General features: G+C 44.5%; 1 protein-coding gene across 3 annotated transcripts; it reads right to left on the reverse strand.

Moving 5' to 3' along the window:
* Positions 1–535: 535 nt before the first annotated feature.
* On the reverse strand, positions 536–55,465 carry MECOM (MDS1 and EVI1 complex locus). 3 transcript variants are annotated; one of them, XM_067301590.1, is made up of 16 exons: positions 55,434–55,465; positions 53,510–53,644; positions 42,017–42,119; positions 39,454–39,670; positions 35,618–35,765; positions 34,713–34,869; positions 26,677–28,033; positions 24,521–24,608; positions 21,402–21,428; positions 12,482–12,648; positions 11,025–11,102; positions 8,481–8,650; positions 7,177–7,321; positions 4,151–4,387; positions 3,134–3,320; positions 536–2,176 (listed from the first exon to the last, which is right to left on the reverse strand). In XM_067301590.1, exons 3-16 carry the CDS (start codon positions 42,063–42,065, stop codon positions 2,042–2,044), a joined length of 3,162 nt encoding a protein of 1,053 aa, XP_067157691.1. In that variant the 5' UTR covers positions 42,066–42,119; positions 53,510–53,644; positions 55,434–55,465; the 3' UTR covers positions 536–2,041. The 3 variants fall into 3 exon arrangements, with proteins under 3 accessions (XP_067157691.1, XP_067157690.1, XP_067157692.1); XM_067301589.1 differs by lacking the exon at positions 55,434–55,465 and adding an exon at positions 54,315–54,370; XM_067301591.1 differs by lacking the exons at positions 21,402–21,428; positions 55,434–55,465 and adding an exon at positions 54,315–54,370.
* Positions 55,466–144,179: the final 88,714 nt, after the last annotated feature.

Below are 144,179 nucleotides of genomic sequence, written 5' to 3' on the forward strand. Positions count from 1 at the left end.
ACCACTCAAACTGAAGCATCTGTTTTGGCTTTTAGATCCTGAACGCTCATTTGATACATTTGGAGGCTAACAGAGCCTCCTCACTATGGATTTTGGCGCTTAACTTCAGCCTTGCATTTTGAATGTACGTCCATGCTTCGTTCTGGTGAGCCTGTGGTGTTTTGCTACCAACCAGTTGAGCCGAGACCTCCTCCCGGCTCCCCCGCGGCTGCGCGTTAAAGCAGCCCAAGTTCACAGCTCTGCAACAGAGTTCGAATGTGACCTTGTGCTAGTCCCTTCTCTAAAATGAGTGAAATATTTCTCTTTTCCAAGGGAGTGTTTTGAAGCTTAAAGGACTGATCTGAAGCCTTCTGGTGTTATGTTGGCTCAGGCCCTAAATCACAAGCGCGAGCGGCTTCCCCGAGCCACGTGCCACCGTCAGCCTCACCACCACTGCCCAGCGCAGAAGGAGCACCCTGCTGCCCCGGCTGCACGTGAAAAAGGAACCGCAGTGACCTGACCTTCACAAAAACCAAGCAATAAAGAAAAAGCTCCCTTCAGTTTTGTAGTCCTTTATTTTTTTTTTAAGTTGATCCTCCCATAGTAATGTACTGAAATGCGTAACAGTTACATTGTACAAAGCATTTAAAGAAAGTACCTCAACTTGCCGATTATTTCAAAATGAGATTATAAACAAAAGGAAAAATAAATCTGGTCCCTCACTAAAGGCCAAAAAAACCCCCAAAAATAACTGAATACCTTCCGTTATTTATTTATTTTTTTAAACATAAATTTGGAACACTTCATCTTACAAATAGGATTAACATGAACATAACATCACACAAGCTCGCAGACAACCAGCATAAAATATTGGGTACAGTTTTTAATCAGAAGAATCATGCTTTCATGAAGAAATTATAACTGTTTATACAATTGAATCAATTTACTGTATTACAAAAAACTAAGTCGCATCTATTAGTTATTTAGTTCATTAAAAGGAAAAAATAAAATAAAAGAGGAATGTAAGAAAATTTCAAACACTGTTTTGCACTCCCATATACACAGATCAGTTCACCTCACTTATTTTGAAGTACATGGGTGCCTACATCATAAAGTAGTGGGGGACTGGAGCAGTGCTGTTTGTTATAGGAACAGTGCTATTTTAATCAACAAACAATTGTTTGCCAACAAATAAATACATGGTACACACAACACAAAGAAGAAATTAGAGGGGAGGGGAAAGGAAACGATACAACAAAATAGCGACATGATTGTCTAAAATTAAAATCTCATTACAATGATTGGAACTAGTGGTACTGTCGATGAACGTGGTGCTTTCACGGAATTATCTGGATGATTTAGCTTCTTGGAGTAGTGAACATTCATAGTTTACAATATACACAAGCCTCTTATGTATTGTTTCTCACAGTTCTTTTTTTTTTTCTTTCTTTTTTCTTGTTTTTCCTTTTTTTTAACAATGCAGTTGAGAAGGCAAAAGAATTATGGAGAGAACAAAACATTCCCTGTTACTTGCTTCTACATTTAGGATGGATAGTGTGCATTTGATAGAACTATTTTCTTTCTTTGAAGGGCTAAAATGCATAAAGCTTTAATGAAGAGATCTGTACATAAAAGCAACTGTTCCCAATCCTGTGTCAAACTATATTATACAAAAAGAAAATCAATTCAGTTACTACTTTAAAGGAGTGCCCATGTGTGTATCAATGCAGTCTTAACCCTTTTGCCCCTGCCCCTCAAAGCCGGGGGAACTGGAAGACACTTTTTCCCGGCCCCGGTTTACATAATCCACTGAAACTTTTTTTTTTTAAAGTCGCATTGATCCTCCAGAAGTCAGCAGCTGCCTTTGCTGTGCAAAACAAAATATTGAGAATAAATAGTTTCTTTCTTTTTAAAATTATTCAGTTTAAGGTCACCAGACTTTAAATGAGTGACCCTGCAGATTTATAAGGCATTCTGCTCAGCAGTCTTTTAAATAGTCATATACGAAAGAGCCATGCTACTGGTTTGGACTTGGTCCCATTCTTGGTAAGACTTCACAACGTCATACGTGACTGATGGATTGAATGGCGCTGGATTCTGCGGCAGCTCTGGCCATACTGTGCCACATATTGGGAGAACTATGGGATGCAGAATGAAGGGAGTCCTTGTCAGAGAGAGAGAGCATCATCGCGTACGCCTGCGTGGGGAAAGGAGAGAGACAGCGGTCAGGTTCCACATGCACTCAGCTGGACTTCAACCATGCTAGCTCTACATGCGTAGCACAAAATTTAGGCCACGGAAGATATTCTGAACGTAACGAAAAAATCAAAACGCATTAGGCAGAACCACTGTCAACCTTTTCCATGACGCTGTTGACTCATTGATAGCAATGATTATTTCTGCTTTCATCTGGATTCACAAAGCTCTGAAAAGCATTCAGTACTAAGCAAGCTAACTGAGTCGCGTTTGCCTTCACGTTTTTGGCGCAAAATGCTCTTCTGAAGTGCTCTATTCCCAAAGAATCACATTATCTTTTGGCTGATACTGTATTTCACAAAATATCACATTCTGCTTTGCTTTGTCAATATGGACATATTCTGTGATTTTTAAAACAGGACTCTCTTAAAGAGACTAAAAAAAAAACTTTTTAATTTGTTCTAAAAATATTTAAGAAATGCCACTAAGACGTCAGTCTGATTAATACTATTTTGAAAACATGTTGAGGACGTGGAAGCAGTAGCATCCGACAGGTTTATCTATTAAAAAAAAAACAGCTAAAAGACTTGCTAGACTTGCTTGCATCCTTGCAAGCAGCTTCAGTCTGACCATACTGTTTATCTGAAAGCAGAACATGACTATTTCTTATCAGGGCATCTCTGCAGAGGGTAAACAGGAACGCAAATAGTAAAAAAGTAAGAAAATTCTCTGATACCAGGGACCAGATCATCCTATGATGTCTGTGTGGTGGGGCTAACGTGGTATGCCAGTTTTTTGGGGAAAAAACAAGGGGAGGTGAGGACACACTCAGGGAGCTTTACGGAGGTGGAGCACAGCCCTGCTGATGAAGCTAAAATGACCTTGCATGCCACACATCAATAGTTTAATCCTTCTGGTATTTGGTGACAACAAAATTTCAATGGAGTTAAGCTTTTACCTGGGATTTGGATTTCCTGTACAACGGTTGTTTTAAGTCCTCCGGCAGCTGGGAAGTATTGAAAGCTGCCAATTCAGTTTCATTATATTGATTTTCTTCCATTTTCCTCATTTTGAGGCTATCTGTGAAGTGCCTTATGTGGTCCAAAGCCGAAAGTCCAGTCTTATTGTACTCATCCTCTTTATACCTACAAAAACACCATGGAGGTTAGAGGGAGTTTTAATGTCAATGAAATCTGCAGTAACGGGCTCCCCAGTGAACAACAGTTACACGACCATTCTCGGACTTTCAAACCTGCTCTAAGTTGCTGCTGTTTGCATTAACTTCAACACAAATTGTATGTGTTGCAGTGCTGCCTGGTAGGTAGGAGCGTTGCAGTGAGATTCGGGAGACCTGCCCTTGCTGGCCTACTCTTAAGGACGGTCACCATAGCTATATAACCCTCAGGCATATTTAGGTAGTGACCAGCACCATAACCAACGGAGGCCTTAGGGCTGATCCTCTCTGTTTCCTCTACCCCCCATCTTGTTTATTCACACATCTGAGGCGTTTCCTCTTTTTTTAAGTTTGTAAATCACTTAGCACTGTGGAACCATGATACCAAAGAAAAGAAATGACACTTCCTCTTCTGAAAAAGAGAGGGTAGCTAGTGGGAGCAGAGCAGAGAGCGGCCGTCTCTCTTCTGCTCTCGCCACAGCCTTTCACAAGACCGTTGTATGAGAACCAGGTAGATTTAAGGAAGAGGTAACATATCTCACACAAACATTTCCTGCTTCACTCTGAACCTGAGCTCCCTAAGCAAAGTTATTTTTCCTCTTAATGGCTACAGATTGCACGAAGAGACCGAAAATAGGGCTAGTATTGACCAAAACACAGATGCGCGTTGCTATTGTTACTGGGAAGTTAGCTACTTAGGGCCATTTCCCACAGCACAACAGATTTTGGTGTTGGCACTCTTGTATGGGTTATTGTTTGGATTTCACATATTGACTGCACCAATACTAGGAAGGAACCAACCTGCCAGGGGAAGCCTTGCAGTTCATGTCCAAAGTACTCGTTTCCTCGTAATCTTCCTCTGGAGTCCCCTCATGTATGTCACTTGTAACAGGTTCTTTGACTGCTTTCCCTGCAATTTCAGTTTCTTCATCTTCTTCGTCCATCATTACTTCATCTTCTGCCTCCTCGTCATCCAACAAATCTGAGTTCTGGCCGGCTACCATGGCTTTCTCATCCTTAAAGTGGCTGCCATTCATTCTGAAAGTACGAAAATAAAAATGCAATAATCAAAAATCAGTTACGAAAGCTCAGCACCCATGAGACAGATATGAAAAAAGATCTCCCAATAGAATAGCATAATTTTCTGAAAAGTCTTTATTTTATATCTTGTTTAGCTTCAGATGTTTAGGCAGTATTATAGAAAACTCCACTCAAAAATCAGTTGGATGATGCAGTGCAATCAGCATGTGATTTTCCTAATATCCTGGGAGCCTAAAACTACCGTTCAAGAGATATGTTAGGAGGTGTGTTCAGATATCCATTCCACATTTTCTCATGCATCACTTCATCTCATGTTTCCGGTCATATATCTAGTTTAGGCAAAATAACTCATTGACTTTTCACAGAAGCTGTAGGGGCAGAGAAACTTTGAAGAAGATCTGGCATTTTCAGAAATGACATCCAATACTGTGTTCAGAGTTTTTGAGTCAAATTCACATGCATAATTAATTTTGCTCACAATACCATCCATTTGGAAGCATCCTACTTAACTGAACTTTTAGATTACACACATGGGCACCCAAATGAGTTCTGCTGAAGGCCTGAAGAGTTGTCTTCAACATGGCCTCCACACCGAGCCACGTTATTGACTGATTTGAAGGGCCAGAAGTAACTAAAAGAAAGGCCGCTAGCCTCACACAGTATTTTAAGGGAGAAAACTTTATTCTTATTAAATGAGTAATTATAGCAATATGCATGTGGAAAACCATTTGGTCTATAAACTACTATTACATTGTCTTTCACTTTCAGACAACAACTTAACTACTCCCTATAGGATATTTATCGACGTCATAACATCCATGCTGAACTAGAGGCTTATATATGACTTGACAAAGGCCTCGCCCCTGTCCGATTCGGAGTATCTGCAGCTGCAGAGCGTCCACGGCATTAAACGAGAGCTAAAGTTATTGGGCATTGCCGCTGCATCAATAAATCTACGGCCAGAGGTACTGGTGGTATCAAAGGGCTGAATTCAGCGGAGCCGTACAAATGTATGCCAACGGCGTAGCTGGTCCGCTGCTTTACGTAATATAGAGGCCTTGATTCATCTATTGTTCTAATTGTGTAAAAGGTCCTTACTCTTCCAGGAATACAGTGACAAAAATGGAAACTGTATTGTCTGCCCACGGTTAGCTTTAGACTCTACATGCTTCAAACTGTGCAGGACAATATGGACCATAGCAAAAGCTTTCCCAAGATAAGGATGAGCCATGTTAGAAACATATCTGACGTCGAACATTTGACTTGCTGTTATAACAAATATCCTTTCTTATGGAGAGTGTATAAGTGAAAGCTAGTTTCTTCTAAGACAATAGCATCATTTACCTAAACACAATAAACTTTCATCTATTTTCTGAGCAAATTCCAGCCGATTATCAAAAGTTTAGTACTTAAAAAAAGGCAGGGAATGATCTGCTCATATCACAGTATCAAAAAATCTGAGGCTATACCAATGCTGGAAAGTTGAGGCAACCACCTCGCTCCAAGATCAGTATCAGGATCACAGCAGTATCTCTTTATCATCTTTTATCTAAATAGACATATATAAGAAATTGTTGAGCATAGTTTGGGCTGCCAACTCGCTAGTTATGCTTGATCGAGACTGCTAGAAATGAAAGGGAGATGGACTAAAACCAAAGTAACAAAAGCCATGTGATTAAGAAAACAGATTCTCTAATTATGCTTTCAAATGCAGTAATTTGCCAGGGATAAAATATCCATCAAAAGCAGTCTGAAGTGCCAAATTTAGAAAGGAAACACTGCATAACCCAGCAACCTTTTCACTTTGCTGACTTCCTGTTGGAGGACATGTTGAGACCAGATGTGCAAAGAAAAAATCCCGAGCCCTCATTTCCAATCAAGATGGAATGAAATTTGAATATGCATGTAATCACTTAATCCAATACTTTCATGGAAACTGTGTTATGTCCACCATTTTTATTCCCTCACAAAGACATCTGGAAATTGAGAAGACAGCGAAGTTTCTCGCTTACGGTAAGAAATTTTTGATGTGGATAATGCAAAGCAAATCGGCTGAAAAAACACTAAGCCCCATACCCAGTCTCAAAGAAATATATATAGTCAATATGCATACCTACATAGCAGCCTTTTTTGCTTGGCTATATTTTTATTAGCTGAAAATATTTATAAGTGGTCTCACTTCTGTTAGTTTTGAAGAATTGAAACCCACACGTACACTTAATTAAAAAGAGCCTCTCACAAGCTAAAGTACTGTGAGCTACCAAGGCCTACCAACAGCCTCACTGACTTTTTCCTAGTAAGCATCTTTCTTGGTGTTAAGCTGCTTGCAGGACAGGACTTTCAATTATGATCTTTCATTTATTCTTAAGAATTTAACTTACATTTAAATTGTAAGGCTTTCTAATCCTTTCACATTTACCCATTAGATGTAGAATTCAGCTCTTCTGCAGCGAATACAAATCTAAGGAATTTTCTAATAGATTTAAATCAGCAATGAGAACTGGCACACAGCAACGTTAAACCGAGAGCTTCTGATCCCAGGAGAAAACCATTCATAGCTGCACCCTGCTGTCCAGCCTCTGCCCCAGTAATATGCTCGTGCACGATAGGGAAGGAATCAATGCATTTCTTTCCAGAAGATGCTTATGTGAAAACTGAAGCAACCATGTTGCTAAAATTACTCTGGTCCCTACAGGACATTATCAATGAAAAAAACAGGCTTAACAGCAAGCCAAAATGGAGAAGGAAGAGTGTCACCTTGTGAGGGACAACCAGTGGCAACTTACCTCTCCTCTGAGCTTCTGGGGGATTGATTATTGTGGTTGCTGTTCCCAATAAAATTCCTAATTTCTGTGAAGTAAGAATCTTCCTTGTCGTCTAGGATTGCCCCTGTGCTTTCAAGTTCTGAGTGAGGTGAAGATGTTGCAGTACCTTAACAGAGTAAAATGCAGCAGTTTTGTTGTTGTTCATTTACATTTTATATATTTAACCATTTAAATCAAATTGAAATTGAAACAATGGCTAAAATGGGTGAGGCCCCAAGAGAGCTGTCCATAATGGTCTGTCGACTTTTGGCCGTAAAACTTGTAATTTGAAGGGAAGTATTATTATTCCATGGGCTAAGGTTGGTGTCCAGCCAAAATAACTGCTTGTATGCTGGGTGCCATTTCTATTGTTTATAATTGCTTTTGCCAAGTATATATTTCAAGATCTCTTTCCTGTTGCCTCGCAACTTCAATAATGTCAGTCAATAACTGTGTTAGACCAACGGCTAAACTAAGCAAATGGAACTTAATTTTAGCTACTGATTATGTAGATTTGCTTAAAACACAGAGCAGCCATTGACATAATCACCAAAGTCTATATTCATTTAGCACTCGGAGAGACCAACGACAGACATCTCTCTGTGCATCAGGGAAGAGGCAGCTCTGCGTTCAGTACATGCACCTGATTATTTCTTGGGGAGGAAAATGTAGACTGGAAAGACTAGCGTTTTTATTAAACCCTGCAGACACCTAAACCAGACCAATGATATTCACTACCTGCCGCTGCCTTTGCTGCCCGTAGAAACCCGCAGCTTGCTTGTGCTGCTGTGAGGTGACCCGTTTGCTTGGGGGCTATGGAGGCACCGATACTTCCCTCCACAGTAGCTGGTTCTTTTCAGCTCCTGACAGTTGGGATATTTTAGAGGGTGCCAAAAAATCTTGTAGACTACCCCCTAAAACTCCAAAGCTAGGACTCCTATCGAGAGCCAAGCGACTGGGGAGACAAGCTGAAACCAATTTTGCCAGGTTGTTCTCAGAATGCTATGCTTGGCTTAATTAAAACCAAAAGAAAAGACATCATCCAGTTGCATTAAGTTATGAAAGGACAGAGTTTATGCTGGGATTTTCAAAGGTCTTTAATTGTCAGCAGAGCTTACACACTTACATTTTTTCCAAAAATCCACTCATTGGAGCAGACAACGCAGAACTACTGGTGCCTATACACCCTCGGTGTTCAAAGGCAGTATTGAGAGCGAAGAGGAAGCCCGTGTGTGTGAGTGCTGGCTGCACGCACGGTGCGATGGAAAGGCAAAAGGGATACCTACCAGACATGTTGCCGTTCTCGTGCTTTTTTAGATGTCTGTCAAGATTGGTTTGTTGACCAAAACACCTGTCACACAAGTGACATTTGAAGGGCTTCTCTTTATTGTGGATGTTACGGACATGTCTCTGCAGGTTAGAAGATATGCTAAAGGACCTGTCACAGTATTTGCATCTAAAAAAACAAAACCAGGTGGGGAGAAAGGGGGCTGTTAGTAGCTGGAAATGCAAGATCTGTCCTAAGAAACCCACAGCACAATCAGAGTCAGTGCTCAGACACGGTCTCTTGGTAGCCATGCAGGCAAAGCCCTCCCTGAAATGAACAGATATTTTGCCCGAATAGCTGAAGAGCTGTGTTCTTGGACGTCATTTCTACAATTGGCTTTTTTAGCTTTAATTCACACTCATCTTTATATTTTAAATATTCATTTAGGAAGGAGCATAATATTTCAGAGTTAATTGCATCAAATTACCTAGGGTAATTGATTCCCATGTTTTTAAAACTGTTGCATGCAAAGTTGGGAAGTTTGAAAACAGTAGAGCAATAACTCTATTGTTTCATGTGCTGCCAATACAATACAATTAAACACTTTTGGAAAACACATGAAACAGATCCCTTCTAATGCTCAAATAAGGTAAAAAGGGCTATTTCTTTTCCTATTCTAAATTATACTGTGTGATTATATCTTTTTTTTTTTGAGGAATTAGCTTGCTCAATTGCTAATCCCAGAGGAAATTTGGTTATCTTGCAAAAACCAGCAATAAACAATCCCAACCTTTAATACTGTGCCAATGTGAGTAGTTTAGTCTATCACTCTGGTACCAGAGGCATCAATTTTCATACTCTGCAGTGATTTGGAGTCCCTAAAGCCTTTACTGTATCGCTCTTTAAGCCATTACTAAGTCATACTATAACTATTCCAAATTCTTTTGTTGGTAACTAGCCAACAGTCTTCATCACTCTAGTTTTTTAATCTTCTACTTTTCCCATACTTCAAAACATGTCTCTTACACTGTCAATGATGTCAATTTTTTAGTGCTGAAATTGTCCATTATGCTACTAATTGTTCCTGGCTTTTATGCAGTGGACAAGCATAACATGGATCAAGACCTCTCTTGAATAAAATTAGATGTGAATCCCACTTCCCAAAGAGACTTCCCAAAAAAACCATATTGTTTCCTTGCAAACAATGAGCTTACTCTGCTCTTTACAGGTCATAAAATGCATAAATTTGTGCATTTGTTTTACTGGAACATGAGCTGGCTTCTTTCCAGTTGATTCAAGTTCATCTATCATTTTCAATGCCGTAAAGCTTCTACACTCATTTCTGCCTGTACGTAGCTGTCCTGGATACTAATGCCACTTACATGTCCTTATCAAGGTAGGTCTTGGTGAATCAGGCAGAGCTCAGAAAGGATCCACATTAGGCAAGAAACAAACAAACAACAGTAATGGGAATCTTTCAGAAATCAGATGATCCACAAAACACCTAACTTTAGGCTGCAACTAACACCACTGAGCTCTTACAAAAAGATTTCTGTAAGGAGAACGTGACCATGAGCTCTGCTGAAAATCCCCTCAACCGTGACGGCTGAAAAGTGCCAGCTATCCTGCGAGGCAAGGACAGCTGCTGTGAAGGCACGGGGCGGCTGGGGAGGGAAGGCAAGGTATGAGTGTTGCTACGGCACTTTTAAGCCCCCCAAATTTGACAAGCTACAACCAAAACCTTCCCCTTTCTCTGCAGCTCCAACACCAAACAGCAGCTTGGAATACAGCTACCCTTGTTTAGACAAGCATAAAAAGGTCTGTTCAAAACAAAGGCAAATTGTCATGTTTGCCAGTGTTCCTGTAGCAGGATTCTTAGACAGTTTTACTTTCCTACGAGGAATAAAATTTTTACGGCGCGTTTAACTGGGAAAACAGCTTAGTCAGTAAGGAGCATCACATTTCTCAATCAAGACATAAATCCATGTACCTCTACTGACAAAAACTTGTGTAAACAAAAGAAAAACCAGGTAATAAACAATGACCAATTCCCTTAAACATGCAAAGAGTTTTGCGGACAATTACTAATCCCCACAAAACCCTGTTCGGCAGGCTTCGCCCATTTTGCAGTAGGAAACTGAAACACAATGGTGGGTAGAGAGGAGATTTCCAAAGCTATTTAAACATAATGTGTCTGCCTACATCACTGGGATTTATCTTGGTAACTTCAAAAATCTCTCTTGCAAGGCTCGGATTCGCGAACACGTCGCCACAGCTAAATAAATACCAGTGAGTCACGCCGGAGTCATGGCAACATGTGCACACACCTAGACACGGCAGCGAGCGCAAGGGAGCCCAAGCACAAGCTTCCTCGCCGTGGGAACGTGCCTTTCCCAATGGCACTGGCCTTTTGCCCCAAAATGCACTGACGTCAGCAGCAAAGCCATCCCTAGTTTCAATGGGCTGTTAATAAATCAGTGCTGGAGCTGACAGAGAAGGTGCCTATTGAACGCTCATGCGCCCACTTTATTCACGTAACCGCATACACGAGGCGGGGTTATACCTATAGGGCTGCTCTCCAGTGTGCGTCCTCAGGTGACGTGTTAGGTTTGCAGATCTTGGGAAAATCTTGCCACAGTATCTGTGATGAGAAAATGGTTGATAAGATAATGCAACCTCTGCTGGCTCCATTTAGGCTTGAGCTGCACTAGATGCATAGCCCAAATTTAGTCAGTAATGCATGGTACTATTGGCATTGCTTTGGTATCATAACACTGCAGCAAAAGCACTCAGCAAATAATTCAGCAAATCAAAAGTGATTGATACATACATACACATGTGACCTTAATTATGGAATTTGAATTGCTGGCACTGACTGGCTTTTCTTGTGCATTAAGCAAGTGATATATGAAAACACAAACTAGTTTTAAAGATCACCCAAAATTTCAAAGCTCACTAAGAGCCTGTCTGTCACATTCAGATTTGGAATCATGAAAACCCACTATTAAAGCCTTGGATTTCTGGCTTGATGTAAGCAGATTTCAAATCTTTCAACTCATTCTCCGTGTCAGCAAACGTGACATCATTCTGTGCATTGGATAGGATCAGACCAGACAAGATTCAAAGACCTAATCCATCAAGGTATGTTTCTATAACAACATGTCTTGAAAGAAGGTGACATGTTTCCAGAAAGATCAGATAAACTGATACGCCAGTGTCAAATGCCTGAGCATGCTGGAGATGATATAGAGACCTAAATAATGCAATTTAAAAACCATTCTCCAAACTCGATAATATGTCACAGGAACAATAATAGCAAAAAAAAAAAAAAATTCTCTTGAGCTCTACACCCTCCCTTTAATTAAAACATTAAGATTCAGTTTATAACTGACCCTGTTCTATTAATCACATCCAGCCCACTTTTGCATGGGGACAGAGCATGCACAACTCGCTCTTAAGTGAACAAGGGTAGTGGTTGCTCCACATGAAGACTTTTGAGATTGCATCCCTTTAATTTTAACATCCTATCTACTTTTTTTCACCATGATGTATAAGCCTTCAAAATATCCATGCAGCTAATTCCACTCTTGCTGACAGAGCTGCAATTCATTTTGGTTGCATTTGTGATGTCTGTCTCCACTGTATTTAAAGTCTGCACACCTATGTCCTAATAACTCAGGCATGTTATCTCTTCGGACGTTAAAGACAGGAGCCAGAGGAAAACATTTCTGCAGTATATGATCAAAAATTAATAATGAGAGAATACTCATTAATATGAAGGTGATGAGCAAATTTGGGAAGAAATTGTTCATATAATAGTTTCAGCCTCACTTATCAAACCGGGATGACACAGGGCAAATTCTTTGCTTGGTAACAACAAAAAATAAAAAAGTAAAACACCCAGACCAAAACACTTTCCACGTTTCACTGGCTACAAAGCTCCCTGCAAGACCTGCTGTGATCTCCATCCATCTTGCCACCGGGGGAACGTGGAAAGCGAGCCGCGGGAGCTGCCCTCACCTGCAGGTGTAGCGCTCCTTGCCCTTGCGCAGCAGGTTCTCCGGCAGGGCGCTCGGAGGGGCTCTGAAGTTGAACATAGACGGCACCGACTGGATCAGCTCGCTGGCCTCTGGCTTCAGGGCGCTAAAACTCTCCAGCTTCTCAGCCATGTTTTCGATAGCCGACATCTGCAACAGAAAACAGCACAGAGTCTGTCACGGCAAATACGGCTTTGGTGTTCTTCCCTCCAGGAGAACCCCAAATACAAACACCACGTAGTTTTGAGACAGCAAAAAGGCAAATGGGTAGTTGCTGTTTGAAAAATTACTGTGCAAATGGGGAAAAATGATGGCCGTGATGTCCCACTTTGAATAATTCCTGTAATTTTTAGAAAAGGAGTGCCATTGCTCTGGCAAGGCCTGCACACGGCAGAGCTTCTCTCCCAATATCTGTCATGGAAAGCTGCTTCCATGCAAAATCTAAATTAACTGGTGTTTGTTTTTTATATTTTTAAGCTTCAGCTTCTGTGGAAATACAGTTTATGCAGTCATGCTTTATGGGGCTGTGTGTGCATGTGTGCGTGTGTGTGTAACTGTGTGCATATATATGCCTCTGTTCATCCCACCTACTGAAGCCACTGGCCATTTTTAACCAAATTCAACAGAAAAAATAGAGATCCCAAGAACAACTGAATTACTACAGGTTTGGTAAAAAAAAAAAAAAAAAAAAAAAAAAAAATTGCAGGGGACAAAGATCTCCTAAATACTGCAGCTGAACCAAAGCCTGCAACAAGGCAGATCCAGAGAGGCTCTGACAATGTCCCAGCCACGTCCAGTCATTCAATCAAGTCTTCTTGCACATCAAAGACAAATGCTATGAGATAAATCCATAAAAAATGAAGTTTTGTGCTTTTGGTGTTCTTTGTTTGTATTACCAGTTACATCCTGTTTTCCTACAATACTCCCGCTCTACCTTCAGCTGCTTGCAAACCCCATGTAAGGAAACTCCCACAGCCAGAAGTGATCCAGTAAAAACAATAGGAGAGTTGCAGTGAAGTCAAATCCTCTTCCCACCAAAACCAACTGAAATTTGCCATGAGCATGAATGGGAAGAGAATTCAGCTTTCATATATGCACTACAAAAAAGTATATGCAGTCTAAATAAATGCAAATCTGAAGAAGATGGCCTTACTGACACAATGAATCACAGCAGAATGATGCATTACAAAAATGCTGTGCTACCAAAATTCATTCCCAGTGTACACCTTATGATGCTAATGGTAATGAAACAAATTCTCTTCTAAATTGCATTTGGAAAAAAAAAAGGTTACTTAAAGTCATTTGGCTCCTGCCTACTTGGTTCATGCCCTTGTTTGAAATATTAGTTAGAATTAATTGGCAGCAGAAAGAACTGTGATCTGTCAAACTGTCTTTCTCTGGTTCAGTTTTCCCTAATTTGAGGTTTTTTTGCCTTGCTGTTCTGACTCCCTCACGCGCTAGGTGGTGGTACGAGGCCTTCCCCACTCCAAGCCACAATATTCAATACAATAATGAGCTGGCCAAAACTATTAAAGATGCTTTGGGACGCCTCCGTTTTTGATTCTTCACCATTAAGTGTCTTCAAGAGCTCTACTTTTCAGGGAGCGGGCATTAAATAATTTCTGAAGATTGGTTTCCTTTGAGGTGTCTGGAATCAACCATGAAAAACTGCTCCCAAACCTCAAACGTTGTCAGCTGGAGAGTTCAAGATTGCTGCTGTATCTACCGACAGGCAAGATTAACCATTTGCCTATTCATATCACCAAAAACACAAAAAGAAAAGAAATCCAAGAGCTGCACCCGAAGAGCAGCAACACCACCGCGTGAGTCCTCTGAAACACCTGGCGGACAAGGTTTGTGATAGAGGGGGAAGTTACGTTAAAGACCAGCCACCCCATGCTCCTCAGCCATGCCGACGCTGGACTCCAAAATTTCTATTTCTTCTGAAGCGATAAGGAGCAACCCAACCGCAGCTCATGTCCTGGCATTAATAACGACTTTCTACACCGAAGGCAAAGCCCCGCCACGGCTCAGGCGCGGCTGGCAGGAGCAAGGCTGGCAGAATCGCCTTGCCTCCTCGCGCCGTTCGCCGCCGTGCCGTCCCGGGGACGGGAGAGCGCCCTGCTTTCACAGGGGCTCTCCCAGCGCAGGCACGGCAAAGCGGAGAGCCCGCACTACCACGAGCCCCAGGGTTGCTTTGTAATAAGCTGCGGTATTAGCCAAGTGTTCGGAGGACACGTTTATGGCCTATTCTTTAAAATCCATCAGAGACTGCTTTTTAATTTTTTTTTGCTTTTAATGCAAAGAATTCTGTGTTTGTCTCCTGAAATGACTATTCATGTGCTGGTTAGCTCTGGGCTTGGATTTTTTTTTTCCCTTTCGCCTGCAGCCTGCCCTCTCGTTTCATGCTCAGACTCCTAATGCTGACTACAAATTGCAATGTACAGGGTACCACTGCCAATTTGCCAAATGTCTTTCATCAAACACGGTGCGAAAAAAAAAAAAATCTCAGAGGGAAGTCAAGATACATTTACTTGTCAGGCAACAAATGTGAAAGCATTGCAAGGCAGTAGGGGCTGTAAGCTCTGGGCCTTGATTCATAATCACTCAGCTGCTAAAACATTCTCCACAGATGCAAGCGGACAGCACATTTGTCAATATGAAGGATTTTGACACGTACTGATCACAGGCGTGAGCTATGTAATGATGATGCTGCTGGGATAGGAGGTAATTCTATCTCAGCCGAGAGATGTCATTATCAACCCGTACAACTCGGCATCACCTTGTATCTGTTTTTATACGGCATCATATTTGTCTTTAGCCGGAATTGATCCTTAAAGCTTTTATGATAGGCTTTCCGCTGCCTTTAATTCCTTCTAATTGTTCCCTTCAAGAAATCATCCTTCTATTCCGCAGTTGTGGAAAATAAATGGCTCGAATGAAAAATGACCTTTGGCCTTCAGGCTGATTAGCAGTGACAAGACAGTGCATGGGTTATGATAGCACATATTTATGGTGAAGAATAATAAGGGCATCGAGAAGTATAATAAATGTTTTATTTATGTATATTTAATATTCAAGTCAGTTTCATTATCTAGTGGTTTAAAATCATTTTTGGATCTCCATTTCTCATGTACATGTCTCCCTACAGTAATACATTAAAGAAACTATTTTCCCCTTTACATTTAAAATGGCTTAGTCATGCTTTTTTTTTTATTATTATTTTCAGGATTTTGCAGAGGAGAAATTGAGACTGATTCTTCTCCAATGTACACTGACGTAGGTCAGCAGTAACTCCAATAATTCCTGCAGGATTATATCAGTCCCAAAATAGATATGAAATCAGGATCCAATCTTAAATCCCTCATTCAGAGGAAATACAAGCACTTCCAATTATATTAAAGTATTACTAGCTTTCCAAAAATACATTTCTCACCATAGGAATTATTATTGTTTATTTTTTTAGGACTGATCCATTTAGTTACCTGGTATGATTTCTAATTTTGAAGAAACGCACCAGCAACAGAGGGAAGCGTTTGGCCCCGAGTCTCTACGGATAGGAATTAGTGCTGCGCCACTGTTGCCTGTATAATCACAGCGGTTACTCTCTGCCGAAGATAAACCCAAATCAGGTCATTTTCTTAACAGTGAGGGCAATAAATTATTTTTTTTTAAATGCACGGGCAGAGGAGAGGCCCTTTTCTCCGCTTCCCGGGAGGCAGCCCTGGTGAAAGGGGGCTAAAAGTGAGCGCGGAGCACTCTCCCGCTCACCCAGCCTGCCAAGGCAGACCTGCGCCTCCTCCGCGTTCCCGCTGCTCCCCAGCCCGCTCTCCCTCCGGGCCCCTAAGGCTGGCTCCGGCGCAGCGCTGCGTCTCCGCGAAGGTCACCCGTCCCACGCCGGAGCGGGCGCTTCGCCGCAGAAAGCTTCGTTAAAAGCGGACCGAAGGGTTAAAGCAGCTACCGGCAATAGCAGGGAAAGGAAGACTTTCGCAGAAGGCTGGAAGTCCCCAACGATGCAGATTCAGGCAACTTAGGCGAGCAACGGACTGCAAAGCCTTGAAGGAGGGACCGCCAGGAATTAAAAAAACTGCAAGTATAAGTGACAGATCTTTTCCCCAGTATATGCAGTCACACGCCAGAAACGGGAAGTGTAAGAACTTTAATTGGAGGTTGCGTCTTGCTTACTGTGGTTAATGGGTGACGGAGGCTGCGGCTCCCATTCATTTGGCTAAACCCTTTTGGAGTCCATTTATATTTTTGTCAAGAAGTTCACCAGTTTAATTAGGTGCATATGAAAAGATACTAGCTTTTCTTCCTTTCAAGCCTTTTGCCTCATAATTCAGCTGGGTGCCCCTCATTTTTTTGTATTGTAAAAACTAATGAATAACCGTTTCTCACTCAGCTTCTGCACACCATTCATGGTTTCATAGAAATGTGCCACAGCTCCCTCGGGCACTTCTTTTCCAAGCTGAAAAATCAAAATCTACTTAGTCTCTTTTTGTATGGAAGCTATTCCATACCCCTGATCGTCACTGTTGCACTTTTTTGTGTCTTTTCTAATTCTGCTATATCCTTTCAGAGAGGAACTTCAGCTGTATTCAAGACCTGAAAGCAATATAATGATGTTTTCAATTCCTTCCTGCTAAGCACTGAGATGATATTTTCATAGAGCTATCGACTCCAAGATCTCTTTCCTGAATGATACGAGCTAAGAGATACACTTTCCCCTCTGTATTACTTGGTACTTACTGACACTGAATTTTATTGCTATTTTAATCCCCAGTGACTCAGCTTTCTGTGATTCTCCTGCAAAATCTTCATGGTCAGCTTTGACTATTCTAAATAAACAGTTGCAAACTCTGCTGTTTGCCTGCTCACCCTCCTTCCTCCAGTGTTTACAAATATATATTTAGCAGCTCATATCCCAGTGAGAACCCTAGGTAGGCATGGTGATAATCTTTAACGATAGTAAAAATTGCTAATTTATTCTTTTCCTGTTTATTTGTAGCTAATTAATAACCTGAGAGGTGACTTCCCCTCTTACACAATGAAAAGCACGGTTCCCCTAAGAGTTCTCGGTAAGAAGCCCTACTTCAGCCGAAACACACAACCGAAGTAGTGCTTACTCCTTCAAAACACTCTTATTACTGACTTGCAAAGAATCAGGTGCCTCCGTAGGAGCCGTGCTGACCTCAGCCTTAACTGTGGAGATGCTACAATGGTCAGCAACCCACTGAACTGGGCCAAGCTGTCAGACGTAGCTTTTGTCCTGAGAAGTAAGGTGGCTGTTCGTAGGAAAGAATTGACTCTTCCAGCCTATAATGCAAAATCTCTTTCTAGGCTTAAGTCCTCCACTGCCAAAAATTAGACTAGTAACATTGCCCTCATCCGGCTCCCTTGAGCCCTGCGTTATCATACGGGAAATGAGTTTTGGCAGCCCTTTCATCGTCACCTGGTTTCAGCCTGACATTTCTTCTCTGAGACATGTTAGGTGCATGCTGTCAAGGTAAAACCATGCCTTCAAGCTGCCCCAGAGCCGCCTGGCTTGGGCTCGGCGTGCAAGGCCTCCAAAGACTTCTTCCAGGAGCTGAGGCTTAGGCTTGGGGCCAGGTTTATAGCCTGAAAAACTGGCCCTGTCCTTAGCATGGCTTTCAGGAGGGGTCTGTGCCCCGGCCAAGACTGCAAGGGCTGAGGTGTTCCCTGAAGGGGGCACGGGGAGGCAGCGAGCCGGGGAGGGAGGCACGGTTTGACCCGGAGGATGGCATTACCATAGCTGCTACATCCACGGAGAAAGGTCTCCAAGGAGGTAGGAGAGCGAGAAGATTGCATTACGCATTTTACATAAAGTTATTGCCTTCTGGACAAGTAATATCTGCTCCTAATCTGAGATCAGTGAATGACAGCATTTTATATAGAACAGTAACTTTTGATTTACATATATAAGAGTTGTTGATTCTATCTGCGTCCAGATGTCTGGAAAAGGAAGCAGCTTTACCCCCACCTCCCTCCTGCTCCCTCAGAGGCTATTAACCTCCGACTGACGCAAACTAATATGTAGTCACAATTCCCCAGCTCAGACTCAGAAATGCAGACATTACCATAATCGGCTAAAACAAGTATTTATAAACATTTCAACAGGGAAGATATCATCAGCTGGGGCCTTGGATATTTGTCTTAAAATTTATTAACCAACCAAAGAAAAAGTGACATAAATAAAGCAAGGTTTGTTGTTGCTGGTTTTTAAGAATAACCTGATGATATGAAATAATCTAGCAGACAATGTCATGAATTACATGACCTAATGTTTTACAAACTAGACTCCTTTCATGCTATTATCGTAAAAACAACTGACTTTATGGCCATAACTCATGGGAAAAATTGTTCATATGTTTGTTTTCTATTTTTACTAGTGTTATTTAGAGAAGCCTCAAAAACCTAACTACTAAAGTTCAGGATTTCTTCCTCCCCAATTCAAGTTATAATGCTTCCTCTAAAAACTACGACTTGCAAATTTGTCATGTTGTAACTGAACATGCATCTGAACATCTAGCCATGGAACTTGGCTGAGCTTTATTCATGTCCAAAGGACCTGTCACATGTGGCTGAACTTTATGAAACAGTAGTGAGAAACTCAAGCTGATCTCTAGTGTAGATCCAGAACAACTCTATTCATATTAACACAGCTGGCGGCGATTTAAGCTGATCTGACAGAGTGGATCCTGCCTTAAAATAAGTAAAATAAATGCTTTGCTAATACACTCACTAAATTTGTTTTCATTCATTTGTAAAATTATTTCAATTATTTACAATGAGTCTCCATAAAGCTATTGCAAATGAAGTCTGAATCTAATTTGAGAACCTCTTTATAGTAATCTTCTTTTGATGGGACCAGAAGGGGATGAGAGAGTGTACAGGCTAAATAAATTGTGATCCATTCAAGAGAGGGTGTTTCTCATTGATCTGAACTATGGAGTTGCTGCCAAAGAATGAAAAACAATCTGAAATAATCTTGAAATCGATGGCACACTTAACTGCGAATTGAGCTAGAAAGGCTCATGTGACATATTCAAATCTTTCAAGATGAAGACTCATCCATGAAGCAGCCTCCTCCTCTAGACAATTTATGCTTTAAATACTTATTTTTACTGCAGCTGCTCAAGCACTAGCATGGCCAGGAGACATATACACAAACAAAAAAAGCAGGATGATGGAAATTTGAGGACCAAGCCAATATCAATGAAAGTAGACAGAAGAAACAGACTGCACTGGGTTTTGCAACTTTACAATTATCCCAAAACAGAGCCGCTTTTCTGAAAGAGGAGTGGATCCAGGGTGCACAGGCCAAATCCCAAATCCTTCCACAGCCCCTGGATAGTGCTATGTTGAATACACTATACTGCAAAGAAAATGTTTGGGAACCAGTCGTGAGCTCTCCAGGTTGGACATCTAATCCTAGTTTCCATCTGTTTATTGTCCGAGGCTTTTCAGAATTAATGAGGGAAAATACCTGCCAGCTTTTCCTTTGCTCATTTTCCTGGTGCTGAGGCATTCGCCCCCACGAGAGGGGCTGGGGGCCCCCACTCACGCTGCCGGGCGCCTGGGCCCGCGCCCCGGGAATGGGTTTTGCGCATGGCAGACCCACTGCCCTACAGACCCAGACACTTCTCCATCGAGTTCACTCAGGGTCTACCAGTGTTCACAGGAGCCTTTGGTGCCTGCGTCACACCTTTCAGAGCAGGATCCCAGCGCAAATTATGCGGCTGCATAAATAATCAGTTTACAGGTAGAGAACGGGGGGGTTTAAAGCCAGGTGTACGTAAAGGAAAGCGATGGTCCAGCACGGCTTTCGAACCGTGCTGCACAGTCGTGCTGGTGAGTGCTGGGATCAGTGCTCATCTTCATGTGCAGCGCCTTTTTTAAGCACTCCTGCACTAATTCTGCACAGAGACGCACACGTGGAAGGACGCATTGAGATCTCAGAGCTCACTCTGTGAAATTCTGGCTTCGCGTTGTGAAATTTGTCCATGTCTCATCGCGAGTGACGGAGCAAGAGTGAGTCAGGACTAGAGCCACAGCGGACTGGCTCCAGCTCTTCTCCCCGAAGCCTGAAGCTGTGAGGTTGGGAAAAATCTGGGACAAGTATTTATGGGTTCAGCATAGCAGCTGAAAAGCCAGCAGTGTACGAGCAAAACACTGTGTTATTTGAGTTGCATCTGCAAAAGCAGTTGCTGAGGCTCATGTTTTTATGAGCAATTTAGACATATTAAAAATAACATTTTATAAAAATAGAAGAGTAGGCTCAAATTTATCCCACATATGCTAAAAGCACAATTTCTGTTCATGTAAGGGGAGGCTATGTAAGTATACACACAGGACAAATTTGACCCAAACACTGCAAATAAATGGATGTTTTATTTGTGCTTTAAGTACAGCAGTGAGCAATTAAGCTCAAAACTTCAAAGCTATTAAAGTAAGTAACTCCCACTGAAGTCAATATGAGAGAGAAACATGAAATCCTCTGAGTCTCTGTATTTTAATGTCTAGAATGCAGATTAAATATTTATAACTATTGCAATCTAGTAAGATTTCAGCCTGAAAAATTTCTCTCCAACCTCTGAAGCAAATAGCTTGGAACAGTTTCAATTAAATGTAAACAAAAGTGTATTTTGAAACCCTTACTTAGGTAAAGCTCCCATTGCCTTCAACAAATAAAAACTGTTGGGTTAGGTAGGTAAAAATAAAGCCAATTTGACATAACAGAGTATCATCCACTACAACTACAACATTCTGTAGGAAAGCGTGGCATGCTCCATAACTGTGTGGTAAGTTACCTTTCATATCATATTTTCCTTATGCAATTTATTTCACATTGATTAAATCAAAAATATAAGCAATGAACTTACCCAAATTCTTTGATCAGGCAATTGGAACTGGGAGCAAAATTGAAACAAAAACAACACATTATTCCTGCATTGGAACCCTCATTGCAATCAATCTACTAAGTACGATTTTATTTTAAGAAATCAATTAAGGTTTTATTCTGAAGGCTTTGTTGTATTGGGGCATTCTCTCCCTAAGAATTCAATCCTTGTAATGGTAAATCATTGCAAAATACAGCCAGCTGACCTAATCTTTCACAGCTGTTGGGCCACAGGCACTGAAAGGAGTTTTGCCCAAGCAGGGATGGAGTAAGGACTACAGGGTTTATGTTTTTAATATCTAGTCCAAAAATCTATTTTAAAGATCTGTTAACAGTCATATTATTCAGTTTAAAAAAATTCAGTTAAACTCCTGCTTAATCAAATTATGAGTTTCACAGACAAATGCACCTATAGAAATATAAATTTGTAGGAGACAAACATTAGAAATATTTTGTTTATATTTTACATAGATAAATCCTGCCAGTAGAAAATGAAAACTTATGGTGTAATCCACACCTGTACTTTTACAGGGGTGAACAGGACTATAAAACAAAAGCAGCTTTTCTGCAAGCCATTCCCCAGCCCTCTATAAATACCGAGCCAAATTCTGCCTTTGCAAACAGGAGAGCCCTTCCTATTAAAGTCGGCAAGCAAGCAGATTTTGACATTTCCTTTTTTGAAAGGATGTGCGATAGTGGTTTAGTTTCCTTTTACGATGTGTTAAGAGCGCATGTTACACTCGCGACTTTTGCATCAGTCCATCCCATAACAAGTTAAAGGCATTATCCCCAGCAGCTAGATAAGTGATAAAATGAAAGCCAGTCTTCAGCACGGATCTTTTTTTCTATTGCACAGTGAAAAATGTGAATGAACAGGCAAACAGGTGCAACATGTACATTTGCTCCCTGTGCACGGGATGGGAAAATGCTGGAACAGTGTCCAGCAAAACAAGACTATGCGAAACCTGTATTTTATGGGTTGCCTCTTCCACCTGGAATAGAAACGGTGGCATGGGAAGGGCTGCTCAGCCCCGACGAGCTGCACGTCCTGCTGCAACCCACGGCAACACCCCGCGCAGCGGCGCCTTCCCACTGCGGTCGTGCCAGGATAAAAAAGGGAATAAAAGTGCCCCCCTTTCCCGTGCAGCCCCCCCTTTCACGCTCCCTGGCTTCTGGGGGTTGTGCTTTCCACCGCCCCCAGGAATCACCGTGCTTATCCCCATAGAAAGAAAATAGCAGGAAACAGGGCTGAGTTCTCTGCTGCCGCGAACAGGGTAAGCGAGCGGCAGATATTAGGTATCTAATCACCGCTAATATCTCCTTCTCGGACTAAGCGCTAGATGTGGTGACGTCGCTGGGACTTTCCTCAGCCACCGGCAATAGCTTTAACGGGTTCTCTACGAAAAAGCCTGCGTGGCCAAGGACACCCTGCCGCCGCTGGCCCAGCTCCCCGCTGCCTGCCTGCCTCGTCCCCTCCTCAGACGCCCCAGCTCCCCGCCTGGCGTGGACCTCAGTGCCGCATGATGCCACACGACAACCCGATGCGTCCCCCGGCCGCCGCAGAGAAGCTCCCACGAGCGCTTCCGTGCAGCCGCAGGCTCCCCCGGCACGCGCAGGCAGCCCTGCCCCGGCGCCTCGCCGCGCGGCGACACGCGGGAAAGCCTTCACGCGGAAGGGGGGCAGCCCCCGCTCAGACCAGGCGAGCCCAAACCCGGCTCAGCCCCCTTTACCTATTTGCTTATTAGTGCTATCCTCTGCGAAATGGGGTTCTCTGCTGCTTTGCAGCTTTGGCAAATGAAGTGACGCAGCAGGAGCTGCTGAAGACACACTCTAGCACATAAGTCCTAGATCATTTCCACACTTCATTAACCCTTCACTTCCTACAGGCATTGGAACTGGAAAGGGATGTTTCTTCCTGCATTCGCCACCCGTGCAAGGGCATTATATTGGCATATCTGTGACTGTGTGCCGTTATCAGTCCTTCCCAGATCTCTCCTCCCAGATCTTCTCCCACATCAGCCCTTCTCAGATCTCCGCAAGTCCCACATTTCAGAATATCTTCCATACAACAAGGGGTATAACCACTGATCCCTTCGCTGACAAAAAGCACACTGTGGCAGCGTTGGCCCACGAATTCAGAGGAAGTTGAACCAGAGACAGGTTCTGCACTTAAAATACCAGACCCCTATGAGGCATCGCTATTAGGATGAGTCTACAGTCAGCAAGGGGTTCAAATCTGTAAATACCACAGGGGATTTTAGATTAGGCACAAGATTTAACCCACACAGATATTGACACAAAATCTCCTTGAGCAAGGAGAGGGAGGACAAAAGGAGGGCAGGGTGCTGCCGAAGGAAAGCAACGGGAAGTTTTCCCACAGGTACTGTTTCTGTGCTACGCACACACTGCGATTGCTGCTTCAAGGACACCCCCATAAATTTTTGTTATATGGCAAATAAGAAGCAGGGCAGCAGGCATACCGTCTATAAACAGGACAGTAGCCCTCTCATATAGCAAAAGCTGATGTTTTTCAAGTGTTAGAAGGGTTTCTACAAAGTCCTTGGACACACTATAGCCCCACAACTCTTCCCTAAAAGAGATGGAGGGTTTGTGTTATGTGAGCTGAAAGAAGTATGTAGAAGGTTTTCTTGCTTTTCTGAGAGTCCTTAAATATTGATGAAAGGGACTGATCTTATAAAGGCAGGTGAATAGCTGGGATGCTCAGTTTTGTAGGCCCAACTTTGGATCTACATCGTTTCCTTGTAATTAATATTGACTCCACTGCAACCGCCTGCAGCATGGGAGCCTGCCGAACAACGGGGCAGCTCCGAATGTTGGTAGTTATGTTACAGTTTTGTAGGAATACGGCTCTAAAACATACATGTAGTTTGAATCTGGCTTCCTCTATAATCAAAACATGTTGTTTCATCTGCAAAACATCAAGAAGCTCAGAACAATGCTTATGTTTTTCCACCACAATGGTGTAGAAAAATTGTGTGTTTTAGGAAATCCAAAAATGACTAAGACTGCATTCATTTCTCTGCACCTGCTTTGAAGCATCAATAGGCTTGTTTACAACATCAAAATTCCCAAAATACTTACTTGTGGATGAAACAAGAATCCTGGGGAAGGTCTCAAGTACTTTTCTTTTAAAGCTTCGAGCGGGTCAGTTAACTTTCTTTTCTCTACTCTGTAAATGTTAAAATTAGATTTGCTTGTGATGAATCAGTCTCAGATATTAATAATTATACAGCTACTCATGTTTAAAATAGTCAACTAATCATCAAGTAATTTGTTTTTCAGAGATAATGCTAAAAGTTAAGGAAGTACAGTCAACTCTCGATACTCGCATACAACTCATTACTACTAGTGGGGGTTGTGAAATGCCATTAAAGGGAGATTATACCATTTACATAGGAAATAATCCCATTTCAGAAAACCAGTAATAATGATAATAGAAACCAATGACTAATTACTGAGCATTTTTATGAAGAAATATGGCCCGAGTGCATTTTCCACTCACAGGAGCGGAATTCAAGGCACAAGGAGCTCTGAGCAACAGGTCTCTTCTCATCTGCCCATATGAGACATTGCAGCCACGATCCTGGAAACTGCTCTTTGTGCATACAAAGTTCGTGCAGCACAGAGCAGCATGAGAAATACAGGCTCGAAGGAATGCAACGAATCTGCTATATCAGCAATAAAGATTGTGATCAACTAATGTGTGCATTTAGGTAGTGAAACACAGTGCTGATAATTCAGAAGCAGTAGGGAAATTTGAGGTCTTTTTGCTTTCTCTACTACTGATGTGCATGGTTTAAGGGACACATCCTGTTGTCATTACGTATATGTAACTCTTGACAAAGGAAGGCTCAGTAACAAGTGGCCTTGTGCTACGCTGGCAGAATTTGCATAGATTTCATTAGTCCGTAAGGCAGGAGCATAAAACAGGAGTTGTTTCCACAACTTCGGGCATTTAAAATAAATATGATGCAAATAAATCCTATGGTCTAATACAGATACCAATCTGGCATGAATAAAACCATCTCAATACGTGGCCTCATATCCTGTTTCTTCATAACGCATACCTGTTGTCTTAAGTGAGAGAGCATTCTGCGAAAGTTTTGCCAAGAGCACTTCTTTTTTAGATAAAGTAAAAAGTAAGATCATTTACGTGTCAGTAACTTTTTTTAACAGTAGTCTGTAAAATGGGTCGTTTAGATTATGGACAAGCATTTTCATGGTGAATATTTCTCTACTTCTCTGTTCCTGTAGACTAATTTAGATGCATGGCTATTGCTGATTACAGATATGCAAGCAGAACGGCAAAGGGCAAACAGCGCCTTGACGTACACAGGGCATAGGTGAAATCCCGGTGAAATCCCAGTGAAATTAATGTCAGCCCTACTGGAAGGCACAGAGAGGCCAGGTTTTTACAACTGGTTTTTAAAACTTCAGTTTGCTGACAGTGCCTACTTGTGTGCCCATCAAAGTCAAAAACAAAGCTCCCACTGATTTAATACGGTAGATCAGATTAACTAACCCCCTGGTTAGTTTTTGCATATGCAAGGACATTGTGCCCTCACTTGTATTAATGAAATGCCTAAAAAATCAACACATTGCTCAAATCAATGTAAAAAAGGGCAGAATTCACTCTGAATTTCCATACTCTTTACACACCTTAGGACAAATTTGCATCTTTGCCTTACCCATGAGATACTCCTTTTAATACAGGAGGAAATAAAAAGGTGGTGTACAATTGGCCAAGACAACCTTTTGAAATGTATTCTGATTTTCAGGGAATGGAAGAGGAAAGGGAAGGTAAAGCCAGGTGGGAAGCATTATGGAAGAAAAGTAATTTGTGGCGAACCAGTGTTTTCAAAGATACAAGATACAAAATATACAAACATACAATGCTGATGCCAATTCATTTATAGTAAGATAATATATTCGACTTCTGCACGTTAAGCCACACGTGTTAAACTAATGACTCACTTCAAATAGGGCAGTAACGAACACTTGCTAACTACAGAATTGCAAGACATGGGGTTTGATCTGAACAGTTCGGATTCGAGGCTGGGTGTCCAGGTTAGCACACAGCCTGGATCATCATGTGCCCAGGTGGCCTTGTCTCCCTGCAATGATGCCTACAGGGCCAGAGGGACAGGGGACAGGGTTGTTCTGCATCTGCACGCAGGCAGCTTGGACAGGTCTAACTAGCTATACTTAAGGATGCTGAGATCGAACATAATTTTTACCTGTAAATGGGATCCATAAAGAACGGAGTTGGTCTGGCATGCTGCAAAGAAGACTCAGAAACTTTCCTTTGTTCAAGGTCACCTCCTTTCTTTTCACCAAAGACGTGGTTTTTCCGAGGCTCGGCCGGTTTTGTGCCACTGGCTCGACTTCTGCTGCCCATGCTGAGATCTAGAGGCTGGTCCTGGCTTGTCACAGGTGGAGCTGCTGGCTTTGAGGGTATAGGAGTAACTGGCTTCTCCTCCTTACGCTTAGTGGTGAGGTCAAAGGGAGACTCAGAGCTTCCCTTTGGGATCTTCTTAATTTCACTGGGTGATTGGGGCTCCATTTTCAAGGGTAACGGTCTCAAGTCTCTATCAGGAAATGGATACATTGATTGAGAGAATGCTGGAAAAAATGGGAGGGGAAACATGGAAGGGTAAGGTAAGGCTCCAACTTTTTTGTCTTGCAGCCCCACAAGTCCTGTTGAACCAAAGTATTTTTCAGCAATAGAAGCAATAGCCTTTATAGAATCATTCACAGCTCCTGACACCGCAGTTTGCTCCTCTAAAGATGGTGAGAAAATGGAATGATTGCTGTGTTCTTTCTTATTATTTATTGAAGCCAAATTCTGAAGAGAGCTTACTTTGTCTTTGAACATTTTACCATTTTCTTTAAATTTCTCTTTCTCACTTTCAATGTCACTTTCCAGATCAGAGCCAGAGGTGGTTTCCAGGTCACTGCCACTGGGGGTACTGACATCGTCAAGGTCACTACTCTCTGACTGGTCACTGAGTTTTTCATGCGGCCTCTCTTCAGAGGACCTCTCTGGTTGAAGCTCCACTGGCTTATTTTCACCTACAGATGGTTGCTTATTTAGTGCCTTCAAAATATCCTGTGTAGCTGGCAGTATCTGAGGATTTGTCATGAGGGGACTTTGACTTTTGTTTGTCTGATCTGTGCTTGGTAGTCCTTTAACAGGAGAACTAGTAGGTATCAAAGGTGGCCTGTGGTACAAGCCTGAAGGAAACAGACCAGGGAAGCTAAAAGAAAATCCAGGAGCTGTTGGAAAGGTAAGACCAGCAGGATGCCTATTGGCTCCAAAATAGTCAGCAAGGCCCGGATTTGCATGATTCATATTAACCATGGACGTTTTATCCATAGCTGGGGTTCCAGGAAGTGAAATGCCTTGGCCAAAAAATCCTCCTGCTGCAAAATGGTTCTTGCCCTCACAAAATCTCCTGTGTTTATTTAAGGAAGACGTAGTGCTGAACATTTGTCCACAGTCTTTGCACTTGATTTGGGTTCTGCAATCAGCATGCATGCGCTTATGACGACAAAGGTTTGAAAACTGAGTATAGGATTTATGGCAGACCTCACCTGTATGTAAACAACAACAACAACAAATCTCAGGCTTTATGGTAATTTCCCCCACCCTCAAAATTTTGCAAATAAAACAATTTTTTACCCTCCAAATGTCAATTCGGAAGTCATAAGGAGAAGTCTGGTTGCACAAATGTATGAAAAGCTACCGTATTATTCCAAAGCAAGGCATCCAAGCAGACAAATGTCTAAAGACAGCACAAAAAAAACCCCTCCAACAAACCAGAAAAGGTCTGAAATCACTAAAATGTAAAGTTTGTTTCCTTGCTTTCTCTTCATATTGCACAAACTTTCATACTTGGAACCATTATTTCATATTGCATTAGCACCCAGAGCCTGGAGAGGAACTGTGGCCCCAGGGCTGTAACACCGTATGAAGCACTTCTGTCTTTGAATGTCTATCTGTTTGAAGACATTCATTTATGTCACTATTCACATGTGTAAAGTCATTCATGAAAATCAGTATTTGCAGGGCCAGACCGGAGACAGACAGGGCAGCTGCCTCGTAGAGCTTTCAGTCTAAAAGATGCCAAGGATATAGAAGAGGTGAAGAAGGAGGCAACCAGATATTTACAAGCACATGCTATTATTAACAAACAACATTTTTTTCCATTTACAATTAAGAAGTTAATCTTGCGGAAGTCTAAGCTAAGGTTTCTAAAATAACCTCAGTCAAGTACTCTCACCTGTCCCAAGTATTTCTGTCCGTGTAATGCATATGGTCACTGTGATATAGCAACAGGTGCTTTGGAAGCCATGACCCTAAATTCCACATCTTAATAACATTATTAGTCTTAATATTGCTTATTTCTTCCTTGAATGTGAAAAAATATACTATATTGTGAAAAAATATACTATATTTCAACAACAATTTCCTTTAAAAATGCAGCGGTATTTGTTTGCATGTCTGCTGCTCAAAACAGCTCAGTGGATTTCCTTTCAAACTCCTCTGGGGTGGCAGTAACTTCAGCCTCACAAAAGAAGCAGCTGGAGAAAGCCTGAAGCCACGGAGGGAAGATCTACCTCGACCTGACGGGCCTGATTTAAACTGCAACATTTAGCATGTTGGAGCACAGTTTCCTACAAACATTTTTACTAGCAGGAAGCTGAAAGTGGTCCTGTAATCAGACCAGGACGCCCCACTGTGAAGAGTGAACTGTGCCATTGAAGTGAATGGGATTTTTGCCTGTTCCTGAAATACTTCATCTACAGCTAGAGTCGCTACCCCCAAAATTTTATTTCCTACCTTGCCTTCACTGCGTTGTGAAAGCACGCAACAACATCCTTGACTTTCTGACTGCTACAAACCTTAGTGAGAAAGTTATTGGGGTAGCACCTGGATTAGAGGCCTGCTAGTCAAACCAGCAGAATAACCCTCAGCTCTCTCCACTGCCACCCTTCCCGCACACAACGCCAGCAAACCGTCCGAGCAGTCCCACCGAACGTCGCGGCGTTAGACACGGATACTCAAGGACGTAAGTGCTTCCGGGCCCAAGCAGCTGACCACCATCACTGCAGAGTTTACGTGTGCTTTGGAAGCCTGCACTGGGCAAGGAGGACACCTAAGGGGCCTCCAATAACCCTTAGTCAGACCTAGAGAAATTCAGCCAGGCTTAATGTTTCAAAGGACCAGCAGTACAATTCCCAACACAAATTTGACATTCATTCCGGGTTTTTTTCTTACATTTACCTTAGGTTATCTTTTGGGGAATTTTATATCCTTTGGGCTAGCAGAAACATCAGACAAGCTCCAAGGTTGTGCTCTTTCTTATTCTAAAATTTGTCAGCACCTCTGGACTACCTTGCTTCTAGTAGCATAGGCTCTAGCTTTGTTTAAAAACAAAATAACGTTAACAGTAAGTGGTGTTATCTCTCTGTAATAAATCCTCTTTTTTTCAGCCAGGAAAAAGCATGTGGCCACTTTATTTTTATTTAATTTGCGTTATATCATAAGCTCTCATCTTTCACACATCAAAGCCACACAACAATGCACATTGTGTATTCTGAGGCCTTTTTAACAATCATTTTCAAGATTTGAGACACTCTGACATAATTTACAATGGCTCTATTTTAAGCTTGCAAAGGAAACTGAATTGAATGTATCCCATCCTGCACTGTTGGTTCCCATGAACTGTAATCACGTCCTCTAACTTCCACTCACATCAGGGCCTGTGCTAACCTTCCTGCTCTTCTGAATCTCTGCCCTTGAGAAACTCCACCACTTGTTGTCATGTCTTAACTGTTTACCTCTTCAGCAGGCTGCCTCATAGCTCAGCAACAATGCTCCCATTGTTTGAGGGCCTGATCCTGCCCGCGCGGCGCAGAGCAGCTTTCCCTATTCGTGTCCTATTGACATCCCTGGGACAATTCGTGCGGTAAAGAGTGCAGAATTGGGCCCAAACACAGGAAATTTGCAATGCACTAACTCAGGAAGAAAGTTTGTTGCTGTGTATCAGTTATTGTTCCTGTTAGAAACCTTCATTCACAAGGAAAGAAAAGAAAGAAAAGCAAGAAGTTAGAAAAGAAGAAAAGCAAGAAGAAGAAGAAGAAAAGAAAAAAAGAAAAAAGAAAAGAGGAAAAGAGGAAAAGAGGAAAGAAAATAGAAAAAAGAAGAGGAAAGAAAAGAGAGGAAAGGAAAAAAGGGAGAAAGAAGAGAGAAGAGAAGAGAAGAGAAGAGAAGAGAAGAGAAGAGAAGAGAAGAGAAGAGAAGAGAAGAGAAGAGAAGAGAAGAGAGATTTTTTTTCTAGTTCCCTGCTAGAAAGCTTGATTTTCTTTTAATAAGCGCTTTCTGTTTATCTTTTGGGGAAGATTTTATCCACCTATTTAACATAGAAGCATTGGTTGTTTATTTCTTGCAGTAATAAGCTCCAATCTTTTCTGCTACCTTTCTGCTATTTTTATCCTAATCATAGGCATAAAGGCCTTGCTCCCACAAAATAAAGTCAATGCTGTACTTCTCAGTACAAAATCAAGTCCCTACAGTCAAACTTAAGGCGTTGAGCACCCCTCATCCTCATTGCTGAGGCCTTGCACAAAAAGCTCCCATCACTCCCATCAGCTTGATCACATAAACCTAAATTAAACCGTCTGTAATGGCACAGCTTTTGCAAGCGTAGCAGAGGGGTTGCACAGTCGTCATCTGGGTTATTATGGGCCAATTCCTCTCCTTCTATAAAGCAGGTTAACTCCATCAACAGTTACAGAGTTATACCTAATATACTCCACCTGAGCATTAAATCATACATATTTTTTCAGAAAAAATCTCCATTTGTCTGTTCAAAAATACATACTTTTACAAGGCTAATATATAATGTAAAACAAATCACATTTTATGGACTCTGATCTTCTAACAGGTCATGGTAAGAACCTGCTTCTTATTGCCATGACCATATCAAATTTAACTTTTCAGTCGGGTAAGACTAGACTGGTAACCAGAGGAAAAAGTGTGTATTGACACAGATCTGTTCTTCCAAAAGCTAGGGAAGTTCTCCTTTAAAGAACATCAATGCATTATCAATTTATTATTTTCCATTAACATATTCAAAAGTCAACAGAACTGAGAAATATTCTACTTCCAGAGAAAAGCAAAAATATACATTTACAATTTAAGGATATCCTTACAAACTATTAAAGGAGATGCAAATTAATCTTCTAAATGACTAATGTGTTTTATCTGGGTTTTGAAACTAAATTAAATCAATCATGGCAACTAAAATCTGTAAATATTTATTATTGCAATTTCAATGAAATAATTAATAGCTGTACTGCCAAGTTTACCTTTTTAAGCATAGGAGCTATATACAACTATTTAATGAGGTACTTCTTGGTCAAGGTGCCTCTTGCCTCTAACAGGCAGTCTATGAAATACATGGCTTCCAATGCTGACAAAGAAATTTTGGGCCCAGGTCCAAAGCCCTTACTCACCACTGTAGTCTTACTCATGGGCACTGTCGTACTGAAGCCTCAACATAACATTGAAGTTGACACCAAATGCCCCACTGATTTTTTCTGGGGAATTCTGTGTATAAATCAATGGCACTGCCTGGGCCACTGTGAGTATTCCCAGGAGGGAGGACTAGTCAGATAAGTTATTGTTATAAGATCTACTTCTTTTTCACTGCATGGCTTTTATTTCCAAGCAAAGCTTTGCTTAAAATTTAGTAGATGGGGGGGACGGTTATCAACTTTAATTGCTTCCACGTATCAAAGCAACAGAAGCTGTGTTTGATTTCTCCTGTTACACCTTATTACATCCTTTAAATTGTAGTGCCATACTTTCAAGCAGCTAACTTGTAAGGGAAGCTTCTCTCCTTGCAGTTTTTATTGCTGTATAGACCCCAGGTTTTACATAAACTCCCACTCTGTCTCCCAAGTTGCAAAAATTCATCTCATGTTTAAGTACATTCTGTACTGTGATTGTCTCAGAACCCAAAAAATAGCTTGCAGTTAAGTTTGCAAATTTTCTGCTTATTAAAAAAAATTACTGTAAGTACTATCTCGAATATATGTTCAGTCTATTACGGCATGTGGTTTCTATTTGGAGAAGCTGGAGATTTTGTGAAGGCAGTGAGTAATTACCTTAGTGTTGGTGAGTTTTCACTCAAGCTTGGGCGGTATACTGTAATAAGAGACAGTTGCCATAAACAGACTGGTAGAGTAAATCATGGTGTGTGGCCTTTTGGTGGAAAACAGATATCTACTTTAGGTGACCCTACCTCCCACCCCCGTTTTCTACCAGCTCCCCCCCATTGCTCAGAAAAGCCTACTGAACATGTGGTCTCCAAATTCTCTTCTTCTATAATTACACAGCTATTATTCATAGACTGTTCAATGGTTTTTCATCTCTCATACTGTAAATTTCAAGACTATCAATGGCTGTGTTGATTTATCAGAATACACACCAACAAAGAGCACTTCAGGTATGATTTAATTTAAGAGAGGTGTCACTCCTACATATGGTATTGACCGCAACAGTATTATCTGAAAATTCCCTACCTGGCCAGAAGTTATGGTTTTCTAATAATTATACATTTTAAGTGTAATTAGTTAGCTGGTAATCCCAGGTTTAAAAATTATTAGCAATGGTTATAACTGGATCTAGTTAGTTATACATTTCCTCATATCAAAAGTCCAAATATAAGTATTATCTAATCTAATGGCAGATATGCAGACTTCACGAGTAAGTCTTTTACGCCATTAGTGCTTCCCTTGATGTTTTATCAAGACCCTAAACGCACGTCAAAGAATGGTTTTACTGCTCCCTGGGAGGCTAAGCTGGGTGTTTCAAAACACTGTGGAGTTTAATGCCGCAGCTGTGGGGATTCACACCCTAGAGAACAGGACCATATTGCATAGGGGGGACTGCAGCTTTACTGTGCTCTGCTAGGGGAGTAACCTTCTGCTTGGCCTTAGAGCTTGGCAGCCTCTTTATCTGGATGCAGTGCTACTTCCATCCATCAAACTTGGTATAAATTATCAGTACAGAAAATATGGTCCACTGGAAAAAAAGCATCAGAATGATATTTTGGTAAATTAATGTTGAGAACTGCAGAAGATGAAGAAATTTAGAAAATAAGTAGGGGATGTGGTCAAAGCAGGTGCTTTTCAAGCCATAACAGGTGCTTGAAAAGACTGTGGTGGAGCTTAACAGTAACAAGAACAATATTCTTAAATATTTCCTGCCTCTGCTTCCCTGTTGAAAGGAAAACAGCTTGCAATGTTATTGTGCATCAAGGTTTCCCCATCTCGTAGAAGGATCTGGCTAGGTGGCACATACAATCCTTGAGACTTTGAGGATCTGTCTTATATCTCACTACTGAGCCAGGCTGACAGATGAAGCAATTTTTATTGCTGGAGCAATTGTTTGTAAAGATCTAACAGCTAAACTCAATACTTAAATTTAGGATATGCAAAGAAGCCTCAAGGAGTGAGGCAATCTTCTCCAATTGAAATGCACTGGCTTTAAGGTTTATTTTTTCCAATTCCAATGAATACCATGGTATCTAATCTGCTATAGATGCTATAGACTTGCAACCTAAAATTAATTTCTAAAGCAAAGCAGCCTTTCACATACATTTGCTGGTTCTACCTAATTCCCAACCCATCCAGACTGTGGTCTCACCTCTCCATAAGTCAACTGAAGTGCAGGCTGCTGCCAGACAGGTCAGCCCCTGCCTTCCTCCCCTGCCCATCACAGCCTGGCGTTCCCACCTCCTCCCCTGGGCTGGCACTATTGCCGTGTGGGCCTCGGGCTCAGCAGGACAGGATCCAGCACAGCATGCGGCATGCACAGGCACAAGGGAGGCAGGAGACGAGAGCAACCAGCTGAGGTTGGTTTAAAACAACACGAGACTGCAACCTCCAAGCTTGGTATTACTGGCTCTTAGCTAAATCTTACTCCCAGCTTGCTCTTTGCCATCTATGCACGGAAATATATTGCAGGGACAACAGGTACATTTATACAGGTTCTGCCTGAAAATGAAAGTCATATAAACAGAATGCTTTGTACTGGACTGTGAATTACCCAAGACTCCTTTAATAATTCAAAGTGCAAGCCAACCCCCATGAAACCAGTGGGAAATTCAATGGAAGCACAACGCAACCTTCTGCTTCCAGGTAATGCTGCTTTTTGACAAGAGAAATACACTTAGCTGAAGATGTTTAGTTGAAGACTTACATATAAAAGGTTTGACACTGCTGTGGATGTGTTTATGCTGTTTGAGGCCTGAAGAAGTGGCAAAGGTTTTGCCACACTCTGGACAAGCGTGAGCACGAGCCCCAACATGCTGGGAACGAATATGCCTCTGAAGGTTGCTGGGGTCCGTGAAAACCTGCTAGGAAATGAGTACTGATTAACCAAGAAACTTAACTGCAGAAGAAGCCAGTTATTACAAGCATCTGTCAAAATTCAAATGTCAGGGTTATTGGGAGCTTTTTAAGATTTAAAAACTCTCTGACTTTGGCTGCTCGTTGTATCTCACTCTTGCTAAAATGGAAGTCAATGGAAGCTCTGCCCCCCCAAAATGGGCCTCAATTTCCCAGGTTTAGCCAAATATTTAGTGGTTCTGTTAACCCTTTTGTAACCATTACACCAGGTGTAATAACCCCTGCAATTAGAAGTCCCAGGGAATGGGAAGGCACATCCATCCACCCTGCACTTCCAGCAGGGATTCTTGCCCCTCAGAGCCCGAATATTTGCAGTAGGTACCAGTTATGTTGGTAAGACATACTGAGGCAATTCAAAGCATATTTATAGTGTTCTGTGATTGCAATCAAATTGAGGAAAGCAGGTCCCCATTCTCTTTCCAGAAGAGTGCTCAGGGCTTGCGAGTCAGGCAGTTAATAACCTTGACTGCTCAGCTGCTCTCATGAGCTCCAGACCCTGCTCACTAGCGGCCGAAGTCCTCCTCTAAAACCCACAAATTCTGCCCACAGATCCTTGTAAATCCTAGAGAAGCAGGCTGGACCACCACAGAACTACCAATATGAACTCCTGAGTCCTGACTCATTGTGGCCCTGCTTTCCTGCCCTTGCACATTCAACAACACGAGCAAGGCCAGACAGCCTACAAATTCACTGTACCTTGGCACAGTTTTCACACTCGTAGTGCTTCCCGCTGTCATGCGACATCTGATGACGTATCAAGTTGGACTTCCAGTTAAAAGCTTTGGGGCACTGATCGCACTTGTACTCCCTCTCCTCGCTGTGCGACAGCATGTGCTTCTCCAGGCTGCGGAAACAGAGACAGGCTTAGTGAGGTCCCGGCAGCATCTACACAGAAACTCGGGTTTATCAGTGATTTGCAGATCAGCGTAGCAATAGAGATGGAGTGCCAGGAAGAGGAGACCAAGCAGAGCATATAATTACAGCAACTAGCGCCAAAAGCCCCAGAGGCCCAATCCTGACAGAACCAAAGCTGCTGAGTTTTCATCAGCAGCATCGAGCATGCAGCCCAGCTCAGCTTCCAGGCAGGATCCCCCTTCGTACCAGAGTAATACATTGTCTAATGTTTTGCCAGGCCACTTGCAAAAGCTCCAGGAGATGATGCTTCCATCTCTCCCTAAGGAGACTATTTCACACACCTCTCAATATTTCACTCTGGTAATTCTTCCCTGCAGTCTGAATTATTTCTACCTTATTACTCTCACTCAAAATACACCTTGGATCCTACTACCTTGTGTAATTCCACTCTTTTGATGGCAGCCCGATTTTTCTTACAGCAGGAATAGATCACGAATTACTCCACTGAAGTAGGACAGACCTAGTGTAAGTGATCAGAATCAAGTCTCTAAATATGGTACACTAAGATTAAAGTTACAGCTTGATTATTATTAACTATGTTCAACTAAGTAGTTGTTTATGCATTCATTTCTTAGTTGTTTATTCAGTCTATTAGTAGTATATTCAATCAAGTATTTTTTGTTGCACACCCCTGAATTCATTCTGAATTCAATTCTGAATTTTCTGAATTGCTATTTTAGCATTCATTTATAGCAAATACATTTCTTAATGCCTGCATTGCTTGGTCACATATAAAGTTGTGAGTCACACTATTGCTTGAGTAAAAGAGAAAAGATTACTATGTAATGTAGAAGCAGGTTCACAAAAAAGCCATTGGAGCTGGAATTTTTAGCATCAGACTGAATACCAGCCTGCCAACACGGGGCAGCTCCTACAGTCCTTCCGCACGCGAATCTTCCACTGAGCCCTGCTGAACCAGTGGAGAAAAGCTGCTGGATTTACAGTCTGTTCTGGGTTTTGCAGTCCGATTAGCAACTTTCATTCTCAGCTACAGGTAACGGCAATGCTTTCGCCCTGCAGATGCTGCTTACTTCTACCCCTCTCAGGCTCTTCTTCCCTTCTGGGGAAAAAAAAATTCTGGCTTCCTATCCTAATACCTCTGTGACAACCAGACCTCCATCATGCACTCATAAACAAATTTGCCAAAAGACCTAAAGAGGCTCTTGTCTCCCACACTGGCACCAGCTCCCAAGATGCTTAACGCGGCTACACAACGTCCCATCAACACCAGAGCCATATCTGCCCCCATCACAGACATCCAGATCTCAATCTTCCTACTCAGCTATTTCTCAATTTAATTACGCACACCCTCAAGCACAGGTCATTCAGGCCTTTTGTTTTATATAATCTGTATACAGCACACTTCTGGACTTTTTTGCTGTGAACTGTCTTTGTCATGTATTAACCTTTCAATAATTCAAGAGTTCAGAGAATGACTGCCTTCTATCTCATTTTTCACTCTTTCTCACCGTACTGCCCATCTATTTATGATGACTTGTTCTTTGTTTTCTGCCCTTTCTCTTCAATATTTAATATTTTAAGCTAAATTTACATTTGTTCAATGATTCCCATATGTTAGATATTGTCCTCTAGTTCGTGGGCAGAAAAGAACTTTAACACGGAATAACTCAGAGCGTGTAAAAATGCTACTGTCCAGGCCTTTCCCTTACTCACACTACTGCAGCCCTTCGGACTTGATCTACCTACATCAGCCCTTTCAAATTGATCACACAGACTGAAAATTAGACATGTGGAGCCAAATTCTGCTCAATATCACCCGGTGAATACGACATTATGCCCGCACAAATCCACGCTCAGTGGGGTTGACCGAATGCACAGAGAGCAACGTTTGGCACACCATGTTTTAATTTTCGTGGTAGCGTCATTAATTTTGCCAAGTGTAAGGTTCGGGTCATATGACATGCTGATCAGAGATCTCCTGCATGGTGCTGAACAACTTCCACTCAGTCAGTAGGACCTAAGAGAGTCCGCACTTTGGGAAAGGCTGCTACATCTTGCAGAAACAGCACCTGAAACACTCAGTATCAGTTGTCCAAAGGGGTCACCCCTGCAGGTGCACAAAATCATCCGTGCTAACATCCCACCTCAGCAGACACCACCTGTGACAGAATAAGATCCTGATCTATGGACTAGTAAAGATTTCTGTGAAAAATATGAACTGATGAAATACTCTACTAGTTGATAAGTCATTATTTAAGGGGCAACTGATAATTAAACAATGCAATATCCTGCTGTCTCCTAAAGGGCAGTTAATGCTGTTACTTAGGTTGTACCCACACAATGCAAAGAGAAAAGAAGGCAACACAGACATGTAGAAGCTACGGTACAGACTCTGGCTGCAAAGCAAAAGATATGAGCCAGGTCTTGTGCTGTTATAAACTGGCTTCATAAGAAATACGCTGCCTTATTACAGCTGAGGATCTGGCCCAGGATTCTGTTATTGAAATATCTCAGCATTATTATTAAACGTTGGCTGAGGCCAACTTTTCCCCCATCCTCAAAATGAAAGCATTAAAATGTAAATTCATGAGGGAAGTACTGCAGAAGCTCTTGTGCACTCTAAACACCTATCAGTAATTTGCCAAATTTGCTGTAATCTGCACTGAAATACATTATTTTAGGTAGCCACCAAAAACTACAGTGACAGGACATATGTAAATGATCATCACATAAAAGCTGTACTTTCTATTTACATTCATCTCTATGCATATTTCAGGTATATATGCATGTACGTCTATCTATTTAAACAGACAGATATAATAAGAAAGAGATGAAGCCAAGTGCCCTTTGTACCCCTGATTTCCAAAGGAATTAAAACTATTCCTCTGCAGAACAACACAAAAATACTGCTTGCCATTGACCATAAGGAACCATCACTAAAATAGTTAAACGTTTTCTACTTTCCTTGCATTTTGTTACTTCTAAAATCAGATTAATTTAATGAAAATACACAAGTTGTGGCTGGGTAGTGTGGGCCTGCTCCTCTTCTCACAGCAGCTAAAGACATTTGTATCATCATTATTTTCAGTTGAAGCAGGATAGTTTCGTATAATTTATTTCTCAAAAAAAGTTATGTTTAATGTGATGACCTGAAGTACTGTACTGTTTCAAGACTGAAAGGCTATATATCACATATTAACATCTAGATTACAGTCTAATTTAACTCTACCAGGCATGGCTTGTTTGCAAAGATAAAATTTCTGTCATCAGTGAACATTACTCAGAGACGTTCTGAGTTATTTCTGCCTAAAAATGATGAGTCCATCCGTTAGCTCATCTGAACTATAATAATTTCTCTGATTTCACTGCAACTAGACCAATTCATGACAGCTAAAGAACTGATTATCAGAGGATCCAGTTCTTTAAGGTCCCTGCTAAGGACTTCAGGTCAAGGACTGAATCTCTGAATTGCTGAAACTCAATTGATTTCCATGTCCTAAAACACCAACCAGCATAGAAGTCTTATTAATTGTCATATTTATTTTGTGTATAAGATGAAGGCATCAGATTCTGCCCTCGCCGATGCCCTGCATGATCTGACTGAAGCTGTCACAGAATTTGCCTCATTCCATCATGTTTTAAGCACCTGCTCCTACCTTTGTAAGTCTGGGAAGACTTGATCACACTCTTTACATTCCTGGATTTCATGCGCATCCCGAAGGTCATTCTCAGTGTCAAGCTTTTTCTGAAAGTCCTCCTCCACCATGGAGAACGCAGAGTGAGGTGTGCTGCAAGGGAACTTCTGGTGGTCTACTAGTTCAGCCTTGGACTCAAAGAGCTGGTCGCAGTCCTCACAGCGATACTGGCGCTCCTCTGGAAAACAAAGATAAATTATGCTTTAATTCTACAACATACAACAGTGCAATACTATTTATTAACCACCTGGGTCACATCCAACAGGGAACCCTAACACTGTGTGTTTATATAATATCCTAAATGGAGATATATAGGGTCTAAGATGGATATCCAGTGGGAAGCTGTCAGTCTCTACCTTTCAGAATGAAGTAGACTGACTTAGACACAAATGTCGACATTTAAAATACCCAAGGGGGTGTTAATGGAGTTTTCAAAAGCCTTTTAATTTCCATTACGGTTCTCTTCCAGCACCTAACCCTGTTCAGTGTAAGCCAGAGGCAGATGAAGTGGAGGGTAAAGGAGAGAAGGGGCCTTGCTTTAAATTCAGTAGGAGTAAAATTGGTCACAATGTGTTTCTTACTAAAAGTGACCATAGAAGATCACTAGTATGATCACTTTGGGGTGAATATTTCATTCCATGAATTAATAATTCCTGCAAAACAATAGATTAGCTGAGGAAAAGCCCCAAAAGTAAACTTTGAAAAGAGCATGCCATGATATTTTTTCTGTTGGATTTTATACTAACAGTCAATGTGACTAGCCATATATCCTAGTTTGATTTCAGTGTCATCAGCCCTGCAGACATAAAAGCCCATGGGCTCTGGGTCCGTAAGGTACTTAATAACCTGAGGAGTCTGTCTGACATCTCACATGTATGCAGTACAGTCGGTGACGACTACCTGAGGGTCAGGTTGATCCTGAGAAATCACCATTATCAGGACGGTATTCTGTTGTTCGCTGTCCACTAGCAATAGTTCAGGCCAAGTGAAAACTTGGCCCAGTTTGGGTCTAAATGAGCCCTATGGGACATATACTTGTGTGTGACTGCAGAGCATTTCTCTGGTGTCATTTATAAAATAACTAATGGAATAGGCACAGAAAATACTATCCTTGGAAAAGGGTGACATCTTTAGCAATAAAGTTACCACTAAGGGGGAAAAAAACTTCAACGAATGAATGAATAATCCCCCCTCCTTTTTTTAAGAGACCGTAAGATACTGCTCCAAGTTTGCAGGCATTTGTAAGAAAGTACACCCCTGGATGTCACTTCTCCTGCCCTGGGAAAGTCCCTGTGCACAGTCCCTGAATTCTCAAGAATTTATAAGATGTCCACACTGGCATAGACTGTAACCTAGTGTGTATCAAGTAAATATCCTACAGCTAGCCCCAGCTGTGGCTTTATAACCCTTTGCACTGCAGGCAGCAGAGCCAAAGTAGCTTTTGGAGGTGGGGGGCAAATCCGAGGCAACCTAATCTGCAAGGAATGAGCAACAGCTTACAAGTTTTAGACAGAGAATCTGTGTGTAGGATAAATAATGAATGAGCAAGTGGAGGAAGAATGACTACGTTCTCAAAAGTGACAGCAACATTAACAGCCTGAGATCTTCGCTTTTCAAGAGAACAGAATAACAGTTGTTTAGCTAAATGATAAAAAATAACCTATAATCAGGGTTCATACATCTTAGTCTGGTAGGACCAACACAGCCTAGAGATAATGACTTAGAATCTCTTCCTCCTTCTGCAACATCCATGAAATGATTAAGTTTCAGTTTCAAAGCCTTACTGTTGCCCTCAGTTACCTCTTTAGACCTCTGGTTCTGCCAGGGAGGTTGGAATAAGTAAGGGAAAAACTTGAAAAACATCAAGAGATGCAGAGAAAAATGGACTGTGCAAACCAGAGCTCACCAGCTTGACAGGCACTGAATGCGAATTACGTGCGATTTTTAGGGAAATCAGTTCAACTACAAGCGATGAACAAAACAGCGAACCCCAAAGCCAGCTTTGGCATTGCTTTTCAGAAGAGACCCACCCTCCAGAGGGACTGAAGGAGAAAGGCCCTGGTACGACCTCCAGGCTGTAGTTCAACTAAGGGGAATCCTACGCTCAGGACATGAGTGGTGGAAAGTCCCCCAATGACCGGGAATTTCAGTTTATTCCCAGGCAACCTATGACCTCTCTGTCTGGATTCTTCATTTCTAATGCTGAAAAATGTTCAGTTAGAAAACCTAACAGTTAAGGGGCACCAGCAACAGGAATCTTAGTCACGACATTGGCAAAACACTTTGATAAATGAAAATATATCAATCACGTTAATATTAAACTTATTTATTCACCGAACAGCTTTCAGAAAACACAAGGGTAGGAATATAGACGTATATAACCAGCACAGTCCAGTTCTTCTCCCTAGCTACAGTGAAGCTATTGCGGATTTCAAGAGGATTCCAAAAGAGGAGATATCTTCCTAATTTTTCACTTAATTTCAGTGCTATATTAGATTAGATTAGACAGTAAGAAATGGCTAACCGTGAATGTCTGGAGCCATTGTTTCATGTGAATAATCTTCACTCTTCATGAACAGTAACAGCTCCTCTCCTGGTTCAATATCTGCTACAACCCTGTAGAATATCTGAAAAAGAGAAAGCAAAGTGAGCACCGCAAAAGGCAAAGAGGCATCAAACCCTGCAAGGGAATAGCACTGAATTTAAACACATGGCCAGATCCTGCCCTGGTTTGGGTGTTGGCTGCAAGCAGTTCGATGGAGAGGTGCCAGTTTAAGACTACGGCAAACCCGCTCCTTCCAGCCCCCAAACCTTTTGTGCTTTGGGTTCTGTGAAAAGAGAAAAGAGATTGCTTTCAACAGCCCTCGCTGCACAATGAGCTACGTGATGATAACTGCAAATATCACCAACAATTCACATGCTTAGTTATATAAAACCGACCTATAAATTATCCATAAAACGTAACCTCGAATGACTGGCTTAAGGGAGATAACCCCCGTTTCTCCTCTTGACTGCAGGGGGAAAAGCTACGGGTACCAGCTAAAAACGGACCTGAGAAGACGATGCTGATGAAAGCACAGGCACCAGGCCCCGCTCATTTTAACCATCTCGGAGGTCCAGAAAGCCGTGAGAGGTTTACGCAACCCAGCGGCGCTGTGCTGCGGCTCTGGGCTCGTTTCTGGGAAGGGGCAAGGAGGAGAGGCAGAGCGCTGCGCCGGGGCGAGGGCGCCCACCTGCCCGCAGCCCCCGCGAAGGCTCACGCCGGTGCTGGCGTGCCCCCGCGGAAAGGAAGCTACCCCAGATCTCTCCGGCTGCTCTCTGTCTCGGCAGGAAACGTGAAGAGCGCTAAAAAGCTCCACGAAGCCGCTCAAATAAATATTAGCAACTTCCTCAGGTCTTGTTAAACCAAAACACATGACAGCTCTGTTTGCTAAGCTAACAAAAGATGCGTTTGCGTTTTCTCTGACTAACGTATCTTTAAAGGGTTAGCTCTCAAATTATGAACTCTCAATACTCATTTCAGTGCCTTGAAAGAAAGAGAAAAACCCGCTTCCACTGCTTAAGGTCAAGCAGAGCTGTCTGTCACAAGTTAGATACAGATACACGGCGATACGCAGCGATTTCCCGTGCGGGGACGCGCGGCGCTCACCGTCCCTGAACGGTGGCCCCGGCAGCCCCGCAGATACCGCTGTCCTCCAGGAGGTGGCCGTATAGCCTAATGCTTTACTTCTGCGCGAGCGGCCTTTGCCCACCGATACGTGCGAAATATCCAAAAATAACTGAATAAGACACATTTCCTCCGATTTGTTTTCTTTTCTTTTCTTTTCCTCGTCCGGAGCGCTCCGGAGCCGGCTTCGAGAGCGGCGGGCGGACCACCTGCGTCCCGCCGGGCCGCGAGAGGCGAGCGGGGGAGAGCGGGGACCACCTGCGCCCCGCCGGCGCGCCAGCCACGCCACGAGAACACGTCGGATGCCACGGACGCCACGGACGCGTGCCGCAGCCCCCGGCTTAGGCCGCGTTCGCCCCGCGGCGGGCAGGGGCAGGGGCAGGAGCTCACGGCCAGCTTCCCCTCCCGGCGTGCCGAGGGCAGAGCTCCCCTTCCTCCCACGCCGTCCTGCTCAAACTGCCGCTTCGGGGCTTCTCAGTTTTCCCCTCGTCCTTTAGATAACTGCGAGCGGCAGCTTCGTCCTGCAATTCTATTTCCCTTTAGAAAACAGGGAATCCTCTGAGCAGCTCACATCGCTTCTTTTTTTGGAGGCTTCCAAAGGTTTAACTTTTTAGCTCCCTTTCCAGCAGTACGTTAGCCTCTGGAGCGTGACATGTTGGACCTCTGCCTTCACAGCTCGCGACAGCGCTGCCGGCGACTGCGACTTGCGCTCCCACCACAGAGCGTTTCCAGTCGCGGCTGCAGTCTCGCACGCTCGTCCCGATCCTGCTCGGATTTAGCGCCATATAAATCAGGAGTAGAGCAATGAGGTCAGCAGGGCCGTATTTGCATTAAACAGGTCAGGCGCAGGGCAGTTCTCGGCCTTCTTACTACTTTCCTGTTAATCTTGCTTTTCACTAATTTACGCAGAGATGTGCAACCCAAACAGCACCTTCAAGCCTCCAAAGTAACTCTAGCGACTCTAAAGCAAAAATAACGCCACTCCTGTCAAACCGCTACTCTCTGGATTCGGTAAGAGGAGCAAGGAGACGGTGTGTTAGCACCAGCGACCCCGCGCCAGCTGGCGGGAGTTAAAATGGTGACGTAGCGTTGGCGAGCGGCACGGCGAGCCGAGGCCGAAGGGAGCTCGCCCTCGTCCGAAGCAAGCCGCGATGCTTCTCGAGAAGGCAGCGGTCCGGCGCCGAGCGGTGCCAGAGCAGGGCCGGGGGCGCGCGCAACGCACCCCCGGCCCCAGCCCCGCTGCTGCCTTCTGCAAGCTTCTCCGAGCGCATGCTGCCAAGGGGGACAGCGCTGCCGGGGTTTTACGTGGACCGGGGTGCGCTGGGGACTCGGTTGGGGCGATGAAACTCATCTGATCACACTGAAACGCATTTAAGCAAAGCCAGCTTTTAACTCCTGCAAATAAATCTGATGTCAACATTACATCCAGTGAATACTTGCTTTAAGCAACACTTGTTTTTCCATTTCATAAGATAAATGTATTTAAATCTGGCTCTTTTTTTTTTTTTTCCCCTCCCCAGAACTGTACCGGCCTCCATACATTTGAAAGGAGATAGCCTGATCGGCCTCAGCCGAGCCTTCATATCTGGCGTATTTTAGGTTGAAGGAATACGTGCACGACGTGCAACGCTGCGCGCTGACTGGAGATGCTCCTGCAGGCCGCCCTGATGCGGCACCCCTCGCCCCGGTGCCTGCGGAGCTAACGCCCTGCCCAGGGCAGCACAGCTCTGCCCTCGGCTCGCCTTGGTGCGCCGCGGTTTTGCGTTACGGTATGTAAACCCAGCTGGTCTTTGGAGGTCAGCGGCGCGTCAACGCGAAGGAACAAACCTAAACCACAGCGACACTTTCACCGATATCCTCCCTCCTCTGCTCGGGCTGCGCCACCAAAGCTCTTTTGGTTTTGGTAGACCTTCACGCCTCTCGTCGCAAAATAAGGCCCCCTGGACTGTACGCGCGCATGGTCTGGTTCGTAAAGCGCCGCGTTACGGTGCATCGGATCGCTTTGCAGAGGCCTGGTGTGCTGCAGCACCTTCGCCGCAGGCATGGCACAAATTCGTAACCAACATGTAAATGCTGCAGCTAATTGCCTAACCTGTCTGTGCTGGTGTTTGCAAATAAGGGAATATCCAGCAAAATTACGTGCTTTAGGTTAAGTGTTTTTTTTCATTTTGAATTGCAGAACTAAAGCCCTCCAAAAATAGGTCCAAGCGACAGATCTGAAGTGCTGGCATTTCGGCATTATTATTAAAACGATCATTTGAGTTATTATTTAAAAATATATATATTTTAAAATTATTGCTGCACGTACAACAAGAATTCCACTTGCACTAACAAATTATATACCGGATTGCATTCCAATGAGGATCTAAAATCAGACATGCTGAACTTTAAAACAATTTGATCTGATCTGATTTTAATAGATGTCCTTATTACTTCCTGGAATCCACTGGAATCATCTTGCCCAAGAACAAGGGAGAAGTTCAAGCACGTTTGGTGGAAATGAACCACGCTCGAGGAATTTTTAAGCAGCAGAAGCCTGCGGAGGGCAGAAGGCGCGGGGATGCAGCGAGCCCTCCAACAGGAGAGCTGATAGCTCAGAAATGACTCCCAAGCCAGGTCTGCCTCCTCCTGCCTCTCCTGGCTTTGTAAGCAACACTGAACTGTATTCCTGACATTATTTTTTGTTTTAGGAAATGGTAATGTGGAATATTTGGATTCTAGCATTCTAAAGCTTAAAGATTCCTTGGCTACGCTCCTGACTATACTATAATTAAGGAAAGTTAGTAATTTTTTGACTTCAGCTGGACCAAGATTTCACCTCCGCAGCCTGCCAAGCCCCCTTCGTTACCTATCTTTGTTTAATGTCCTAACTTCACAAGGCGCAAGCACACCAGTCTGCCTCCCGCACTACACGAAGGGCTGCTGCACGGTAGAGAAACGACCCGAACCGTAAAGTCCAGATGCGCGTTGCACATGCCCTGGGATCAGTGGGGTGTGACTGCAGTTTATATAGGAAGAGCAAAATCGGATCCAGATCTGGAAACACTTTCGGAGTTGAGGGGGGCTGGAGTGGGGAGAAGGGGGGGGGTGGCCGCACTCATCACCGCCCTGCGCCTGCGTGCGCCGCAGGTCGTACGCTCAGGCTACCGAGCAGAAATAAGAGCTCCCAAACTGCAAGGCTGTAAAGGGAAAGGGGAGGGGGGGGGAAAAAAGGAACACACACAATTTACTTTTAAATGGATGAATAAGGCCTCATTGTTATGAATCCCAGTTTACTTTTCCTGGTCAGGCACTTGAAATTTTATTTATGCTTAATAGACTGCATTTGGCATGTGTAAAGATGACAGAAGCGTGAATTATGAATGACCTTCAACCTATGCAGGAAGTTGTAATAATTGGAATAATAGCGAAAAGGCACTCGCTGCGAGAGCCGGCGAGCCCCGCGAGCCCCGGCCGCCGCCGCCTGCTCGCTTTGAAGTCTGCTGTCGCCCGCGGCCTGCCCCAGCGAAGCCCGCGCCGCGCGGGTCCAGCTCCTTATTTACCGCCGCGGCGCTCGACGTGCCGTTCAGCCGCCCGCGAACAGTTTAATAGAAATGATACCAGTTCTCGGGGAAGAAGCGACACTCCGGTCTACGTGTCTGGACAAAGTCGACAGCTGATAGGAACGCATCTGTCGTCCTCGCCCTGGAGAAGCTTCCTTCTGCCGCGTCTCACCAACCGTCTTACTCTCGGGCGCACGGGAGCTTGGAAAAACACTGTGCGTGCCCCTGCGCTATTTGGGAAATTCAGGTTTTTGAGCAGACAAGGGATGCTATTTAGATGTGGGAGCAGGTAGCTGATCCTATTTATGCTTAAATTGCAAACTTAACGTATTTAACTTACTTCGAGTGCTAAGGGGGGAGGCATCAAATAACTTTTGTCCCACAACATGCTGACAAGGGAAAGGATTAAACTGACTTCAGCTGTTACAGAAGCTAACTAGGAAAAAGATGGCAAAAAGGCACAGAACGTAAAAAACGTCAAGCGCACTGGTAGCCGTAACGAAAGCCTTACAAGGTCCATCAGCCTTGTGCAAAGAACCGCTCCCGAGGAGAAACGCGGCGCGACACTAAACGCACTGTATGTTCCCAGGGACGGAGCAAAGGGAAAACCTACACGCTGGAAACGCGGCTGCCACGAGTTTCAGGTAGAAGGTTGCGGTTTTGTTTTTGGCAGCAGCGGCCTGCTGCATGTGATCGGCGTGGAAGGAGGACGGCCCTTCCCACCGCGCGGGCGAAACCGCTCTGCCCTCCCGAAGGCCACAGAGCGCTTCCCAGCAGCCATCCTCCACCTCCCGTTACGGCAAAGCCGCCCCGTCCCGAGGCGCGGGACGCGCGCGTGCACCACTCGGGACAGACCGCCCCGCGGCCTCCACGGCACCGAAGCCCGAGGCGGCGCCGGCTCCGTCGACGCGCAGCCGGCTCCGAAGAGCAAAGCGTTACTTGGGAATAAGAGGGGAACTTGCCTGCAAAGCAAAACAAATTGCATGTCCAAAACTAATAACGAGCTTCAGATTAAAGGGACCTGAGCAACGTGAGGATTTATGCCCCCCCCCCCCCCGCCCCGGAAAATGAGAAGGACATACGAATAAATAATCGTGCGACGAGCCGTAATTAAGCATTTGAGGAAACAAAACAAAACAAAAAAAAGCGTCCGAACGACCAGGATTCAATTTTAGCTCCTGTGATGAACAACTTGTGCAGCTGGAGGGCTGTATTATGAAACCTGAGCCAGGTCCTTCTTGCCGTACTCAGGCGAATGATAAATCGAAATAAACTGGAGGTTTTTTTCGAGGGGTAACCTATAGGAGGCTTTCCAGAGCTCTGTATCAGGCCCAAAGAAAACTTGGGCAGAAATCCGGGGGCCGAGCCCAGCGACGGACGGGCCCGCACGCGTGCGCGGGCAGGAGGCCGCGTGCCGAGCGGGGGGAGGAATCTCTCCCGTCGCCTCCCTTCCAGGGCCTGCGAAGCGCCCGGGACGACTGCAGGCCCTTCGCGCAGCCGAGTGCAAAGTCCCTTCCTTCCTTCTTTCCTAGAAGTCTAAAGTGCCCCGAAACGGCAGAGAGAGGAAGCAGCTCGGGGAGGAGGTGTTGGAGCCAGCACGCTCTCCTCCGAGGGTACCGGGAATCCGTGCTGTGCTGTCTCCCGAGACAAAAACCTTCCTCCCGCTCCCCCGAAGCGGCGAGGCAGCTGCCCGGCGTCCCTTCCCACGGCGTCGCCGCGTTTTGAAAGCGCTGGGTCATCCTCCTAGCTGCCATCACCCCGACAATACTCATGTCTTCTTCCATAGCATTTTTTTTTCCTGGTGAATTTGAAGCCTCTGCGAAAGTCCCGGGGTCCTGGTTAGGGGATTGCCCCATCCAGCCTCAGCTCCCAAGCACAGGCACCGCGAAACGTCCTCCCCGGCGGCTGCGCGGGGCTGCAAATGCCGTGGTGTTCGCGACGGGGCTGCCCCTCAGCGCCAGCCCGGGGCACCTGCCCGGGAACAACACACGCATCCCGGCTCCGACCGCAGAAGGCGGCTGTCACGCTCGTCCCGTAAACAGGGATGCGTTAGAAAGTCAGCTGCAACACGGAGTGACGCGTGCCTCAAGCGACCGCATGGCAGCCGCCTCCTGACACCCCACTTCATTCCCAGAGCACGGAAACGGCTCGGTGAATTACAGCCGTAGTGTCTCTGTGGACGCCTACAAGCCCCTGTACTCCTGCCGGTGAGCACAGGGCTGCGATCTGACCAGCTCTCACCTCAGAAAGGTATTTTTGCTTAGAGACACCGTGCCTGCCTGGTTCTATTAAATATTAATGGTCGATACAAAGCTTATCACTTTGCAAGAATGACAGCAATTAGTTGCCATTTTCAGTTCTACAGAACTTCATTGCAGGGTTAGGTCACGTCAGGACAGGACAGCGCTGAGACCAGGAACACTGCTGGCGTATTAAGCTGCAGATAACGCAGACGTACGCAAAGGATTCGGCTGGAGATTCACACCCACCATCGACTCTAATTGCGGTCAACGCAGGATCGCAACTGCCGAATTCCTTATTCCACCAGCCTAACTCCGACACGACCCAGCCCCACTGGAGACGATTTTCAGTGGGGGTTGGATTAAGCTTTATTTGCTTAATAAACTGGCAACTCCTAGGAAGAATAATGGCAGAACAGGGCTCCGTATGAGCGTAGCGTGCACGTGCCCTTCTGACCCATAACAGCCAAAACCTTAATTTCACTCTCCGACAACAAAGCCTCAAAACTATTCCTTAAGTACACAACTTTTGCAGGTGGCTGTATGTTTAGGGCTGCTTGAGAAGCCTCTGTGTTTGCTGCCTGCTAGCTGTGTGCAGGGGAGGGGGGGCAGAGGCAGTAAAATCTGAAACATGAAGCTGTGTCTGCAGATTAAAAAAGTTCATAAAACTTGTAAGATGCGATCAGACCTGGTAAAACCTACAGCAGTAGGTTCACTCGTGTAAGTTTATATCACTGACATTGTGCACATTGTTAAGAGTGTAATACTACTGGTTTTCCCCCATTCCAGTAGCATATACTTGAGTATAAAAAAAAGAAAGAAAACACATTTCAGGACACATAGCAAATCAAACCCTCAGTAGACTGACCCTGAACCACGTGGAATTTTCCATAGATAAAGCAAAGGGGATCTTCATGAGCTGCTTTGTTAGGGACAAGACCTGGAAGCTGAGAGCAGTTTCACAGATATATGGCTATATCACTGTCCGAGGTCTACAAGCAATAAGCAAGACAAAAAACAATATTCAGGAGTTCTAACTTAAACTACTAACAGCTACATTTCTTTAAAAAATATATTTTTTTTATAGCTTGAAGATGATTGTGGTCCCAGCTTGAAAATGCATTCTGATTGCATGACAGTTCCCTTACAAGACATTGCTATAGTTATGCTGTGTTTTCAACTGCATTTTCATTACCATATATATTTAAAAACAATGTTTTTGCTGAGATGACAGTGCAGCCAGACAGCCTAACAGTGCTAATCATTCTGAAGCCATTAAAAAGTTGAACTAATAGGAGTTTAACAATAATAGAGAAGAGTCATCCAAGTTAGCAAAAACTGCTATCGAAACCTAACCGACTCTGAGCTGAAAAAATACATTCCAGGGCAATAATAGTGACAAGACTGTTTGCAGCTCTGCACATACTGTAGTCTCTTTGGGGAAAAGGAAAAAATGAGACTGTACTATTTGTGGAATTTTATTATTCATATACATCTTGAATTACATACTTTCAGGTTAGATTAGGTATGACAGGAGATAATAGGAAGACAGCAAAGAGAAATCCTAGATCAACTTCATTTGAAATAAAACAAAAAAATGCAGCTTTTAAACCCTACTCCGCTTCCAATCAAATGAAATATGAGTTGCATCCAGCACACATGTTTTGACTGCATCCCACCATTACCGAGCTGTTCATCTTAGCAAAACTCATTTGTACAGTTATAAGAAAGAGCCCAGGCCTTTTGCAAAGTTGAACCTAAGTGATGAAACCTAACCTCAGACGTGAATCTGGGGGCGGGGTGGTATGTCTCCGAAAAAAGTCTAAGAGAGAAAACAATAAAAAACCAAAACAAAACACGTTTTTCTTTCCTTCTTTTTGTTAGGTGCAGAAGGTACAGCTTAGCAAAGCAGCTCTGAGGTTCACCTAACCCCTGCCTCCAGCAGCCTGGGAATCCTACCTGTCTGCCACCCAAGCTTGAGCTTAGCCGGACAAACCCGTGGCCAGCGCAAGGCTCGGAGCGCCGGCAGTATCTGTTACCTGCCCAGGTACAGCGCAATGTTTGCTTGTGAATTTTACAGATGAGTTGAAGCAATTAGAGGCGAACAATTACCACTGATCAAGTGTCCCTGTCCTCGCCCCGGCGGCGAGCAGCACCGCGCGGCGGGGACGTGCCCTGCGCGGCGAGGGGTGCTGCTGCCCTGCTGGCACCGCTCAGTCGGCGGGCGAACGGGGGGAAAGTCCCCACGCTGCAGCTCACTGCTGCACGTTCCCTGCCTCCACCACTTCTTCTTCCCTCTTTTTTTTTTTTTTTTTTGGTGTGTGTGTGTCCAGGATCCGGCCAGGCAGACTGACAGAAACGCTGCCACGCGCAGTATATATATATATACACAAACACACATGCACGCTCAGCCCTGACTTAGATTTGTCACTCCTTGTATATGGCCACGTTTGGCCGTGTAATGTCCATTTCCCAGTTTGCCTTCCATTAGATTTTATATTACCTCTCAGGAGCCTGTGCCAGAATAAAGCAGGAGGAGGAGCTGTGAGAAAGGCTTTTGGGGTTTAAGATTCAAGAGCGCATTTTTAGCATTAACTTTTTAGACTATGGTCATAAAATGTTGGAGTATGCGTACAATTTTGTGGGTAAATTTTCAGTGTTTCCAGAGGGCCACATGAACAACAAGCTCTTGCTGACAGTGTACAGTTCACAACAAGCTACTTGAAAGACGAGCAATTTTTAATTTTCAAATCTCAGCAACAATAAGCCATAAAAATGTGGAATTATGAACAGCATGATACTGTGCAAAATAAAAAACAAGTCTCCAGTGAATGAAAGAAATTATTGGCAGCAGTACAGCCACCATTACCAAATCTCAGAAATGTAAACACTAAAAAAGAGAAGCTTACAAGCGCCATAACTTTCATTCCAAAAACGTCAAAACGCGTGTGCGCGTTAGTGTGTCAGAGGAGAGATGCTGATGTTTCAGTCTAGCATATATTTTGAGTTGCAGATCAACAATATCAAAGTAAACACAGTAAGTTGTTTTTACCAATTCACGTGATTCCATTTACAGTCTTACCTATTTATGCCAGCTCTTATTGAACATAACATATCTGAATTTGCTATTTCAGTTAAACTATATAGTTTCCTTTTTGTATCCCTGTTACATAAGTGCTCCGCACTGACAGAATTTATTGTTTTTCAGTATAAAACATATTTCAGCTTAGAGAACGTATTTTTCATTTACTAATAATCTTTATGGTTTCTTTAGTTAAACCAGCTGCTATATAAAAAATAAATTACATCTCAGTCGGCTCGTTCATTCAGTAATACATGTGCTCAGGGCTGAATTTTAAAAGTTGAAAATTAAAGAAATTCTCTATCATAGTTTCTGAAAAAGTTATTTAAACCAGTTTTCATCAATTATCTCATATGAGCTAAATACATAATTCTGTAATGCTGCTGGAAATAGCAGGCTGTCCCACATTCATTTCCTATATGTAAGGAATTTGATTGGAAAGAATGATTTCTAATTGAAGCTTTGTGTCTGGTTGTGATTCTTCCTTCAATACTGTCAAGGCAATTAAATCAGCTAAAGATAATCTTTAACATTCACCTGATGCAGTTAATTAAGTGGTGAAAACGAAGCACAGTGATTAGAAGAATCAAATGTTATGTTACTGGTACCAAAGTTGAAATTTGAAACAAGAATTCACAATCAGTTGTTCCTTTGCTATTCTAGACATTTTACTTTAAAGAACTATAGCTTTCTTAACCTAACTTCACTCGTTAAAATATTTCCTAACGGCATGTATTATTTGAAAACTCAAGCAAATCTTGATTTAAGAAGCACCTAATAACTCATCAGCATAACCGAAAACACAATGCTTTACTGCGTTGCTCCTCTGCCTATCCCAGCCATTTTTTTTTTTTTTACAACACACAAGGATAAATAATGTTTGAGCCTAACAACAAGTGGATTTTTTAAGTGCAATAAAAGAAAAGGAAAAGAAACCCACTAAAGATTCTAGTTCAGTGCAGAAGTATTACGAGTTCTCATGAAGAGTATGAGGAGACATAATAATGTTCACGCATGTGTACGTTCAAATCCGAAGCCCTATACACACAGCTACACTTGTAGGATTAGCAGTTTTGTATCTTCACCCTCATTCTCTCCATGAATTTCACATTACAGTTCTCAATTAACTCAATGGTTTAATTTAGCAATCCAACTGGATTGGTACAGGCACCAGAAAATGTTACTAATTCAAAATCAGAAAATACTGGCTTTGCATATCTGAGAAAGTCGTCCCAGTGTTTATCAGGTATAAGATAAAAAATAGGGGATTGTTTATGAATCAGACAACACTGTGGAAAAAATGGAAAATTCATATTATCTGCAGCCCACAGTCAAAATTACTCTATTCTGCGTTTCACATCTGTGCCTTATCTTTTGCCATAACAGCAAACAGGCCAAAATCTGTTGTGAATTGCTGTTATTTTTTTTTTCCATTGACACCTTAGAGTTCCTTAAAAAGTAAGTCCAGAAAGTGAACGCCACATACCTGATCACTTATCTGACATGCAACAAGGTTGTGCTGATTGTAGCATCCAGCAAACTTGATATATTTGAGCCAGTTTCCTACATCTGGTTGACTGGCATCTATGCAGAACTTCACATTGCAAAACTCATCCAAGATCTAAAAAGAAGAATATGAAAGAGTAAGTCTTTCCACTCCTATCTGGGCATGCTAATTAAAAGATAAATCACAGGTTTTCAGATAAACAAATGGCTAACAATATATGCATGTTTACTCACAAATATGCTTCTCTGGTGAGTTTTTTTTAAAAGAATTATATACAGAATTATATACATATCAATAAAAGGACAATAAACATACTGAAAAAGGTCTTGACCAATGTTTACACATAAGCAAGATGTTGTCTAATTATTGCTAAGGAATACTATGTTAATTTAAGAAGAATCTGATTTTCTTGGCACTCATCAGTGACTATTTGCATTTAAAATTATGATTTTAATTAAATGTGATTCTGTCAGGAAGTATAGCAAAAATTACTAAAATAGGTGGGGTTGTTTTCATTTGAGGTTTCTGTTTTGTTTCAGAATTTACGTTGTTTGCAGCTCCCAGTTAGCCTTTTCATATTTGTTACTCTGCCTACCAAATAAAGTTTGGTTCAGAGTTATTTATCTTGTTTTAATATTATGCTTCCCAAACAGCCCTTCCGTGTAACACTTAAATCACTCCCCTTAATTGAAGCAAATAATAGAACTCCCTATGCCAAACTAAAGAAAATAAATGAAAAACAATGTAAACACTCATGCAAAACGTGGCAGTATTCAAGACATACCAATAAACGGTTCCAATTATGCAGACAATAAACAAATATAATGAGATTGCTTGTGGACAAGGTAGAAAGGATGTTCTATTCTAATATTATGACAAATTGCTAATCATTACACAGGACTGAATATCATTATTTATTTGCGAGCTTTGCGACTGGCCTATCCCGAACTCTCCCCAGTATCCCAGCGCGCACACAACGCCAACGCTACATTTGTAACTTCTGCTGTCGGGCACATCCTGCAGCGAGAGCAAACGACCCTATTTTATTTAAGGAAAAAAGGAAAAGAGAAAAAAAAGCTCGCGCTCATACACAAAACGAAAAGAAAAGAGCGAGGGAGATTGTTTCCCCGGTGAAAAACATTTGTATTCACGTCAAGCCCGAGAGCACTTTTGGCCTCGGAGCTGAATGGCCAGGAATCCCGGTATTGTATATCATTTAGTTAATGAAAACCCAGGGAAGTTTCCTATCAGGGGCTCACAATATCGCCTCAGCCCGCTCGCATTCATTAATTAAACGAAGCCAGCGGCGAGCGGCTCCTCCGCGGCCGCGCCGGGGGCGGGGGGCGGCGGCGGGGGGCGCCGGGCCGCGGGGCTCCCGCGGGGCGCGCAGGTAGCGCGGCGCCGCCGCCGCCCGCGCAGCGCCGGCCGGCAGGATCAGGCCCGCGCGAGCATTTCCACAGGAAAGCTGCCTTTCCCCTCTGCCGCTTCCCTGCCTCGCTCCCTCCAAAGGGGGAGAGAGAGAGAGGAGGGAAAAAAATGAATTAAAAAAAAAGAGAACCCAAACCCCCAAGCGGGAGGCTCGCGGCGGCCGCGCCGGGCGCCCCGGGCACCTTCCCCTCCGGGCGCCGCGACTTGCCCGCGCTGCCCCGGCCGCCCCTCTCCTCTCGGGGCGCTTCGCCTTCCCTTTCACCCCAAATCCGCCCGGCCCGGGGAGGGGGGGGGGCTCGTCCCCCCCCTCTCCCCCGGGGCGGCCGCAGCAGAGCCGGCGCGGGGGGCAGCAGCGCCCCGCGGGGCCGCGGCTGGCGGCGGCCGCCCCGTCGCGTCGCGTCCCGCCGCGTCCCGTGCCGCGGGGGTCCCGGGGGGCGCGCGGGGGCCCCGCCGCCGCCGGGCTCGCTGCTCTTACCTTGTGTCGCCGGGAGCCTGCGGGGGCAGGGAGGGGGGGGAGGGAAAAAATATCCTTCAGGCGGCGGCGAGCAACATCTCGGCGTCAAACGCGGGCGCAGGCAGGCGGAGGCCGCGGCCGTCGGTGTCCGGGGCGGCGGGGCTGCGCGGGCGCGGGCCGCTCCACCATTTGCCGCGAGGGCGCTGCTCGGGCCGCGGCGGGGGGCGGCCGGGCCGGGCCGGGCCGGGCCGGGGGGTGGCGGGGCTCAGCGGCCGCGCTCGGCGGGCTTCTCCCGGCTCGCCATCACCTTCCCCTTTCGGCCCCTCCTGGTCTTATCGGCTGCCTTGGCGTGTGTGTGTGTGTGCAAAGAAAGTTATCGGGAGAAAGGGGGGGGGGGGAAGGCAAAAAAAAAAAAAATCCCTCTTTAAGGGGAAAAAAAAAAAAGAAAGGACACCCCGCACAACAAAACAAACTTCTTTCACTTCGCGCCGGGGACGGCAGAAAGTGTGCGCGCCGCGAGAGGGAGGGGTGGCCTGGGCGCTGCCCCCTCCCGCAGCCCTCGGCGGAGCCCGCCTGCCCGCGGCGCTTCTCCCCCGGGGAGCGGAGCACGGCGCGCCGCGGCCCGGCCCCCCCTCCCCGCCCACCCCGTCGGAGCCGCCCGCCGCCGCCGCCGCCCGGGGTTCCCGTTTCGGGCACTGTCTCTTTAAAGCGGGGCTGCCCCGCCGCCCGCGCAGCGCCGGCGCCCCCCCCCCCCCCCTCCGCGGCCCCGGGCGGCGGCGGCGGCGCTCACGGCGCGCTTAAAGCGACAGCGGCCCCGCGGCCGGGGGTCACGGCGGGGTCGCGGAGCGGCGGCCCCGCCGCGGGGCCGCACCGGGAGGCCGCGGGGGCGGCGCGGCCCCATCGCCGCCCGCGGCCTCCGCGCTCCTCCGCCCAGACCCGCGGCCGCGGAGCCGGGGCGCTGCAGCGGGGGGGTGCCGCCGCCGCCCGTCCGCGCCCGCGCCCGCGGCCGCACCGCGGCTGCCCCGGGCCGCCGAGCCTCCGCCGGCGGCGGCCGCCCGCCCGCCGAGCGCGGAGCCGCGCCGCGCTCGCCCCGACGCCCTCGCGACGGCGGCGCGGAGCCTCCGCTTTCCGCCTCTCCAGCAGCCGGGGCGCCCCGGCTCGCTGTTACTGTTGCTATTTTTAATGAAATGCAGCTTTCCGAGCGCTGCCCTTCCCGGCGAATTTCCCCGAGACCCCGTTTTCTCTAGCAGAACAATCATCCCATTTGCAGCCGCTTCCTAAACGATTTTTCTTTATTTATTTGGTAACGAATCTCATGAATGGAGCTGGCGGGAGGCTGGGCTACTTCTGACGGCGAGGCACGGGACGACGCGGCGGGGAATTAATGACCCGGGAGCCCACTCCCACCCGCGGCCGCGACCCCCGCCGGCCCCGCGGCTCCGCCGGCTGCGCGCAGCCGCCCCCGGTGCCGCGGCGCCGCGGTGCCGCCCGCTGCCCGGCGCCGCCGGCCAAGTTTGGCACCATCCAGGTTAACTACGGCTGTATGTAAATAAATATATATTTGGGGGAAGCGGGCAGAAAAAGAGGGCTGAACTTTATCCCTCACTGCGCGTTCCAGAAGTGCCACCCACTTTTTTCTTTTTTTTTTTTTTTAAGTGCAAATATATTTCTCAGCCTAAAAGTCGATTTCTCTTTACCGGGGGGCCGGGGAGGGGGCCAGGGAAGGAGGGCAGGGGGAGGGCGAGGAGCGGAGTGACAAGAGATGATGATTAATTCGTCTCAGCGGCCTGTTATCTGTGACATTGAACTGTTATTTCAGATAATGGCTATTGTTCGAGACGGGGAGGGGAGAGAGAAGGGGGGGGGGGAAAAACCCTGCACACAGTTGTGTTAGGTAGGACAGGAAAAAAATCCTTTGTCAATAACCTCAAAAAACCTGGTGGGAGATTCCCATAGAGCCTGGGCCTGAGAACCTCGCAGCCCGCCCGGTTTGCTGGACCATTGATTTCCTGCCCTCCCTCCGCTTGCCCATTGTGGGAGCCTTTCTCTCTCTCTCTCTCTTTCTCTCTCTCTCTCTTTTTTTTTTTTTTAATTTAGCCATAAATTGGACCGGCTCGAGCTATGAGCTGTTCTATTTTCTTCCTGTCAGGATGAGGGATTTGTTTTATGATGCATTGTGTATTAAATACAAGTAATCTGGGAAACTGATTGCTCGAGCCCATAGGCCTGATCAGAGGCTCCGATAGGGAGCCGGGCCCCCCCCCCCGCTCCGCCACAAAAGGAGGAAACGCCGGTGGATAAACAAAAGGGGCCTCCCGGTACCGGCAGCGGGCCCGGCCGGCACCGGGGCCCGGCGCGTCCCGCCGCCGCCCGCGCCCGCCAGGTGGCGCCCGCCGCCGGGGCACCGCGGCGGGACGCGGCCGCGCTGCGCTGCGCTGCGCTGCGCTGCGGCGGGACGCGCCGGGCCCCGCGGCGGCGGCGGCGGAGGGGGCGGCGGCGGAGGGGGCCGCGCTGCCCCCGCCGCGGGTAGGCAGGGAAGGACCCCTCCGTCCATACCGTTTTCCCCCTTTAGACGCGGCCCGAACGCACCCGCGGCCTTTGCTCTCTCCGCTTGGAAGGTTCGGTAGGCGCTTCGAGAGGCCCAGCTGTTTCCACAGGGTCCCTTCCGCGACTGTTTATTTAAAATAAGTCGCTATATTAGTGGAGGCAGTAAGGAGTTAGTACTCCAGTCTGCTAGTAATTCCCACCAGGCTGTAAACTGATGCCTCTTTTAAGCCTTTAACTTCATGGTCGTCCCAGAAGTAAAAGTTCTCATAATGGAGACCCTATGGGCATCGTGCATTCCAGCACATCATTAAAGCACAGCAAAGCAGCTCAGCCAAAGCCAGATGAAATAACTGCACTGTCCACTTTTAATGGGCTTCCTGTGGACAAACACTCTGCAGAGGACAATACTGAAAAAGCTGGCGATTTTTTTTTTAAATACCGTAAATGTTCGTATTAAGCTTAATATTATCCTTACATTTATAGACCAAGCCACTTCATAACCACATTTTTAAGTGGGGTTTAATGTTATATTTCTCAAGGTGACTAAACACAACATTGAGCATCCTGACTAACACTGTGGTAAGCGTTTAAAATACTAGCCGAGTATATCAAACGCGGTGGTGGAAAGGAAAAGCAAAGCAAACAAACAGAAAGCAACAGCCCTCTAACATATCCACACACTGCAGGACGGACCCACGACAACAGCGACAAGCGGGAAAGGTTGTCGTGATTTCTGCATGCTAATTCCACCCGCTTTGTGTTGCACATATCGACTTTTTAATAAAATACAGCAAAAATACAAGTGCTGCTTGCTGTTACAGGGGAAGAGCCGGATCCTTCCCAACTCTTCCGCAGATGCGGTGGCCCGTCCTGGAGCGGTCCCTGGCCCTTCGGCAGCTGCTGGACCCGGCCGGCCGCCCCGCCTGCCCTCACACGCCACCGGCCTCGTCCCTCCCAGCCAAAAGGCAGCCTTCGAGCGAGGCAGAGGGAGAGGAGGAGGAAATTAAAGGTAAAAAAAATGTAAATAAAAAATTTCCCTTGGTCTGGAAATGGGCCCAACTGAAAGCATGTTAATCTCCACCTCAGTAATTTGGTTCTTCTGGAGAAGACAGAAGCCCTGCTGCTGTGCCCTGCACTTCATAAATCACGTCTTTATGTGGACAAGGTCAGGGCACCTAACAGCTCAGACATGGGCCTTTGCAGTGGCTCGGAGGGCTCCGGCATGTTTATTCTCTCACACAGATCTCCGAGGAGTAGTCCAGCACGCTTCTAATTACTTTTGATTATTTTCATTTGCTGGGGTCAGTCTGGCTCTGCCGGGGCTGCCGCAGGGTGGATTTCCTCCCCCCGGGTGCGGGCCAGCAGGGGATTAGCACTGCGCGCTGCCGGGGCGCCGCGGCCGCGGCCGCTCCGCGGGCCCCGCGCTCGGGGGCTGCGCGGCGCCGCAGGGGGACCCCCCCTCCCCCCCCCCCCGGCAGCCTTTCGGGGCCGGGGCAGCCAGATGCCGGCTGTGCTGGGCTGTGCTGTGCTGCCCCGGGCGGAGCGCCCGAAACGGCGGCGGGGATTTAGCGGTCTGAGAGGATCAGGAGGAGTTAGAAAGCCCCCCCCCCCCCCGGGAATACCGTTTGCCTTCGGGGAAAATGCAATGTAAAGTAAAAACAAAATAAGAAAAAACAACAGAAATCCCAAAACATCAGTGCAAAAAAAAAAAAAAAAAAGCGGAGTACGTGTGGGCGACTGGAAAGTTCACGGAGCTCCGCCAGGGCCGCGGGACGCCGCTCCGCTCGGGGAGTCGCGGCCGCGCTTGGCACGCGCACGGGCGCGCGGGCGCGCAGCGGGGGGGCGCGCAGGGGCCGCCGCGGGCAGCCCCCGGCGCGGCGCTTTGCTGCCAGCACAAACACACCGGCGTGTGCGAGAGCCGCGCCGGGGCCGCGCCGGGGCCGGGCAGCAGCGCCCCGTCCCCGGCCCCGCCGCCCCCGGGCTCCCGCAGCGCCGCCGACACCGCTGCGGTAGCCGCGACCCTGGCAGGAGCTTAGCAGCGATCTGATTACTCAGCAGAAGCGCTCCACTTCTTCTTCGCTCCTAGAACCCGCTCCTCAAAACAGCAAGTTCCTTCACTCCCAAATCGGCGCTGGACGCTCCGATTCCACCGGCTTCCTTCCCCTCTTGGAGCAGCTTAAAATGGACATCGCTTGTATCCCTGCCGAGCCGTGTGTTCGTTTAACCCCCAACCTTTGCTCGTTTTTGCGGGAGCGGGGTGCGAGGCAGAGCCCCCAGCACCCCTTGCAGCTCCACCACCCGCTCCCGGGACTCCCCCATCGCGTTTTGCTCCCGTGCTCGTTTCCAAGGTAACCGCCAAAAACGATAACCACGGAAGCGGACTAGAGAGAGCAAAAGTAACCCCGGCCCCAAATGAAGTATTTCCCCGTGTCAGTACTTCAGCGCGCTCTTCCATCTCGAGGCTGGCCTCCGCTCTCGCTCACCCCAGCACGGCCCCGGCGCGAGCGAGCTCCCCGCGCACCGCGGCGGCCCCCGGCGTGCAGGCCCGCTCGCTCGCCGAGCACCTGGGTGGGCGCTACCGCCGGGGCGGGGGGCTTCTGTGTACGGACGTGTCGATCCGCCGGCTCCATCTTGTTGCGCTGGTTAGTGTCTCCTGTCCCGGCGCGCGGCGGCCTCTCTGCAGGTGTTGTGTGCAGTCGCCACTGATTGATGAGGGGAAATTTCCTGGCCGGGGGCTGACTGATGAGAAGGAGTTTTCTGGCAGGCCCCGAGGCTTGCTGCCGGCGTTTCGTCCTGAATCTTTCGGGATCTTGGGGGGAACGCTGCTGCCCGAGGCTGGCGTCAAGGGGGCATTCCCGCGCTCCGACCGTACGCGCTGAAGAACGGACGATCGCAGCAGTTTTACCCTCTCCATCAATAAGGAAGGTGTAAAGACAGGAGAGACTGCTGCCTGCCTGCCTGAGTGGAGGAGCGCATGAATTTGCTCTTGCCTTGGGGAGAAAAGTGGGAGGAAAAGTTGGAAACCATGTCGAAAGTGCCGTCTCCTTTCCTCACGGAAAGCACGTTTGACCTGACTGCGGCCTCCGTGTGCCACTTGTGGGGAAAGCGACCCTGCAGAGCAGCAGCTCCCGGGGACGCTCCCCGGAGGTGCATGCATCTAGGGCTGCAAAGATATCCAAAAACACCCGTCCCCCCAGCGAGGGAAACCCTGGCAAAGAAAAGCCGAGGAGGTTTCGGAAGGTCACAAGCAGCCCATGGCCCATGCAGCTAACCCGCAAACGAAACGCTGGGGTATGTGGTGCTGCTCATCCAGCCCCCTCCAGTGAGCGCGCTCCTCGCACAGGAGAACGGAAAGGGAATCCCAAAGGTAGCAGCCTCCTGGTTTTCCTCCTCCAAATCTTCCCACAGGTTTCCCTGCCAAAGAGCGTGCTCTGGCTTGGGATGCCGAGGCCTGTCGCTGTTTCTGTTCCTAGTGTTCATTGCTTCCATTACAGAAGAGCCTGGAAGCCTCCGAATCCAGCCCGGGCCCTTCTCGCGCTCGCTGTTACTGAGCACGTGGAGCGAGACAGTCCCCAGCCGGGAGGATTTGGAGCCCAGGCACAGAAAGATAAAATTTTGTTTAAAAAAACCACGCTAGCTAGCTCATTTTAGCACTTGCTATAGACAGGGCAATTTAATGCACTGGTTGATTGATGTGAGCGCTGGCCTCCTATTCACCCAAAAGCTGTGTGTATTTTCCTGTACTTTACCATTCGCATATTTTGAAAGAAAGCCAAAATTCTGGAGAATCTGGGAAACTCCATCCTTGTCGCCCTTATCCTACATCTCTGCCCACATGCTGGGCAGCTGGGAAGGGCCCTTTTCCCTTAAGCACCTAAGAGCGGAAGACCTTAGGCTGCTCCCCAAGCAGAGCGTGGCCCTCCCAAGTCTACCAACATGACCAGAAAAAGATGTTTTAAAATTTTTTTTAGCACTCGCTCATTCATGCTTGCTGAAATACAACTGAACAAACCTATCCCAAGTTTGTGCCTACTTCTGGTTGCCACAACTTCCTATCCTCAAATTGAGCTTTGGGACCCTGTGAGTGGAGGCCGTAGGTGGCGGGGCAAGGGGCTCCCACCTCATCCGGTCACTCCTCTTCTGGCTGGAAACGTGACTTTTTGCAGCAGCTGCTCTAAAAATAGAACAACTCTAAAAAATGCTCTCATGACCCTAAAGCCGTGCAGGGAGCCCTGCCGAGAGGGCACCGTACCCGGGAGGTAGAAAGCACAGCAAAGGTGTTTTGCAGACTTCCTTTGTAGGTGTGCGCAGAAGGATACAACAGGGATCCATTAACTCTTTACTTCCTCCAATGTTTTAATTTTCATGTCTTTTAATTTGCCGAATGGTTTTATGGCCTGCTCCGAAAGCCCTTTTCTGGGCTCTGAACCAGCGGTGGTGTCCGTAAGAGCTCAGGACGAACGGGTGCGTGACAGCAAGCCCGGAGGTTGTACCGGCGAGTCGCCGGGGGGAACGTGGGTCTCTGCACTACCCAAAGCCTGACAACGGGATTTGTAAAGCGAAATGATGGAAACTGGGAAAGAAAACAGCAAACAAGCGAAAACGCCAGGCTGAAAGGGAAGGGTTACCAAACAGACCGTACGCTGCGTAAATTCACGTGATACGCAACAAGATGTTCTCTTTTAATAATCAGTTTTAGGAATGACTGGCGATTTTCAAAGCATTCCCACCGCAGCCAAAGTTTTAACTAGGCGTACAGGAGTGGACATAAACACCTGTGGACTTTATAAGAGCAAGAAGCAATTTACCACCCAATAAAAAGTCAAACACTCATTTTAAAATCTTCAGGTTCGCATTTGCCGTTTTAAACGTGCGCGCGCGGATGGTTCTAGCGGCGGCTCGGAGAGGCGGGATGCGCAGCCGGCACGCGCCAACGCGCAGGCCCCCGGCACCCTGCCCCGCTCCTGCGGCGCGGTGGAGAAACCCGCCGGGAAGAGGCGGCGTCTCGATTTCGTGCCACCTACGCTTTGCGTCAGACTCCGCCGGGGGCCGCGGGTCCGCGCGCGCGCTCGAGCTCCGGCAGGAGCGTTGGGTGCTGTTTGCACTGGGGTCGGCGAATTCTTTGTTACCGGCTTGTTGTGAAACTATAAATAGGTTAAAATCCTGTCAACGGTTCGAGTCGTGCTTGGTAGATAAGTCCGCGGACTGGAATTCAGGAATGCTAATTTACGGAGCCGATGGAGGAGCTTACAAGGTTGATCCTTATCCTGCACTCCGGCAAACTCCCCTAGATTAAGCCGCAAATATGTGGAGCGCAGGTGCCGCTGCAGCGGCTCGGATGCCTGAATGTCAGCGGGCAGAGCCCCACGCGTGCCCCCAGCTCCTGCCTGGAAACTAGCCGCCCGAGCAAACGCATGACCAGTAAATGCTTAACTAGCCGTGTGCGTGCACAACTAACTGATTTGGGTGTACATTCGAAATGCTTCTCCACGTACATTAGTCACACATGAATAAAGGTGCATGATTAATTTTGAAAAATCCTCCTCCGGGAGCTACCTGATTTGCACAAAAGAGCTTCGTGGCAGCGGAAGAGCACGGCGGAGAGGGAGCGCCGAAGACACGTGGCGTCTACCAGAACCCGGGGTCACTCCATCCCAAATGGAGAATACAGGCATTTTCACTTTTCCCCCGCCAAGGAGGGGGCGGGAATGCAGTATTTCGCTTGATCCCTAGCACCGCCGCTCTGCAGGCGCACGACAGAAGCTGCCTGCCTGCCTGCTTTACGAGGGCAATGGTGAGCACCACGGATACTCTGCTTACCTGTGAAACCTCTGCGGGAGGGGGCGGCAGAATATTTTTGATACGGGTGTCAAAAGAAACCTGTTCTACTAACAGAGAAACGCGTGTTGATCACAACAGGTTATTAATAAAATGGCTCTGAACATCGACATATCTTTGTGGCAGATTTTTTCCATAAATGAGTTGAACATTTTCCAACTTCAAGAAAATGCTCCTACCTATAACCTTGGAAATTAAGGGCTTTTTCCCCCTAAGACTTAGATCCCTCAGGGCACTTGTGTTCTGGCATGCATCCCTTATTTGCTGAAGAAATTTCAAACTTGGTAATTTAGCACCCTACTGATAAAACAAAGAAAAAAAAGAATTTAGGCATGTGTGCATGCGAAGAAGGAGGGAGGTAAGTGGTACCGCTTCGGGCATTTTTTTCCTGTGGCTTTTTTTTTTATGCACAAGTCATGCTGCAGATTTTGTGCGAGATTCATAGAGAAAACATTCCCAAGATGTAAGATGCATATCAATCCATAAACCGAGTTTCACAGATGCAAAATGACCTGCAGAATTTAAATGAGGACGGAGACTGTTTTATAACCACTTTTCTGTATAACTTATTTAAGCTTAAGATGTTGGGCTAAATTTGCCCCTAGCAGAATTACAAGCATTAGCATTATTAGTATTACAGCAGCACCTAGAGGCCCCAGCTGAAACTGGGATCCTGCGTGGGTATAAAATTAATAACCATAAGTCTCTGCCCTGCAAGGCTTACAGTTGACATAGGCAAGACAGCAAGTGGGCTGGATGGAAAGATTTTCGTTTGGTTTTGACAGAAGGAATATGGAGATTTGCAAACGGAGAAAATCTGTGACCGGCTGGGAATGAGCCTCGTGCGATATTTTCCCATAGCTTTTATCCGCAGAGAAGTTGCTTTTCACTTCTTTCCTGTGACTATAATGAACAGAAACTACTGTCTGTCAGCTAGTGCGCACAGCTTCTCATGTACAAATAGTGGGAGCCCGTTCGGTCTCCGCCAGTTAAAACAGTTCTGCGTGTTTTAACATGGTTGATCTGTAGCAGGAATTATACTTTATCGCCGTTTTTTAGCTAGGAAAATATTTTCGCTTTGGAAATGAAAAGTTGATGCTTTGGAACAGATCTTGAAACATAAGCACATTGCGCTGATTGGTACCATAAATGAGAACTCCTCCTACAGAAATGGTTTTGGGGAGGATGCGTAAAACTCGGACTTCTCCTTTTGCAGGAGAAACGTGAACGGGAGGGAGCTCCTCGTGCCCAGTCGCGCTGCTCGGAGCCCCCCAGCAATGCGGCAAGTGCTGAACGTCGGATCAATCGCAAGCCCCACGGGGCAGAGCGGCAACGCCAAAACCGGAGCACACACCTCTTGCAAACCTACCTTGGTGACCAGGCAAAACAGCAGGGCATAAACACGCGCCCCTTTACTCTATGCTCAAGATAGGCTGTAATTTTGGGGGTCCGTATAAGCAAAATGAGGCAAATGTATGAAGAATAGATAGCTTTCTACTAGTATCCAGTATAGTAAATATGCCCCATAAGATAATTTCTTCCCCTTTTTAAAGCCCTTCCCTTCCACAGTGTGAAACAGAGGAGATCCACTGGGGCCAAGGGAGATGTAGTAGAAGACACCGGCTGACAAAGGTCGTCATCTCTGCTGACTCTTCAAGTGGGACTACTGTCTGGGAGGGTGGTCAGTAGTTTATGCTCAACGTGCCGTAGACTGAGCTGAAATAAAAGTCGGCAGGCTGCCTTTGGAGCGGAGTTAGGGGCCCGAACCGTTGCTCTTGCGCAGAGGGAGCTCGTCCGCCTGTGGGCTCGCTGTTAGGCTGGGTCTTGCAGCTGGCGAGGGGTCGCTGCCAGCACAGAGGCAGGTGGCTTATCCCAGCTCCCGGCTGCGGGAAGAAACGTGCCAGCATGGGTGGCAGCGGCTGGAGTCGGAGGACGGTTTGGGCACGCGGCATGCGAGGCCACAGGAGCTGGCCTGCCTCGACATCGCAGAGCTGTCGTGCCAAGTCTGCGTCGCACCCAAGAATGGCACCTCCAGAAGTCCAAAATAATTGCAGGGTATACCAGATACCTGTGTTCCATATTGCTAACGTAACATTTCTGACATCTGCAGAAATGAACTGAAGATAGAGACTCCAACCAGACACTATGAACAGAAGCTCAAGACAGTTGCCCCTTGCATGAGGGAAATTATTTATCTGTCAGCTCCGGTGATACAATATATATGAACCACCACAAGTTTCCCCAGTGCCTCTGGTATATCCAACAATGCTACAGAAAATGGAAGTGGGAGTTGTGAATACACATTAGCACTTCAGGATTAATTAATTCTTGTTTAACCCTCTAAATTAATTCAGGACTTTTGTCGCAAACAAAGAGCAGTAGCTTTAGATATGGATGATCATGGACCAGGAAATACTTCTACTGAAAAAAGAAGCTGAATTGGCTGGGATAATTTATGACATGTGAGTTTTTAAAATCCAAAATATATCTTTTATGCATCCAGAAATCTATTCAGGTATCATAAATGAACATTATGAATCACATTATATGAACATTATAAAGATGGGAGGTAATTCTGTAGCAGTTTAAGTTTAAATTCACCCGATTTGACAAGTAACTGTTCTGAAGCCCTACAAGCATTATACATCTATTTCATGTATACATCTATTTGGTCTATTTACCCTGGATTTGGCAGGTAAAAAAGAGGACAGGGACAGGACAAAGAACACTATGATAATCTCAGTCCTTGAAGAAAGTGATAATAATGACAGCTATTGGCACCTCGACAGTTAAAAGCATCCTTCCTCTGCTAATACATCTATTAATGGGGAGCAAAGACAGACCAGGAACCTCAAAACCCCAGTAAGTCGTAGATCCCTGTGATACGGTACTGGCTCCACCAGTTAAGAGAGTAAGAAAAGAATAAGCTATAAATGGGATAGAACAGAGGCATTGTGCGCTGATTTGCAAACAGCCCCCTGCCACGGTCTGTGACCACAGACTGCACCGTCCCAGGCTCCCGTCCCTAACCCGGCGGCCCTCGTGCACCTCGGCGTGCAGTGATCCCTGCTTGCGTGATTCCGGCCAGGAGCAAAAATAAAGTGAGGTTAAAAAGAAAGGTGTGTGTTTTTGGAAGAATTTGTAGCATTTGGACTCCAGCTTAGGCTGGCTCAAGAGTACTTGTTAAGCCAGAAGTCTGTTCCTAGGTTTTGGCTTGTAGATTAAATATACTTGTTACCGAGAACATTAAGCCGGAAAAATCTGAGAGAGATTTGACTAAGATATTATCAGCTTCAACTGCAGCACTGAACTACTAAAATGTAATGGCTCTTCAGGTCCCAAGTTATTTCCACTGACTGCTATATAATCAGCATGTTAAATCTGGGCACCTCTTCAGGCACAGTTATTTGTATGATAAATACAGGTCGATACCTATTGATTTTATAATTTTGATTCATCTCTATGCAGTGCTTCCGCTTCACATCATTGTATTTATCAAGCTTTTCTCTGTCCCTTTCCTCCAAGTCTCCTGGAGCCTCCAGGCCTCCCAAGTCCATGCAGGGTCCTAGGGCCACCAGCACCTTCACCCGAGCCACCCATGTTTCGACAGGCACGTGCTTGGGAATGGCCCAAGAATTCGCGCATGCAGCTCTCGGATGGGCACGGAGCTCCACGGAAATCCCACGGGAGTCAATACATGGGTACGAAGCCCCGAAACCTCCTTCCTCGCTGCCACGATCCCGCTGCCACTGCTAGGATTCAGAGCCGCTTCACAGCCACTTCCCGCTGAATTTTTAGATTGCTTTTGCTTCACCCCCAGAACTTTTGGGGTCGGGACCCAGCGACCGTCCCTGCTGCAGCCGCTGCGGCAAGAAGCAGAAGAACGAACAGGGCAGGCGGCATGGAAAGCCCAGCGCCGCCCGAGTAACAGCGGCCTGCTCGACATAGCAGAGGAAACCGGCCCCCTCGCTGCTGCTGGCAAGCGCGCCAGGGAAATCCCGTCACCTCCGCTGCCTTGCGTACATGCAAACGACGGCAGGTTGGAGACCGTTAGTGGCAACGAAGCGCCTGATTCGGCGCTCCCGCCAGGTTCCCTCCACGTGAACTGCGTCCGGACACGCTAGACAGGGACCCGCTGGACTCAGCGGTGCTTTAGGAACCCGCTTCTGCCCGCGATTCCAGCTGCACGGAGCCGCCGCCGCTCCGGGCAGGCGGCATTCCTGCCGCAGCCAGCCTGCGAAAGCCCGCCGCCGCCTGCACCCACAGGATGTGGGGCAAGAGTGGTTAAAAGCTTCGGCTGAAATCCGTGTGATGAACGAATGCAAGGCAAACAGGAAAACTTCTTTATGTTCAAAACGCCTGGCGAAAAGCACTGAACGCTGCCAGTCTAACAGCTTCACAGCAGCTTTGCAGGAGATGCTGCGGGGAGCTGCAGCACACGGTGCTCTGCAACGGCAGTTATTAGGGCGAATATGTTCGGGAAGGAAAATAAAAAGAGTCAAGGAAAACTAAAGACCGTTTTGGGGGGGGTCGCACACTCTAGCAAGATAGAAAGCATGTGCTAATTACAAAGTGAGGCCTATCACCATGCAAAAATAAATGACTTCATGAATAGCTTTAGATATCATGTTAAAAGCACCTTTAGGAACAAAAAGATGCTATGCTAAAAACAAGAGATCTAAAGAGCTGTTATTACACATCCATTACATTTACTGAGCTGTCTCATTTACTTTTTGAAGTTCCGTATACATGATACAGCAAGGCAAAACATTTTATGTACCGTAAGAAATTTGAAACAATGTTTAATGTTCAGAAGATAAAGTTAACAAAACTACACATCAGTGACTTTTTTATTTCTCTATTTTATGACCTTCAAAGAACTTAGAGTAAAAGGAAACAAGAAGGAAGGGTAAGTAACCATGCGCTTCTGCTTGCTTGCTTTTTTTCTATGTGAAATTACAACATTGCTGATCAGAGCCCAAGGCAGAAATCATAATAAAAAAATGTCTTCTTTTTAATGTCTAGATAGGAGCTTTAGAAACACTGATGCTACAAAGTGTTTGGGGATGGAAAGCATTTGCTCTTCTTGCAGTTATCAACAGTCATTTGTTATATGATTTTCAGATTTTTCTCCCTGAATATACAGAAGCCCATCACATTCGCAACTGTTTGGCAACAGTTTTTCGGCTATTTCTGCTTTTTCTGAAACCAAAAGCAGCTACAACTAGAACCCACAAGAACTATTTCTATAAGCATCAGTCAATTAATATTTTCTCTCGGTTCCTTCCAAAATTCTCAGTCTCATTATTACGGACCTTGTGATGACATTTATAGCAGTAATTACCAAGTATTTTGGGCAGTGACCCTCCGCAGGCTTCCACGCCACAGGACACCAAAATGCTGATGAGGCAACTGCTACGGCAGGTCGATGATTTGGTTTTCTGGAATTCTTTTCCCATGGCATTAAAGCTCATTCCGTAGCACAGACACGCACGATCCACTTTCTAACCTGAACACGCACTCCAAAATCAGTAGCTACGCATGGAAACCATCCAGCACGATCAGAGAGTTTGTTCTTTATGCAGGCTCCATACTGAGAACAGAAAGAAGTGAGAAAAGCAGGGCATGAAGAGTTGCTCATCTCCCTTTGGAAGGAGAAGGCAACCAGAAGAGGAGTCGGTGGGATGGGAGGTTGATGCAACAGCCTGCAACATGGTGTACTTCACTGATATACCAGCCTAACGAAAAAAAAGTTGACATGAGTAGCATGGAGCTACCTTTAAGTTAGCATCTTGCCGATTTCTACTTTAGATGAAAACGTGCTCAGTTTAAACTCTCACATTGCTACTGTAAAAATGTTTCGCAATTGTATATCTATGCTACTGGTGTGTAAAGGGTCTGGTGGAAAGTAAACAATTATTTCTGCTGAATTCAGGAGGAAGATGCAAGAGAAAGAAAAAAACACACCTCTTAAGCTAATTCATGAACCTCAGGAATCTTCCGCCCATTTTGTTGAAAAAAACTCCAAACACTACGAAATTAAACTCGACATGGAGCTCCCATCCCTCATCACCTAAAAGGCAAACAGCGCTGGGCTGAAGCAGGGAGCCAGTGCAGGAAGCAAGGAATACCATTTCCAGCTGGAAACTCGGAGGCCGGGCAGAGAAGCGGGGAAAGCAGTTGGTTATTACATTAGCATTTCAGGTGGACATGGAGTTAACATCTGAGCCTTTCGGAAAAGACCTTTAATGGCCCATCAGTCCTCTGAAATTCACTCTAATGCAGCTGAACAGCTCCCTAGACGTAACCATTACGCTGCTTCATTACTGACTTGGGGAAAATGTCACCTACTGAATCACAAAAGATACTTCCTGGAACATCAATATTTTCCCAGGAGGTCCCCTAGCCAAAGTCTCTCTTGGCCCAACCCTGCTTGGAAGATCTTCCAGGGCTGTAGCACAAGGTGGTGTGGCTGGAGACCAAGTTAAGGCATTATTTTATTTTGTTTTGGTTAGCAGAGTTGATATTTGGTCAAAGGCTTCTAGCTGTGAAATGATGAGGAGCTGCCAATTTCTAAGCTAAATGTTGTACATTCATATCCTGCTACTGCTAACTCCATTATGATTAGTCAGGAGTGAACTTAGAAGGTTCAGAAATAAGGTTTGGATAAACATCCCAAAATTTTGGATGCTTATCTGAGCCTGACCCAAACCCCCTGAGTATGCAGAATTGAGCTGGAAATCTGGCAAGAATGTTAATTTCCACACTTTTCATTTCTCTCTTGAAGGCTATATTTGCAGTTTAAGAAATTTCCTTTAATTGGAATTAGCATAATACATTATTTCCCTGTGGTGAGAACAGCTTTTCTGTAGTTCCTCTGACTGTTTGGATTTTGTCCAAGGAAGTACAAAAGGGGATGAAAGTGAACACAAAAATCCAAAATAAATAAGTGAACCAAACTCTTTAAACCTCACAAATGGCTGGTTTCTGCTTAAGACTTCCCCCTAAATGAGCAACGTGCTCCATTCCTAAAATGCTGCCTTTAAGTTTTCATGGTGACTCCATCAGAATGACTCCCATGAACCTTTCACGTAAGTTTGATAATAATTAAGGCCTGGTGCCATTTTGTGGAACTGTCAGCCCTTCTTTTCTGGGGTAAACATATGCTTCAGATGTAATCTTGTTTGCTTCATTAATTTAAAATTATCAATACCTATAAAAATACTGTGCCAAGCTATGTAATCTTTTTGGAGAGCCTGGAGTTAAAATCAGTGGGTATTTGACCCTCCAAAATTTAGGGGTTTTGAGGGTTGAACATAGAATCCATTTTCCATAATTCTTAGTCCACATTTTAAAAAGTGGCTTCATTCATCAAAGTTTATAATATTTGCAATGAAAATGAAGTATTTAGGCAACAAACACAGCCTTCAGGAGCATGGAGCTTTGGGCCTGGATTGCACACGAGAGGCCCAAGCTGCAAACAGAAAGACCTAGCCTTTCCCAGCAAAAATCCAGCTGTTGAACCTGACTGTGTTGCAGACCTCAACAGCTTCAGCACTGGATTCAGATCCACATAGACTACCTCAAGACTATAACATGAAAAACCTGCAAATACCAGAAGTGATACTCTTTGGAAAGCAGCCTCTTTGCGAATCAGCTTGTGATACAAGACGTGGCTGAAGCCATGTCAGTGACCTTCTCAGACATTTTCCAAATCTGGGCTTGGAGATCACGTTAATATGTAATTGCATGCTGTTCCTTTTTCTCAAGCACTTCAAACTTCTAAATAGCAAACTAAATATAGTGGGAGTCTATATTGAGTCTCTCTCTCTCTATATATGTATATAAATAGGTATCAATATAAGCATGTGTGCATGTACGTGTGTAGATATAAGCACAACACATTCACACACATCCATAAAACCAAGTGTTTGCTCAAATTTAGTAATGAGTAAAATAAACAAAAAGTGAGTATTGACTTAATTTTTTTCCCCTCTTACCCAACACTCACCGTGAAGAAAAGCAAAGCTAAGTGCCATTCCATAAACAGTACATTGAGTACTCAAAAATAATCCCTTTCAAACCGTATTCCAAAACATCGTGCCTAATAGGCACTGGGGCACTGAAACAAAAAAAATCGCCTCCAGTTTCCCTGAACCGGCCCAGCTTCCTGCTCCAGCGTCTTATCGGGAGTTTATCTCGGTAAACAGCGAGGGGCAGCAGCGGACAGACCGAACCTGCTGTTCCCTGCCATTCTGTAACGGGGCAGTGCTGCCTGTTTCATGAGAAAGAAGAAAATGTCATCCAGCCCGAATACAAAGGACAAGATGCTATCTTGCTGCTGGTTCAGTGAAGTCATATACTAGGAAAAGTATATTTAGCTATTCATGGGCTTAATAGTGGCACAGGACGGCCGGGACGCCGCACCGCTGCTCCGAGAGCGACATCTTGTTGTTGATGTTCTCCAAAGAGCCGTGTGAAACCCTCGCGGCCGAGCCCCGGAGCGCTCTCCTGGAGGCTCAGCCTCCGTGCGAGCGTGAACCTCGGCCCATTCCCGGGAAAACGCGGGGAAGGAGGGCCGAGGCTGTTTGCACAGCTGGGCAAGTGCCAAACGCAGCCAGCCGGCTCCTCCCTGTAACACAATGGGCTTCTTTGGGGGACGCCGTGGCCGGACCCGCTGCTCCGCGCAGGGCTGCCGCCAACCCAGCCCCACGGCAGCTGTGCAGGCAGCGACTCGCAGCCGCTGCTCCGGCCCAGGACGGGACCTGCCGGTAAAGGCAGGTATTTGTGGGGCTGCCGGGACCGGCACAACCCTCCAAACCAGCGCTGCTTCTCTCCATCCTGCCACCACGCAGGGCAGAGAAGAGGTTAGCGCGGGAGTCCCTCGTAGTGCTCCCGTGTTTGCGTCTGAGAAACCACCAAACACGAGCCAGACCCCCAGGCCTGGTGTGTTTGTGCTTAGTTAATAAGCAGAGCTATTTAAGAGTAATTGTGGCCCATTATTTTCTTTGTGTGGCTTTTGTTATGTAAAAGGAAAGGCCTGCAGTCAGGGAAGAGGACAGGAATGGGAAGTGGGCAGACCCCACCGCGGGCTCCTCAAGATCCCTTCTAGGTGGGAGCTCTGCATCCCCCAGACCTTATCAACTGTTCCCAAAGCAAGGTGGAAGCCCATTTCCATGACCCACAGTGCAGTAAAGGAGGGATGACACGGTTGCTGCTGCGAGGTTGTCCCGAGCTGAGGGGTAGACCCACAGAGCCCCGGTGCTGAGAACCTGCAAGGATTTTTGCTAACACACTGAAGTCCTATGGTTATGGGCCTCTCCAGGGCCTCCTCTAGATTCTACTACATGTAGCCCATGCCAGCCGACTTTTCCTTTGTTTTTGCTGTGTTAAAGGCATCTCTGCTGGTTTATAGGGTTTTTTAAAATGTATTTTTTACATACAGTTAAATGCTGCCATGTCCTGCAAGAGCATTTTCTTCAGCTTCTCATTTACAATATAATTTCTAAAAAAAAGTACTCTGACAGCAGTTAGTTAAAGTTGCATCTGCTGCCTGCTCCTTTGAAGCCTACAAGATTCACATGTGGGAATGGACTTTCCCATGATGTTAACGGATGTCGTTTCACTGGAGCCAGCGGAGCGAGGCTGATGGAAACCCAGGGAGAACGTGGGCCATGGACTCCGCACATCCCAGGATCCTATTCTCTAGCAGGCTAGCCTTGCAAATAACATTTAAAACGCCATAATTCTAATTTTCTTGGAAAGGTTTGTGTTGATACATCTTTTCAGAGTACCATTCAAGCGAAAATCAGCCAATTAATTATAAAGTGAGCTTCATCTTTTTGCTGTGCAGTTGGAAGAGCATGACACTAAGGCACAAGGCCAGATTTGGGGCTCAGCTAAGCACACACTTCTCATTCCTGACATTTAGGTAGGACAGATATCCACAGGAGGACTTGGTTTCTTGAGACAGGTGGGACCTCTTTCATTTCAGGACAGGGAATTCTGTTACATATACATGTTTTGCATAAAGCTTGTGTCACAGGGACAAGCCCACGAATAGATGTGAAATAGCAACACCTGGAAGAGGGTTTGTGGGACAGAGAGACAAGGCAAAAAGTGCAAAAGCGAAGGCAGTATTTTGATGCTAACTTCTCAAGGGGAGACAGAGAATTGATGTGTGGAATATGACACTTAAGAGAGAAGAAATTAAGGGCATTTCAGAAAGATGTAATATAAAATCTGAGTTTCTGAAGTGTGATAAGTTTTCATTCTGAGATGTCTGTACCTAAAATTTCAAAGCAGCCAGCAGAGATAAGAGTAAACTGCTAAGGATATGTCTGGTAACCTCTGGACATAAAGGAGCACATATAAGGAGATGTCACAGAGTTTGGCCAAAGACGACAACCAGGATCTTACAGACAGAGAGAATCACTGTAAAGTCACCAGAAGCAAATGCTCTAAGTGCAGAGCAGCAATTTAAAATGCTTCCATAGTGAAATCTCGATCTCATTGAGGGCAGCAGGGAAGCCCTGATTGCCTTTGGAGAGAAGGGGAACAATTCAACCGTTTGTTTAGCAGTCAGAGAGAGAACATTACCTGATGTACAGCCCATGTTGCTTTGTGACTGACGGGCGAGTGAAGAGTTAACAGGACTGAAGTTTGGCAATTGATATGCAGAAGAACTGAGAGCACAAGAGCTGATGTGCACAAAGCTGTTGAACAGAGGACTTAACGGGACTAAAGTCGTCTGCCAAGCGATATGCGCAAGGACTGATATGCGCAAGGCTGCGGAATGGCAGCATTAACAAGACTGAAGAAGTGAAGTCTGCCACCTGGAATCCGCACGGACCCCCGGGGAGGGAAGAAACAAGACGGAGGTGTTGTGGTCTTGCCTCGCTAGCAGGGTCCCCCCCCCCAAGCAGGCAAACAGACAGTCCTGTGATTGCGAAACTCGCCAAAAGTCAGCAAAAGCAGTGTTTGCCCAGAGCCCCAGCCGCATAAAAAGAGACTTGGGAGCTAGGAGAGTTTGAGCAGGGACGGGAACGTGACCTGATCATCCTCTCCGGCTGGACCGTGAGTATTCCCCCCCCTCCCCTTTTCCTGGGACGCTGGGTTAAGGTAACTCCTCGAGGTTGAGAGCCCTCTCACTAGGAGAGTGAACAAGAAAGCTTTCAAGTAGGGATAAGCAGTCCTTCCAATTAATAACGCAGTAATCGACGGTTTCAGGTTATCCTTTCTAAATTAGTAACTGATGGTTTTGTGTTATCCTTCCTAAATTAGTAATCGCATTATTTTAATGGATGTTACTAATCCAAGAACTTGTGTGAGGAAATAAACATCTTTTTTATTATTATTATATTACTGTCTCAGTCGTTGCTATCGAACCTTCATAGCATGACAGCGTGACAGTGACAAACACGTTATAAAACAGACACTTGTGCAGAGCTCCTGTTGCTTGCAGTGGGCACTGCTCCCTAAAACCACGCGGCAAGCTGCATTTTGCTGTATGCTGCAATGCAGCGGAGGCTGTCGGGCAGTGACCTCCCTACTTTCCTGTCTTGTCATCGTGAATTATGATTTCTCTTCTGCAGTTTCTTTTCTCCTGTTACTGTAATTTCATAGTTGAGCTCATCAGCTGGTGTTAGCCAGTGTCAGCCTATTTAATAATGGTGTAAAACAAACAACTGAGAAGAGCTTGTCACCACAGCCATGTACTTCAGAAGGCACAAGTCTAAATATGTGACTGTTCACACCCTTTCAAAAGCACTGGAACAGGAACACACTGAACCAAAAGCACTGATTTATATCTAAAGTGGCACGGATTCCAAAGTAACAGTAAAAATTTAGGTCAAAAGGGAAAGAGCATGCTACGAAGCATTATTGCTTTGTCACTTTACACCTTAGAGTGCTAGGTGATGCAGGAGAGAATTGAGAGCAAGACAAGATATAGAATAGTCACCTTGAACATGTGGGTGGGAAACAAAGAGGGATACTTACAGTTAATTCTGCCTGGCTAAAATTACTATTTAAGGCAATAATTTGCAATATAAGTCAAGATGAAGGGTGGGGGGTTGCATCTCAGAAGCATTTCTCAGTAAGGCATGGAGCCCTTCCAAAAATACACTGAGCAAAATCAGTTATGTCTGCAGCACCTGGACAACTACGAGGGGCTGCATGGTCACAGTCAATGCATGAAGGAAATCAGCTGAAAGGACCCACCAAATTCAGCTGTCTTAATAAAAAGAAAGTTATACATCCGCCCTGACCATGTGGAGATCTTAGGATCTCTAACCATTCGCTATCTCCTGTATTTCTTCTGCATAGGCTAGGAGAGAGGAGAGGAGGATCTCTGGGCAGACCTCTTGAGCCCAGCAAGCTGAATTTTAGTAAACAAAAAAATGAACCGGCTGTATATGTGATTTTCATTGTTCATATACAGAAACAGGAGTATCAGCATATACATGGTGATTTACTTTGTGAAATTCACATGAAAAATAATAATCAGGCTTTACACTATAGGTTGTCATTTCCCAGCGCTGAGTACCAGAACTTATTATCCCAACGTTTAGAGGAATTACATTCTATTCTTCATGTCAAAGTGCTAAAAATAGAGGTAATTTCAGTAGGGAATTATAGTCAGGTTGGCTGAGATTCACTGTGATGTACTCTAAATGATGTGTTAAATGATGATTTCCAACACAGCCTGTAGCAGAAAGTTTGTTTAGAATGACATTTGTTGTGGCACAAGTGGCCACGACGAAGATGAATTTATATATACACTTGGAGCACCTGCCTGTAGAGGTGTTGCAGATAAGTTCTGCCTGAACAGATGACAACAGAAATCTTGCAAGGAGTCACAAACTGAATTTATGCTCCCAAGTGGCAACGAGAGTGTGATCTCCAGCACTTTCTCCCCTCCTTTCATTAAACGTATGCAGCCAGACTGTCAGTTGTTATTAGACATTATATGGTAATTTCTTCAACAACTATCCTTTAGCAAAACGAGCTCACATTGCTGCAAAAACTTGCAACTTGTTTAGCTTCTAGTTGCATGGGTTTAACAGAACTGCTGCTCTTTGCTATGTGATTGCAAACTATGACATTTAGAAACAAATATAACATTTAAAATTGTATTCAGACCTCTTTAAGCAACATCTACACAAATAAAGCTTCTATACTCAGAGATTAGCAGTATATGGATATAAAAAGATAACAAATGTGAAGGCTGAGAAAGACTGAGGAATTTAAAGGAGTAATGATAGATTCGCCTGCTATTTGTTAAGGAAACCTTAACAGTGAAATCACTTCTTTACCCTGCAAATATTTAACTCTGGTTTTGCATCTGTGTGTTTATATATAAATATGAAACCAGTGCCCTTGTCAGTCCTGGAGACTGATGCCACCTACCCGAGGACAGCTGCCACAGTTCAGAGCTACCTGGCCCGCTCTTCTTCTCGGGATGCCTCTGTTGCTCTGCCACCAGATCTCAGGCCTGGGGCCTTTATCTGCCTTGGTGTTTTATTCTTCAAGGCTATTGCATAGAGCGTGTAAAACACTCACCCTCTCAAGTGAGAGAGAGTTTGCCGATTTGCAGCAGTTTGCTTTGAGGGGCTGTGAGTGCTGCTGCTGCTGCGAGTGGAGTGCAGCGATCAGAAATCCTCTTGAAATCAGGCACCCTCTGATTTGCACTACCAGCAAAGCCACTGACGTGGAAGGACTTTAAAACAGCCAGCACTCTACATGCATTTCTTTCTTACCTACAGACATACTCTGCTGATAACTTGGGACTGGCTCGGACTCTCGGGTATGCCAGGGAAGGCTGTGTCGCAGGGCAAGGGCTCACCCCGATCGCAGCCCGTCCTGCTAGCCCCGTCCTCCTGGCCACGAATTCCTGCCCTCGCCATTGTGCCGGCACCACTGCTTATCTGAACCCATGGGAAGCCAGTTCAGGAAGCTAATCTGGCAGGAAACTATTGACTTTAAGGTTAGCTTTTTGAGAGTTCCTCTCCCTGAACTGGCTTATTGAGCTGGCCCTTGTCTGAGCTAGCAAGTAGCAGCTGTGTCCAGGGAGCAGGAGGGAAAGGACAGCAGGGCCCTCCTTTGGGTGCCATCCATGCGTTAGATTCATTTAGCCATTTCTTAAATCTACCTGACCCTTGGCCTCCTTGCCTGGCTCTGAATACCTTTTAAAGCCTGCTCACATAATTATGGCCTCATGTTTTCAATCCTTACTTCGCATAGTTCAAACTATCTTTGTAGACCAAGAAGAGGCAAGATCTCCCAGTCTACATAATCCTGGCAGTAACCCCTAATCATCTCAAATGTTTGCTAAAAGAGTAGCTCATCTTCTGCCGTGCTCACATGTCCCAGATGTGCGTACGACATTCCTGCCTAAACAGCTACAGAAGTTTTCCAGCCTGTCACGATGACCCTGATGCCAGCAGTATGCTTTCCACCAAACTCTTCATCACTTTCTAAGGCAGGAAAAGAGCCACTCTAAGTGGGAAAAGATTGTTTTGTTTTTATGCTTAGACAGCCCTTGTAAAATGCCAACAGAGGTGTCTGCCAGTCCCTAGCAATTATAATGATTTATACAATGAGATCAACTTCGACTGATACAGAACATCAAGTTGTTTCACAAGCACCACCTAACAGTGACCTTTATGTTAAAATCAGTTGTGTATGAATAGCCTGCTGGGTCTCAGTTGACATACAGGCCAAAAAGAAAGCAACTCTAACTTCCCAAATATTTTCTTTGCTTTCAAACACTTTTTTTTTTTTTTTAAACTGGTTTTCCATTGTCTGGCATTTACAATATACCCACAGAGGTAGAAAGGCATATGTGTACCTCTCTTTCCTATCTAAGGTTCAGTGCTGTTTCCATTTGGAAAATTTTTTGCACAAGCCATTTACAAGGCCTTTATAAACCATTTTATGCCAAGACCTCTCAGATTTCCAATTTATTGCAACTGAGTCTAACTGGCATTGAGAATGAAGGAGCTCAACTGTCATGTATAAATACCAGTTGGAGTATACAGCCATGCTATGTATGGACACAGAGAAGCTGCTGATAAAGAGATGAAATGTCTAGGAAGCAAGGGAGCCAGCTAATCAATTTGCAAAAGGACCAAAATCTAAGAAGTTTGCTGCCACTTCAAAAGTCTTCTTGTTAGGGCATGCAGAGAGCCTAGCTTCTGCTGATGCAGATTTTGAGCTAGTGACAGTTCCTTCAAACCATTTAGATCTTTTTGATGGCAGAATGAACAAGTCTAATCATTAAGTCCTAAACACCTCTGAAGAGATCTGTCTCTGTGAACAATGATGTGAATCTCTTCAAACATTGGTACAATTTATTTCCTGGTTTGCTACCTCTCTCAGGGCTACTGTTTTCATAATCCGATACCTAAACAACCTTCTACCATATCTTTGGTCTGGGGAGATACAGTACCAGGTATGCAGCAAGAAATCATTGTCTAATGGCCTCAACAGGGGCTGAATGCCAGAATTTACTGTGTTCTGCTGTTGGTCTCACATGGCCTGTTGTCATGTGAGCATCCCATGCTGTGAAGTGGAGACAGCAATAACCACTTTGGCACTTTGTAGGAAAGTTGTGAGAATTCATGGACTCATTCTGACTGGTTCTTTGAAAGCAGAAGTATTATTAACACTCGGGAAGAATGAAGTTGAACTAAAATAATGCCACACATTCCTGCCATTTTTAATCACGGGAGTCAAGGCTTGGAAGGGGAGAAAAGCAAGCACGTGCTCCCATTCACAGGTCAAGGACTTACTCTGCACATGTGCTGGGGAACAGTCCATCTTACACAAAACCTTTAAGGGCTCCTCATACCCCTCTCTTCCCTTGATGTCAGCCTGCTTGTGTAGAAAGGACACTGCAATGAAGGGCGCACAAGGGAGGAGGCAGTCTCTAGGCCACCAGGCGGCTTTTGCGGCCAGTCCTGCAGTGCTACTTGCAGGGATCCTCTGCTGAAGGAGAGGGAGCCCAGGACCACCTGACCTACGGGCATCACTCCCTTCTGTCTTGCTCTTCAGCTGCAGTGGGTAGCAAGGGAAACAGATAAGGAGGGTAAGTATGCTTCACAGGCCAGAATGCACAAAAAGAGGAGAAGAAGAAAAATAGAGCCTTTAGGAAAGATAAATCAGGCTGTGGCGTAGGAGGTGGGACTGGATTAGAAAGTAGCAAGAGAAAGGTTGAAGGAGGGTACTTGGACAAAGCAAACAGGGCTTTCCTCCAAGCCTGGAAATTCTCAGGAGACCACTCCTTGCCTCTATCGACTACTTCACAAACACCCAGGTCTAATACGCAAGTGTAATATAAACCTTGATTCCTCAAGATTAGCACTAGTTGTGAAATAATGTTATCACTTCCCATTAAACTTCAGGAGTCCTTCGCAAAAAGTCCCCAAAATTCCCACGGGCTTTACATGAGTGCAAGATTTTTCTCTGATGTCCTTACTCATTTCTTCTCCACAGCCAGTCCACCATAGGCACTCCCAACAAGTGTACAGGACTGTCCACAGAGGCGATTCACCTCACCTAACTTTGGTGATCAAAAAGTCAGCTAGGCTCCCAATTTCAGCCCATTTGCAGGCAGGCAAGCTAATACACACATCAATGAGTAGCTCCCACTCTTTGGGAGCCCAGAAGACTAGTTCAGAGCAGACAGGTAAGCTTTGGACAGGTAAGTCAGGTCGAAACAGAGATAAATAAGGACTCTTTTTAACACTTGGGCAAATTCAGATGTGCCACATATAAACATTTCCTCTATTTTTTTTTTACAACTGTGGGTCAAAACAGGCACATACCAGAAACCCAGACATCAGCCATCCATGTATCTACACAGTAACCACCGCATTTCTGCTGAGTTTACTAGAGCAATAGCTTGGGCAAGGAAGCTTCCCATAGCAAGGCGGTTGCTCCAGGACTCATGTTTAGGAGTATGCTACTTCTGAAGAGAAACAAGATTTCCAGCACTGCACATCCTTACCTTTAGGTTTGCTGGATGTCAAGGTAAGACTTAAGCAGACTGAATTTCAGAGAATGTGTACAGTGTCAAGACCAAAGTGAAGTCGGACCACTGAAAATCCAGGTTTGCCTGGCCTGCAGTAAATAGCATTGCGTGCTTGTAAAGACGACAAGCACTCCGTCACGCTGGCCCCCATGGCCCAGGAAGAGACCAGTATATGCCCCGGGGCTGTTCCTCTGCAGGAGACTGGGCAGGAGCCAGCAATGCCTACAGACAATCCAGCATGGGCTGGGCTAACACCATCCCAGAAACACCTGGGAAGTTTCTCTCTTTGGTCAAGGTGACTTTACCTCCTTACAGCTGACACCATAACAAGCAGCTCCTCTCTCGGGGTGCCTAAGTGCCGGGTAGATCTTACATCCTACACTTTATCTTCCCTGTCCTTGCCCGACCGTGCAAGAGCAGCCACCCTCTGCCCAGTATTTGCACCTATGGACATGCTGCCTCTTTTTCCCTCTGTCTCCACACGATCTATTCTTTGCTGAAATCGCGGGACCCAGGATTTTCCTGCCGACAGTGAAAAACCAATCTCCTTCCTCACAGGGGGCGAGTTTAACTACACGTCACCATCTCAGACCACGGCTGTTAGCACCACCCATTTTCATTAGTTAACGAGGGCTAAAGTTACACTTTGAACATTCATCAATCAGTAGGAAAAAATACGCATCAAATTAAAACTCCGAGAGAACTCCAACACCTTAGGGCTTTTTCCTTTTACAAGTGACATTTTCTTCCACTGAAAACAGAACTACTTGTGCAGGTGGTTTTTAAATACAAACAGCTGCTCCATGGAAATGCAGTTGGGGAAAATAATTCAGAAAAGGAGAAAGGCAAAGCCATGGGTGTGGAGCAAGACTCTATACTGCTCTGATTCTCAGGGAAATATAGGAGGGGAAGAGAAACCTCAGATATAAACAGTAAGTGGAATTTCCATTGCACTGGTCCCAATAAACACACTAGCTTTAAGGAAAGAAAAATGGGATCAAGGAAACAGAAAGAGCCAATTGGTATTGCAATGGAAAGCGTGTCTGAGGGGTATAGCTTATAAAAAGCTGGTTCATCTTTCAGCATCAGAACAGCGCCAGGCTGCGTGTTAAACTGTGCTATCAGTTAGGTAAGCAGAACAAGGTTGGGGTTAGCCTAACTAGATAGCTAGTTTTCTGTGGCCATAATTTATTCCTCTCTTTCCAGAGGGTTCCTCCTTTCTTTTTGCTTCATTTCAGTCTGTCCATCTTTTAAAATATCCTACATGAGGTACTTGTTTTAATCCATCTTTTAAAATATCCTACATGAGGTACTTGTTTTAATCACTATCATCATTTTAATTACCAATACAACATGCTTTGGCTCAAAGTGTAACAAAAAACTAAGTAGTTATACTATGGCCAGTTTGTGAGGAGAACTACCCTGGATTGCAGAAGATCTCAGAGGCATTATTATCAGAGCTGAAATTATCTGAGCTTTCATTGCTGCTAAAGTTATTTTCTTATTCCGTCTTTGTTCTGTGACATCCTCTCTCTGCATCCCTCCATTGCCTCTCTCTTCTGTATATAGTCTCAAGAAAAAACTGCTGTCTTCACTTTCAGGGCACTTTGTGGTTTATCTCCTCACCATGTGCCATCACTATTTAAAAATACAATGTCGATTCCCACTTCCAATTAACATACAATTGTCGCACCTCTGGAAACACTGAATTTTCTCTAGCCTTGCCCTCCACACCAGGGAGGGTCCCCTGCATCCCCCCCCCCCAAGCTCTCATTGTGTTCCTTCAAACTCTTCAAATTTGTCTTTGAATCTGTCCTAACAAAACCCTTCACGAGGATTAGTCTCATGGTATGCTAAAACTCCTGTCAAGATGACAAGCCTTGGCTTCCTCTTCTCTCTGCTTATAGGCACCTCTTAACGACATCTTTCACTGCAAGGTCCTAAAGCAAGAACCATCTTTGTGTCCTCTTTGTGTTCACCACCTAGCACACAGGTCCTAGCTTCTGCTGCCCCAGTGGTGAAGTCTCCAAATCATTTTGAGTAAAGATTGAAGAAAATATTGAATTAACCATTTGCTCACATGGGAGGGTTATGAGCTCAGCTAATATTAGTGGGCCTGGTACCATATTCCTATCTGAGCAAGTGCAGTTCTGCTGTGATAAGAACCCCAGAATTTTATCTATTACTTTTTCTGGTGCCAACAGTGTATAAAATACTTCACATACAGAAACGAGGACGAAGTCTTCACCTCAGGAACGGCATTCCAAGAAAATGACATGATTAGAGAAGAGGTGCACAAAAGCCCATCTGATGCTCGCGATGGCACATACGCACCTTGTTAGTTCCACCATTCTTTCTCACTTTCTCTTTACATCTATTGTGTTAACACGTTTTGGAGGCGAGGATTTTGCAACAGAATAAGCTCTTTTATCAACCCAAAGCAGACCGATAGTATCCCAAATGGGAAGGGGGTGAATGCCAGATACCTCTGAAAGGTGTGCAATCCTTGCAATGGACAAATCCATATCAAAACCTTAAGCATTCAGGAACACAGAGCAATCAGTTGCAATATTAATGTGCTGGTAAAAAGATTAAAGTTTGGCATTACACATATTTTCAAATGCTCTGACACTTCATTCTCATAAAGGCCAGCTCAGTTATGTTTGATTTGTATTCATATCCTATAATGTGAATATATTTGCTCAAAATTGCTTAGTAGTAAATCACCATCACAGAAATAAGCTTATATTTATTTTTAGTATTCATGAATTGCATGGTATTGGACCACCATATATTTAACACCTCTGAAAAAATCCAATAGTAACTTTTGAAAGGAACACCTTTATATATCATTATGGACATTGTTTCCTTAACAGTTAATCACACGCTCTCTAATCATGTGACTTTTACCTTAAGAGAGAAAAATGAATGACTCTTTAGCTTGAAATGAAAAGCCCTCTACTTGACCTTTCAATGCAAAAAACCACATAGGGCCAGGTCCTGAGGGTGCTGAGCCTTCTTGGCCATGCGCTGAGGACCCTTGGCTTCCACTGAAGTCAACAGAAGTTGAATGCATTCAACAATTTGCAGGATCAACCCTGTAAACACTAAAAGCTCTCTCTAGAGTGATATAAATATGGACAGTCACTTCACAGATTTAGTCCGGCATTAGGGTTACTTTAAAACCAAAGCTGTCGGAGAAAATGTTGGATCTATGATATGACTTTGAACCTAGGTCACTAAAATCTTTCCCAGCGCAGCATCTTCTTTGGGATTCTTAAGAAAGCTAAACCCGCAAAGACAAATATTATGGCAACAAAAATAAATGCGCAAGTTTTTAACCTTTTCAGGGAAAGTAATTCCTTTATGGGCTGCAGCTAAAACTTCCTACCTTTCTTTCCCTTTTTGTTGTATCTGTGAGTAATTTCTTCAGTCACATTGTTTATAAGAAGTGAAGTTATTCGTAATCATGCCTTAAGAGTATGTACACAAACTGGACATCCTAATAGAGCACTATGTATTAAATTCCTGATTGTTTGACATAAATTCTCTCTCTTTCTTTTACTCAGACAGGAAGCTTCCCATTTATTTACGAATAGGTTAAGACCCTAGTCATGTTCCTAACCATGTTCCTAAGTGCTAACATATATTAAGTAAATTTAGAGCCTCTTCTGCATAGGAAACAAATTAAACTGGTTAAACACGGAGAAAGACTAAATGTAATCTATCTTTTGTCATGTTTATGATATCGGAACGCATCTTATATGAATGTTCCAATTTGGCTGTTACAGCAGATGGGTTGCTTATGATAAACCACAACTACAGACAGGGAATGTGATAATATAAATCATAAAGAAGATAAATAACAAAATTCTTTGAAATAACATTGGTTAAATATTTAGACATTTGGTTTCTAAGCTTGCTTGCACATACAAAATAGTATTCTCTAGTGATGGAAAGAAATGCTCTCAACAATAATCATATTGGGCCAACTAAGAGAGTTTGGAGAACTTATTTGCGTTTACAGACCTCTTTGGATTTAAGCATATAAGATTTGCATACACAAGGAAGATATTTCCTTTTGGGGTAGATTGTGGTATGGAAACCTGCATTAAAAAGTATGTAAAGCCTATGAAGGAGCTATTTTTCCTTAGGTGAAGGCACACTGGAATGCTGTTTTCTGCTTTGTGCTCCTTTGTGTAAAGCACACAGATAGGCAGGTTTGGGTCTTGATTTTATTCTCTCTAACTTATGGCTGGTCTAGCTGAGATGGCATGAGCAGGTACCAAACCTTGAAATTATTACCAGCCAGAACTTCTATTTTCCAGTTCACAGAAGTCCTAGAAACCTGATTTCAACCAGTAATTTAAGAAGGAACATTAGTGTGCAAGTCAGAGGAGGGTGACAAACTATTGAGCTTATGACTGCACCAAAGCAAGCAATCCACATCTCACAGATTTTATTTTCACTGTCAGCTTTACACATTTAAAAGGGAGGTGTGTAGTCCAAGGTAGACATCTAAGCTTCCTTTGTAACCCATGGAGAGCGACTAGCCCTTCTTGAATGCCACTCTCAGCACCCTAATGTAGGTATTTAAAGGAAACTGGGTAAATTGCCCTCAAGAGGTGCCTATCTTTTAAAGCTGATGATCAATTTAATCGATGAACAATAGATAACTAATGTACGCTAGATGTCTAAGGATGGTGTTTCACATGGCTAAAGAGAGAGGTGTTTAATGCCCCTCTTGGTGTTTGTATCTCAAATGCCACTTGTGTCCTTTGCAAGGTGAGGGCACAAAAGAACAAAGCTTGAGCACTTGGCATTTAAAACAAAAATTATTTGGGTAATGGTTTAGAAACCGGAGCTAAGCCTGTGTCCCCTGAAATAAACAGGATACTTGCCCCTGTCTTGACTCAGGGCAGGACTGAGACTTTGTTTTGGAGAGAGTTTTGCAGGGAAGGGGTCATGCTTAGTAAAGAGAGACAGTTACAAAAGCCCATGAGATATGCATCATTTCGCATAATTCCCATTAAATCTCTACACCAGTGAAAGCAACTGAGGTATTCATTAAACACGAAGGATATTTGTGTATTACACAACTGCTCCATTCCTCTGCCTGAATCCTGCCATGACTTACATCCTGGGGGATGCAAGGGCTACCCATGTGCAAGCGCACGCAGCCTGCACTCCCTCCCAGGCGCCGATGCACAATTAAAAGAGCAGAAACTGCAGCACGGACATTTTCTTTTAAATTAAAGATCTTGCCTCTTTAAACAAAGTGATTATGACGAGGACGGAAGGATTAAGAGACAACCGTTGCCTTTTGTGCGGGTGGTTTCCCTAATGGGAGACTTTCTGGTAAGGGAGCACTATATATTCTTCAGGCTCAAAGCTAAACTTTTATTAAAACCAATTAATTCATTGAACAGGCTTGTATCGCTTTACAGTGCCTGGGCCTCTGCTTAAAAGAAATCAATTGTATGAGTACAGCTGAGAAATAACCACTATAATAGATGTTTTAGCTCTTGCTTTTACTTTTCTCTGATAGCCCTTAAGGTGGTCAGAGGTAAAAGCTAAAGATGCATTGTAGCCTAAGGGATGATTGAATGAAAAAATGGGGGATGGGAGTATAGCTATGCTGATAGACCAATTTCCCACCACTGCAAGCCAGCGCAATTGATTGATGAATCCTTGCTCTGTCAAGAGGCAGCCCTTCAGATTTGATCACATAAATACTCATTCAACTCAAATTCTGCTTGACAAGCCTCAGACAGCTTTGTTCTGTCACAGATATCATTGGAAGGAAAATGCTCCATTAATCATCCTTAATTAACTTTACCATAGTCTGCTGGAACCAATATGTTCTCTGGCTAAATCCCTAAGACTTAGCTAGATTTCTATAGTTATCAAATAGAGAGTTGTTTTTAAAGTTCCTCTCCCTTATTGCTGTCAACTACAGGAAATCTTTTCCTGCCTGTTTTTTTTTTTTTTTAGGAAATCACTTCCATTGATCAGGATGAGGCTTAATCCTTTGTCAGTTAAGTTCCTTTTCCAAAGACATACAATTTTACATATTTCCAATTACAAATCATTACGTCTGCAGTAAGTACCAAGGTGTTTTGCTTCCAAAACAACCAGTTGTTGTCAGGCTGCTGGAAGGCTTTAAAAAACATAACTAAAAAAAAATACTAAAAAAACGAATGGGAGGAAACACATTGGATTAGTTAGATTTGGGGACAATTAGAACTAACAGATGTTTCAGGTGCAAAACAGTATTGTTTGATCCTCAGCCTTTCTTCCCACCTATGCAACCCCACTGCTATCTAGGGTATTATGCATAAAAGGATGCGGGTGAAGAGCAGCTCGTATTGAGTGGCAAGCGTGTAAACACGCTCGTTAGCCTGCAAAACCCTTATCTTTTCTCACCCAGCAGTTCTGTTTTGCCAAAGAACTGGAGGAAGCTCCGGGGACTACCATGTTAACGTTGTACCCCAAAGTAAGGGATGTTCAGATGCTTCCTGCTTTTGATGGAACTGTCCTCTGGTGAACTTAGGAGAGCTCGCAGGAATGCTCTTGAAGCGCACGATTCATTTGCCTTATGGAGCTGCCTCCATCTTTGCGTATCGCTACCCTGACAATATTTCTTTCTTCTGATGACATCTTTCTGATCTTATCTTTTAACATGGTGAAAATCCTATATTCCCATGTATTTTAAATGGCACTTGAGGGATTCAGTGCCTTGCAGGATTGGGGCTTTACTGTCCCAGGTGCTGCACAAAAGTCAACGGGAAGGAAAGACGACACAAATTCCTTACTCTTTCACTCCCATCAACCCAGATATGTCCCTATGAAAGGATTCACTGAAGACAAGGAAAGAAAATATCATGGAAGCCACTTGATTAAATATAGTCAAGTGCGATGACCATGTCTTTAGTGAAATAAAGCCTTATATGTGCTTAATCTCACAAAACCTTACTCATACGAGCAGCCTTTATTCCTGAAAACTGCATTATTCAAAGCATGAGAAAGCTTCGGAGAATAAGGGCTGTCATTTACACGTGAAGCCAGGTACGAGCAATAAAATGCAACTTAAATTGTTGAGCAAGTTTAATGCTGAAAGCTAATGCTTCTTTCTGGAGATCATATTAAGGAAACATAGTATTTTAAGATAAACGCTGTGGCACAGGGGAAGGAAGGTTCATGCTCTATCCGTGTGTATGTCAGCAATCTTCTGCTGGCTCCTGTGCGAAGTCGCTTTGTGTTATGTTCTCTACCGGCCTTGGACTCTGGTCAATTTAATCAACGCTCTTCTTGACTGCAAAGCCTGTCCGTCGAAAATGGAAGCGACCGTTTCAAGCTGTGCGCTTTGAAAAGCCAGCTGGCCTCTTTTAAAGTCTCTGGAAACTTGACATACTAATGTTTTCTTTACACAGCACAGAATATGCTAGTTCTAAAGGCATCCTCTCAGGTTATACAGCAGAAGAAGGTGGATACATAAAGCAGGGCTACCAAGCCTTTGCACTCCACCAGGCCAAAACAAACCACATTGGCTGACCACAAGGTGACAATGAATTGGGTATATCTGCATAAAAAATTGAAATAACTTATTTTTTTTCTGTCTTATGACGTCTGTAATATCCAGAGGAGCCAGAACACCCTGAGAAAACGCATGTGAAGTGCAGGGTTGAGCCTCCAGACAGCGGTCCCGAAGCCCCCAGCGCAGAGCATATCACTGCCTGCGGGCAAACCAGGTGCCCTGGGGCCCCTGGCTCAGGCACCTGCCTATTGACCTCGGAAGGGCTTGGAGATGGGGGAAGCAGCCAAAGCTGAGACCTCTGAATTGCCACAGCTCTGTGGTGTCGGCCACGTTTCCTGGCATGAATTCTCCTTCCCCTTTCCTTTCGTCCTCGGTTCATTCTCTCATTCCCGCATGTTTCTCCCCGCTGCTTGCTCTTTGCCACCCCATTTTCCCCCCATTCAGCCTATATCTTGCAGAAGTTTCTCTCCCCAGTGCACGGGGAACTAATCTGCTCTTAGCTGTCCTCACACAGCTCACATGGGTTGCGGGTTAGGTTTCTGCCCCCACAACACCACCGATGTGCTCAGGGAGAGGAGAAGAGAAAGATAATTAAAGTCCCAGGAGGAAGGAGTATTTCAGCCATCCTGCCTTCTTAATTCTGTCTGGAAAACAATGATAAAGTGGTTTTATCAGCAGCAACCTGACTACTGCTCTTAAAACAGGTCCCGTAGAGGCAGGAGCCCTACTGCTTCTGCTCATTACAGAATTGGGATCCTTGGTTTTCTTTCTTATTTGATCTTGCATCAAAATACATGTGATATAAAACGATGGACAAAGTGCACAACTGAAAGAATACTTAGATGCTGGAGACTTAAAATTCTTTTATATTATCTCAACCTCAACTAGAATGTCCTGTGCATCATTAAATCGTGAAATGGAATAAACAGGATCAGATGTATAGTGAAAAACCTGTAAATGTCCTTTCTCATTACGGAGGTCAAAGAATACATTAGTTATTTTTAACTAATGTCTTATTCGACCCCATGCAAACTTAAATCAGTTTGGGTCTGACTGATTCAAAGCTGTTCTCTGGTTCCCTGCTCCGCTGTAATAATTGACTAGGCTAGACTTTAGAAAGGTCAAAAAAGCAGCCCCACTTCATATTATTTCAGCTAATAACTCAGTTCTTAAATCAAAATTTAAGAACTAATCTCTCAAAGCACCATTTCCTCCCCCTCCATTAAATCCATATGTAATTTCAAATTAAATGATAGATGTCTAAAATCTTTACTTTTTCCTTAATTACTTTTAAGTTACTAGGAGACACAGCATGAGGGTTTGTTAGAAGATCTAGGATTCTCCAAAAAAAAGTGGAATTAAGAAAATCTAAGAAAATGCAGCAGTGGCTAAAGAACCTCAGGAAAACAGCAGGCTATGGATAAGCTAAAGGAAAAAGAGGCAGACACAACGCAGCATCTCCTGCTGGCTCAGACCTGGCTGGGGAGCAGATCTTTAGGGTAGGTGGGGTAGGGCTGAAGGAAGCTTGACAACACAGATGAGACACGTTAGTCAGGACAAACATGCTGGGAGCTTCCTTTGCACAACAAAAAATAAAGGCATCAAATTAAACTATCATCCCTCTATACTTTTAAATAAATGTGTTCCAGCAGCTCAGCAGCATATGGCTTATTAAGTGGAAAAACTAAGCATTGAACCATGTCAACCGTTTACCACAGCAGTTGCCATGTAAATAATAATCAGGCAATGTAGAGATCTTCTCTTCCATTTTTACAAAATATTTTGATATTACTTTATAAAAAACAAAAATCCAAACGCCTTTGATTACATTAGTTCACAATATTATATTAGCTTACAAAAAACATATTCTGCATTCAGCTTATTCTTCCTTCATTCAATTCTGCTCTCCTTGCCTAAATCCCTTCAAAAGCCAAAGGGCCTGAACCACGACGGGGGAATGCAAGAGGAAGATCATGAGGAAGTGCAGCACTGCTAACGAGTGGTGTCACCCCTTTAAGATCATCATGGTCATATTTAAGAAAAAAGAGAAAGAAACGTAACCCAACTTGCACACGTAGGCAGGGGACAGCTTTGCCCCTTCGGAAGTCAGTAACAGGAAGGATCGGGACGTGAGGCTGCGTGCCCGGGTGCACCTGCATGGGCAGAGCTGTGTTTGTTGTTTTTTTAAAGACACCAAATGTTGGGCTTTGCGTGTTGTTTATGTGATACTTATTTGGGGCTGCAATAAACTGCGGGCGGTTTGAGGTTGGCTCTTCAAACTGTAACCGCTGTGGGGTTTTGTATTATTTTTCCTGCCCCGGGAGCTTTTCTTTGCCGCTTTGCCGTGGTCACTCAGCGCCGGGCTTTTGTTTAGCCTCTCGGCGCAGCGTTGTTTATTTGCAGTAACAGCGCTGGCGGCGCTCCCCGCGGACTGTTTGTCCAGCGGCCTGCGGAGTCCCCGGGATTTTATTGTTGACAAGTGGTAGGTGGGACCCAAGCTTTTGTGGTTAAATTGTTTATTGATAATTACCTGTTAATTACCGCTACTGCCAGCCTCCTGTAATTTACTGTAATCACTGTTTTCCCTTGCTCCCAGAAACATGTGTAAAATGGGAGGGACCACAAAGAGGGAAAGAGAAGCAAGTAGGCCCAACTGTGCTCCCTCATGAGTTTTCAGATCACAGGATTTGATTAATTTAAGGCAGCAGCAAGCAAGAGCAGAATCAGGCCAGTTCCCTGTGCCACTGCCCCGGAGCACGAGCAGAACATCAGCGCCCAGGAGCCGGCAACAGCTCTTCTCACACGTTGGCTGCAGAGCTGAACCCAAGCGTGCTTTGCCCCAAGCCGTGGAAAAATGTAAGCTTTTTTGCTTATAAGGGGCTCGGAAAAGTTCCCTGCTAACAAAAATACTGTTTGGCCTGAGATGGGGTCATTTTTTAAAGTGAGGTGGGTTTTCTTGGTGGTGGTTTGCCTGGCGTGGGGCTTGTTGGGTGCCTGCTAAGATGCCACCACAGACCACCAGCTGAAGACCGCTGCACTGCTCTAATGCGATTCTCCAAACAGTTCAGGGACTGGAGACAGGCCTGCAGAGGTGTCACTGACAAAACCTCCGTTTCCAGAAGCATTTCAGCTTTTCGGACTAGAGGCAGGTCTAAGCACGGGACAGAGGCTGTGACCACCCCCAGCCGAAACACGGGTTGCCCCATCCCGACCCACCGTGGGGGGCCCGTCCTCCCGGCTGCGGGCCCACTGCGCGGTGCTGCTCCACAGGCCGGGGCGGCCAGTGGGTAAATCAGGGCCGCTCCAGGCTTGCCGGCCGCTCTCATCTCCAGCCTGCCGGCAGGGCAGAGACTCGCTGCTCCTGCGAAGGTGAGGCTGCAGCATTAATAATACTGAGCGTGAAAGCCAGCACCATCAGCAGCCTACGGGGCAGCTCCAGAAGGGCTACGGAAGACCAAGAGCAGCCCAACGCCAAGCCGTACCTACGGGCACACTTTCCTGAACGTGTTACTGCAAGCCCTTAAACACCGCTGAGGATGAACTGCCAGTGACACAAAACAAACTATTGCGTTTCCGTGTTTTGAGTAGTTTACACAGTTCCCCCTTTCCGAAGGGTTACAGCTGGGAAGGAACTATATCTTCATTTAGGTACACTTATAGAATTTTTATTCTAGGTGCCTATTTACATGTTTCCTGACCTAAACAATAGCCTCCCCCCCGCCGCGTGCTCATCGGTCCCGACCGGCACGATCTATTCCCGTGACTCAGCCCGGCTGTGTACAATTGCCCAGGCAACTCGCGAGAGTTTATCATCATTGTTTGGTATAATTGGAAGCAGAAGTATTTATATGCACCCATATACTCTGCAAGTAAATTTATAAAGGCAACTGTCTCTTTTAATCTATAGTACACCCAGTGTAAACAGTTTTTGAAAGAATATTCTGATTTATTACATTACTTGCTAAAAGATCAATGCTTAAAATGGATATATATTGCATTAATCCAAACACGCAACATATCATAAAGCTATTTTCACAATAAATTTACCATTCCTGCAGACACTTTAATCCCATTTCTGCTTCCAAGGAGCACTCTTTTCTACGTGCGCACACATACACCCACAAACACACACGCTCACAAAGCACCATTGTAATGGTAATTAGCCTAATTTATAAACCTCCAGCTAGACCTGTAACCTCACTATAATGTACATGTAACCATAAAGATGTGAATTAAAGGCACATTAAGGAGAAGTGCCAAACAAGGCAACGCAGCGTTACGGCTCCGGCGTAATCTCTCCCTCCACGCCGTGTGCCTGCGCAGGGTGGCACATCTGGCGCCCGCAGCGTGCTGGCGGGAACCCTCGGCACGCCAAAGGCGGGCAAAACCGGCACTCCCGCCTTCCCCTAGGTGCTTCTCACCTTTCCCGAGCTCAGTCATACCCTAAGTTATTTCAGCTTCATTTCTGAGATTGGAAAGAATCTCTCACTGACGTGGGATCCAGATCTCCTTCAGAGCTAATAAAATGTCACCCTGCCAAACTGAGACGATACATGCCAACCTTTAGCCTAATGTGAAGTTTTATAACTGAGTTATAAACCCCTCAAAAAACAGGGCTTATAATGGAAATGCTGACAGATTCTTAACTATGCAGTTTCCAGTGGGCTTCTGCTTAATATACGGTATTTCTTCTCCTTGAAGATATTAATTTACTTTTTGAAATGTTCATTGCTAAGATTAAGCGTAGGGTTTTGAAATGTGTTCACAGGCAATTTATGCAGGCACACAAATGTACTCTTCTCCAGACGTACAGAATACTAATTTGAAAATGATTTATATGCCATGCTGTACTGTACATCCATCCCCTGTTCAAAAGGTTTTGCTCTGACACAACACTGGGATCATCTCATATATTAGCGCTCCAATAGCATTAGAAATTCTCTGAAAAATTTATGAGGATTTTGGTCCATGGAATGGGCTGAAATGAATTTTGTAGATTTCAGCAAAATTGCCAAGAACAGCAGAATAAATACGGAAGAACAGTCGACACGTGAATATGAAAAATTAAGACCTATGCATATAAAATACATACTTCTATGGGAGGACAAGCAACAGGAAGATTCAGAAAGGCTGGGAAAAGATAACAAAGTTACAAAATCCTCAGAATAATCAGGCCTTAGACTAATGACCTGGTAGCATTCTGCGTGGACATGCACCACGTAGACCAACTTATTTTGCCAGCAGCCCCCAGCTACCTATTGCACAGAAGGACAGAAGTATATTGTCAAAATGCAGTAACAGACCTCACAGCTGACGCTAAAAGGTGCTTTTTACAGGCTTGTGCATGCATCCAGCATGTGAACACTTAGCAAGAAATAGTCTTTCAGCAATTAAACGTATTCTTAAAATACATTTTCACTAATATTCCCTAATCTGGAGCTTTATTTCCTTTTCTCACTTGATCCCCCATGAAGATGTTTGGAGCTTGTTTGGATGCACGTTCTGCACACGACCAGGGTTTGGCTGTTCAATATGACAAGGTAAAGGCACATGCTTCAGGAAAGCCTACCCCAACCTTTTCCAGGGGATAATGTTTTGTTTGAAGCTACATGTTTTCATGAATTTCTGTATTCACTATAAATACAGGAGCATAAAATGCATCAGTGATGAGAAAATACACTTGCCTTTGAAGTGCAAGGGCCTGGCAGAAGTGAGAGCAGGATTTTCTCTACTTTTGACTGTAGTAAAATTTTCTGTGCCTTGCGATCCCCACTCAATCTCATGTGGCCTCTTGGAGAATCATAAGAGAAATAGCGCCGGACAACTGAAGGCTCATTAAGCACACAACACTCAAAGGAGATGAGAGAGAGAATTTATAGATACCGAGAGTGATATTTCTCATAGAATATAGACTGCTTCATCTCTACCTCAATTCTATCAAAAATACCCTGGCTATCACTGTGAGTGATTCTCACACTAGGCAGAGAAGGCCAAATATGTGTAACATAAACATGTGACCCTGAATTGCCTTTACATTAAAAATGATAGAAGAAAGCTCAGAACTTCCTAGGAATCCCTTAGGTGTTTGAATTGCACATTGTGCCAAGGACCCTTAATAAAATTATTCCCATGCTAAGGACACCAAGGGTAAAAACACCAGTTCATTTGGAAAACGTGCTCACCGATGTTCCCTCGAGAAGCGCGCTGGAAGCAAGGCTTTGGTAAAGCCCAGAAGGGAGCTGCTGGGCAGGCTCAGCTTCTGCAGGTCCCCTGCATGCCCCCGCGGCACAGGCCAAAACACCCTCCTGCAATCGGTGTTGCAGCGAGCACGGGGGAGCAGGGTAGGCAATACCGGCCGTGCCACGTGCATGGAGCTCGCAGAGGAAATCAGGCGTCCAGGCAGCCCTTCCTGGGCTCGGGGTGCTGTGCTGTCCTCTCCCACCGAGGCCGTGCCCACAAGCCAAGTCTGCACTCACTGCAGCAGAGACCCCCCAGCAGTCCCAGGTGGCAAGTTATAAAGTGTTTCAGGTGTGAGCTATTATGCAAACACTAACGATCAGGATTTTAGTGCTAGGCCACCAATAGTTTCTATTAAATATTTTTGCATTTAGGGAACCTCTTTAATTTTTGCAACAATATTTTAATGCCTTTATGCTCTTTTATATAGGTCTTCTTTGTTATTATTTAATAAACAGCTTTGCTGCTTCCTGTAGAGTTGGTGGAGGGCAGATGGAGGATTTTTTTCTGAAATTATTTAAAACAGGTTGGAATGATCCTGGAGTAGAATCTACACAGGGCTTTTTTAAATTACTTTTTTTTTTAATAAAGCTGGACCAGGTTTCAGTGGAGAGTGGTAAAGAACAAACGGAGGGCTGGGCCGTGCTCCCACTGAGCTCAAGGGGAGTTTTGCTACAGAGATGAAGCCTCATCCTGTATGAGCGACTATAGCTCCACTGAGACCATGAAGATCATTATTAAATCGATGAGGTATCAGGGGAAGATCTGATTCATAGTATTTAATAGTACCAGGATCACACGCTACCTTTTTCTTTCACCTTAAAGATTTTCAGGCATCACTAAGCACCTTATCACAAACACAGAATTAGATATCTTTGCTGGAGAGTTGAATGTAATCATGGTTTTAGCAAAGATACTTAATACATCCAGTGGAGAAAACTCAGTAATTTGTTCTGTCAACTGGGAGAACAACTTCAGTAGAAAACTATTTCATCTGCCCCTGCTTGAGATGATATATTTTATTTGAAATAATTTCCTCAGTCTGTGTCTGGAGGGTGAAAACTGACTTGTTCTTATTTATCTTTCTTTTGGGGCTGCATGAATTTTAGACTCATGAAAGTGAGAGACTGATAGCAGTTAAGCTAGGCAGAGCATTGGCAGGTGAGTGTGAGCTTCCACACCGCTGCCAATGTGTCTCGAGTATAGCCCCAAATACCTCTATATTCTAGGGAATAGCCAGCCCTTAACAGGCACTGCCACTTTTAAAATACCAATAACTGTGATCTATGACTTGGATTTCCTACGGAATGGCAGCTAGATTGGTTTCAAAACTACTTCTACCCTACCCGCATTAAGAGTTTGTAGAACACCCTTTGCTGCAATATCCAAATGCTAATTCAGACCACTAATCCCCGAGCGCCGGCACCGAAACACGGGGCAGCCGGGTGGTGGTGAGGCTCCCGAGGACAAGGAGGGAGTCAGGGCTGTGCCCAGGTTTAAATGCCAGCAGTGAGTAGCGCAGTCGGCGGCACCCCCAAACAACAGCAACAACAGCCACCAACAGATGCAATGCCACGTTTAGTGCTAAGAAACTACACCTTTCATACCCCTTTATGAGAAACCCAAATCTGCCTAACACCGAGATGCGAACACCCTGCTTTCCAAAGCTACCACATGTGGTGGGCATATTTGTAGGTACTGCAAAGCATTTCAGCTTAATTTTGGCCTATATTTTCTCCAGCAAGAGCTATAGAAAAGGTTGAACTTATTTTTGTGCTGGAAGAGCCGAGCCCAGCCTTACAGATTCTGCTGAGATTTATGCTGGGGACCATTTCTCAGTAGCCACTGGATTTGGTCTTACATGGTGTGCTCCAGCTTAAATTGAACGTTATGGTGGAGCTACAAACCTAAAAAAGTTTGAATTTCCTTGCAACACCAACCCAGCACTACAATAGCACCCTGAATACACACTGCAGCCGGTGGTCATGAAACACAGCCCCACATTACAGAGACCTGAAGATCATTTATTTGCAATAGCTCTGTTTGCAGAGGTTTACATTTTCACTGCATTTAATATTCTTGCTCTGCTGTTATTCACAGCATACGTTTTCAAAGAATAAAGAACAAACAAGCTAATGTTTATCACCTATGAATCATAAACTATCTATTTGCAGTGAAACCAACCGCCTTTCATCCGTGTTGTCCTAAGAACAGATTTTATATGGTGTGTGAAACCAAAGGTGGCTGCAAATTGTAAGTCAGAGATGAATCAGTTAGGAAGAACCCATTAAACATGAATCCATGGAAATCCTCCTTTTTTGTTGTTAAATATTCCTACAATAAATGCTACAGTGTGACTTGCAATTTCCTCAAGTTCCTTTTCTCAGAACAATGATGGTTGGCAGCCACTCAAACTACTTCAGTAAACTTTGTAAGATAGAAAGCAATTTAGTTTCCCTTTAAGACTTCATTGCTAAAGTTATGCTCATTGATTTCCAGCCTCATAATTAAAATTCCTCATTAAACATGCTTGACAGCTGAATGTGATGCCTTTTACCTGCTACTGCTACCTTTTTTTTTTCCTTGTGATACCATTTCATTACAAAAGAACAATAGATTTCCTTTCAGGGTAACATAAGGGCACCGTGAGTAATGTACTTTCTATCCTACAGAAGGCCTAATATTGTTAATTTGCTAAATCAATTAAAAGAAACCACTTTGGAGAAATACGCAAGTCTTGCATATGGATCACATCAGACATAATGTGTATGAGTTCAAAGGCTGGCATTTCGCCCCAGTTGGCACCTAGCAGTTTACTCTGATCCAGGGAATTTGGCTCTTGATTTCAAACAAATGCATCCTGAAGGCTCAAGGCCAGAAGTAGCTTGATGTGATTTATGCTTCATACTTTCTCATAACAGAAAACCTAAAGAGCTAAAACAAAACAAAAATTGTTATTGCTGGGCATTTGCTGCAACGCACATGCAAATAGGGAATCACAGCATCAGCTCAGAGTCCCGGAGACCCCGAGCAGGTGCCCTCAAGCCGACTCGGTTGCCCCTTACGCCTTGCCGTGTCTAATACGAGCTTTTCCCGTGTGGGACTGCCGAATCTCTACGATCACTACTCTTCCTGCCACTTGTGACAACCCAAGGCGGCAATGACCTGATGTTCCCTGTTTACCAATTGCTTTGTTTTCCCGAGCAGACTCCCGGCACGGCATCCCCTCCACGCAGCGTTGCGGCTACGCAAGCCCGCGGGGCTCCTCCGACGCCGGCGCAGCATGGGCCGCCCCCGTGAGACGTCTGCCCAAAATATGCAGCGAGAAGATGGTGTCGATTGCACTGGAAACGCGCCGGGGCTAGCGAGGCACATCCTGCAGATTCCCAGCTGTGGAAACAGCCGCAGGAGGGGGGAAATTTCACGTTGTCAGCTTACGCCCCAGCGTCAGCCCCAGGTGAGGAGGGAAGCCTCTCTGTGAACGGGCTGATTTCCTTAATAGCTAAAAACTATTTATGCTGTTAGTGGACCTGACCTTGGCAGGGGCTGACTCCGAGCAACTTCAGAGCACGCTAGTATTTCTTAGGCTCGAGCACTTAGCAAAGGAACAGAGACTCTCTTCCCAATCATAAAATTAACAATGGGAGCAGTTTAAAAAGACAGATTGAATTTTACAGTTATTGTTAAAACCATTAAGTACTGCCTAATACAGCAGGTACCCAGTGCAAAATTCATCTCCAGAGCTGGCTTAAAAACCAAAATGAGGAACAGATCACTGCTAATGAAACAATTAGTTGTTCCACAGTTTAAGAAAATGATTGAATCATTGGCATAGCTTTACAAATTCTAACTTACCTACCCAGGCATACCGCGTGCCAACTACCACGCTAGTTGAGTACTAGGTAATTAGCAATATATTAATGGCACAATATAATTTGGTATCTTTTTATGAAAGAGCAATAAATAAGTTCTGTAAGCATGCTCTGCTGGTCCCTGAAGTTGGAAAAGCCAGATTTGCTCTCGTGCACAGAAACATAACGCTTGTTTATAGCAGTGCCCAGTGATAGTTAAAGGGCTGTCAGCACTTTCATTACGAACCCTATTTTTCTATGGTTTATAACTTGGATATTTTTTTCCCCCAAAACTGTGGTTGTAGTGCTCATGGACCTGATAGTGTGAATATTTTAAGTCATGCTAAGATGAAATTTGGTACCAGAGGCTGTGAATATGAAAGTGAAGGATATTCATTCTGAAAGAGGTTGCAGAAATAAAACTTTAAAAAGAAAACAGCAAATGGTCATTCAAATATGCCTGGTTTTGACATATAATGCTAACTTCCAAGTCACCGATGTGATCTGTGGGAAGGTAGCGATACTGTTGCCGCAGCCCTTGTACGGTGTTTGAAAACTTCTGCGCACTGTAAGGATTTCAGGATGCCTAAGAGAAGAGGGTACTATTACTGACATTACCAGAGAAGTACGGACATCAGGTATCGGCTATAAGAAATGTTTCAAGGATTTCTAACATAAATACTATCGACATTCTGATTGACTTCAGCGAGGCCGGGACCACGCTCGTCCATCGACATTTAAGTGTGGCACACTACAAAAGATAAACAGAATTGAGCGCCGGCAGTATTTGCACTGCAGACTCTCCAAAGCAACGCAGAGCGTAGCCCCTTCTAACCATTCGGGGAAAGCTTTGGGGCAGGATCAAAGCAAGAGCGCCCTATGATCTGGACCTCTCTCTGGGATGTTAATTCCCCAGTGCACGTGCTACAGCTCTCGAACCTTTCGGAGGTAGGAGCAGTAGCCAGGAGGCAGCTAATGCGGTGCAAACATGGAAAGTAGAAACTGGGGGAGAAACTGGGAGGGAGAGACAGGAGAGACGGAGGGACAGGGTCTAGCGAGGCACAGCGCGGCGCTGACACGCAGCCGCCGGGAAGGCTGCCGCGGAAGGGACTGTCGTCTTTTCTTCCACAACAACCAAGAGACCAGCAGGTCGCTTATGCTGGAGTGTTTGCATCTTGCTTAAGCGCTGTTTGGCTGTGTCCAAACTGGGTGATCCTGCAGTATATCAGGAAGACACAGGATGCATCCTCTGTCTCCAGCCTGTTCCTTCTGCAAAGGAAGTGGGAGCAAGCGACTAAAAGAAGATTAAAACCTAAGGCACATCTGCGGAATCGCCCCCTGCAGACAGTGTGCTTGCTAAATAACCACACGGATTTGCACGTCTTCTGGGGAAAGGTGGGGCAGAGACCCCCGGCTGAGGCGTTTTTGGGCGACGGCTCTGAGGTCAGCCTTCCTCTGGACCTGACATGCATTCGTTGTGCCCCGGACGTAACACGGGAGGGTGCTGCCCCTTCCAGGCGTCCAGGCACAGCGGAGCCTGGGCTGCTCCTCGGACGACCAGAAGCACCGTCGGGCTGCAGGGACTTGCCCTTCGGACATGGAAATATCCCACTTGAGGGACAGGTTGCGAGTCACAAAGCGGAGGCAACACGTGTAAAGGGGCAAAGGACAAGAAGGCACAAAACCAAGCAAATAGGCAACAACAGAGAGCAAAGTAAAAGTGGGAATGCTTAAAGGGCCTCAAAAACCATACCACTGCCCAAGTTCCAGTTTCCAGATGTCCCCATAAAAAAAAAATAAATTAAAGAACAAATGCAAAACGGAGGAGGAGGAGGAGCAGAAGCGAAGGAGCGAGAGGAGGAGAGTAAATGCCTGCAGGCTCATCTTTGATTGTTCCTGCGCATTAGTCATTTCCCGGAGCAATATCTATGGGAAATGATACAGTCACTGCTCCTCTAAGCACTCAAACTGCAGAACGCACGAGGGAGTTCTCCATGTTACAACATCATTCGCATTTTTGAACGCTACATCATCCTTACAATTTAGGAGATTCTCTTCCCAAAGTAAACAAATTTTGGTGGGGCACAGTGGAAATCTTTTGTGGCAGACAAAGTGATGAAAAAAACAGTACATTTGGGAAGAAAAACCTACACTTTGGAACGGGCCCGAGTCTATCTAATTGAACATACTCCACTTAAAATGTCTGCAGTCTCAATATCTTGTCATTGGCAAGAGGGAAACGGAATTTATGAAGGTGAGCCTTGGCACCCAAATCATTCATTAAAACCCTTCCGTTCCTGAAAACATCTGGATGTATTTTGTGCAACTGAACCACGCACACGAGAGCGAAGCCGTGTCTGAGTGCGTCTGTCCCATCTCCCCGACTCGCTGGGGTCCTGACAGGCTCTTCCAGCCCCTTCTCTCTCCACGGAGTCCTTTCTGCTCTCGCCACCCTCTAGCTACCATGAAGCCTTTTGCTTTCTCAGACCTATTGCCTCAATTTCCTTCTTGCCTTCAGAGCGCTCGTACGTCCCGGACGGCCTTAAACGCCTCTCCCGGAGCAACTGGCAAACGCCAAGCCTTTTAAATGCTACGCCTGGAGTAGCAGAGGGAAGTGCACACGTTTGGGAAGTCTCCATACAGAGCTGGTGTTGCTAAGAAGGGTGTAGAAAAGCACAGCGAGAGGCTATGGGAAAACTCGGCACTGGGACAGACTGAGGAATACACTAGCTCGGGGAAAACCCTCCTTCTCGGCTCCGTTTCTGCGCCGTGAGCACAAAGACACATTTGTTCATGCAGTTCTGATGCATAAATAAGTTAAACAGCACAGATCATCTCCAGAGGGAACCAAAGGTGAATTTGATACACAAGAGTTTACTACAGAAAACCTAAGAGAGGTGGCAAGCGCAAGCATAGGCAAAGATTTTAAATTAATTTAAAAGCAGCTCTGTCTTAGAAAGTAATTGAAAACATACCCAGCTCTTACAGCCTTACAACAGCCTGCCATTCCTACGCGAGACAACGCCAAAACACTCCATATGGGATCCTGACCACTCACGTGACTTTTAATACCCACATGATGGCACTAAAATGGCCTATTAGATTTACAGTGTCATTAACCTTCCAAAATAAAATGAGAGTCTGCTCTGGAAAAGAAGAAGAAAAGAAAGAAAAAAAGAAAGAAAAAAGAAAGTAAAAAAGAAAAAGAAGAAAAAGAAAAAGAAAAATAAGAAGAAAAAGTAAAAGAAAAAGAAAAAGAGAAAGAGAAAGAGAAAGAGAAAGAAAAAGAAAAAAAGAAAAGTCTAACTGCCACTGGGTTTCGGGTAACCAGTCCGCGAGGAAATGCTGACAGGGGTCACTGTGGCATAATCTTTCATTCAGCCCCAAAGCTGTCACATCCTCCCCAGATGTCTGAAACATAGATATAAATTTTCATTATCTGGCAGAATAGGGGCAGAGGTACACCAAATGATTTTTTTACCAATCAAATTATAGCTCATTGCCAGATTACGTGCAAACACTAATTCTGTGAAATTTTCTTGTGGTCATTTATCTACACTTATACGTAGTAGTACTGCTGAAGCTGGAAAAAAAAATGGTTTTTCAAATTTAATTATTGTTTTCATAATCACATTGAGGACACATAAAAACTGAATAAAAAATCAATGCTATTATGGAGGAACTGAGCCTTGCCCACCGAAAGAGTAAGATCACAACATCTTTTTAATAAAAGCAGAAAGGATGCATCCCTTCAAAAGCCTCAGAAAAATATTTTTTTTTACTAATGGTGCTGCATAAAACTAAAGCCTAGAATTTACAGAGGTGTTCAGAGGAGCTCGATGGAAATTCAGTGCAATTTTGAGGTCTCTCTTGGAATCCTTTAAAGCCTCAATATTTCTCCCAGGTGGAAAGATGTCAAGCGGAGGGCCGCACTGGGGGGCTAGGGCAGGGCGCTGCCCTGTGGATGAGCAAGTTCCCAGGAGCCTGGCTGGGGATGAGCAGCAGCAAAGCCAGGGCTCCAGCTGACACCCGAACCCCAGCCGAGAACAACGTGAGATGTCTGTTCCTTCAACCGAGCCACTGTTGCAAACAAACAGTTTACAAGCGAGGACGGAAATGTATTAATTACAGAAAGAAAAGCTGGCTTGAATCATAATATTTTATGATCCTCCAAGGTGAATTCAACTAAGTATTAGAAATATCTAGCTCTCCTAAATCCTAGGTGGTTAAGACTAGTATTGTATTTCATGACCCCTCTTGGTGACAATACCAACTAGCTAACAGGATATTCTAAACAGGTAAAATATTCCCTCCAGGTGACTGCTTTGCTGCAGTGTAGAGGGGAACACTGCGTCCCCTGGTGTTGCTCTCTCATCAACAGCCTCAACCAATTCAGTGGTGGCGGCTACCTGCCCTCCATTGCCGGGAGGAAAGTCCTCTCAGTCGCCCACTCAGACTATAAAAAGAGAGTTGTTCTTCTGCTTTGTCTCCCAAAATCACCCACTCGAATTATAAAAAGAGAGTTGTTGTTCTTCTGCTTTGTCTCCCAAAATCACCCACTCGAATTATAAAAAGAGAGTTGTTGTTCTTCTGCTTTGTCTCCCAAAATCACCAACTCGAACTATAAAAAGAGAGTTGTTGTTCTTCTGCTTTGTCTCCCAAAACAGGCAATAGTGGAATAACTTTTCTAGAGTATTTTTCTCATCAGATTGTGAGCAATCATTTGAGTAACGGTCACGGTAAAAGCTGAAGGAATATTTTTGCCAGTGACTTAATGCATGAACAGAGGAAAACTCACAGAAATGCTGTATTTCCTTTTCCTTGTATGCAAAACTTGGATATTAATATTTCTTTATGTCACAAGGAAGTCGCGAAGGAGGATCCGTGAAACACTTTTGTAAAAGGCTGGTATGCTCAGAAATGCAAAGCCTACAGTGCTATCTTCTTTCTTATCTTGCTTTGGGACTGTACCAAATGCTCTACAAGACTGGATCACTGTCACCCTGTTATGATGAAAGATGTGCCTTTGGTTATGAAGTACTCTGGAGACACCAGATTAGAGTTCAAAGGCTATTGCTTGCATTAGTAGTAAATGCAGGAATTCTAAAGCAAGGAGATATACTTAGTGTGAGCTTTCGCATATCACTTTGCTGTTTCGCTCCACACCCGCTCTGCAGCAGTTGGAGCTACTGTTTGAATCTGAGCTCCATCTGAGTTGAAAGTTTGGGGCATGTTTATTGGATAACACAGATTCTTTTCTATTAACCATCAGCAAACACTTTGTATATGTCACAAGCCCTCTGCTCCTTCCAAGAGATTGGAATTTGATGGAAGGAGGAAGAAAAACGTGACTATTGTAGGATCCGGCAAGATTTAATACATCCCCTGGAAGAAGTGAAACATGCTCAACTTCTATTGCAAACAGGGGATACTGAGGGAACTCAATATTCTCATTTAATCTGGGAAATTCCACTTGGAGAGGGAGTTTTATGGATGTTGAGAGCCATACTTCCCTCTGTAACACCCTGGGAACGGATTTCTCCTCTCTTGGATTCAGGCAAAACTGACTGAGCCAGTTTGGCCTCCTCCCTAAAATGGTGCTCCCCACTGTCCAACGAGAAAGTACCACATCAAAAGCTGCTCCAGCCGGAGAACATCAAGAAATCCATTTGGGCAAGATGTGTATAAACAGCCCCACCCCCACATCACACTCCCCATGTCCAGGGACCTCTGTGTTGGCCCTATGATTTTATTAAAAAATCCCGCAACAAAATTCCTGTCTTTGGTACTATGTAACCAGCACATAAAATTATGCTGGTCTGCTTTAAATTAAAACAAAAGTCGTACCAGATAGGATCTCTGATACATATTGAGCTGCTTTTCTCATCTGAGATTCTTCCTCAAACAGCTAAAAACAATTAGGATAAATGAGTAGATATAAAGGTCAGCAGTACAAACAATTCTGGGAAAACTAGATAGCTCACTGGATAGTTACTTTACTTCCGTTACCACAGAATGAATAGATACATGTCCAAATTCACTCGCAGCAATCTGATTAGAAAGATATTCAAAGTTCCTAAATAGCTTTTGTGGTTTCATCTTTTTTTCCTAGCTGAATTGCCTCTATGCTGCAGATCCACCGCAGATTTGGCACGACTGAAGATTTTCTTTAGGAGAAACGCTTAGGGTGTTTTTGCCATTTTACGGCGGAGGGTGCAGACGCCCATGTGGGAATACCACCATGGGGCATTTTGGCTCGGGAATGTCATTCCTGAGAACTATTAGTCATCTGCGCAATGTCTAATGACATCACTCGGGAAGGAAATAGAACAAGAGAAAAATCAATGGACAGCAGATACCTACCTATTATGAACTATAATTGTGCATTTACCAGTCTGCCAAGCCATAAATCTAGTAGTTTAAAACCCATTTTAGCATACATTCATATATGTTAGGAGGCTATTAACACAGGGGTGAATTATAGCAAACAGGCTTCTAAGCAGAGTCAGGATATGTATTTTTTAAATAATTATAGTGTTCAACACTGTAGTTAAGACTCTGAAGGGTTTTGTATTCCACCAGCTTTTATCCCTAACCAATCACAATGGCAAAGAATAAATCCTCTTAGGTTGCAACTTTCCATGCCTGATCTCATTCTTCATAGTAAGTATTGATCATGGGGGGCAATCTGCAGCTCCCTAATTAGGAAAAACTAGGAAATAATGATTGTATGGGGTTAGGGCCACACTCGGTTCCCACTGGAATGAGTGGAAGCCCTTTCACTGGTTTTATTTTGTGTTGGATGAAACCATTTAAGATTCTGCACTCCAAAATGGAGAGGTTAGAAAAGCCTGAATTAGGCCTCCAGAGCTGTTTAGAGGAGTGTTTTCTTTGGCCAATAGAAAGTGTTAATAATTTAGGCTGATGAAGGTGAGAGTCATTACCAATAGCTGATAGCTGCAAATAGCACGGATAGATCATTAGCAGTCATGCAAATACTTCTACTGTGGTAGCTCAGAAAAAACCCTTGTTCTCATACCAGCGGTCTGTCATGTAAGGAATCTTTAATAGGTTTTGTATGAGCAAACAATAATGATTTTGGTCAAAAAAATTCAGGTTTTAAAATACTCGTTATGATGAGGAATTCATGGGAAATGGATTTTAAAACACCAGAAAGACTTACTAATGATAGAGAACAGATACCCACAGAAATTAGCACATGGTCACAGTATCAACCAGAAAAGAAAAGAAAAGAAAACGAAATAGTTCAGGAAAAACTCAAAGTTACATTTAATATTGTATCCCTCATTCACCCAGTTGAGACTACCATAAATACCAAAGAGCTTTGGACAGCGTATACAGAGTGCTGCTTATGTGCATGGGTCATGATTCTTATTGAATCGGTGGACTTGGGTTCAGCCCTATTAGTCCCATAAAATGTATGTTGCAATCCCTAAATACGTTAGTATTGATACACGGTGAAATACAAAACCGTCCGCTTCGATTTTCCTCAGACTCTAGCCCATATACAGCATTCTTTAAAATCTCTTTAATAATAAATGCATATTCTACATAGTTTTCTGTCAAAATAGCATGTTTTTTTTCTGGATGATGTAATGAATTGCTTAAATTCAAAACGAAGATAATTTAGCACTTCTGGGAAACAGTTTCCGCTTCTGCAAAGCCCAGCCTACTGGTTTTAATCAGTTTTGAGTCAAATTCCTAAAAATTACAAAGAAACTCCAAAACTTCAAGTTGGTTTTAATACAATTCTTCCTTCTGTAATTTCTTTAAAAAATGTTTCTCTGCACTCAGTGATTTTGCCAGTGTGTATCATTTCTTCCAACTAGTCGTGAAAAGGCGCTAATCAATGCATTCGCAATCAGATGAAACTTCAAAAATTCAAACACAATTTTAAAGATGTTACAATCTGGGAAGCACATCAGTTAATGGCGGGACTAAAAGTACCTCATAAACACACAAATAATGCAGGAAAAAGTGCTGAGGAAATAACTGAAGTGTTAGCGCACGTTGCTACGGCCTTCAGAGGAGGGTGTTGCGCTAACTCAAGCGCTATGGTGGATGCTGTGAAAACAGACATTTGCAAAAAGCATAAAACTTATCTTCTTCGCAGCATTCCTTTTACATAGGGTAGCAAAAGAAGAGAAAGGCTACTAGAAATTTCACGGCTGCTGGAGGTAAGCGCCTGTTTTTAGCGACAGCCCCCCGTTGCGCTGCTGTTACGTAGCCGTTGGGTTCGCGCTGCAGGCCCGAGCACGCCGCCTCCCCTACACCCAGCCTCCTCCTCCCTTTATGCTTATCACAGATTAATGATGTGGGACGGGGCCCAGGGCCGGCAACATGTGCATGAGCTCAGTTTCCACATGGTTAGCCAGAACATGAATGCTTGCTTTTGGGGCCAACCATTTAATGACAATAAATATTTACTGGGAATATGTGAATTCCTAAGCTCATTTTGCAGCTACAGCAATTGCGTTGCTGAATAAGTCTTTCTCTTACGGATGGTTCTTTGTCAAAGATACCATCTAGTTTCTCAGTTTTGCTTTTTTATTAAAATGTAATGGGAAGAGTTGTTAACTGGACACGTTGACCCCCAGTGCCAGCATTTTTGTAGCCAGGCCAAATTTATTTAGAAGCCTAAATATAGTTTAGGAGCCTAACTTTATGTGTCCATTTCTAAAACTTTTGGCTGCTTTTCATAACAGTTAGCTTTGCCTTCTTCCCAAATGTGAATCCAAATGTGAATCCTACCCGGAAAACCATTTCACAGTTTTTTCAGTCCCTGCCTCAAGCATGAAAATCCCCAGGATTACTGAAGCATCTATTCATATCAACAACCACCTCTGCATCGCACCGAGGTGCGGCACCTCTTCGATCATGCTGCGTCGAGACTGTTTCACAGCCGTAATATTTTGAGAAGTAGAATTGATATTTTTATAGTACGCCAGCTCCAGTCCCGAAGCTTACTACTTGCTCTCTTTCCAGAGCACGCTGTGAGCTAACCACAACAAACATTTTCTTGGGAGGCAGTTCACGGGCTGAGAGGCTGATTCTGCACAACCTGAAGGCACCAAGCGATCGAAACGCTGTGATACGGCATAAAATGCCACACGTGAAGCTGGGACTGGAAGAAGAAATATTTTACGTAAATAGTAGAAGGAATTTATGAAAACCTTGGCTTGTGCTCCACCATTATTGAACTGCTCCTGAAATACGAGTTCTTAAAATATATATACAGAACTAAGGAGTTTGATCCAAATCCCGGTGAAAGACTCCTGTTGACTTCCGTGGGCCTCAGGTTTGCCCCACACAGTAAGGGAAGGCAAACTCTTGGGACATGAACAGCATCATCTTCAGTGTGCAGGCATGCCTCGCTTATGGGATACTATTGCTATTATTACATTACTGAAAATAGAAACTAAACAAACCAGCGTGATAGCTAATATTTCCAGTAGGTAGAAAAATACAAATTCTGGCTTACTCCAGTCTTTCCCAATTGCTGATCTGGGAAACAGTCTTTGTACTTTCCTCCAACTCCCCCAAACTCCCAAACTCTTTCCAATTCTTTCTAAACTATCTACAAAGTCCATAAGCGCAGATCAGTTTTTAAGAAGCGCTCAACCTTTTGGCACCTTCTGTTCCTTTTCAGATCATTTGGATAGTTTTGCTGTTTGCTGGCCTGCTTTCAGTAGTGGTTTGCAGGTTTTCGTATTTGGAGTTGTAAGTAATTATGCTCCGCAGTCACAGATTCATCTTCCGCATTCCTTTCAGGATGAGAGGTGCCAAATCATTTCCTGTTTTCTAAATACAAATGATAAATGCCCATATTTGACATAGCTTTAAGTAGTTTTCATTTTGGAAACTTTCCTGATTCTTTTTTTTTTCAGCGAATGATATATAAGGAGCCTTGTTTTATTGTGTGAATATCTCAGTGTGCTGCTTCGGTGAGCAGAACCTTTTTCTGACATTCTTTTATTCTAGAGAGTCAAAATGGTTTGCCAGTTGGAGGATTTAATATCATAATACAGGGCAGGAAGCAAGTAAAGCTATGTGACAGACCAGACACTGCTTGTGTCTTGAGCGCGGTGAAGGACAATAATTATCACTCCACAGGGAGCGATTAGGCTCACTGAAGCTTGAGTGATTACTCTTTTCTTTGCTGACCGTATAATCAGACCTGGAACTCTGAAGTTACACGCAATTTTTAGAAGGCAAAATTTTAGTGAAAGCACAAGTAGTTTTCACGTACCATATCCACAATCAGCCAATTCCAAAAGCAGCAACACTACATTCCTGCTACTTAGTCTTCTTTATATTATATATATATTATTCAGTTGCTACTATCTGTGCAACATCTCCTAAATAATTAGCAAGAGAAAAAGAGTAATAGGACATCAGCTGGAATAGGAAGGAGTAGCAGTCAATACTAATAAAAAGTCATTATTTACCAGCACTACCACAGGTGGCACAGATTTGTCTTAGGAAGTATGTGCAAAAGAAGAGAATGGGACTATCTTTGGTGCCAGTCTTGGCAAAATGCTTGACAAATGCTAGCATTTTTCAATAGCAATCTGTGTAGTGAAGGGAACAGGCCAAAGGATATTGGTGAGAATGAGAAAAGTAAACAAAATAACCTTTCCACTTACAAGAAATTGTAAAACAGGCCAGTTTGTTTTCAGGGTCTTTTGTTCCTATAATACCTATTATTTGTTCGATAACTTAAAGATAAGAATTGGGAACATGATTGTTCAGTGGGAAGTCAAAATGTTCCCATTCACCTATTTCTTTAGCCAATGTATTGAACAAAAAGCATAGCCCACACCACAGAATAAATGTATCGCTTTTACCACTTGCCCTTAGCTCACTTCCTTCTGACAACAAATCTAAGGTTAGGAGATAAGATTATACCCCATCTGCTCTATCTTGGAGTGACAGGTGTATACCTTTCAAAAGCCAAGACGCAAAAGCTCTCACTCGGGTCAAAGGCTGGCAGGGCTATGTTTACGATAACTTTTTTTTTCAAGGATACTGAGAGTATTTTAGCTCCCCTGTAAACTCCTAGTTTTTAACACTAAAAGAGCATAATGAGATAAACATGAAAGTACAGGAGGCATTGGACACACTGGGAAGATAAGTCGGTCACTTATCTGTAACATCAGAGCGGGGTTCGCGCAGCCTCTGAGCAGCGTGCTGCAGTCTTTCCTTGGCTACTTGAACCACTCTGAAATCATGATCTCAGTCTGTGAGCCTGCAAGCGGGCACTCAAATAATCTTGTGCCAAGATTAGAAGAGTTAGTAGGGAACATAATATTTGGCCAATTTGCAATACTTGACAAGTTAGATTGGGGCAGGAGTGGGGGCACTTCATATTGGGATGAAGCTGCTAGTATTTCTACTGACTCCAGAGAGACTCAGATCATGGCTTTCAACCCCAATTTCTAAGAGTTCCTCCAGCAAATAATCACATTCTCAAGTCTCAGTCAAACACGCGCAGGTAGGTAGACAACATGCATTTGTCTGATGTCTTGAATTAGGACCTTAGTGATGGCCAGGGAGAGAATGAGAAAGAAAATATCTCACTGAACCTGGTTACTGCAGAAAGGTTGATAAAATTCATCACATACTATTCCTTGCCCCTCCCTTTTTTCAGTTCAGCAGCTAAAGCTGTTTGGGTGAAAAATTCTAAGCTCTGTTTAGGTGAGTAACAAATTGTGCTACTGTTTCATTCTTCTTTTGCCATTAACTCTTTTATCGTATTGCTGGCAGTACTTCTCATTTCAGCCTGCTCACCATATGTGCATATGCTCATACTTTCTCTGCTACTAATTGCTTCTCTTTGACAATATCGTCTGTACGTGCACACCATATTGCTGTTTTTATCACTCTAAGCCTATTAATGGCCAGACTTATAGTTCCCAAAGGAATTAATATTAACCAGCTCTCTAAATATTGTTCATGTCTCTCAAAAACTCCTGTCTTTTGGAGCCTGACTCTGGTTGTTTGCAATTAGATTGCTGTATTTCATTCTCTGAGGCCTGGAGTCTTAACTTTTGAAAGTGTAAATCAACAAAATTTATGAGAGTAATATTAATATCTAGGAAAGGCAAAACTTAGGAAAAGTAAACAACTCTTTCGTCTTAGCTGTTTGCTTACCTAGGGTCAAAATCTGCCCTCAGCTATACATGTGCAAGTTCAGCAGGTCCCAGACATACAGATTTCTGTGGAAAGAATTTGGCCTTAGATGACTTCAGAGGTTTCTTTGTCAATCCAGTTTCCCAGAGAACACTGGATACTCCTACAAGAGGTTAGACTTCACCGTTCCAAAGAAAAACAGTTGTAAGTAGATACTCATTTACTAGCATTTAGAGAATGTGACAGGATTTTGCTAGGAATTTTATACCCACAGTTAGTCTAAAAAAAGTATCAACACACCGCTCACAAACCGTCCCCATACTGCGAGGAACCATGCAAGGAAGATGACAAATGTGCAGCAAATGACACAGTGATGCGATTCACTGTAATTCCTAACAAGAAAACTAGTCTTAAGAATAAATAGCACTCCATGTAATTTGAAGCAAGAGAATACCAGCTAGCAGATGATTATGTTCCCCGTGGAACCAACATGATATTAATATAATCTAAGTGGCTTAAACCAATTTTATCCTATGACTCTCTACTGGGAGACAGAAGAGGAGGATTTAAGATGTCATACATGTCATAGTGGTTCCTGCTGGGTAATTTCGATGCCTGTAGCATGCTGGCTTTGCGAACCCCATCCTGGGGCACCTAGCTCGCCCCATGCACTCTAGGAGGAGCTGGGGCTTCTCACTCGAGGCTGTAGATTTTGCTACAGGAAAGCCAGGAGCCAGATGCTTAATGATCAGATGCTGAAAACCTCAGCGCTGCAGCACCTAAATCCTTTTGTGAATCTGAGTTTACATCCAAGAAAAATTTATGAGCTCTTGCTATTTTTAACCTCTTGTTGCTCTTATTCAGCATAAATGTCAAGCTTATAGGAAGACTGTGACTGGCCAGGGATTGGCATCAAGATCTCGACCTCTCTCTCATCAAGCATACAGTGTTTCACTCCAGGCCTCACACTTTCTCAAGGTGTTGGAAAGCTGGACAAACAGGTTACTGAAATGGTTATTGGCTCCAAACTCCACCATGAAAGTGCTGTGCAATAGGGATAGCTTGCGTTCCAGTCTCCACAGCGTAAAGGTTCTAATCTTTGGGTTGGGGCGAGGGAGAAGGCATGCTGTGAAGATCGCCCACCGTTACCGGGCTCACTATGAAAGTATCCAAGTCTTACTGTTTTCAAGGATACACACAGGATTCATCTCTTCAGCAGGATTTCCTCTCATACTGGAGCTGTAGCATATCAACTACCAACAAGATTTTTTTATTGGAAGACAGCTTCCAGGAGTTATGCCATCGGAGACTGCGGCTTATCATGAGAACAAGGAAGCTGTTTAGGAAGCGAGAAAGGGCCTCTCGTTTTTTAATATGGAGCCTAATTCTTGTCATGTCCTTAGCTATGCAGATAGGTGTATCAATACTAACTTTGTTCCGCTCATTGGGTTATGTACTGCATTAAAAATTAGACATCATTATTTTATTTGAAGTCTGTGTGATGTAAGGAATTACTTGAGGGGGTGCGAGGATGACATCATTTTTCCCTGTGCTTTCTCTCAGCTCTAAGGCAATGACTCATGCGGATACTACAAATCGCTTGACTCTCTGAGCTGAAACACAAGCAGGACAGAGGCCATCTCAAAACAGCGGCAGGTCTAAAACCAGCTATTTTAGATGAACTGATGCCTTGACCAAGACTGGATTTTCTCTGGTTTTCTTTTTAAAAGAACAGATAGAAAAGCTTTGCACATACAATTACAGATCCCTAAGGGACAAAGAGGGGGCTTGAGGTTAGCATGTGCCTTGCTGACTCAGGCCACTGTTAGGAAAGCAAGCTGAAATGAGAATCAACTGGAAATTAACTGTACTCTGATGTAAGAGTGTTCAAATGTGGAACAGTTATTCTGGATGAACTGGTTTACATGTATACAGGAATGATTTTGCGTGTAAATAGAGCAGCAGAAGTGGAAGAGACGGGAAGGACAAACTGACACTAACTCATGAAAAGGAATAAAACTACAACTATTTGTGGTAGCAAGAGGAGAGGATCAGGCTCTGACCTGTCTCAGCCTGCTGGAAATTTTGTGAGAAAAGCTCAAAATCCATCACAGTCAATACCTATCTGAGCCCAAGACCGAATCAACCTCAGTTAACCTCGCACTGTACCACAGCCAGCTCTGGAGGCTGCTCTGAACGTCGCCTGCTCAGCCCATCTCCCATGCTGGGCTCTGATGCCAGAGAGTGAAATTTCAGTGGCATTTTGCTGATGAGGACGTTGGTATGGGCCCGGTTTGGTGTGTGGTCCGCCCGGCGAGCAGGCTGCTCACTTTCATCCACGCTGGACCTTTCACTTGACTTTTGACCTTTCACTTGGCACTGTCCTGTCATTTCCTCGCTTTCACAAATTTTAGCCTCTCACTTGACCTGTGACCTGTGACCTTTCACTTGACCTTTGATCTCATAAATTCTGGAAGCTCATACACGTAATCGCGGAACAAATAAACAAAGCGGCCGCGAGAAGCTGTGCTGGAGCGGAGCCCAAGGGGCCGAGGTGGAGGAGCCCAGCCCCAGCGGACAGCGGCAGCCCAGTGGACACGTCCTTTTGTCCCGGTGAGGAGCGGCACATAATCAGCGTGAAGTGCGTTGGCCTCTGCTTTGACCGTGCACCAGGGCTGGTGTGCTGTGCGCGTACACTGCTTTGTGAGAGGGGCGAGAGCCGTGGGATTACACAGCCGCTAACTTTGCTATTGACAAAAAAGACTACTCCACAGATCGCCATCCACAAGCGCGTGCAAATCCTGACCTCTAAAATCCTGGGAGGTTCTTATCAAATCAAATCACCCAAACACCTCGAAGCCTATTGCTGTAGGCTTTGGATCCTCATCATGGGAGAAATCAAACAAGCCTCCCCTGAGCCTTTTCCCCCTCCTGGTCAATTCTAATCCTGAAGGCTTCAAACACACAGCCGTGTTCAGCCTTCAATGCAGCGGGACAGTGTATGATAAGGAAACTCATGATACTTCGGCCTCATGAGATAACGTTCTCAGCTGTGAACAGTTCTGTCTTTACCAAATCTATAGCACGATATCCATATAGGAGCACAACAACAGTGACAAAGAATTCGACCAAATGAATTTAACAACTTTGCAAAATAAATGAATTTCATGAAAGAAGCCATGGCAAAGATGAAATCTCACAGTCAAATAAGTACGATGGTTTTAATTAAGGATAAGGTCTTCAAAAAGACTTAAAGCATATAGATCTTTATACATGAGTGACCTAAAAGCATGCAGCTATATTAATGGTCTAGCCATTTGTTTTGTCTCTCGCGCTCATTCTTTTCAGCAGTCTTCAGATGAGAAATGCAGGCATTATATGAACAACTCGTAACAGCATTGCTGACCCAAAGCTAACCTAGAACTGCATATTCTCTCCTCCTCCTCTTGGTAGAGGAAAGGATAGATGTCGGAAGGAAGCTGTAAAAGAGAAACAAGGACACTTCAGTGCCTTGAAAGCAGAGCAGCTTCTCTCTTTGGTAATGGAAGGGCCTAAAACAGAGCAAGTAGCGAAAGCAGCTCGTATGTAGAGTGTAATTGTACTTGAGTAGGAAGCAAGGTGACATGGGAGATAGACAGAAGCAGTGCCAATCTGCCAATCTGTTGCAGAGGGCATCTCTAACAAAAAGGAGCTGGGGGACCACTGATTTACTGTGACACATAATGTAATGAACCAGTGCATGCTGTCACTTTACTTAAATTCTGTGTGATTTTACATTTTGGAAGTAAACTATTTTAAATTCATGGAAAGAAAGACTATGCAGAGAAAGCAACTGAACAGAGAGAATGATCAAATCTTTGTACTCCTTCAGGTATAGCAAAAGATTTCAAAGTTTAAGATGAAATTTTGGATATCACATGAATCAAAGGTCTCACTGCACAAAAGGAGAAGTGTTCCTTGCTTAGAGGTGATCAGTTTTTGTGTGACTTTCAAATATAAACTCATTTTGCAAAGTAATAAAGTATATATATTGCATTTCCAGCAATGTAGTCTCTTCTTCATTAGCTTTCACTAGTGCAGCAAGCAAATCTTCTGATCTGCTGTTTTTTTTTCTCCCTCATACAAAGTTGACAGTATACCAAGCCCTGAAGAAGTTTCAGCATCCTAGTCCACAGAGAGCTGGAGATCACTGAAAGTTAAGCGATTGTAATGGTAGTTCATAGCAGGCAGGTGATCCACACATTCTGCTCTAGCAACAGAGGAAGCTCCAAAGGTCAGTGGTTGCTTCAAGTAACCTGACTGCTACTTTGCAATATGACCAGTTGGTTATTCAAGCACACTGCACATTTGGCTCTGCAAACCTATGCTGAAGACCACACAACACTTGCATTTATTCCAGTTCTTCTCTCACATTATTTTCAGCTATCTACCATTTTGTCTGGAAATGTCAAGAATGAGATATTGAAAGGAAAAGACAAGTGCTATGGGTTGGAGGAAGATTACTCTTACACAGGGCAATTTTCCACCTGCACTTATTTAATATTTTCCTTAGTGATCTTAGCATAGAAAGTAGGAATGTGTAAACAAAATGTGTTTTTATCACAGATTTGGGACACAATGTGGATAGAGGTGAGGATTAGAGTATTTTATATGAAGAACTGGACGCCCTTCAAAGCTGAAATAGTAGAAATGGGATGATATTTAATAGTACAAATAGCAAGTTATCTGTTAAAAACTCAAAACCCGGCCTTCACCCTTTAGAATTGAAAAAGACTCATGTGCTGGTTTTTATGGATGACTACCTGGTATCGGTGAGACACACTTTGATAAGGGCAAAAGTGTATCTAGGATGAACTAAGTAAAGAGACTGTTCACTCTATTACACAACGCATTGCTGAGACCTCAAGGGCATTAGGTACAATGTGGTCACCCACACTGAATAAAATAAGACTGGAGCAGGTTCACAACAGGGTTACTTGGAGAGACCATCTATGAGGTGGAACGAAAGGAGTCTGGATTGTTTAGTTTAGGAAAACAGAAGAACCTGGCAATTCTTATCCAGGTCGGCTTCCCACCAGCCTCAGTGGGAATAAAGGCTGACGATTTCCTGACGTTGCTGAAGGTTTTGTCCTAGAACACAATGGGAGCAGAATCAGATCTTGAAGAAGAAAAATAGAATTGGACCCAGAGGAGTCAGGGCTGGGAAAGCCCCAGCACTTTCTGGTTTGAATTGAGGAGGGCTATAAAGTCCAATAAAACTCATATTGAAATATGAGCTAAAAGAAGTGTGTATCACTGAATTAGGTTGGTCAAGACAATTAATCGAGTTTAAGTGCTGCATATATATATATTTTAAACATTCTTTAATTTAGTGTTAGCATGCTTGTTTTTCCTTGTGATTAAATATGTTTGTAAAAAGTATCTTGCCTACAGAAATGGAGCAGTAAAGAGCCTGAGCAACTTTTTCCCACGCTTTAGGTTCAGAAGGTTCTTTCACTACAGTGTCAAAACACTGGAATTCCATTTCCTGTCTTTAATTTAAATGACTAGCTTACCAGTGTTTTACTGTCTATATATTTATCAAGCAGAAGGTAAATTATTTTGTTAGACACATTGTTTTATTTCCAAGATAAATCTCAGGAGTTCACATTTATAGAAACCAAGAGGAAGAGCCCATGGAAGCCCATTTAAAGCCTGTAAGCACCTGAATTCTCTTTGTCTTTTTAAAACTTCCTAAATATCCTCAAAATCCTCAAAATATCCACTTTCATCCCCAAACAAATAAAGCACCATTGGTCAGGCCTTCAAGGCCCAGCAATTAGAATCTAAAGGCTATGATACACATTTATTACTGTTTCTCCTAATATTTAAAAGAAAGAAAGCGTTTTTGTCACATGAAAGCATAAATGCACCTCTTACAGCCAGGCTATGTAATTACTGCATTTTGATCCTATGTAGTAGTATTTCTTGTAGAACGGACAGTTAAAACTTTTAGACATACAATATCCAAACCCACACTCTGGATGAACACTGTGAAGCTGGTGACTAAAACCTAATGGCAATGTTGGCTAGCAGAAAAAGACCATGAGATTTAGCAAATCCATCCATCTGCTTGCATCCCACCGAGGCAACGTGGTCGTCCCGAGGAGGAGGGTCGACACCGCTTGCCCGGCTATCAGCAGACAAAAGCACATGTCTTTCTGAGGCAGGAACGCAGAGATCGGGGGATGCAATGACCATCCCAAAATCAGATAACATATTCTTGACTCAATTATTTAAGCAGGAATATCTGGTTCTTTGAAAACACTGAGCATCTCTATAGAAAGCAGGAACACAAAATGATGCAATTAGGTAATTTTAATCATTCAAGCGTATCTCCTAGGAAAACCTAAGCAGAGGGATACCTAAAAGTTTTCTCTTGTGTCATCTGCAGTGCTTTTAACTCTACTCTCCTCTCTGATTGAAGGTTGAACTGCAAGCAGAGCCAGGCTGGGACACAGGGAGGTCGGGGAGGCGGGTGCGCAGAAGCACAAGCAGCGGCCCGCGCGCGGAGAAGGCTCCCCGTCCGTGGGGCGGCCGCCCGCCCAGCCCTGGGGGCAGGCACAGGCTTGCGCCGCGCGGCTGGCCTGCACACCGCGTGGGCAATGGCTCAGCCAACGCACACGGGATTTCGAGCCCGCTGCGCAGCGTGGGGGCAGCCCGCGGCGCGGGAGCACGGGGGCGCGCCGCCTGCTCCGGGGGCCCCTTCCAACCGCGGTCCCCGCGCCTGGCTCTCGGGAGCTGCGCCTCACCGCAGCGCCGATGGGAAGTACAAATAAGTTAATGAAACCGCAGCATTTTGTTCTGTGCGGACCTGGACTATTTCAGCCATGAGCAAGGCGAGCAGCCACAGGTGTTGCACTAAATAAAGTAATAGAAAGTGTCTAAATCGTAACAGTGGAAGCCCTGTTTCAAAATCCTTGTCTGCTTTTTATTAATAGCTGGATTCCTTTCTATCAGCAGTCACAACGGCATTTACCTTATTTTTCAGCAGAAATATTTTGATAAGAAAAGATCTACTAAAAATTACTACTGCTTTTTTGGTCAGTTTGTACTCGGATAAGCTTTCAATCTTTTCACAGAAGGGGAGAACATAAACTTGCGATTCAGAAGAGAGAGGAAACCAGGGGTTACAAAGGTTGGGAGGCCAAGTAGTCTGAAACAGACCCCCTCCGTCAAGCCAAAAACTTGGCAGGATAACTAGAAACAGACCAACCCTAAATCCGAGGGTTCACGAGCACTAACATAATTAGCTGGAATAAAACTAATATTCTAGTGTTAAATTTCACCTCAACACAGAACAGCAGCTATTAGGGAGAGCCTGGTGAGAATGAGAAAAGATGTGTTTCATTTAAGCCATTTACACCGAGCGGGAGAGCACACGGAGGGTTATTTCCTCCAAGGCGCGTTTGGATACTCGGGGTGGAGGCTGCCGTAGCGGCTGCCAGCGAACGGCGCTTCTAGGTGGATGCGTTTATCAGTTGCCCGAAGTGTCTGGTAAAGCGCAGCACACCGAAATCCTGCAGCATTTGTTCCTGGGAAAAGAACCACAAATACATTGGAAAAAATGTTGAGCAGGAAATGTTTGACCACTGTTACATCACGAGATATCAAAAGAATTTCACATTGGCTACTTCCTTCGCTGAGGGGAGCAGGGTGTTCTCGGCTCGAAAATGAAATGGCCCCGGAGGCCCTACCAAAAAAAAAGAGAAACAAAAAACACCCCGAAGTTTCGGCAGCAGTAAACACCCTTCCCATTTTCCCTAATTAGTGGAATAAGAGCGAAATCTTCTTAGACAACACGCAACGAATATCAGTGCTGAGAGAGTGGATAAACAACATTAGCGATCCGCGAGTAGCGTGCAGGAAATTCCAGCTATCTGATGAGCTGTCGGCTTAATGAGCAGCCTTTCACATGTCATCAGCCGGCAAGAGCCTACGTTGCGCTTTACAGCCTTGCTTGCAAGGCGCTGGGAAGGCCGGGCCGGGCCGGGCCGGGCCGGGCCGCCCTTTGGCACGGTGGAGGACCGGTTGGCTCCGCAGCACCCAGCAGACCTGCGGCCGTGCGAAGGGCAGGACGGCAGGGGTTTGCATCCGGGACCCAAAGCAGTACAAGTTCCCAGCCGCTCCGCGCCTTGTCGCGGCCTCGCCTCAGGCAAGCGGCGTATGGTTTCTTTTTGAACAAGCTATCTTTTAACACTCGCAAGCGGGATGATTTAACAGAAAGAGAGCGTCTCAATTTTGTGAGCAACGTCCCCCCTAGACTCTACCCAAACAAAGCTACTAATGTGTGGTCATTTTCTTGGCAGCGGCGCGCGGCGCTGATAACGCCGCTGCCTGCTATTCTCCCCGGAGTTTGCTGCTGGAAGACCGCTCCGTACCTCATCCCCTGATGCTTCTGATGCGGGTGATCCTCCGACTGCACGGCGCCAACCACAACATGCTACCCACCGTGAGAGAGCAGGACACAGGCTGCTCTAGTCAGGAGTTATCGTCTATCATACTGATTGACGAAACCAAGAGTGAGCAGAAAAAATAAACACGAACAGAGGCTGCAGTGTATGGGGCAGTCAGCTGGGAGTTTTAGTATTTGCCCTTGGTGATCCTACTCTCATGGTAGGTTATCTTTTCCTTGTGCTATCATTTATCATAACTTTGAGGGCCAGAGGGAGAAACAAACCTACAATTTTTCTATTGGTTACATTCATTAAGCTCTTCTTTTTTTAGCACTACTTCCTTTGCCCCTAATAACAATCCCACCCCCTCGATCCGTATTCCCCGAAGAACAGTGAAATCAAATCTAAGTACAGTCCTCCCCTTTTACTCCTATTACAGCAATAGACCATTGCAAGCAATTAACCTCTGTTATTCCACGGGCCCCGGCTTTCAGGCGCACACTCGCCGCGCCGCGCCAAGCCCCAGCGCACATTAACTTCCATCACAGCGAAGTTCGTGCGGGACCCCTCGCATTATTCGGCCATAGCTGTTGTTTTTGTCACTAACATCTCCTTTTTAAATAATGGCAGTTGACTTTTGCAGGCACAAACCAAGTCCTGTATTGGTCTTGACAGCCACCATAAAGCACTCCCTGAAGTGTCAGTAACAAAGATGATTTGTATGTGGCTTGCAGTCGTCCGCGCTTCTAATAGCTTTCTCATTCCAGCCCAGAAACACCGAGCAGAGAGCAGCTGCTTAAAGCTGATACAAGCATTTCTTCTCTCAGCAGGCCATTCTTGCATAACCATTTATTTTGCAGAGTTTTAAAGTGCCTGAAGGATTTAATTATGTACATAGACAACCCCTATAAACTCTATTCTAGGGTTTTTATTGACTTTTGTGCTGAGCAGCTCTTAGGCATTTCAATTAAGTGTTTTTATAAGAAAAGCAACAATATAGTAAAAGAAATATATTCTTTATAGATAGTTCCAAACAGTTTGTGCTGCTTGAATAAAGTTTATTTAATTGACGAGGATTTAGAATATCTTATGCTACAGTTTGGAAGATATGTCCGTTTGGACCGTGGATCTGTCTAAATGGGCCTGCCAGGACCACTTAAGTACCAGGGGAAAACAGCTTGGATCTGATTACTTAATCCTAATAATGTGCTGTGAAACTTTAGGAGACTACCTGTCATTTAGCAGCATGGTCAAAACTGAAATGGTAAACAGCTGAGAGCAAAAGTTTCACTTTGTCTCGTTACAGGTTTGAAGGAGCCCAGACTGGGATTGAACGTTCAGCTGATGGAATTAAAGTTCCCAAATCTTCACGAGAGGCCAATGTCGCCTTTATCTGCTTGCCTCAATTGCTGCTTTCTAAACTATTTACAAGGCTTCTGCAAACCTGCATTCATTAGGATGTAGGATATTTCAGTCACAGCAGGTGGCCAACAGGAGACCAGGCCTGTTTGTGAAATATGTAATACTTTTTTCATATACTTTAACCAGAAATGTGCACCTCAACAGCTCTCCTAACTGTTCTAATTTCCCTTTCTCCTCTTAATCTGCTCTGCGAGCCATGAGTATGCATTAAAATCTACCTAAAACATTTCACCCAGAGGCAATGTAATTCCGAAACAAGCAACCAACATTTCACAGCTCTGGAGTAATAGATTAATTTGAACCTAATGTTGCCGTCGTTTACTGCTCCAAATGTTCTGGTGTAGACATAGCCTTGAGGCACGGCGTTGTGGCATGCGCAGCTCCTGGAACCAAAGCTACAGTTGGCTAAACATCTGTGCATCACATTTGCCATGTGCCTCATTATCCTGCGCCCCACTGTGCCTACCTGTCCCAATCAGCTTCTCAGCCACAGGCTATCCAATTTTTTTCCCAACTAAGAATCTTTGTTCTCCTTCTCACTTACTAAATTTTTGCGAGACCTCTGCACCCGAGCAGTAGGGATTCTGTGCATGTGAACCTCCGAGGTTCTCTAGCTTCTTAATTCTCCATTAGGAACAGGAAAATTACAACATTAAGTCTCCGACATGTCACTGCATAAATTGTACCATTTGCAGAATCTAATATAAAGTCTGTGACTAAGCACATAAGCATGTAATAAAGAACCGAGTTGTTTGTTTTGACTTTAACAAGTTCGGTCTGCATCAATTATCTGTAAGTAAAGAAAGAGTAATTTCCAATTCCAGATAAAAACGCTTGTCACAGAAAGAAAAGATTATTACATCCCAAATCAAAACCAACCGTTCCCAAAAGTTTAAAGAGCCAGCCTTTTAAAATTCATTGACATGAGAACAAAAATACATATATTTGCGTGTTCGTATGAAAATAAAATCAACTTTTAATAGCAAAACGCGCCTGTTCAGGCATTTAAAGCTCTCCATTTAATTCTCTATTTATAGCGACATGTGCAAAAAAGGCACAGTGCCTTTATCTAAAGCCGCTACAGAGTAAAGAAGAGAAAGTAAAATAGGCTACAAAGCAGAACCAGGGAATTATCTCAAACCAAACATATCAGTGTCTAAAAACTAACAGCTCATCACTGGATTAAAAGGTTACATTGTTTTCGCTTCATTGTATGAAGCACTTGAATTTGCTTTAAGTTTATATCCTTTGGACTTACTCCAATTAGGAGAAATTAAAAATACCTTTGGGCTAACAACACAATGTTCATCCTCTTCAGAGGATACCGAGAGAACTGGAACCTAACGTACATTATGGTCTGCTTCCTCCCAGCAGCATAAAGAGGCTTCCATACGGGCAAAAAACACATTTATACCTCCTTACAGCCCCTTCACGCTGGCAGGACTGAGAGGCAAGCCCTACAGCCAAGTACCATTAAGCAGAATAAACACTTGTGGCATGGCTGAATTTCTCCTCCTGTAAGATTCTTAAATTCTTGCTACAAACTTTTCCTACTGTTCATTTTTAATAGCAATTTTTATCTGCCCTTCCCTGAGCAGCTGTCAGTTCTGCCACTAGTCTTACCTGCTGTAGTTCATGAACTATATTAGATTTCTACACATAATTCCAACACACACACACACTGCTAGCATGTTTCATTACATGCTTGAATTAATTTATTCTATATGGAATTTGTTACCTTTACAATAAAAAAATGTAACTATTCATTACTGAGAGCAGACAGATGGAACATGTTCAATTTAAGACATCAATAAGAAGCGGGGGGGCAGGGGGAAATCTTATAATCCATGTGGCACAACCTATTCCATCTGGTACTTCCAACTTGTCTGCCAAGACTTTTTTCCTATATAAAGTGAACATTTCTCTTTAGAGTTAACGGAACATTCTTGGGCATTAAGACTCTGTATCTGATTTATAGATAACAAGCAACAACGCACACTAAAAATACAATATTTTGAAAGCATAATCTGTTTCATAAAGTAAAGGTTCTGAGCCTGACCTAGGAAAAAACAAAACAAAAAAAACAAAAAAACACAAACTCCAGGAAATTGTGTTTATCTAAAAATGTTATCTAGGCAGTCAGAACAGAAGCTGCAGCTTTTGCTTTAATGAAGCATGAAAGTGATTCAGCAAACTGTTTTGGTCTCTTAAAAACAAATATTAAGCTACATCAATACTAAATCAGACAATAAAAATGTTAGCAATCCCTTAACAGGAAGAAAGAACTTTTTAGCACATTCCCACTAGTATGCAGCATCTAGAAGATAATGCCAAAACTGTGAGTTTTTGGCAGGTATCAAAATCAATTTTAACTGTTGGTTTAAAGGCTACTAAATTAATTGCAATATATTTCCACTGAATGTTAAGATAATGGGGCTAAAGTAATCATTTTTGTAATACAATCACATTCCAAGAGTATTTAATCAAATAGGTTTTTTTCTAGTGTCTTTATTGACAGAGCACTAAAGGCACATTTTCCATATACTTGATTTCCATTCTTGAAGTGTGTCCTCTCACTCCTGCGGTGCTTTGCATTAATCTGTCTCATTATATGAAAGACATTATGTCACTTTTCTGTTTATTAGCATACTGGCCCTCAGCCCTAACAATAACCCTGGGCCACATACACCCACGGCTGGCAACCAGCCTAATGATTAAAAAGATTGTTTCAAACCAAAAACGAAGAGGAATTCAATCATCCACCTAAACCTTATAGGCACTGAGGAACAAGTTAATTTGATATAATGATGTACTTGGGGTTCACATTTATCTTTTAAATCTTAAGGAGAGATTACATTGATTCAGCCCTGTAGCCACGGCAGTGACTGGTCACGCTGGAGGACTGGGGGGTCTCATATGGTTGCACTTGATACGGAAAAGTAAAACAACGAGCATCTGCCTTGGATATCCAATTACTATCTATCACCTACTGTATGCTTAGTACAGCAGGAAAAGTATTTTGGTTGCTAATTTTATGGGATTTGGCTGCAAATGTGCAATATTTGCTTTCTCTAAATCCCACTGACTTTTTACTCTTTAAGGAGAAGACTAACTGCAGGCTGCTGTGCACTCCTCTGCATTCGGGCCACGCAGGGACTCCGTCTGGGCTGATCATATGGCCTTAACTCCGTCGTGATCAAAGGGCCAAAACACTTCTACTGTACAACACAGGAAGAGCCACATTTTTTCCAGCGCAGATATTCCCAATTTCCATACAGAGAAATGAGGAAGGAACCAGCACAGCTGGGGTTGCGTGGGGTTTAGGTGAGCAAAGTGACCCTGTCTCGGACCTCCAGCGGGGCGCGAGGGCAGAATCGGCCGCAGCGCTGCCCAGGGCCCCGTTTCCACCACGAGCATTGCTGAGGACCACATTTCTACTGTGGGCATTGCCCAGGACCACGTCTCTACTGTGGGCATTGCCTAGGGCCGCGTTTCCACCATGGGCAATGCTGAGGGCCCTGTTTCCACCATGAGCGTTGCTGAGGGCCCCATCTCTACTGTGGGCAGCGCCGAGGGCTCCATCTCTACCATGAGCATCGCCAAGGGCCCTGTTTCTACCACAGCATCGCCAAGGGCCATGTTTCCACCACAGGCATCGCCAAGGCCACGTCTCTACTGTGGGCATTGCCGAGGGCTCCGACCCCACCACGAGCATCGCCGAGGGCCGTGTCTCTCCCGCGGGGCGGCTCTGGAGCGAGTCTCTCCCCGCTGCAGCGCCCGGCCCAGCGCCGCCACCCCAGGGCCCCTCTGCGAAGGCGGGAAGGAGGCAAAGGAGGAGGAGAGAAGAGCCGTGACATAACTGGGAGGACATCTGAAAGCGAGCTGACCGCCGGCAGTCGGATACATATGTTTTCTGTCGGTGGTGCCTTCTTCTCGTTCCTCCGTCAGAGCTTGCTTCAAGGACAGGAGCACCGCCGGGCCCTTTTCGCTCTTCGCCCCGGCGGAAACGGCGGCGCGCGGGCAGCCGCTCTGCCCTTCCCGCCGCGGGCAGCCCGCCGGCGAGCAAAGCGGTGGCAGAAGCGCCGGCACCGCCACCAAGGCCGCCGGCGAACCGAGGCCGGCCCGGCTCGGGGCGCCGGGAGGGGACGGGGACGGGGATGGGGCCGCGGGCCGAGCCCGCTCCCCCGGGTCGGGCCGTGCTGGGAGGGGAAATAAGCTCCAGCGCAGACAATTTTCAGCTTGGCTGGTTTTACTTTCTCTAGCAGGCCCCGCGAAAACAAACTGACAAAACAAAGGACACAAAATTAATGACCCGTGCGGTCTGTCAATTGACTCTTAGTAACAGTGGCTAGTTCACCTTAATTTTTTCTTTATTTTTTTTTTCACTTTGAGGAAGTAGCCGTAGGCAGCGGTTAGGGTTCATTTAAAAATTCTTCAAAGGCATCACTTGGTTTTCATTAATTTGTTGACTGTAGTTTCTGCTGCTGACTAACAAACGATGCAAAAGAGTTTATTCAAATTAAAAAAAAAAAAAAGAAGAAAAACCCTGTTAGCCACCGCACGTGTTTTCCCGGTGTTGTTCATAAATAATGGCACATGGATAGTCTGGGGCAAGACCCATCATTCAGGGTTTCGACATCTCCTAAAAACATTTCAACTTCTTGATTTCCTTTTGAAGCACGATTATTTATACAGTTGAATTTCACCTGACAGCTAACTAGAAAGCTAAGTTACAACAAAGATTTTATTATTACGCAGCTAAAATTATTTCTCAGATGTTTTTACTTGCATTTTCGGCAGAGGCATATTTTATGCACTAATGAACACCGCCTAAGAGCTCCTAACATCTAGCTCCATCTCGTACGGCACTGGGTTTCCTCCAGCCTTGCTGAAGCGGCACGGTTTCCCTTTTATAACTTATGACACATGGTGAAAAGGTGCACGACACTCCAGCCAACAACATTAAAGTCCTTTAGAGCTGCATAGCTAAAGCGCTGCACAACTTTTTAAATATTTACCCCATTATATAAATGTCCATTGAAGGGCACTTACATAAATGATAAGAGCTTACAGCAAACACTTTTAGAGACCAGGATCTGTGGTATGCAGAAGAGATAAGGCCATTTCCTGCAAATCCTTATTCACAGAATTAGTCCTTAATCAGGCAAATAGACCCACTGATACCAATGGGGTTTCTCATGTGAGCAAGGATAGCAGGATTGGGCTCTTAATGTGGCATTTTAAAAATTCAGATCTGTTCCCACTGAAACCCATGAGACTTGCTATTGATTTTACTGGGAGCGAACGCATCCTGGTGAGCATTACCTTTCCAGCAGTGTTTATATCATACAGCCCACTATCTGCACCTCTAAATATACATTAAACGCTCGCAATTACACATGTATGTAAACTAGTCCCACTACTCACTAAGAGACACGGCTAGTTTTCTTAAATGCTGTGTTCAGCTATAATCCATATACAATATAACAGTGATCCCACGTGCTAAAATTTATCCAACATGAAAGAGACAATTCAATTAAGGAAAATGAAGAATGAAAATACGTTTCTTGCCTTGAAAGTAAACCTCATGAAAGAAAGCAATATATTAAACAATATAATCACAAAGCTGACATTTTCAATATATGGTGTTTAAATGCTAGAATTGTACGGGCCCTTTCAGAATACTGCATAAAATTTAGCTATATTTAGCTTTACAATAACGCTGTGAGATCCACACAGAAATATTAACCTGATTTCATAGGTTGGGAACCCAAAACAGAGCGGTAGCGTGTCTCAAAGTGGCTCGTTACAGTCAACTGAAAGTCACCCTGGTTAAGCAACAGTGGTAATTATGCAAAGCTACAGAAGGAGCCAACATCAAGCTTGGAGCAACGATCCAGAGCTTCTCCTTTTACTTCTTTACTTAAAATTATTCTCATGCACCAAAGGGATATGAAAAACGACACTTTAGCATTTCTAGTCTCTCCCCTGTGAGCCAAATTCACTAGCAGCTATCTACAAACTTCCTAGAAAGTTACCAAATATTATAGCACTGCTCATTTAGGGCCACTTTTAGCTTCATTTGTCAGCATTTCCATTACAAATCTTTTTAAAGGGTTTATAATACAGCCACAAAAAGCCACTTCAGCCTGAAAGCTGGCATACAGCTTCTCAGTCTGGGAGTGAACTTTGTCAAACTAAACAAAATATATTTTATCTCTCTTTACGTTCTATCAAAAGAAAGAACCTGAGAGGTCGGCAAAATTAGCAAGAGCTTCTATGTGTATAATTCTGCACGCACTTGACCTATTTTATATAGTCTTAGCATATACATTATAAATTGCTGAACTTTTTAATTCACACACATATGTGATCCACCCCACAGCTATTTTTGAGGAATCAGGGAAATGATGCCAGGCTCCACTAGTTAGGGACTGAGCTGTTGGTGACAATTATAGAAAAAAAATAGCCAAAAGATGTTTTTTTATATAGTTTACGATTTTCAGCCAAGTTCTTTGAATCACAAGGCAGTGGGTGTTGGTAGCCAAGTACTGACTGATCAGTTTAATAAATGAACTATAATGCACGATAACTGTATAGTTCCTTTCATGTGTAAGTCCCAGCACTTTAGAAGGGGGTGCATATATGAGTATATTTTACAAGAAAACCAAGGTCCTCTGAGGCTGCAGCTTGTGCTCAGTGCAAGACTCCCGGAAGAGGGAGACAGACACTCCGAAGAACGGGACGAACCCTAGTCCCCCACCTCTCCAAATACTGCTCCCGTGCAGTGACGGACCTGCGCACCACCTATAACACATATGTTACGAACAGCATGTGCAGCTATGAGGCACGGTAGTGCACAATACTTGATTGCAGTAAAGGTTAGTAAAGAGACACAATTAGACATATTAATGGAAGCAAAGTCCATCAAGGACTGAAACAGTGTGAAGATACCAGCTCTGTCTTGGATGACTGGAAACTGAAATAGTATCTCCAAGGAAGGGTCACTCAATCCTTGCCCCGCTCTTAAGCTGTTTTTCTTGGCATTCGCTACTGGTAGCTACCGGAGATACTGGAATGGTTGGTCTTTTGGGTCTGACACAAGATGAGCTTTTCTTATGTCTTTATATTCTTACTGACAAGGAAGCTCATGGAGAGGCTCTGCAACAGGCCTGAGTTGCACAAGGGGCTGGCAGAAAGCCGGAATGCCGTGGTGCGCGGGAGAGGCCCCCGCTCACGGCGGCCGGCTCGCGGAGCTGAGCAGGCACAGCGACCGAGCCGGAGCAGACACGCAGCCAGCACGAACAGAGAGCTGCACCTGTCTTTGTTAAAAAATCCACAAGCCACAAGAAATCACAACCGTTTTTGCGTGAATACTTCAGCCTTCGGGTGGCGGAGAGGGATCGGATGATTTCAAGTCATTCCAGAAAAAAAGAAAAGAAAAAGAAGAAGAGACAGGGCTCAGCAGTGAAAAGGAGACTCAAGGACGGCCCTGGCAAACTGAAGCACCTGCACGTGCCCGCCGCAGCCGCAAGGCAGGCGGAAGGGCTCAGCTTTGCGTAGAGGTGGCCAAGGGGGCGGGTATTTTTTTCAGGTGGGAAGTTACCCGCTTCGGCGAGAGTTGTCAGTAAACCATACGCCACGTGACATTCACAGATAGTTTATTCCCCAGTGAGACAGGCTGCTTGTTAAACAGAGCTGGGCACGAGCTTAGATGCTCCTGCAAATGCAGAGTCTGAGTGGAGTAAGATATAGTGGGAAAAAAAGAAAAAAGATATTAGGATATTACCAATATAGAAAAAAAAATTTCATACTGCCTGTCCATTTAAAAATGACTTTAACAGAATACTTGAAATTAGAAGTGTATTATATATAAAGGACTGCACGTCAACACAGCACTGTTGTGCCTGCTACTTTTATTGTCTATCTACAATACTCATACGATAAATGGACACATACAGCAGCCACTGAAATAATGTGATATTGATTTAAATGATCACTGGATTAGGCCTTATGGTCTCCATTCAGCAAAGCATTTAAGCATATGTTTAAGGTTAAATACATACTTTCCATGCTTAACTCTACAGGGATAAGCTTAAGCATATGCATCAATTTAAGCAGATACTTAAGAGCTCTGCAAAATCAAGATGGACATGCTCGGACATATGTTAAAAGTGTGCAACGTTATTTAACTGATGCCTCATGTAAAACCTCTAGTGAATATAATGAATTACGGAAAGTGCCCGGTATCCTCTGCACAAACTCTGACCTGGGCGGATTTCCACTGATATCGGTGGGTCCGCGCAGGTGGATCGCTTTGGAGCACAGGGACTTGCGCGCATTCGCCTTATGGGCGATAAAATTGGAAGCAGAGAAGTTGCTGCAGAAATGCCGGGTGGTCTCTGGTCATGCTGGAGAGGTGGTTATGTGGTTATTTAATCCTGGCAATGCAACATTTGTAAGGGTTATTTGCGGCGGGTAGTCACTCGCTAAAGAAGGGCTTTAACACAAACGTGACTGTACAGTATGCTTTGGAAAACGGTGCTCCTGACACAGCAGAGAGGACACGCAGGCCGGGATTAGTAACGGTTTGGAACCAGAGGAGCAGCCTGCCTTCGGATCATGAAATAGGTTCTGCTTGAAAAGGGATTTCTACCCCAAATTTGAGGTCATGTTATTCTGAGTGATGCACAAGGTTGTAAAAAACAATCACCAATTATGTAACTGGAAGAGTTTTTCTTCTACCTGCTCTAATATATAAGGAGAAAATTCTTGATGGTGGAATTTAGTAAATCTCAAATATTTAGCCTGAAGTTTTTCTAGAGGTGTATGAAATAAAAGTTTTTTCAGAATGATCTAGTTTCACCAGATTATTTTAAAACTTGAATCAAACCAATATAAATAATGGGTAGAATTACTAACCTGCAGGGAATGTCATCACAAATTTCCTGGAGTTTTCCATGTAACTATAAGCATGACTGGTCTATTTACTGAAAGTAGTATATACTGTATAATGTTCACTGAAAACCCATGTAACTAATGCAACATGATAACCACTAGGGTGCTACTGTGACGTAAAGGATATATTACAATTTTATCCAGTTCAAACAGGGGAAAAAATGGTTTTAATAGTCCTGCCCTCTAAACAAATACTTCGCCTGTTCTACTGAACTTGAAATTCAAGGTTATGCATAAGTCATCCTGCAATAAAAGTAATGTTATGGAATAAACAATGCTGCACTGCAAGATGATTTGAATCTTCAATCACTGAATTTTTGGAAATATTTATATGAACCGAATATGTTATGTGTGCCAAGATTTTTTATGATTCTTATAACGCAGTTGCGATGCATCGCGTTGTTATATGCAAAAGCTCCAGTGACAAGCCCATAGATTCAAAGCGCCGGAGCTTGCATTGGCAGGAGGAGATGTTTCATAGTGATGATAGGTTTAGCATTCCGGAAAGCAGGCTGGCTGCAGTACTGCCTCAGGGCAGCACGGATACGGGGGTGCAGGCTCACAACAGTAGCATCTCCCACTGATCCAGACGTGGGGGAGCGAGCAGTCAGTTCTCCTTCCAGACGCACGGCAGACGCTGACTTAGCTTGGGACGAGAGCTGCGCCGGAGGAAGAGGCAGAAAGCAGACGCAGTTTGGCAAGTTGCGGGAATCAGCTTGTGCACAAACCGGGTGCAGCTCTTACCCCGCAGCCGTGAGCAGGGCAGGCACTCAAAAGAGGACGGGGAATATCTGTGGCGATGCCCGTGATCTCCTGTGGATGGTGCGTGCATGCCGGGGAATTTGAAATTCCAAAGAGAATGAATATAGAAATCAATCTGCTCCCCTGCCTCACTTAAGCATATCTTGCTGGTATCAAATTGCAAAGGATAAAAACAAAAAAATTAATAAATAAAATAAACGTGTAAAACTGAGTGAAAATCGAGAATAACTTCCAGCTTAGCAACATCTGAAGGTCCATACCCTGGATATAAACCGTTAGCTACAATGCAGACATATTCCACAAAAGTTGAACATGCAGTAAAAGAAAAAACATTTTCCTGCTATCACACAGCAACCATAGAATTTAAAGAATCAGCTGTCCTGCAAAGGTGGAATCTTGTATTGATTTTGTACTGGAATCTGACATTATTCAAAGGTCATTGCACAGAGGGCACGAGATTCCCGGGACTGGAGTAACCTCCGAGGATGCAGGATTACTTGCTGCCATGGGTGCCTTTAATAATACCAATAAAACGAATACTGCCACTGCAACTCTCCTGTATTTAGCTCTTGTCTTTAAATCACATTTCCGAGGGACAAGAACCAGAAGTTTGCATTCTGCTCTTCCCCTCTAACATTTTGCCCTCTTTCCAGACAGAGACCGTTTCCACCTTGGCCTGCTCAGGCCAGATGCCACGGCCAGCCCCGGCTAGCGGGGACAGCGGCCCCAGGGTGGCACCCGCGGGTGCTGGCTGCGCCTCGCGGGAGTTTTGGCAGCGCTGCCCTCCCGGGTGCCTGCTCCGAGGGACGGGAGGTGAGGTTGTCCTTCCCTCATGAAGCCAGCATTGCTCTCCAACACGGTCCCCTGTGTTTGCAATCGTTCTTAAGGCTTTCCGACCACGCGTAAAGATACGGAGGAACCCGAGGTTTAAGTGTGGAAAGTTAAGACCTGCCAGATATCACTTCTACTGCCGCTTTCCCTGCGCCCCTCTTTCAGAGGCAGAAAAGCACCGCCACCAATTTGGAGCGGCGTCTCCCGTTTCAGTGGAAATGAGGCCCATTTCTAGGTCTTCTGATAGCTCAGTCTGCATAAACGAATTTAATATTACAGCTTCTTTCTCACATTTGAAACACACCTGCCAATTTAGGATGACTGTAATTTCTGTTCACTGCACTTTCTGAGCATGCCAAGTGATTTAGTAACTCTGCTGCTGCCGGCTAGAGGCAGCGCCCACCCAGCACGCCCAGCACCTCCCTTCGCCCCGATGAAGCTGCCGCAGGGTGGCCCGTCGTGCGGCACCACGAAGCTCTGCACCAAAGAGCCAACGGAGCCAAGGCGTTCTCCAGGGAAAGCTCCTTTTCGCTCGAGATTTCGGACATATGGAAGGATTCAGACCTTTAGGTGGGGCTGCCCCAAAGAAAACTGCTCTGGCTCACGTCTCGGGTGGAGGCTCTGGCAGGACAGGGAGGGAGGCGGTGTTACGAAGGGGGGATGCTGCGTGTCCAGGCTCCTCGTGTCTCCGTCCAGCTGGCTGTCTGGAAGGGCATGCCCGGACGGCAAAGCCGGGCCCTCCTGCAAATGCCTGATACCCCTGCATAACACTGGACATGGTCTCCTAGAGCAAGTCAGCAGAACAAAAGCACCTTTAGGTGAGTCGGAGGAGGGAATCGCACTGCTGAGCTGCCGTTGCCGTGCCAAGAAACACATCCCAGGCAAACGAGGCGTTTGCCGTGGCAGGTTCAGCATCTGCTTCTTGCTTCCCGGAAGTACCAAGAGGATCGTGAGAAAAGCTGGGAAAGCGGCTTGGGAAAGGGGCATCTGTGAGCTGATACGCGACTCCTGCATTTAGCCACATGCTGACAGGCATCAGGCAAAAAATATGTCATTGGCAAACGGGAGCGTTCCCCATTAGCTACACAAGGGACACTTACCCTTCACTGGACTTCATCTTAAATGCACAGGAGAGTATCCAATAGCACAAAAGTAACATATTTTCATTCTCCGGGGCGTAAAGGCATAGTCCTGCAGTGCTGGTGCTCGATTGGAAGTGATGTGCTGCCATCAGCCACCGAAATCAGTGTAATGGTAAGTGATATCTGGTGCATTTAGCAGCACAGTGAGCTTGTTGCGCTGGGACACGCTGGCAACTTTCAGCAACGGACAAAAGGGGGATTTGTCAGCGCAGGACCATATTTTGCCTTGGACCCTAACCACAGACCTCCATCGCTGACGTGGGTTTATGGATGCAAATCTGGGGTAATATCGCAGGGAGGGGTCAGGTTCGGGCTGCAAATGCTGCTAAGGGCCAGCCCCGACTTACGCTCCTCTCGCCACCCTCTCTTCTACCTTCGCTCTGGGAGACGCAGAGGCACACACTCTCCCTGAAACTCATCACAAAGGAGCAAACCAAGCCAAAAACCTTAAAATTTACTACCAGAAGCCCTAATCAGAATATACTCTGTATCTCATAAAATAAACATGGTAATGAAAACCGTTTTTACCATGGCCCTCAAACCTGTGAGCATTAGCAGCTGCTCTCTGTAAAGCCGTTGTTGATATTACTGGAAGATAGACATCAGCTCAGGAGATGCTGTGGTTGGCTCTTTCAGGGTTAACCTATCTTTAATGGAATTTAGCCATGCTTTGTAACCCCAGACAGATAATTAATGTGTACACACGCGTTAAAAGTTCTAAATAAGTAACTTTGAAACCAAAAGTTTTAATTATATGCCCCTTTTCCATAAACAAAATCAGATTGTCTTGTGCTTGCTTTAGAAATTGGACTAATCTTTGACAGGTTGTTCTCATTTTCCAATTACCCACCAGGGAACACACATTGGCACTCTGGCAAATAATTTTTGGCTCTCCCCCTTGGTTGCAAATAGTGTCATTGTTCTTGGTTAAATCTGTGAAAATTATACCTACGCTTCTCATTCCTGGCTGCTTGCTAGGGCATCCTGTGCGGCTTGGAATCCAATCTCTTTATCAGGCTCCATATGCTTCCTTAGCAAAGGGCAAAACCCTGGGCCTTTAGAGGAGCTGCAGACTTAACTCGGACTCTCCACGCTAGGCTGGGGCAGGAAAAGCTCCTTCCAGACTCCGCTTTGGAGTTCCACTGAAGCTACGTGAACAGATTTAACTCTAAAACCAGCCTTGTGTATCCACACCCCTACCAAAGGCAGTGGCTCTGTGAATCCATGGTTGTGGACAGGTCTTGGCATGCTTTTTTGGCTAGCGTGTCCTCAGTTATAGCTGGATGATTTGGAACAGGTGAAAGGTTTCACACTGCAAACGGAAGCTGGCGAGTGAGAAGAGAAAACCAAGAGGTATCTAGGTACTCAACTGATTTAAAACAGCACCAGAGAATGGGAGCTGCGCTGGAGATTTTTCTTCTTGCATCTGTTCAAAATTCTGCATCAGAGCAAAATCAAGGTGGTGCTTCTTCATCATGACTGACTGAAGTGAAAGACCTCATTTTCTTTTCCCACAGTACACCTTAACATAGGACAAAGTCACTAATATTCTGAACAGAAATCTTTTTAGCTTGCTTTACAAAGAGGCATGACCGAATCTGTAAACTCTAAGGGCAGGAGACGTCTTTGGCTTGTACAGTAACCAGCACACTGGGGGCAGGCGGTTGCTTCCACCGCACGAGCAGTAACCAGGCATGGCACAGCGCCGCGCTGCCAGTGCCGGGCTCCTCGCTCAGATCAGGAAAGAGCCAGCCCCGCTCGCTCGCAGGCGGCAGCCTGCAACTCGGGAGTCCCACAAGCAGTATTAGCAGAATTATATTAGTCACAGCTGGAATAAAATGACATTTACAGATTGGCATAATCTGCTCATTGGTTCTGGATTCCTGGACATCTAAGGCTTGTCCGAAGTTCACGTGATGTTCCTGAACGCTGGATTTCATATTTAGAGACATGAACTGAAAAATGAGGGGGGATGGCAAAAAAGAAAGGAGAGACAAACCCAAGGTGGAAAAGCAACTTCTTTTTGGCTAACTATCTGAAGTAACTAAGGGTGTAAATTCAACCTTTGACAGCCAAACTGTATTGAAAATCCATTTGTTTCAATTTCTTATTATACCTAAATAACTACTTGAGGCTGAAAGAAAGAGGCTGCTGGGAGCTGCAGTCAGACGGAGAAACAGAAGATGCGGGATGTGTCCTAACACACCAGCAATCCTGGAAATCAAGAAACAGAGGAAGAGTGTCTCCCCTTGGAGATACTCAGGACTTGGCGGGCCGTGGCCCGACGTAAGCTGACCCTGCTCTGAGCGAGGGTTTGCCCAAATGACTTCGAGGTTCCTGCAGCCTCAGCTGCGTTATGGTGCCACGATTCTGCTGCTCCACAGCCTGCTGCCTCTAGAGCTTCTAGTACTGGCAGCAGCGATGTCATTTGCTACTAAAAGTACTGAATAATACAAAGATGAACTCTCCTCTGTGGATGAAGCAGCAGCCTGACACAGATCGAAACATCTGGAACGTGAAAGACTGAAGGGTCAAATATTGCTGTGATAAGCAACCTGGACAGTTACTTATGTCCAAAGCAAAACCAGGTGTGCTACCCAAGCCTCCATGTCATGCCCACGTCTGTCAAGAAAAAGGCTGCCCCTTGACTTGAAATGGATCTAGATTAGGCCATGTATGCTAATATTTATGGAATAAAAAGACATAGATAAAAATAATGAATTGATGTAATGTAAAAAATAAAATCTTAATGCACTTTACAAACGCATAGACACCCAGAGCCACAGGTCTCTATAGGTGCACATTCGGGCACGCACACACATTTGTAACACCGGGGGTCCTTCTGATCTGCCAAACAATCTGACGGGGGGATTTCAGTCAAAATGAATTAGAGGAATTAATTGAACAAATCAAACTAAACTTAGTCACAGCAGTCCTCATTGCCTAGAGAGCCTCATAAATCTGATGAATGATGGGATGATGGCAAATACATCCTCATTACCATGCTAAATTCAGTTCACTAAATAAATTAGTCATGTCATCAACGTCGTCACTGCATTCCTCTGCCCCAGCAGCTGCGCAGCCGCTGTCCCTCTCTGCTTTGCTCCTCCAATAATACTTGCCAACTTCAAAGGGGCACTCGGAGGATTAATGACTCAATGTTTGCAAAGTGCTTTGAGATCGCCCAGATGAAAGGTGTTTTATAATCCTCTCTTTGCTTGTCCAGCCTGTGTCAACTGAGAAGTGACAGAAGCCGGTGGTGGCAGACCCGACTGGGGGTCTGGGTAGCCTACAGGCAGCCATTGGCGCTGGTATTGCCGTAGGTGGTTTTGCATTTGTCTCTGATGAGGGTCACCAAACGCTGCTATGGCAAGCCCGAGCCCCTCCGCTCCCACCGTCTCGGGGTGCCGGGGCACTCGTTGGACCAACAGCTCAGCAAGAAAGTTGGTGGGAATTTATTTGCCAGGAGTTTCTTACTGCCTGAGCTTCTTCAAGGTGCCCGTGTACCACGTGCAGGAGCTAGAGGTGGGGTGGGATGACACTGAAGCAGCTACCAGGAACCAGGGTCAAACATTAACCTGGGCTGCAGGATGCAAGCACACCTGCGCCGGCTGCGGCGGAGCAACTTCGCTTCACTGGTTCCAGTGCACAGAGCAAGAGCTTACGCACTCGCACTCCCTTGGCCGAGGACTTCGCAGCTCAGGCCTTCAGCGGTGCTGGCTCGGGGGAAGCCCAAGGCCGGGCGATGACCCGTCGGGACTCAGCCGCAGTCGCGGGCTGCCTGCGTGCGGAGGTGGCACCGCGGCCGCCCCCAGCGAGCCCGGCTCTTTGCTCGAGTGCTGTCTGCAGCCCCTTTCGCAGAGCACTGCATTCGCTGCAAGCGCTGGGGCAAAGGGAACAGAAACGGCCATCCAGCAACATCTGGCCTTCACCTTTCCGCAGCAGACTGTTTTTAATTTGCCTTCCTGCAATGTTCCCTGCTTTTCCCAGCTTCCAGCTGTTCCCTGTTCCCACAGGCTGCAGAGGAAACTTTCCCTTGGCTGCAGCCGTGGCCGGATCCGGCCCGCTCTGCCTCCGCCACATATTCATCCTTCCCCTTGCTGTTTCTCTCAGAGATGTACAGTTTTCCCTAAAAGCACAGGAGAAAGTGCTGTTGGTTTTACCACGAGGAATAGCAGATCCGCCCTATTCTTTCTCTGCCTGGGGATTTTTTTTGGTTTCTGAGCAGCAGCGACTTGCGGGCCGGGAACGTCCCCTTCCCCGAGGGCTTTCGCCCCCAGCTGCGCAGCCCCTGCCTTTCCCCGGCAGGGATGGGCCGCCGCGGCGCGCGTCAGCCCCGCACGCCATGCCATCGCTCGGCATGTCCTCCAAAGGCCTTGCCAATGCCTTCGAGCAAAGAGTGACCGTGAGGTCCTGATATTTCAAAGCTTGAAGAGAAGACAAATGGGAAAATAATTCAAAGCAGCTATTGGTATTCGTCTCCTCCTTCTCAAATAGCTGCCAAATTTCAAGCTAAGTAGTCGGCGTTTCCTCTCGCAAACTATTTGGGCAAGGAAAAAAGAAAAGTTTAATTATTTTTAAGTTACTTTGAATAGAACAAGCTAGGCCATCTTTGGTCCTTGCTCTGGCAAGAATCCCCAGTAATATTCTCGGAAGCTGCTTGTATAAGCAAAAAAACACCAGCAAACTCTCTCAGCTAGCCAGGCCTACGGACATATCTCATTGACTTCAGTGGAAGTCACACGTGTGCATTTACAAATAATGTTCTCTTCTAGGTGTAAATTGAACAAAAACATCCCTGAGGAATCTACCTATAAGTATTGGGATTTACCTCTGCACTCTGCCACGTTTGTATTCCTTGGGGTAATTTTCAGCTGTACATTGCAGGAGGGAAGGTATTACTCAGTCTGCTTTATTTTAATATGAATGAGGGTTACTGTAAGAGCGAACATTGTTTTTAGTATTGGCCCTGAAAACTACAAGCCAGCAGATGGCAGTTTAAACCACATTCAGTCAAAACAACATAATATTTTAGCCAGGACCATTATTGTCAGAACATTTCAATATATTTATTAGAAGATTTGACTGTACGGATGGTAATGAGACTAAAAAGACTGGCTGTAAATGTTAGCGGAGTGATTGCATCCCTCCATAGGAAGAAGTTTGCACACGTGCTGTTTCCTCTTGGAAGCACTACACGGATGCAAGACTCATCCTCTGCCCTACATTTGCGTGAGCAGAGCAGGCGTGTTAATGGTGGAGCCGCCCAGCTTGGCCTCGGTGTACACGTAGGTGCAGGTGGGCGCTCTCCACGTCCTCCCCGTCTCACGCTACCGCACGTGCCTCTCTCTTCTGCTGGACTGCCAGCATCGTGCTTCGACACGTATGTGAATGCCTGTGCCTAGAGAGGTGTTTGCGTGCTGCACTGTTCCCAAGCTCTCCAGTGCTTTGGGAACATTTGTTTTACACCTTCTTTACAGATGAGAAAGTTTTACCCTATAAACGGCGTTTGCAGAATGCCCTAAAAGTGACAAAACTTTTGTTCTCTGGTAGTTCAGCGGTTCTCCCCAAGCAAGAGGAGCTCCTCCGTTCCTGGCTCTCAGCGCGCGCTCCTGCAGCCTCACGCGGTGCAGGGAGTCAGCCATCCAACCGACACCGGCTGGTTCGCTTAACTTGATCGAAAATTAGAGACGGCAGGATTTAAATATCTGATCCAAAGCCTCCATGCTTTATGCCGGCTTTCCCTGAGCAAGCTCGCGGGCTCCGGCAGACACCCGCTCCCCAGGATGAACTCAGAGCTCCCCGCGCATTCCTGGATGATAAATCTTTGATATGCCTTACACTTCAGTGCCCTGAAAATGCAACTTTCCACATTTATGAATACAAACAACGCTATTATCTCTACCTTTCTAATATTTAACTAATCTAAACACTCAGGTAAAATGTTATCTGAAATGGTACTTCTATAAATGCATTAACTTTGTCTTCCTTTGACTTTTAAGATATCTTTCCTTACTAATACATCTGAAAAGATTGTTTGGAAAGCCTTCGTAAAGTGGCAGAGCAAACAGATGAAGGGCGTTCTTTAGTAGTTCTTTATTATTAGCTTTCCAATGATACTATCTTCTTGTACTTTTCTTAACGAGAAAATAAATAGAATTTGTCTCACACACAGCTGTGTTTTTCTTTAGCTAAGGAATGCACAAAAGGAAATTTAAAAATCATGCATTATCAGTGAACAAGCTAGTTAAAGTAAATAGATTCCAGCCAACTTGCTTCTAAAAGATTAAAGGTTAATGAGGGAACTTACCTTGCTCAACAGATTTATGAATAATCAAAGTCTAGAAAAGGTACATCCAATTTTACCTGCCAACCAGGTGTCAATAGCAGACACATATCCACTGAACAGCCATGTTTTCTATCACATCATTTAGTGCTGTTTACTGATTAATTGGCATTTTAAAAACAATCATCAAAATTCTTAACTGACCCCAGTTAGTTCTTCTAAAAAAATTCAGTGACTGGTATAGGATGTTAGTTTAAACAAACAGTATGATCTCAAAGATCCTTCTTATTCTCTCTCTGGCTGCAAGGATTATGTAATAAAGCATTAAGCTAAGGACATGCACAGAATGCTAGTACCTTTTCAGTAGTACTCACTTATCGGGATATTTATGCTAAATAAATATATCTGGATTTGCTAAGTAACCCATAAAACAATTACCCAGCTCTGAATTATGTCTGAGGAACTCCAAGAAAGCATATCAGAAATAGCACGAGCTTTCTAAAGTTAATTTGCAATCCTCCTCTGGGACAAAAAGTACCAAAGTAAAACCATATCTTTCAAAGCGTTTGGAACATCTCCTGCTACAATCAGCCCCACAAAGCAATGCACAAACACTCCACCGAGGCTCGAGTCCAACAGTCAGAATCGTGTCAAAATCCACAGTAGATAGCTCGCTACGGAAAGCAAAATGGTTGTGGTTTAAAGGCTTTCTAATTTAGGTTTAGTCTGGCATGTATTTCTTTAATTTCCTCTTATACAAAACAAACTTTAGAAAAGTGTTTACCCCAACTCAGCTTCTGCTTGAGCATCTTTTGGAATATGTGTTCCTAATGGAGAACAGCTTAGACAAGTCTGAACGCATTAGTGTAGAGTCGTTACTGAGTTTATGTATTTGTTTATTTATTAAATCTATTTTAATCCCTGTTTCTCTAGTTGGAAGCCTAAAGCCATCAAAGGCTTAATGTCTTTGTGCATGCTTCATGTGCAAATGGATATTTTAATGCCACTCTTTAATGATCCTTATGGATTTTTACAGCCTGACCCATATATCCTAACTGTCCCTTTGAGTGTACACTCTAATGATACCTGTAAGAGCTGTGTGCAAAATGCAGACTTGGGTCCTTTCTGGATTAATATATTCTGAAGATGAAATGTTGCCATCGGATTGGAGAAGTATTTTACCCCTTAAGAATTTCAACTCATGTGAATCTTCAACACCTTTCTTTCTGTTCCCTCTTCTGCCCCCTAAGCAGATAAAAACAGGACCATTTCCACCTCTCCACCCTTCCGCCCAGATGAAAAAGTAAATAGCATGATATAGTACACTAATTTGTTTTAAAGCAGAAGTATGTGACTCACTTGTTTATCTCTGCACTGGAACCAATGCCACAAAATGCCATAAAACCTTTGAAAATGTCTGAGAGACACACTCAGGGCTACCAGTATACAAACTTTTTAGCCCAGAAAGCCAGACAGGTGAGAGTCTGAAAATTTAGTGCATGTGCTGGCAGACTGGGGCTATTTTCAATAGGAGTATCTTAATTAGTCTGATGAAATTTCCAAATACTTTTAATTCCTCTATCAGGCCACTATAAGAGGAAAAAAAATCCATTCAAAAATTCATTTTCTGCCATATATATACCACATGAATAGTGCTATTAAAATAGCACTGGTAATTACAATAGCATTATGGCATATACATTGCTTAAAAAAAGTTAGTATTATGCTAACTGTAGTTATATCAGAAGTAAGGCGCTTCCACAGATTACATCATCTTTGGATATAACCCCACCCTTGGATATCACACTGTCTTTGGATCTGAGGTCCCACAGCTTGGGAGAACATTGAGTCACTTACGTGACAAAGGAGTCACAACATTTCTCTAGTGAAATTTGCCCTCCAGCCACTCTAAAACCTTGTCTTTTATATAAACCATGGTGGTGCTGATTTGCAGGAGCCCATGGAAAAGACTTTCAGCATTGTACCACAGAGGGTTTGCTTGCCTCAGCTCAGGGAGCGAAACCCACCAAATTTCACCTGGAATCACATGAAATTCCACATGGCTTTGATTTAAAACTATAAATCAGGCCAGGTTTTCCTGGAAACTGAGCCTAGATTTGTGCAAAAAGTTTGCAAACCTCAATGTAGCCTTCAACGGGCAGCACGTTCCATGTGACTTTGGGTTTCCTGGCAAATATTTTGCAGGGCTCTGGTTTCTCATTCCTTTTGCTCCTGGCCTTCTGTTATGGGGTTGCATGTCACGATGAGACAAAGGAGAAACCTTGAAACACTTTGTGTTTTGATATGTCACTGCAAGCATCTCATTTTAATGAGAGATTGTGCCATGCTTATTCCTGGGGAGTAAAACTTTATACAAGAAATAGTCCCATTAACTTTAAAGAAGGTGCCTGCAACATAGGAGACTGTGCAGAGCCGTTACCAAATAAGGAACATTTATTTCCTCTTTGGTGGCAAACAGTCAAAACTGAAACACATTATGCATAAAAATAAGCAATACCAAGCTGTTTTTTTTACAGTACATGCTGCAGTGAGGGAAAATTCACATTTCCTAGGCATGAACTAGGTATCTTTATTCCCCCCACTCACCTATGGATCCTCTGGGCATGAAACCCAGGTAACTATGGCATTGCAGATTTCCAAAACGTGACAGGAGAACTGAGTGACTGAATGCTCTATTTGTGGCAGGTTACAAACATTGATCATCTCTTATTTTACCCAATTGGCACTTAACTTCTTTTGTACTAGCCCTTTGATTCTGCAGTTTTATAGTGTTAAACTTTGAGGTAGTAGCACAAGTCTAAGCTATTAGGTACAGCCTCTGGAAAGCCCAGGCTAGGTTCATTACAGTGATTATAATCCAAAATAGATATGTACTCAGAATCACTTCTTCTTCTGCAATTACACAAAACAACAGAAAAAAACAGGGTCTCAAAACAAACACACTGTAAGTTCAGGAAAGAGCCCTTCCTTAAGCCTGCACATTCACCTTCACCTTCTTCCCCCCAAAGTTACAGCTATAACGAAGATACTTGAAAGCAGGGATGCCAACTTTTATTATTTTATCCTAAACCTCAAAACAGTTGGTGCCTTGCTTGCTGTTGGGGAGAAGATCTCCAATGGCCACAAAGATCTAAACAGACATAAATATTGGTAGTTTTGAATGTCATGCTTTCAAGAGGGCAGGGAGCTGATGTGACTCCTTCTTGACTGACAATACTGAAGAAGCAAGAGTCAGCTGATTGAGATGAATGCTACCTTTAAAAGAACTAGAGGCATCTATTCTGCAAGAAAATAGGACTATTCCATAAAAGAGAAGGAAATCAATTACAGCCTTGCATATAATACAAGGCCTGAGCTCTGGTCAAAGCAAGAGCTCTTGACACACAAATGTAACCTATTTCTGAATCTCAGATCACTTCATGAGGAAGCATATGTCAGGACATACATCTGAGATGCTGAAGCTCCTTTCTTCATCAATATTTAAAAAACAAGTCAACACAAGGATAAAAATTACTTTGTGCGAGAACAAGTGTTATCAGCATAGATAACTGCTGTCCCAATGGAAGGAGTATATTGTACCTGTAGTATTAACCACCCTTGTCCCCCGAAACAAGAATATAGCTGGAATACGAATAGTAGGCAAGAAGCAAAACAGTGGACAAAAAAATAAACTCAAAAAGTCAGTGAGTCTGAAGCAGATTAGATGGTTTTAGATCTGATTTGATATATTAGGACGACATTATAAAAGAAGTGGTTGTAGCAAAAAGGATTTGAAAGCCTGTGATTGTCAATCCAGCTGAATTCACACAGATGTTTCTTAATAAGCAATGTTTTTTGTCCATTTAATTTAATTTGGATCAATTTGTGATCAGCCAATTCCAAACACTGACTTGAGTAAATCAAACTAAGGGAGAGGACATTAAAACAAATAGTAAAAGGATTGTTACACACTAAATAGGGCATGGCCAGGATTAAGGTAAGATAGACACAGCTTCAAAATTCAATGCATAAATTGCTGCAGTGATCACTAAGGGCAATGGTATCAGCTGGCAGAAGAACAGGGGGCAGTGGCTCAGAGGAATGAAGATACGGAAAAGGAAATGACTTTATCTCGGGAAGCAGACCTCCCAGAGCTCAGTGCATCCAAACAGAGGGCCCACATGAACTCCATCCCACAGTTCTGAATGAACTGATACGTGACATTTCAGCCTCACTAGTAAATTTTAATAAATTCAAGCAGTCAGGGCTGGCAGAGCATTACTGGGGAATGGCAAGCCAAGGGCCTACATTTTAGAAGGGGTAAAGAGGATCCAGCTACCACAAGCCCATTAGTAAGACCTCAATAGTGCACAAAGTGCTGGAACAAATTTTGAAAGGAGAATCGAAGACTTGGCATTAAAAGTAAAAAGGGGTAAAATGTAATATGGGTTTTCCAAAGGCAGAACTTTCCAAATTAAGTTGGGAATCCTCTTCCAGTAAAACTGATTGTCTACACAAGGGGAATGAAATTTTAATCAGCCTGAACTTCATTTAAAGTAAATTGAGAAGCTTTAAAAAACAATCCAAGGAGTGCATGGGGAGTACACAGCATGCTAAAGAAGGAGATAGCAATGGTTTGTGCACCAGGAGAGAAGGCTGTTAGTGGACTCCGGAGTCTAATATCCACACCCAAGGCTGCATAATGACCATGACACAGAAAAACAGGTGTATCCCCTACGGGCTTATGGCCAGCCCCAAAGCTGGGCTGTACTGGCAGTGCAGAAGACTGGAGTGCTCTGTGAGAAGAGCTGGTTCAACTCGAGGATTGGAATAAACAGAAATGGGATGAGACGTAGCTGTACAAAGTGGAAAACGCTACACTTGGGGACTCGTATGGCTTTCACTGAAGAAGGGGAGCTCGACATCTAAAAATGGCAGAGGAGGAGAAATACACAGGATTATGAGCTGACTACTGGATGGTTACAAGCCATCAGAACGGCACAGCCGTGCAAGAGGCAGCTGTGAGGCCAGAGCTATAGGTAGGGTAGGGTGGAAAAGTATCAAAGTGATTGTGCCAAGCGTTGACGAGGCCTGTTTTCTGAATAATGCACACCATGTTTGACCAGTCACCTAAGATCACTTGCATGGACATAAAAAGAATAGTTTTAAGACAGCCTGAGATGACTATGAAAGGCATTACTTGATTTCTGTGACAGACAAATGACCTGTGGTCTCCATTTCTAGGCCTATGTCCCTAAGACAAAATGAAGCTATTTTTGTCTTCTGTATTTCTGGGAGGCTGTATTTCTTCTTTGAAATCTTCTCTCATCCTGCAGAGCTTTTAAAATATTTATCTCAGACAAATGCAAATCATTTGCTCAGATCACTGCTGAATGCAACAGTAATACTATAATTTTCACATTCCCTTGAAACAATAATCCAGGTGGATTTATTTCCTTTGTAAATATAATAAGTTTTCTTTAAATTTTATTTTTTTAAACAACACCAGAAGGAAACAGAAAAATAGTGGTCAGTTTGTATTAACTTAATAAACTGAGGAAAACTAAGGATTTGAAAGTTACTAAAGTTATTATTGTAACCGTTTACCTTAAATAAGCAAATAGTGGGTTAAGCCTTTACAAGAGTAGCTCCCAGGAATCATCAAACAACTTACAGTTCTGAGAAAAAAATGCCTCAATACTGGATTTGAAACCCATCTTGAGAGACTGATCA

The sequence above is a fragment of the Apteryx mantelli genome, chromosome 9 (genome assembly GCF_036417845.1).
Source record: "Apteryx mantelli isolate bAptMan1 chromosome 9, bAptMan1.hap1, whole genome shotgun sequence".
NCBI lineage: Eukaryota > Metazoa > Chordata > Aves > Apterygiformes > Apterygidae > Apteryx > Apteryx mantelli.

Coding starts and splice junctions, on each gene's coding strand:
- MECOM (XM_067301590.1), bottom strand. CDS start 42,065: ATGAAGAGTGAAGATTATTCACATGAAACAATGGCTCCAGACATTCAC. Junction 21,429..24,520: donor GATTCTTGTTTCATCCACAA/GTAAGTATTTTG, acceptor TTTTGCTCCCAG/TTCCAATTGCCTGATCAAAG. Junction 3,321..4,150: donor TGCAAGGCTTCCCCTGGCAG/GTTGGTTCCTTC, acceptor GTGTTTTTGTAG/GTATAAAGAGGATGAGTACA.